Below are 141,519 nucleotides of genomic sequence, written 5' to 3'. Positions count from 1 at the left end.
TGTTAAGAAAAAAAGAAGAAGAAGAAGATAGCAGGAGGGGAAGAATGAAGGGGAGTAAGTCAGAGGGGGAGACGAACCATGAGAGACGATGGACTCTGAAAAAGAAACTGAGGGTTCTAGAGGGGAGGGGGGTGGGGGGATGGGTTAGCCTGGTGATGGGTATTAAAGAGGGCACATTCTGCGTGGAGCACTGGGTGTTATGCACAAACAATGAATCATGGAACACTACATCGAAAACTAATGATGTAATGTATGGTGATTAACATAAGAATAAAAAAATTAAAAAATACAAACTCTTAAAAAAATAAATAAATAATGATTATTTTTTGGTGAGATGTATTTTCCTACAACTTTAATATTCGTTTACATAAAAATTGTTTTGTTATAATAAAGAACTAAAATAGATCGCAAATTGAATCAAACTGTTGAAACAAACATAGGCATCCACTTCTCCACCCAACTAAATTTACATGAAGTGACAGAAGTATCATTAAGAAAAAAGTACAAAACCAGGCGCCTGGGTGGCTCAGTCATTAAGTGTCTGCCTTCGGCTCAGGTCATGATCCCAGGGTCCTGGGATCGAGTCCCGCATCGGGATCCCTGATCCATGGGGAGCCTGCTTCTCCCTCACCCACTCCCCCTGTTTGTGTTCCTGCTCTCGCTACCTCTCTCTCTGTCAAATAAATAAATAAAATCTTTAAAAAAAAAAAAGAAAAAATACAAAACCATTACAAAGCAGCCAACTATAATGCAATATGGCAGAAATGGTATGAAATGACTGAAACACAAGAAATAGACTTTATGAACTCTAGGGAAAAAAATATTCATGACCTAAAACACAAGAGGGAAAAAAGAACTGCTCCAAGCCAAGTCAATGTGGAGAATTGGAAGAGAACCTGGGGCATAGTTTTGGATGATTAATTGGGAAGCTTCAGTATGAACATTTAGCTGCCCAATGTGACATTCCTTATAGCTATTGGTAAGCTCTGACTAATTGGTGGGCATCCTGAAGTATTTGTTCATAGGCTAAGGAAGTTAGGAAAGATGCTGGGAACCAGAAGACATGGCAATGCACCAGCTAATAAACCAGGCCCCTCACCCCCAGACAAGTACCCACATTCCCTTCAGCAGCCCTTTTCTTCCCTCCTAAATATTCAGTGCAAACCAAGGTAAATAGGACAGGCAGTCATAGATAATTAAACACAAAGATGACAGTCAAGAACCACCAAACATGAGAGAAACCAACACTATGACAGGCACCAGACTTAATAAACAGAAGAAAGAAATTGCAGGAAACAATTAATAGAAAAAAAGTTACAAACCTTTTAAATAAATATAATTATTATCTTTAGAGAGAGGCATATAATTGTTGCTTCCATTAGAAGAAAAGCAACAAAGTATATTGAAAGTTAAGGTATTGAACAACAAGATTTAATACTCCTTAATATTTGGACTGAGTAACAAAAAGGAAAGAGAACAATGTCAAGACAAGAAGAATTTTTTAAAAAAATCAAATTTAGGATTTTCTCAGAACACAAGGACAAAGACACGGAAAGTATGGGAGAAAGGGTAGGCAAAGTGACCAGTGGGGCCAGACAATAATACTCAATTAGAAGATTCCAAAAGGGGTGAAAAGAGGCCACAAGTGAGGGAAGGGGGAATCAAATAGAGAAAGTAATGTTATACATGATGAACAACTCAATATACAATCCACGTAATTAGAAAAGACCGAAATAAACCCAGAAAAACCACATGAAGGATTTATGAGTAAAAGCAGTATTTAGCAGTAATTAATGACAGAGAAAAGAATCAAGTATCTACAGTTATCAGTTTAAAACATGAAATAAGCATCTCCTCTGTTTCAAGTATTCCTCTAAGTTCACATGATACAGTGCTGCCGGCAAGCTTAGTAGGTGAGACAGACACCACCATTAGTTAGACATTGTTTCCACTATTGACTTGAAATGCCATGTTCCCAACATGCTAAATTTCAGTGCACATATATGACACGAAAATATGCATTTTAGAACTTCCTGTTTTATAGGTATGGCATAAAATATTCTTTTTTTTTTAAAGATTTTATTTGTTTATTTGAGAGAGAGAGAATGAGAGAGAGAACACATGAGAGGAGGGAGGGGCGGAGGGAGAAGCAGACTCCCCGCTGAGCAGGGAGCCCGATGCAGGACTCGATCCGGGGACTCCAGGATCCTGACCTGAGCCGAAGGCAGTCGCTTAACCAACTGAGCCACCCAGGCGCCCTGGTGTAAAATATTCTTAAGTGTACTTATTAATTCTCCATATATACAGCTGATATTCCTGCTTCATCCTCTCCAGATAACCACAAAAAATGCTGGAAGGGATCAGTGGAGAAAGAGTTTGCAGGTTCTGGATAACCTCTCAATAACTGATACTCCTAAGTCCGAAGCCGATATTCAGTGGCTCTGCTACCTCTGAAACTGAGGTTGGCAAAGTCCAGAAGGTTAGTTTCACTGCCATAAATTGTTCCAAGGTCTGTAGACCTCTATAAAAGGCAATAAGACAAGAAATCTAATACATTCAGGTAAATACAGTATTTTTGAAGGCAGTCTGCCGTAACATGCCTACTTCAATTTTAAGCCATTCCCAGTGTTACAGACACCGAAGGTCAAATCTTTGATGTAGATACATCTCCTTCTTCTTTTCCATTTCCACTGCCACCACAGACAAGAACACAGACCCTCATAAACTGTTGCCTGGACTACAGTGGTTGACTCATGACAAGTCTCCCTATCTCTATTTTCCCCCTAACCCCAAACTTTCCCAACGAGTATTCTCCAGTTACCTTTTAAATAGAATTTTATGCTATTTTCCACTCACATTACTAACTTATAGAATTTGAGAATTGCTTGGAAATTATCTAACCAAACTTCCATTTGATATAAAGATTTTTTCAGTAGTGCCTCTGAGAGTTCTGTGAATGATGTGTAGCCAATTTCTTCCAAAATCTGAAATTCCACCTTCATAGTTAATATTTTACTGCAAGGTTATTTCTTGTGTTTAGTTAAAAATCAGTCTCCAGAAAGTTCCATTCTCTGAAACTTACTATAGTTGCATATTGCCTTTTAGATGAAATATCTCAAACAATATTGAAAAAATTAGAAGGAAAAACGATCCTTAGTGTTACAAGACAAAGAAGAAGAAAGGCACATTGGAAAAAAACTTAAATGGTCATTAGTTGCAGGTCTAAGGAAAATCCAAAAGTGCCTATAAACAAACTAGAATAATTAATAAATAAATTTAAGAACAATTTCCAGTTCCAAGATCAATATGCAAAACATCAATTTTAAATCAATATGCCAACAACAGCTTAAACAGAAAATTAAAATTTAAAAATATTTAAATAAAATCAAATACCAAATAGAAAAAATTTGGGAAAATTTCAGACCTCTACACCAAAAACTTCAAAATTAAGTCTCAATAAATAAAGAAATATATCATGATCATGGATTAGAATATTCACTCTTGTAAATATGGAAATTCTTCCAAAATTAATCTGTACATTTTAGGTGAACAGAGTAAAATTTCTGGTAGATTTTTTTGGGGAAACTGAGAGACTGATTCTAATATGTATTTAGAAACCTAAAGTGTCAAGAATAAGCTAGGCAAACTTGAAGAGAAAGAAGAATGATATGGAGGACTTACACAACCACATATCATGACCTTTTATAAAGCTATACTAATTAAGGCAGTGTGGTCTTGGCAAAAGAACAGACTAACAGTGGAACAAAATAGATATTCCAGAAATAGGTCCTCACATACAAAGACATATAATTTACAGTAAAAGTGCCACTACAATGAAGAGGGAAAAAGATGGTAATTTCAATAAGTGGTGATGGATCTACTAAAGATTCAAGGAAAAAAAAAATGTTCTGGACTTCTACCTGATACCATACACAAAAATCAAATCTAACTTGATTAAAAATCTAAATCTGAAAAATAAAACAATGCTTTTAGAGGAATATATAGGAATATACTTTTCTAACCTTGGAGTAAGCAAGAATTTTTAAATAGAATACAAAAACGATATTAAAACTCTTAAAGTGGATTTTATTAAAATTAAGAACTACTTTTCACCAAAAGTCACTATTGGGTTAAAAGTGAAATCACAGAGTAAGAGAAGATACTTAAAATTTATATATCTGATAAAAGATCTGTATGCAGAATATATAAATGTTTATTACAAAGCAGTAAGAAAAATATGAACAGCCCAACAGAAAAAAACGGTTAAAAAATTGAAAAGGCACTTCACAAATATGATTAACCATGTAGCCAAGAAGTAATATGAAAAGGTGTTTAACTTCATTAGTCATGTGAGATGTACACAGCATAGGGAATACAGTCAATAATATTGTAATAATGTTGTATGGTAACAGATGGTAGCTATACTTATCATGGTGAGCATTGCGTAATGTACAGAAATGTTGAATCACTAAGTTGTACAACTGAAACTAATATAACATAGTGTCAACTATGCTTCAATATTAAAAATTTTTAAGTTAAAATTACATGAAAAAAAAACAAAGAAAAAGGAGAAAACACCACAAGTAGGTTAGGATGCTGAGTAATTGCTCTTATATATTGCTACAGGGAGTGTAAATTGGTACAAACACTTTGAAAAACTATTTTGCAATATCACTGAAAGATAAACATGTATATATCCTATGAACTGAAAATTCCATTCTTACGTATCATTATTTGCCTAGAATAGAACTGTGTACTTAATAACTCAAGAAGAACTACAGAAACCATTTAGAAACAATAGGAAATTTCAGTTGGCCAATTATATAATTAATATGTTATAATGTAATATAACATAAATATATAAATATAATATAAAATAAATAAATATAGAATAATCAGTAATAAAAGAAGCATCAGTTAGAAAATATAATGGATTGTATATACAATAGAAACCAAGTATATGAAAGATCTAGAGAAAAAAAACCCTCATAATGCATAGGTAATAAAATGCATATTATATATGTGTAAAGAGAAAGAGAAACATAAAACCCAGTTGAGAAATATACATACATGAAAAGGAGTTGAAATGGAAAGACTTCCTATGTTTTTAGAGTTGGAAGGTTCAAAATTATTGAGATATCAGTATTTCTTAAATATAATCTAAAATTCAATGCAGTCCTAATTAATATCCCAATAAGATATTATGGGATATAGAATGTAGAATATGGGAGAAAGGAATAAAATCCAAATACATACCTCCTTTCTGATAAAGTCATAAGTTAAAATTAAGCAGTGTTCAAATAGTTGATATTCTTGTGATGGCTACTCAGGGAGAAAATCTACGCTCTTTAGCACACGTTCATTTCGGAGAATCCGTTGCCGATACATGATTTTATTTTTGGTTTCTTGGTTTTTTGTTTGTTTGTTGCAAGTTTTTATTTAAACTCTAGTTAGTTAACATGTAGGGTAAGAGTGCTTTCAGGAATGGAATTTAGTGATCTGTTTGACGCTGATTTTAGAAGGCTCTTGTTATAACAAGTCACTGGAGTTCTACAAGTGACTGATCCAGTCCTCCATATGTGCTTGATGGCCTCTGTTCTTGAGGAATAAATGGTCTAGCCCACAAACATTTCACCTTCCCATGGCGAGCCTTGGAATCACACTTATGACACATTTAGCAATGCTGAGAATTCCCCCCCTCAACTTTGGACTTGAGACCCCATGAGCCAACACTCGCGGAGTCCCTCCTCCTCTTCCCTTTACCCCATCCTGCTTCCCCCACTTCCACAGGGTTGCTGATTATTTTAATAAGGCAAGAAAGAAATGACTCCAAACGAATCAGAGGCCCCCAGTCCCCGCCACCACCACCCTCGTGCCACTTCATATACTCCTTTCTGTTAAATGAAACCCAGCAGACCGATAGCAGGGAGCCCACTTCTCTGACCTCTGTCACCACCTGGCCTGGAGCACAGTCTATCCTCTCTGATTCGGGGATCTCTGGGCACTCTGGAACAAATGCAGTCTCTGCATAGGAATTAAAGGGAAAAGTTGGACATTTGTAGCGCAATCACAATTCCAGAAAGGATGCAGGGAAAGTTATAGACTTTCAGCCAATTCTCCAGTCAATGATTACTAGCAGCCAATATCTACATGTACATACAAATGCTAAATACATCTGCCTTTTGTTCGGTTGGTTTTTATTGAGATATAATTCACATGCCATGCCATAAAATTCACCTTTTTAAAGTGTACAATTCAATGGCTTTCAGTATTTTACAAAGTTGGGCAACCAATCACCACTCTCTAATTCCAGAACATTTTCGTGCCCCTGAAAAGAAAGCATGTACCCATTAGTGGCCACTCCCCATCCCCCTCTTCTCCCAGTCTCTGGCAAATGCTAATCTGCTTTCTGTCTCCGTGGATTTGCCTATCCTGAATATTTTATATAAATGGAATCATAAACTATGTGGTCTTTGGTGTCTGGCTTCTTTCACTCGGCATAATGTTCTCAAGGCTCATCCATGTTGCAGCATGTAACAAGTACTTCATTCCTTTTTATGGGTGAATCATAACCACATTATGCATATATAACCCTTTAAAAAATCCGTTCCAAAGTTGATGTACATTTGGGTTGTTCCCACTTTTTGACTATTGCACAGAATTCTACAATGAACATTCACGTACAGGTTTTTGTGTGAACATATGTTGTGAATTCTCTTGGTTATGTATCTGGCAATAGAATTGCTAAGTAATACGGTTAATTCTATCTTTAAGTTTTTGGGGAACTGCCAAACTCTTTCCCAAAGGGACTGCACAATTTTACAAACCCACCAGCAGTGTGTGAGGGTTCCAATTTCTCCACATCCTCAACAACTGTTTTTGTCTGTCTTTTTCAAGATAGACATTTTAGTGGGTGTGAAGGCATTTGATTTTGCTTTGCATTTCCCCAAAACTGATACTGAACACCTTTTCATGACATATTGACCATTTGTAGATCCTCTATGAAGAAATGTCTGTTCAAATCCTTTGCTCACTTTAAAAACTGGATTATTTTTCTTTTTTGTTTTGAATTGTAAGATTTCTTTATATATGCTGGATACAAGAATCAGATATCACCCGCAAATATGTTTTCCCATCCAGTGGACTGTCTTTTCACTTCCTTGACGGTGTCCTTTAAAGCATAATTTTTTTAAGTAAAATTTGCCTATCTTTTCCTTGGTTGTTATGGTTTCAGTGTTATATCTAAGACACTGTTGCCTAACCCAAGGTCAAAATATTTATAACTGTTTTCTTCTTAGAATTTTATAGGTTTGACTCTTACATTTCAAGTTTTGATCCATTTTGAGCTAACTGTCATATGTAATATCAGGTAGGGATCCAGAATTATTTTTTTACATGTGGTTATCCTGTACCCCACACATTTGTTTTTTGTTTGTTTTTTCTTTTTCCCCCACTCATTTTCAGCCATCTATGAGGTAAACTGGGACAATATTATTGTCCCCATTTGAATAAAGACCTTCATTCAACATTGGCTATTTTTACTTTAGCTTTTGTCACCTTTGTGAACCCCAACCCACCCCTGCCACCCTCCAATGTAACATCAGAAGTAGGATCTGGTTTAGCAGGTTCCCTGAGCCAGTCAACACCCAGAATTCCATTTGAAGCTTGAGTCAACAGTTACTGTGGGCCTAATAGGTGTCCTTTAGTACCTTTGTTTCTGTTCAAAAAAGACCTCAAAACAACTCTCCTACCTTTATGGCTCTATACTTGTTTGTATATATACTTAAATAAAAATTTATTTTAAAATTGGATCAAAGACTTAAATGTAAGACCCTTGAAACTGTGAAACTCCTTGGGACGTCTGGGTGGCTCAGTCGGCTAAGCGTCTGCCTTTGGCTCGGGTCATGATCCTGGGGTCCTGGGATCGAGTCCCGCATTGGGCTCCTAGCTCTGTGGGGAGCCTGCTTCCCCCTCTGCCTTCTTCTCCCCCTGCTGGTGCTCTTTCTCTCTCTCTGTCAAATAAATAAATAAAATCTTAAAAAAAAAAAAAAGAGAAAGAAACCATGAAACTCCTAGAAAAAGACATGTGAGAAACACTTCATGAAATTGGTCTTGGCAAGGACTTCATGGATATGATACCAAAACCACACACAACAAAAGCAAAAATGGGCAAACGGGACTACATCAGACTAAAAAGCTTCTGCACAGCAAAGGAAACCATCAACAGAATGAAAAGGTAACATAAAGGATGGGAGAAAATATTTGCAAACCATTTATCTGAAAATGGGCAAAATTCTAAAATATATAAGGAATGCCTACAACACAATAGTAAAAACAAACAAAAAGAATCTGATTAAAAAATGGGCAAAAGACTTCCATAAGCTTTTCTCTAGAGACACACAAATGGCCGACAGAAAAGAAGCTCAATGTCACTAATCATCAGGGAAATTTAAATCAAAACCCCAACTAGATATCACCTCACATCTTAGGATGGCTATTATTAAAAAAAAAAAAAAAAAGATACGTGTTAGTGAGAATGTGGAACAATTAGAACCTTTGTATACTAATGGTGGGAATGATGCAAATTGGTGCAGCCACTATGGAAAACAGTACAGAGGAAATATTATTTCCTCAAAAAATTAAAAATAGAACCATCATATGATCCAACAATCCCACTGCTGGATATGTATTCAAAGAATTCAAAGAATTGAAATCAAAACCTCAAAGAGATACTAGCATTCTCATGTTGATTTCAGTGCTATCCACAAACAACCAAGATGTGAAAACGACCCAGGCGTCCATCAACCAATGAATGGATAAAGAAAATGTGGTATGTATACATATAACAGAATATTATTCAGCTGTGTAAGATAAGGAAGGAAATCTGGTCATTTACAACAACATGGATGAACCTGCTAAGTGAAATAAGCTGTTACAGAAGGGTGGATGCTGCATGATTCCATTTATATGAAGTATTTAAAATAGTCAAATTCACAGATGAAAAGACTAGAATGATAGTTGCCAGGGCCGGGGGGGAGGGGAAATGGGGTGTTGCTAATCAGCATGTAAAATTTCAGTTATGCAAGACGAGTAAGTTCTACAGATCTGATGTACAACATTGTGCCTATGAATAATCATGCCTGATGTACACTTCAGAATCTATTAAGAGAGCAGACCTCATGTTAACTGTTCTTACCACAGTAAAAATAAATAAATAAATAAATAAATAAATAAATAAATAAATAAACCCTCCTTTTCAATTCATGGAAGCATATCTTCAAAAAGCATCTTGAAAGAAGCGCAATATGTAGAACAGGTATAAGTGGAATTGACTACTCTGCATGAATTAGAGTGTGGTTTCAGCTAAATGTAGGTGTGAAGATCTAGGTTTTTTTCTTAAAGATTTTATTTATTTATTCGACACACAGAGAGAGAGAGAGAGAGAGAGAGCACAAGAAGGGGGCGGGGCAGAGGGAGAGGGAGAAGCAGGCTCCCGGCTGAGCAGAGAGCCTGATGCGGGGCTCAGTCCAAGGACCCTGAGATCATGACCTGAGCCCAAGGCAGATGCTTAACCAACTGAGCCACCCAGGCGCCCCGTGAAGATCTAGTTTTATGTTGACTAAAAGAAACTACTTATTCATGTACGTTGGACAATAATCTCATGGGACTTGTTACCCAAAGTTTAATAGGGAAAAAATAGTAATAGGCTGAAAATAGCTTATATCAATGGTTTTCAGATCCTCTTTCAAAGACATAATTGTTCCTAGAAAGCACCCTAATGTTTACTGTGGAGAATGGTGAAGAGAGATTGAGTAGGTAGGGTTCTGCTATCAGCACAATTTCTTTTCAATGCACACTTAATCTGCATGTATAACGTGAGCTTTAGCAAGCAAAATAAACCTCAAATTCTGTTTAAATTGGGGATAGATTTTTATATTACACACTATTATTTTATTATTTAGAGTTTCATGTGCATGGAGGAGAAAGCATTCTATTGGATGCTTCTGTGTGAAAGAGAACAGTTTCGAAGATATTGATGAAGAAATCATAGCTATTTCAATCAGAATATGGGCTGGAGGCTAATTGTAATTGATATATTTGAGCCAAGTTAATCAACTTGCTGCAACCTAATTTCCTTTTTCATAATGTAGTGGGATTGGGCACTGTTACCTCAACTGTTCTTTCTCCTTGAAGGCTCTACTACTTCATGACTGGATTGAAGGGCAGACATCTGATAAGCCTAATTTTGCTTCTTGTTAATACTTCATCAAATGGGACTTGGGAGACCCTGAATGTCACTGGCATTCAAGGTTTTGTTGTAGAAAAAGAAAACATGTCTTTTGAAGATTGAAATTGGTGGATGTGGATTTTGAGTGATGCAATGTGGTGCCATGCTGAAGAGCGAAGGAATGTAATCCTTCCAAACCCCAAACCACAAGCATCCTCCTTACCTTCAGTTTTCAACACAAAAAACATCAAGAAGATGTCTAAGGCCAGTACAGTCAGGAAGAAGATGATCAGAAGGACTTCCAATATACTGAGTTTCCTTGCCATCTAGATGGACACAGATAATGGGATTTAAGCAAACCACAAAGCTCCATCCATCCAAAAGGACAGGTATCATGATTATAATTTGAATTCATTTGCAAGATGACTTGATCACAAGCATTCCTCCTTACATAATCCAGAGAATATTGGTTTGCACTCATCACAGTGTTTACAATTAACTCTTGTCTGTGCATCCAACACCTCTAGAGCCTTTGCCTTTTTTGTCTGCAGAGGGTTGAGTATTGTCCAAGGAAAGAATATTTCAGACATAAAGAACTGAAAGTAGAGAGGGAGGAGTGGAATAGAGTACAGGAGAGAGATAAGGTGTTGAGGTGCCTCACAAAGCCCTTTTAGATGCCACTTTGATCCTCATACCCACCCTGGGCAGTAGAGTGGAGGGTACACTCAGGGAGGGAAAAAGTAACAAAACCTGAATCCTATCTTCTTATTCCAATTCTCATGCCATGATGGCAAGATGTTTAATTATTTAGAAATGACTAATCCTGTTAAGTCTCTGATAACAAAAATGAACCTAATCCTGATCTCCAGCACAATGCTTGCTTGCGTGGTCACAGCACACAAACCCATATAAATTTGGTGGCTCACTGTAACCTTGCCAATCATGCATACATAGACCCAAGTTTTAAAATATTTGGTGTACTGGAGTGTGTAGTGAACTGGGAACCAAAGGACATTCATTCTTGTCCTGGCTTGCCTACCAATAGGTGGGCATTTTGGCTATTTGGATGTGTATTTCTTTATCTCCAGAAGTCAGATTCTGGAGGTACTCCCAAGCTTATGCTCTAATTAGAGCAAATCTCACATTATACGTATGTCTCACAACCCCATGACGGCCCTCACCATGTCATTCCTTGACCAACTTTCCACCATCTTCAGCACTCTTCCCACCATGGCTGCACATTGGCTACTTCCTGGAACTTATCACCCTCCAGAATTGTTCCATTTCTGAACTCTAAGCCTCTACTTCCTACTTACTGGGCAGAAGCCCATCCCCTTTTACCCTCTTATTGCATTGTTTATTCTTGGACCACACTGAGGCTTCTGTTCTGTTCCACTCCCTCTTAATCTCTCAGGCCCTCCTGGCCTCCTGGCTGTTATCATTCCCTGATGTAGTCCGCAGCAGCTATTATTACTCTCATCTTCCTTGCTCCCTCATCTGCTAACTGAATCTATATAATGAAAGCATTGATCCAAACTTCTGCCTTCTGAGTTTATGCACTCAGCCCAACGTAGATGTCACTGGGTTCATAATCTGACAAATATACTGGGCCTTAAAGCTGACTGACAATCTTGCCACCTTCTCTCATTTTTCACAGGAGAAATTTCAAACATTGATCCTTGTTTTCAAGCCCCAACCTTTGTCACCTATGCTGTTACTCTCAGCCAATACCATCTCCAACGTCACAAATGAAACAACTATTTTGCAGAAACTATTCCATATACCTGCTTCTCAACCCAAGCATTTCTATGAAATTTATCTGTATCTGGGTAAACTCTGACTTTCTTCCCCCCTTCTCAACTGAAGAGTTTTCCCTCCTCTTGTCTAAGGATAGCCCTTGTATCTATTCTGTAGATCTCACACACTTTGAATTTCTCAAAAATCTTCTTCCACCAATTATCCTTCCTCTTCCTTGCATTATCAACCTCTCCCTCTGAATGTGCTCTTTCCCCTCAAAAGTAATATCCCAAGTCACCCTAAACTCTGGTGATTATTCTGGGTCTTTCTCTAGGTACCATTATAACTTTCTTTTTCCTCTTACAGCTAACTTTCCAAAAAGATAATGGCACACTGTCTGCATTACCTTCCTTCTTATTACTGGCATGGCTTCTGTTTTCTTGCATTCCACTGAAACTCCCCCTGCCAAGGTCACCAGTGATTTAGCTGCTGAATACAATGGGCACTCTCTTAATCACCCAGCACTATCAACCACTCCTTCCTCTTTAAATTTCTCCATGTTTGGATTCCTTGATTATCATTTAATCTTGGTTTTCACCTACTTTTCTGGCTCCTCCAATTTTCTTTTAGTTCCATTTCATTAAGATATTGATATTCCCTATATTTTCAACATAGGTCCACCATCCCCTCTCTTTTAGCAAACTCCACCACTCATATGACTTCATATAACACCCGAGGACAATGCAATCTTTATTTCTAGCCCAGAGATTCAGATTTATATGTGCAACTGCCTATTAGATAATCTCACCTGGGTGTCCCACACACTTAACCAAATTCAACACATTTGAACATGTGTTCACCGCTCCCCACACCCCAGTCCTAACTTCCACCAATTCTGCCCAATTGGCCTCTCCTCAATAATTAATATCTTGAGGAAGAGAATCACAATTTTTAAAAAAATCTACATAACTTTTTTGACTTCTCTCTTCTTTGCATTTCTCACAGCCAGTCACCAGTTCAGTCAGACTCCTTCCCCAATATATTTCAGATCTGTATCTTCTTCTCCATCCCTACTGGAAATGCTTTAGTCAGGCCATTATTTTTGGCCTGAACTGTGACCACAACTTCCCCACTGGCTCCCTGCTTCCAACTGGCAGATGGATTAATCTTTCTACTGCACAAACAAGGTTATTTGGTTTTCCTATACTCAGGTCCTCAGTGGTTCTCCAAATAAAATGCAAACTCTTCAGCTTTGTTATCATCTCCTATGCCTGTGTGGCCTGCCTCTTCTCTCCCTTATGTTCCAGCTGTACCAAGCAAACAACTGTGTAGTAATAATCTGTAAACCCATGTAAATAAAGAATTTTCTTTTTTTCTTACTTTGCCTCTCCTTTAACTTTGCATTTCCCTGCACTCCTGCTCTTCTCAGCCCTGGCCCAATGCCATGACCATTTCTATAAGCATTTCCATATGCGTATAGTTTCACTTTTTAATTGAGGCAGGCTTTTGTTTAATGTGTAATAAGCCGAGTAAAAACGCACCTTCATTTTGAAATAGGGGTAAAGAGCAAGGATCTACAGATAATTTGCCAAGGGAGGGCAGAGTTATGATTGGGGTTTGGAATTGAAGTTGGAGTATATTCACTATTCTTTCCTATTAGCCTAAATCTATCAGGTGTCTCTCCTCTAAATTATTCAAAGGTTTACTCTAATCCCCGTAAGATAGATAGATAGATAGATGATAGATAGATAGATAGATAATATATAATATTATATTCCTATGACACCCCTACATCAAAGTTGACCAGGCAGGCATTATGATTCACATTTTATGTCAATGTTAAGGGATTTTGCCTAACCATGGTTAGTGGTATGACTGAGGCAAACACTGAGGCTCTGCTTCTTAAACTAGTCTTTGAGTATTCACGCTCTCTCCACAATGTCTCCTAGACCTCAGAGCTTACATATCTAGAGGCTGGATCTCTAATGTAGAATTTCAGGCAGTGAAAGAAGTCTGGGGGACCAACCCCATATGCTTGCCATACCTGACTTCGTTACTTATACATACAGCCCAGGACTCACTACCACAGCAAACATGCTATCTGTCACTCAGTTTCCCTCCTCCAAGCATTGTGTCTCTCCATGAGATTTTCCTTCCCAGCCTCTACAAACCCAAAGCAGCTACTTCTTCCAAAGCTCCTGAATCCTCCTGGGGGGAGCAAGGAGGGGGAAGCAGGCTCAACACCCGTGGCTCAGGAAGTTCAGAAGACTCTGCGGACAGCCCCAGGCATTTTCCTGCCACAGGAACTATTGGCATTCTGGCAGAGAGCAGGTAGATGGGGATTCATAAAGGTAGAAAGTCTCTCCTACTTAGAAACCCTGCCTACTCAGCCACTTTTCTTTATCAAACACAATTTTAGGATAATTAAAATCCAGGCTATTATTAAAGACCTTAATGATCATCTACCATTTCCCTCTCCACAAAGAGATGCCTCTACTGTCTTCCCAATCCATCACTTTCAGCTAGCTTCCAGAAGTATCCTATCTGTTAATTCTTTCCTTGTTTTCTCCCAGTGAGAAAGGAACGTCTTGCATTCGACCCTCCCCATCTGTTACACACACATACATACACACTTCTCCTGCCCAGTCAGCCTGTTACTCCATGCACTATCTCATCCCCACTCCTCATAGTCTCTGGAAAAGGAAGAAAATATAAGGTCCAGAAGAAAAGTGTGAGTTGTCCAGATCATTTAGCAAAGACAGGGACATTTAAAAGAAAAAAAGAGCACTACTTATTTAAAGCCACCATGTGCATGGAGAAAAGTACTCACCTCATAGCCGTATCCCTTTATTTGCTGTGTCTATCCCTCAGTAGTTCTTGAGGAACACTGAGCAAAGGTGACAAGGTTGATGTAGCCAGCTTCTGCCAGGATTGATTTATTGCCCTGTAAATCTGATGATGATTGGAGGATAGGAGTGCATTTTCCAGCTAACCATAAAGGGCCCTTGCTTTCCCTATGACTTAGAGAAAGCTCCATTTGTTAATAAAAGAGGAAGGTGGGGTTTTATTCTAATAGTTATGCTTCTTCTGTATTCCTGTTCATATCCAATTACTTTGCTTGTCACACTACATTATACTTGTCTGTCCATGTAGCCTAAAGTGTTCAGGGAGCTGGCCCTCTTCAGTTGTACCTACAGCTCCTGTGCTTAGCACTCTGCCCAACATAAACATACAGCTATTTGTTGAATAAGTAAATGAAAAAAGGAATAGCTCTTGCTTGGTTCACCCACATTGTTCCTTTTTCCATTTTGTCTCCCAAAGTTCTCTTGAGTAACTCAGCTTTCCATTAATTTAAGTAAGCATTCCCACCAATTATTCTCAATAAAATAAGTACCATCAAACTAGATGTTATATAATCTTAAAGTGGGAAGACACCTCTACTGGAATTTTGTCATGCTCTTTGACTTTTTGGCACCTTTAAAAAACTTCTAATATTTAAGGAACTTTCCACCCTGGGAATTCTGCCTCCCCACACCCCTCCCCTAAGTAAGAGGTTAGAAACTCTCTTTTACAATCTCCCTTTCAGCCAAGGTAGAGGCCGGTGGTCTGTGCTCGGCCAATGAGATGTGCCTGTGGAATCCAGGATGGTAAAGAGGCACTGTTTCGGAGGCAGCAGGGACTGGGGACCTAGCAGCATCCTATGCTCAGTAATGAGAGTACAAGCTGCCAGACATGTGCTAAGGGCCATGGCAGTGGAACCTCCCACAAGGTAATCAGGCTGGTGTACCTAGCCACATAGCCTACAAACCTGACACTCTAGCCCTCCTGGAGTTTCAGTGAGTCACCAATATCTTTCAAGATTCAGTTTTGTTCTTAAGCTAGCTAAAGTGTGTTACTTTTGTAATGAAATATAACTCACATGCCATGACATTCACCCTTGCAAAGTATACAGTTCAATGGTTTTTAGTATATTCACAGAGTTTTGCAACCATCACCACTAATTCCAGAACATTTCCATCATTCCAAAAGAAAGCCATCACTCATTCATGGTCACTCCCCATTCTCCTCTCCCCAGTCCCTGCAACCACTAATCCACTTTCTATCTTTATGGACTTGCCTATCCTGAAGATTTCATATAAATAGAATCATACGTTATGCAGCCTTTTGTGTCTGGCTTCTTCCACTTGGCATAATGTTTTCAAAATTCAACCATATTGTTGTAGGTATTAAGCACCTTCAGGTATCAGGGCTTTATTCTTTTTTATGGCTGGATGATATTCATTACATCAATACACTACATTTTGCTTATATACTCATCAATTGATGTATATTTGGGTTGTTTCTACTTTTTTTGCTATTAGGAGCAATGCTGCTATGAACATGTATGTACAAGTTTTTGTGTGGACATATTTTCAGTTCTTTGGGGATACACCCCAGAATGAAATTTCTGGATCATATGGTAACTCTATCTTTAACTTTATGAAGAATTGCATTTTCCAAAAAGTGTACATTCCCGCCAGCAATATATGAGGGTACACAGTTATATATCCTATATATAACAATATATGAGGGTACGCAGTTATATATCCTGTATATAATAATATATGAGGGCATACAGTTATATATCCTATATATAACAATATATGAGGGCATGCAATCTTTCAATGGCATCCAAGATCCATAAGTAATATAGTAGCCATAGTAGTCAATGTTTGCTTTAAATGCTCAGTGTTTGGCAAGCATACACACACACACACATGCACACACACACACACACACACACACACACACACAGAAACTTGGTTTCTACTTTTATGAACTTCAGAAATGACATAAGCACCTTATCTTTTGCTCCAGTAAAAGAAAGCCTTTGTTAGAGGGAAAATGCACTTGGATCTCATTTCAAATTGGGACAATATCTTGGCAAAAGATAAAGAAAGGGGATTTATTACTACATAAGATCATTCTATTCTTTGTGAGATAATTTACTCTTAGCTCCCCACATCCCATGCTCACTTATGACATCATTCACATTTCAGTGCTGACAATCCCAGCTATAATCTGTTTCCTAAAGTGCAGGAATTAGCTAACTTTGCCATCCCTTCTTGCTAACAAGCAACTGGAAGATTTTGCATCACATGCTTGTGTTGACCAATGAAAAAGAGACATTCTGAAGAAAAGAAACAAGCATGCAACCAGTATCTTCCAGTTGTTTATTAGCTCGGTGAAGTTAGCACTTGGCAGGATTTATAAAGTAATCAAAGCAAGCAGAGGGTTGAATCATCAAGTCAGAAACCAAAAATATGCATGACCCTTAACTTTCAAAGCACTATCCTCCAAGGCAAGATGCAAAGATCTCAATGATATTGCAGTAATGACAAGAAGGTAAAGGTACTGACACTTGGACCATATCTGCCAAGGCCAATACAACCTTGTCTTTGTAGGTATCTATGATAATTAATGTTATAACAAGGATGCTTTTAATAAGAAAAGGAATAAATTTTCTTCCTCTTAAGTTAAAGGGTTTCAGATTGTTATTTTTTTTTTATTTTGGCATACCTACAAAGAGATAAAGTGAAATTATGCGGTCTTGGGGAGAGAGAATATCTCAAAAAGACCAACCTTTCCCATAATGCTGGCCAGGAGTTACAAGTGTAGGTCCATGTTACAAGGTCTGCTTCAAGGTAGCCACAAGTGTATATGGCTCCATGTGTAATTGTTCTTATTCTTTTCCCCAAGTTTTTATTTAAATTCCAGTTGTTAACATATGCGTAATATTAGTTTTAGGTGTACAATTAACTATTTTAATTTTTAATATGATAAATATCAATAGATATAACCCCATGAACAAAAGCTTTGGAATCCTCAATAATTTTTAAGAGTATAAAGGGGTGCTGGAACCAAATTATTTGTGGAACTGCTGATTTGGTGTACTGATTTTCAAATGTCTTAATTAAATATGATATATGAAATGTATATGATACATATATATGTTCCACATGAATAAAAAATGTAAGTGTATATATTATATAGACTTTTATATATTAAGCATATATGTATATGTATATTACATATATACTTAAAATTCTTTTTTAAATTTAAATTCAATTAGCCAAAATATAGTACATCATTATATTTTGATATAGTGTTCAACAATTTGTTAGTTGCATATAACACCCAGTGCTCATCACATCACGTGCCCTCCTTAATGCCCACCACCCAGTTACCCCATCACCCCACCCACCTCCCTTTCCACAACCCTCAGTTTGTTTCCCAGAGTCAAGAGTCTCTCATGGTTTGTCTCCCTCTCTGATTTCTTCCCATTCAGTTTTCCCTCCCTTCCCCTATGATCCTCTGTGGTATTCCTTATATTCCACATGTGAGTGAAATCATTTGATGTAATTGTGTTTCTCTGATTGACTTATTTCATTTAGCATAATACCCTCCAAGTCCATCCATGTAGATGTAAGTGGTAGGTATTCATCCTTTCTGATGGCTGAGTAATATTCCATTGTATATATGAACCACACCTTTTTTTAAGATTTGAGAGAGCGAGAGAAAGAAGGAGAAGACAGTGAGAGAGAACAAGTGGGGAGGAGAGGAAGAAGCGGGCTCCCTGCAGAGCAAAGGGCCTAATGCGGGGCTCAATCCCAGGATGCTGGGATCATGACCTAAGCCAAAGGCAGATGCTTAACCGACTGAGCCACCCAGGCGCGCCATGAACCACATCTTTATCCATTCATCTGTTGAAGGGCATCTCGGCTCCTTCCACAGTTTGGCTATTGTGGACATTGCTGCTATGAACGTTGGGGTACAGGTGCCCCTTCTTTTCATTACATCTGTATCTTTGGGGTAAATACATAGTAGTGCAATTGCTGGGTTATAGGGTAGCTCTATTTTTAACTTCCTGAGGAGCCTCCATACTGTTTTCCAGAGTGGCTATACCAGCTTGCATTCCCATCAACAGTGTAAGAGGGTTCCCCTTTCTTCACATCTTCACCAACATTTGTTGTTCCCTGTCTTGTTAATTTTAGCCATTCTGAACTGGTATAAGGTGGTATCTCATTGTGGTTTTGATTTGTATTTTCCTGATGACAAGTGATGTGGAGCATTTTTTCATGTGTCTGTTGGCCATTTGTATGTTTTCTTTGGAGAAGTGTCTGTTCATGTCTCCTGCCCATTTGTTGACTGGATTATTTGTTTTTTGGGTGTTGAGTTTGAGAAGTTCTTTATAGATCTTGGATACCAGCCCTTTACCTGTTATGTCATTTGCAAATATCTTCTCCCATTCTGCAGGTTGTCTTTAGTTTTGTTGACTGTTTCCCTTGTGGTGCAGAAGATTTTTATCTTGATGAAGTCACAATAGTTAATTTTTGCTTTTGTTTCCCTTGCCTTTAGACACATGTCTTGCAAGAAGTTATTGCAGCCAAGGTCAAAGAGGTTACTGCCTGTGTTCTTCTCTAGGATTTTGACGGATTCCTGTCTCACATTTGGGTCTTTCATCCATTTTGAGTTTAACTTTGTGTGTGGTGTAAGAGAATGGTCCAGTCTCATTGGCAAAGAAGAAGTCAAACTCTCACTCTTTGCAGATAACATGATACTTCATGTGGAAAACCCAAAAAACTCCACCCCAAAATTGCCAGAACTCATACAGCAATTCACAACGTGGCAGGATACAAAATCAATGCACAGAAATCAGTGGCGTTCCTATACACAAACAATGTGACTGAAGAAAGAGAAATTAAGGAATTGATCCCACCCACAATTGCACCAAAAACCGTAAGATACCTAGGAATAAACCTAACCAAAGAGATAAAGGACCTGTACTCTAGAAACTACAAAACGCTTATGAAAGAAATTGAGGAATACATAAAAAGATGGAAAAACTTCCTATGCTCATGGATTGGAAGAATAAACATTGTTAAAATGTCTATGTTGCCCAGAGCAATCTACACATGCAAAGCAATCCCTATCAAAATACCACTGACATTTTTTGTAGAGCTGGAATAAACAATCCTAAAATTTGTATGGAATCAGAAAAGACCCCGGATAGCCAGGGAAATGTTGAAAAAGAAAACCAAAGTTGGTGGCATCCCAATGCCTGACTTCAAGCTCTATTACAAAGCTGTGACCATCAAGACAGCATGGTACTGGCACAAAAACAGACACATAGACCAATGGAACAGAACAGAGAACCCAGAAATGGACCCTCAACTCTATGGTCAACTAACCTTCAACAAAGTAAGAAAGAATATCCAATGGAAAAATGACAGTCTCTATATCTAAAATTCCATATTCAAATAGAATTCCAGTATGTAACTGAGTAAATGACTGAAGCCAGGGTGGGGAGCTCAGATCCCTGCCAATCCACCTTCTTCCCTCTCCCAGAGAGCACTGCAGAGCCCCTTTCCAGAGTTTGGATATCACAGCTTTACTCTGACACTAGAAGTTTGCAGATGAGGAGGTATGATCCCAGAGTGACAAAGTGACTTAACCAAGTCCCTGACCCTAAAGATTGCTTCTGAGTTCTTTTCACTCAAATGAAAGCAGCAGGAAATGCTCAACCAAGTAGATCAAACATATGTGATGGGGCGAGGCAGGATGCAAACATATACTTAGAGGACAGCTCTGCTCAGAAAGAGAAACTAAGGGAGCCACATACCCAATTCCTTCACTGACACTCTTCCCAGAGCTGCTAAGAATCTTTTCAGTCTTACCCTGAAAGTCTTCATGTCCATAAGAAACTGGCTGTTTAAAAAAGTCAAAAGGATGAATGCGTTCAAGACAGGTGACTGACTGAGGCTTGGGAACTCTTAAAACTGTTACAGCTACATAGGGACCCAGTCACTAAACTGAAGTCTGGGAAGCAGACATGTCTTAATCTAGGAATTTTTGAATTGGGATCCCCAGAACTCTAAGGAGTATAACTTAGGGAATCTGCAAATATTGATGGGAAAAATACTTTTGTTCACTAATTTCTAACTGAAATTTAGCATTTTCTTAGATTATAAATGTAGATAGCAGAGCATAGTTGTGTTAGCAGTACACAGGAGTCTCTCAAAAATAGAATCACAGATATTTTCATATCACATTATGAAAACTATAGTAGATATCTCAAAATATTGTTTATGCTGATCATCACATCGAAATTATGACATTATGAAGGCCACTGCTAGATCTTAATTATTTAATGTGATCATTAAAAATGCCTTATGTGCTGGGTGTTATACACAAACAACGAATCATGGAACACTACATCAAAAACTAATGATGTACTGGATGGTGACTAACATAACATGATAATAATAAAAAAAAGCATGAGACTTAAAAAAAGATATAGTAATAACAATAAAAAAATAGAAAAAAGAACAGGAATGGTAAAAAAAATGCCTCATGTGTTCCTATATTAAATTTTTTAAATATTCATATAAATGTATTTTAATATAATCGGATTTCTTTAAAATAGTATGCATTCCTGGTGTTTAAAAAAGAAAGAAAAAGACTTAGGGAAGTATATACACTTGTTTCCAATACACTCATTATTCAAGGAATACTAAAAGTAAATATGCATGTTGAACGCAAATAAGTCATTTCTTTATCCCAAATTTTAACCATCTCAGGTTTTAACCAATCGTGATACAAATTCTGTTTTTGCCAGTTGACATTTTACCAGACATTTTGGCAATTGCTACGATAAGTAAAACCACCACCACCACCCAAGTACAGGCTCCCACAAACCTGAATCTTAAGAAAAACCCATGCCAGAGGTATGAGAGGAAGGGTGGATAATCATAAATCTGATTGTTCCATCAGTGGGTTAGACTACAAGAACTCTGATGCCAAGGACAACAAGACCAACTTGCAAGGGTTTGCCCAACAAGGAGCCTTAACCCCAAAGGTAGGTTACCCAGGGTAAAAATATCATAAAATTCAAAATCTCTTGTAAATTTGCTTGTTTTATTTTTCTCTGGCATTTAAGTTGCATGCGTTTGTGTGAACTATGGTTATACATGTTAGGGACGGAGCACAGAAATAAGATTTTCACGTTTCGAAGCACACCACTGCAAAAATAAGTTACATTTTTTACATTCAAACTCCTTCCTTCAGTTTTGCCTGCTTCAACCTCTTCCTCACCCCTATTCCCATATTCTGTATTCCCCCACCTGTCTTCTCGCATTCACGTGAGTTGACCCTTCTTGTCTCCTTTCCATGAGGCTGCTATTCCTTAGATTTTTGTGTTTTCTTCTTACTTGTCGTGATCCTTTCTATCACCATCTTCTGTTTCCTCTCATCTTTCCTGTGTTTCTTTGCTTTCCCCTTATATCATGCTTGAGAGCATCGCTCCTCCTCCCCAGCCTATAGTTCCCCTCCCCTAAAACCAACTAGCAGACGTTCTTTCTGAATACTTTCTTGAGGCATTAGTCAACCCCATGACCTGCAACTGTCCTGGCAAGCTTTTTCTTGTGTATTTAGCAAGAGTGGGGCCCATTCCCTGATTACACTTACACACACACACACACACACACACACACACACACACCCCTTCATCGTGGACCCAGTTCATCTTCAGTAGGTATATGATGAGCCATCAGTACCATGTTCATCACACAGATAGGAAAACAACCCATCGATTTCCCACATTTCCCTATGGCCTATACCACAGGGCCAAGACACAGACAAAATATATGACAAAATAAACAAAATTCTTTACCCATACTGAGCATGAATGAATTAACAATACACAACAATTTTATAAGCATAAGATAGAAGTAGTTCCAAAGCTGTTTGTAATTAAGATCTTGCTCTAAAAATTCACAGAGTGCTTCTCCACGTCAGTGAAATGAAATTATGGAGGCTGATGTCTCTGCTGGTCACGTCAATGCTTAACACCTGTTGGGAACCAAAGGAAAAGAAGTGGGCATCTGGTGATTGAAATTTCTTGCACTAACAGGAATCAGGTAGAAGCCAAAGGTCCACATGCACTCTGCTACTTTCACAATTCACTGCCTAGCTGTAAGGCAGCCCTCAAGTTTTCAGGTGAGGAGGCTGCTTTTTGACTCCTTAGAGTACAAAGCTTGTTCAGTGATAGGGAAAAAACAACAGGCCCTAAATAATGCAATCGCAACCACTGCAGAGAAACAACTGCACAGAAATTTGGAGAAGATGTCTTCATTTCCAATCCTCAGAACCCTCTTTTGATTTCCTCCTTTTCCTGTTCCCCCATAGTGAGTTGGTGATTGCCCAGTGAAAGTTCAATAGTTCAGCTTTTTTTCTAGGCAGATGCTTTCCATAAAATGTCACTGCAGGTGCCATCACATCAGCTAGTGTGACAGTGCAGGAGTCGGTCAGCAACAAAATTGGGCAAAGTCCTTTAGGAGCTCTTGGTAAAGTTGGGGAAGTTGGTTGATAAGAAAGCCACAAATATGAGGAAACGAGTTAAAAAAATACATAACTGAAGGAAAACTTTTGTTTCAGGCCTTATAATCAGAAAGGATTATGAAAGAAAAACAGTCCAGGAAAAAGGAAGAAGCAAGCACACCCAGAAAGATCTGTTTACCATGAGGATAGGTGTTGGAAATGCCACACTGCATTGATCCCAAGGGGCAGATCTTAATTATTTAATGTGATCATTAAATTTAACATTTAACATCCATGAAATCAGAATGTGTCTTGCAGTCAACAGCTTTGGAATTACTGTGAGCCAAGCAACATTCATGACAATTGCTATTGTCTGTGCATGCATGAACTTCATTGCTATTATTGGTATTATGAATGGATAGACTACAAACTGCTTAAGGATTATTTTAGGAAAGAATAGGAATCCTCGCTGATAGTAAGATCAAAAAAGTGCTGGGATGAAAACTTGTATAAAGCATTTGCTACATTTGAGAAAATCCCATGACGCTAGTGAAAGAATTTTTATGAAATGATATATCACCAATGCCTCTGATAGCACAGAGGAAATACCTTAACCTATTCATGCCACATATTTCTCTTTTAAATAATAATAAATAGGGGCGCCTGGGTGGCTCAGTTGGTTAAGCGACTGCCTTCGGCTCAGGTCATGATCCTGGAGTCCCGGGATCGAGTCCCGCATTGGGCTCCCTGCTCAGCGGGGAGTCTGCTTCTCCCTCTGACCCTCTTCCCTCTCGTGCTATCTCTCATTCTCTCTCTCTCTCAAATAAATAAATAAAATTTAAAAAAAAATAATAAATAATTTATATTTACATAAAATTTTGAATAATAAAAGAAAAATCTATGATACGAATTGGTTAAGGCATTTCTTTCTTTCTTAAAAAAAGATTTTTTTTTTATTAGAGAGAGAGAATGAGAGAGAGAGCACAAGCAGGGGGAGGGGGAGAGACAAAGGGAGAAGCAGACTCCTTGCTGTGCAGGGAGCCTGACGTGTGGCCTAGGACCCTGGGATCATAACCTGAGCAAATGCTTAACCCACTGAACCACCCAAGTGCCCCAGGTTAAGGCACTTCTAATATTTCTTCACATTCGGAGTCTACCTCATCTAAATTACTTTGATGCAGATTTATCAATGTTCTTATGTCTCTACCCAATATTTTCCTCTGTATTATCACTAACATTGAAATGATATAAATCTTCATTTAAAGTAAGCTTGCAAAGCTCTCTGTGTGTTGAAAGTAGAAATTTTAAATGTTATGAAGCATTGTGTCATACTTTGTAATCCTTTTTTCCTTCTTTGTGGAATAATGGGGCACCATTTAACTGATGGTGTCATATTTGATGGAATATGGTAGTTCGAGCTGTTTGGGAAGTAGATCTCTGAGGCGAGGTGAAGGAGTAAAGACAAAGTTCTATATAAATTTGCAGACAAGAAAAAGCACGGATCCAGACCCTCAATCCCAAATGATGCTAAGTCAGGAATTTTCCCTTCATCTCCATGCTGTCCACTGTTGGCACACTGAACACAGACAGCTTCCTGAAGGGCTCTGCAGGAAAAGCTGTCATTTGGAAGGGAGGTGGGCAGGAACTGCCCTAGCACTGGACCGGGAAATACCATTGGGACTTTTCACTGGCCACAAACCTGTGTCACAGGGTTGTTAGTGAAGTTTGGCGTTATCACCATGCTGCTCACAGAGATGCTGACACTGGAAATGGGAACACTGCCCACTCCCCAGATCTCAACGTAGCCCAGTTTCAATGGGTTTGAATCAGTGATGTATTTGTTGAAAATTATATGATTCTGCATCATATTCTATCAATTGGAGATAAAAAGAAACCAGAGGGGAAAAAAACATAAACAAAATCCATTTAAATTTTCCCAAACTTTTTAGACACAAATGCAGATCATGAAGTAAGACAATGTGAGAGTCACCATCTTGTGCCCTTGAATAATGCAGACCATGATTTCATCCCTCTATCTCCTGCTTCCAACTATCATCCAAATTTGCATTAGCTAAGCACCTGCAGTGTCTCTAGACTCACCCTGAACTCTAAGGAGACAAAGAGTCTCAGGTATCAGGAACCTTCTGTTCTACATGTAGAGATGTCACTGTGCAGACCATTCCAAGGCAACACAGGACTAGGGCTAGATAACATAAAAACAATCTGTCTGTCTGCACCTTGGTGAACTGGAAGAAGTTACTGATGAAATATAAATTGGTTTAATCACAGAAAACTTCCGGGAGAGCATACTAAATTTCCTTCTGAAGTCTACAGGAAGGGAAGGATGCAAATTAACAAGGGCAGGGAAGGGATTCTAGGCGGTACTTTATGCCCTTACGATATCCAGCATCCAACTAAGCCAACAGAACTCTGTTCTCTCTTCACAGTATCAGTCACACTCACCTGGTTGGCAGAAAAGTTGGCCAGGTAATAGAGTCCTTTCCCATAAGTATCTGCAAACAAGCAACAAGGTAAGCGTGATCTGGAGCTGTGTTCTGAAATTCCAATTGCTTACTTGTTGAGAAAGTAGGGGTGATTTTTATTTTTCATTTCACTTTTCTTCTTCACAGAGTTTTGTGAGATCACTCAGACTTTGCCCCCAGACTCCATTTACACAAAGTGTTTGAAATGGGTGTGTACAGATGCATCTGTCTAACAGAGTCACCTCATAGAATGCATTTTCCTGACACCACTCTTAATCCGCTTCTCTTTCTCAAGGTCTACCATTCCCAACATCTTCCTAGTCACCTCAGAATTTCTAGATTCCTACTGCTAGAGGCACACATATGTGTGCATACGTGCATGTACACCCACATCACAAACATCAACACTGGTGTCTTGGTCAGCTTATTTTCAGAGGTATGAGGCACCTTTTTTAAAGGCAATCTCCAGAGACCAAGGAAAACCACAGAAAAGACTTCTTTGTCCTTTATCCTTAATGTATGCCACAGGTTCAGGGAGAATATGAAGCTTGGCATGTCTTGCGCAGGCATCCCCACCCTACCTCCTACCTTTGGGGCTTGCTCACTCTTCCCCATATTCTATCTCTTTCTAATTCACTTACCACTCAATCAGAGGGCATTGGCTATCCTCTAGAGCTGTGCTGTCCAAGATAGCAGCCACTAGCCGTATCTATTTAAATTACAATTAATTACAATTAATTAAAATTAAAAAATTCAGTTTCTCAGATGTACTTGTCACATTTCAAATATGCAATAGTCACATAGGCCAATGGCTACTATATTGGGCAATACAGATACAGTCTGTTTCCATCGCTGCACTGGACAGCATTGGCTTAGACATAGCTAATGGAATGTAAGCTTTCCTCCCAAGATTTACCAGTTCCTGTAAACTCCAAGCGGAAAATCCCCTCAAATAAATAGCACAGTTGATAGAGGCATTGCCTTCCTTATTGGGACAGTAAACCATGTAATTAGAGAATGTGCCCTTGAACATAAACCATATGGAAGTATATCTCAGGTGGCTACGAAGAAACTTTCCCATTGGCCTCTATGCTGCTGTCTCACACAGTGAATTAGTATAGTTGGGTAATGGTGAGAGATTCAGAGCTACATTTCATTTACCTGAGGCATAAGGATCATATACCATAGGTATTGTGCACTTGAAATAACAAATGGCAATGTTTAAGAATGCAAAACTGTTTTAATGTGGAAAAGATAAAAAGCAGGCCTGTCCCTTAGTCAGTGGTATTCACACAAATCCAGGGCAACCCTACTCACCAATACTTTGCCCATCATCCCAGAAGAGCCAGCCATTAGCAGTTCCCTCATCATCCAAGGCAACCTTGAAGCCTATGAATTTCTGACGGCTGCAATGAGGTAGGAAAGATCAATTAGCTAAAAACAAAACCACTACCACAAACCAAGGGTTTTCATAGAAACGTAACGGAAGTGCTTCATGGTATAAAGACTGGGTACTAGGATTCAAAAGACCTGTGATCTAGTTCTAGTTCTGATTTCAGGTCAGGAATGAATGAATGAATGGATGAATGAATGAATGAATTAGGAGAATTTTCCTTTAAGGCTCTACAGGTCTATAAGTGCTCTAAAAGTACGACAAGAAACTACAAGCAAACTCACTGTTTCTGTGAGAAAAAACCTGATGTGATCTTTCTTTTTTCATGACCTAATTTCCTAAGCACGTGTAGAGTGAGCTCTGTTTAAAAATGTCCAAAGTTCTTCAGTTTTTAACTGAATTTTTTGAATCAAATGAGTATGGCTCTAAGAATTTTAGTTGGACATCAGACAGACATGGATTTTAGTCCCTGCTCAACTACTTACGACCACTTGAAGACTCTCTTCGCTTGTCTATGAAATGGGGATAATCGTATTTACATCACAGAGTTTATTTTTCCCTTTTGTTAAGAAAAATAAATAATTTCCAAATAGAAACCTCCATATTAGTATAGATCTAGGCACAGAGCAAGCATTCACTTGATGTTAGCTATTATTAATTATTACATAGACTTAGGTCTAGAATTCTAAAGTCCTGTATGTGAGGAATCTCAGCCTCAAGCATCAGTTGCAATGAGGCTTACACAATTTTTCAGCAATGGTTTTCTTAGCAGAGTCAATTAAGATCCAGAGAGTCTTCTAAAACTAGTATGAATTGAATTGCTCCTTGTTTGACTTCCATTTCAGGTGTGATCAACTAGACCTATCATCTCACCCACTTAAATCTAAAATTGTTAATAACTGTTCAAAGAGTGCAAAGTCTGAAAAAGTTTAAAACACAAACAATCCAACAAACAAAAATCTGTAGCCAAATTCCTTCGGGGTCTGAGGGCGCTGCTTACAAATTGGCAGGCTTCACCAGGATCTGAGCTAACTGGCAGGTAAAGGAGGCTCCTTGTCCTTTGTCATTCACCTTAAGTGGGTGTTCTGTGCGGGCTCTTGCCAGGGCAGGATGTAGCCCCCACGGACATGAAGATTAATGTGGTTAAGAGGGGCCGCCAAGGACCTCCACTCTCCCCTTGCTCCAATGTCCACACCCTGTGGGCCAGAAGAAGACAAGACAGGAAGAGAACACACCTCATTGACCAACACATTTACTAGACAACTTGTCCGCTCTTCTGGACTTGGTGCCCGTCCATGACCCCTCAGCACACAGCTGTTATTACACGTCTCCATGCTCACTCAGCTACTGTGTGGACTCTCACGATGCTGCTACAACATCATGTCAGCACCCCTTGTCTTCTGGGGTTTCTACTGTACGTACCACATGAGATCGTAGTGTGGCTCTCAGCCTACCCTCATTCTACATCCTGTTTCTGTGTCAGAGAGCAGTGCTGCAGGAGGTTGAGCAAGCCTTTTATTTATTCCTTGTTGCCTCGTGATACACACGCTGCAATAGCATTTCTAGACCTTCCCTCACTTTGTCTCTGCTCCGTCTCCTTTCACTGCCCCCATTCCCCACTCCCACCAACTTCACTAAAGCAGTGACTCCTGCTTGACAGAAAGAATTAAAATGAGCTGACTTACTTTACAAATCCTTATCTTTAACTCACTACAACTTCCTTTATGTTTAACATCTTTATCTTGCCTCCTGTGTGACAGTTTCTAAGAAACCAGCCTTCCACATTTCTTCAACCCAAGGCAGGGCTTCCCAGCTCCAGCACTGTGGACATTTGGGGCCAGATAATTCTTTGTCATGGGGGCTGTCCTGTGTTTTTGGGATGCTCATCCGTGCCTATCCCCTAGATGCCAGTAGCACCTCCCCCCGCCTTGCCCACCACATGTGACAACTGAAAAGTCTCCAGACATTGCCAAATGTCTCCTGGTAGGCTAAATTCACCCATTTGATAATCACTACTTTAAAGGGAAGGAGGAAAGCTACCATAACATTCCTCTACTTCGGTCCCTTATGTTCTTCTTGGCCATAGTCTGCCTGTATGAACCGTAGGGGTGGGTAGGCAGAAGGAAGCCCAGTGACTGTTGCCATGCTCCCTGGGGCGGACTCTGCTTCATGGGCTTGCCTCGGAACTCCAAAGTCTACAGGATTTAATAAAAATTCCAGCCCTACATCTCTGGCCTTCTTCGGTTTTCTCACTGATAGCATGAGAAAATCCAATTATATGATCTCTAATGACATTTCACTCCGATATCTGATGAACACTGGACATTTCCTCCATTGGTTATCCCACCTTCAGGTGAAACTCAACAGTTGCAAAACTGTCAAGTTATCTCTCTGCCAAATTCTTTATTTCTCTCAATGGTATTTCCATTCTACTATGCATTATGTAAACATGATGGGATTTTAATCTCATGATTTCATGTCTAATACTTGATTAATCACAAGCTTGTTTACTTCCCTTTAAATAGTTTCTGACCAGGCCAGTCTAACAAATTCCTGTTTAAATATCCATTAAGATATGACTATAAGGTAAAAATCTCAGAACAGCACTATTAAAATAAGAATAGATAACCCAAATGCCTTTGTAGGGGGGAATTTGCATCAACTGTATAGTCATTGATTACGACTGAGAAGTACTGTTTTAAAAACCCAACATATGTTCTACACTGTAAACGAAGAAAATGGCCACAAGTAGATAAAAACTTCGATCATACACATTGCCTGCTCTTAAGCTTCATAAAAATAGGTAATCAATAAGGTAAGTCAGACTAGTCCCAGGCCTCCCCCTTCCCGAATAAAGTCTACAAACTGCAGTGCCCAGAATGACAGAAAGGAGGGGGAATGGGGAGAAGACACTTCATAGCATGCTCAAGCACATAGGCATGTCTGAGACAGGCAGAGAGCTCTAGAAGGAGCTGTCAACTGCTGGTTTTGCACCTTATTTGGAGAAATTAAGAGTCAGCGCAGATGAAGACCCAGGCTTACTGAAGTAGACCCACTCTATAAAGCACATCAACCTGTCCTGCCTCGAGGCACCTGCCACTTCATAAAACAAGTGAGGCCTAAGGACCAAGCAGTAAGGAGTGCCTCTTGCTTCTGCTGGTCAGATGAGCACAGGAGGGACAGTGTGGGGATGGTAATTCAGAGCTACCAAGGCAGCTATGATAGGAGTCATGATCCTTGAGAAATGGGAACCACCAAGATAGGAGTCATACATTCTTCACCTACTCTTCACTCGAGGCATTTGCTAATTCCCAAGTTCCATTGTACAAACAGCAAAAAAATTGTGCAAAAAGTGGTAGTATAAGCTAAGTTGGACTTCCTTATGTTTTCTCCCCTGCTTTTCATCTTTGTTTTTTTTTTTTGTTGTTCTATTTTCTGGGTGGTGCTATTATAATTTGTTTTTAAACAAAATTTTAAATTTCTGCATCATGCTTTTAATTTCCAAGGTTTTGTGAATATGCCTCTTTTATAGCATGCTTTCTTGTTTTAAGTATAGCTTCTTATCTCTCTGAGGATATTAATTTTCTCGCTAAACTTTTAAGTAACATAAGTATACAGCTCAGTACAATTTTACCGGTGAACGAACGCACCCATTAAGCCACCAACGAGATCAAGAAGTGAATATTACCAGCCCCCCAGAAGATTCTCTCATTCTCTCTCATAATAGTCACCACACTGAAGGCAGCTACTATTCTGCTTTCTATCACTTTGGCCTGTTTTTGAACTTATATGTCATACATGTTTTAACTCTGTTGTTTCAGGCTACTTGCGCTCAATATTATGTTTGTAATGTTCATCATTTTTACTTGTGTAGCAATAGTTCAGTACTTACATTAATCTATAATATTAGTTTTAAAAATAGAATACAATCTATTTATCTACTTTACTGTTGATGGACTGTCAGTGGGACTGGGTGCTGATCAAACCTTTTTGGAAAGCAATCTGCTAATATCTGTCAAATGTTTAAATCCCAGAAATTCTACTGACAAAAGCTTATACAGAGATAAATGTAAAATGGTGTTTCCTGCAGCCTTGTACCATGACAATATAAAAAGAAAACAGGCAAACCTAAATCCTAAATGCCCATCACAGAAGTGGTTCGCTAAATGATTCTATACAATGGAATATAATACGGTTGCTAAAAAAAAAAAAAAAAAAAAAATGGGAAGAGCTTCAAGTTCAAAGAATTCAAGTTCAAAGTTCTTTGATATACAAAGATCTTCAAGATATATTATTAAGTGAATTAACCAAGAAGCCTAATAGTATGTACAGCAAGATACTATTTGTGTAAATAAAAAAGAACACACATACACTAATCTATGCACAAATTTTTATCAGCAAAAGTATATAACAGACTGCTAACAGGAACTGAGAGATAGGGAACATGGTGAATTTTACTTTCCTTTCCATTTTCCAATGCTTGTCCTTCAGGATTTTTACCAGAGGAGATAGCTCTACCTTTCTGATGTATTTGTGGCACACTATATATCTTTCACGGTACCTTTCCAATCTTATATTCCCCCTGGTGTCTTCCATCTTTTAACCAGTACATCTGTATCTCTTCTTCTTCTAAATTTTGACACCATGTTTTAATATTCCACAGCATTCCTTATACTGAATAATGAATTTGTTCCTTTTCACATGATCAGATGGTAGACTAGGTCTCATACTGTATGTATATCCTCTAGAACTAGAATCGGCAAACTTTATCTAAAAAGGACCAGATAGTAAATATTTTAGGCTTTGCAGGCCAGATGGCCTGTGGTGAAACTACTCCACTCTGCTGTTGTATTGTGAGCGTAGCTGTTGTTAACAATAAGTAAACAAATGCTCATGACTGTGTCCCGATAAAACGTTATTTATAAAAAAACATATGAACCAGACAGATGTGGCTGTGGGTGGTAGTTTGACAACCTCTGCTCTTGTAAAAAATAGGTACCCAAACACGTGAAGATTAATCAAGGAGACACTACTCCATTAATCCCCACCACGGAATCTTCATTATAATTTAACAGCAAGACTATTTTTTTTCTAAATGGCTTGCTCCATCAACTTGAGGCTTCCTACGTGATTTTTTTTTCCTTTCCTTCCTCAACCAAAGCTCTTCTGTTTAAAAACCATGTATAAAATCAGCAATCTCCAGGACACTTTTCTTTACAAGCCCTCTCACTTCCCTTTCTTTCATGTAGTGCATACAATTATGTACATAAGCATTAGTGTTCACGACACGCAGATATCAGCTCCAGGTTCAGTGGCGAACTCTACGGGGAAACTGTTGCAGTGCTCCAACACCTGGAGTTCAGAAAGGTGGCCTGCACCTGGGCCAGGATGGGATGAGAGTAAGACAAGTGAGGTGCCCAGGGGGCACAGTTTAAGGCGGTGCTGACTCTCAGGGTCATGCAAATGCCAGCTCAGGCCCAGGAAGGAGTACCTCTTTAAACGGCATGCCCAGGCACCTCACTTACTGCACCCTAGTGCTGGCCCTGCTCCAGGGAACCTCAGTGTACTCAGAATCACTGACTGGGAGTGAATGGAGCGGTCAACATGCAAATTCAGGAACAAGGCTAGGTAACTTAAAAACAGTTGGCTGCCGCCTCCTGGAAGGCTCTGGTTGGGAAGCACATAGCCGAGTTTTAACGAGGGCCTCCAGAAGACAGATCCAGCCCAGCAAAAATAAAAGGGGTGGGGGGATGGAAAGGAGAAGGTGTCAGGGAAGGACTCAGGGCTCCCTGAGACAGAGGAGGAACAAGACTTCCATTGTCCCAGTCTGGTTTTCACCTAATCCCATCGCAAACCCACTGACTGAAAGGGCCAGAGTATGCTCTGCCCCTTGCCGTCCTTTTCCTGTATTTTGAGTCCTCTGCTTTGCTCTCCTCAGAAAAGTCGGAAGAGTAGGTTTGGTTATAGGGAGAGGAAACACCTCCTTTGATTCTTCCGCAAGAATTGAAGCCTGACTTGTGTCCCTATAAGAGTACATGGCCCTGAGGTTGCTTTGAAAGGCCCTGTTTTTCCAGCCGAGTCTCTGGCGCTCAGACTAGACTAGAATGTTCTAGGACGGAGAATGATGTATTCATCTTGCATTTCTAAATGCACTTGTGTTGCTCCGGCACACAAGGGTTGGGTCTCATACCTCCGAGTGCATTTTACACACCGCCTAAGACCAGGCTTACCCCAGGAGATTACATTTAACAGCTCCTCCTGGAGCATCTATGCTATAAAAGGAGATATTTAACAAAAAGACAGAGAGGAAAGGTCCCTTTGCATATGAACTTACAGTCTCGTGAGGGATGATATGAACAAAAACTATAGTTTACTGTACAATTTCAAGTGTTTACTGGTGTTGCCATTATATGCCATTGTGAAAGATAAAAACTAACACAAACATAACACTCACAAAATACGTTATTTTATAACAATTCTGTGAGGGACGTGCTCTTATCCTACACCTAGAGGTGAATAAACTGAGGCTATAAGGTTAAAATGACTTGTCCAAGATTACACATCAAATGAGTTACAGTGCCAGAACCTGACCAGTGGTGTGTCAGATTTGGAAGCCCGTGCACACTACCATTTTCCCAAGTTGTATAAATCATCAGAAAAACTTACCGTGTAGTAATCATACCAGCGGGCTCTAGGGAAATACGCAGTGACATTTCTGGCATTCTAAAATTAAACACAAACAAGGCTTGGGAGGTAGGCTCTTCTATCCAGGGCAGTGTAACCAATTTGTACAGTTAAAGGGTCAAAACAATAGTATTGGCCTTGGATCCACATGCTCATCTTTTTAGAGGTCAGCAATGTTAGGGAAGCCTTTCTTCCCTACCCTTTTGGCAAATGGGAGATTTGCCTACCCAAAATTAATGGTTTCCCTAAAGCCCTTTGGGAGAAAAAGTCATCATTTGCTTATAGACTCACCCCCTCTCTGAAGAGACAGACTCAGGTTGGGTCTGGAGCAGAGGAAAATTTTGCAGATTTTATGGTGCCAGTACCTCGGGGATTATGATTAGAGCAGTAAGTTTTGGAGAGGATGCAATTAGCTGGTATTTTAATCAGAAGCCTATACATCAACAGAAAAAGTGAAGAAATGGCTTTTCCTGCATGAGAACATCTTATAGAAGGAAGGGAAGTGCTAGCCAGAAACAAGATTATACACATTGGTATAAACAATCCTGTAAAATTTGTTTCTGACCCATACTCTTTATTTTAGTTAAGAAAGAAATGATTCTATCTTGAAATATATCATAAGGTTCTTTCCTTCCTGATTATCCTACGAATCAGAATTTGTTATGCTGATTTTAAAGATGAGGGAGCAGAGGACCAGAGCACCTAAGTGACGGACTCCAGCTCAGAGGAAGAGGAAGAGACAGAAGTAGAGTAAGAGACCACATCTCAGGATCCCCAGCAGACCAGGCCTCTTCTGCTACCTCTAGTCCCTGGGCCTCATAACTCTAATTCTCTCTTCATCAGAGGTCTCCATACTCACAGGCTCCAGGACAGGGCTGACCAGGAAGGCTGGGCCCAGCAGAAACTGCCTGTCTACATCCCAGGTCACCCGGTCTGACACAAACCTGTAAAGAGAAACCAAGGTACCACAATCAGGACCCCAACAGGGCCTCAGGCCCAGACCCTGAAAAAACTCCTCGAGTTGAGATCAAAGTCAGAAATCCAGCTGCATTCTAAGCCTTCCTTTAACTCTTTCCCTAGGTCTCCCTTAAGCAGATACATACTTCCTTTCTGTCTGTCATGTTCTTCAAACCCCAGAAATGGTTGGATTTAGACATGTTCTCACCTACACATATCTTCATGTTTCTTAACCATGGCACATTTTAAATGCGAGAATGGCCTTCAGCCCTCATCTCCATCCCTCACATCTGGCCTTGTTTTGTGACCTGAGCTGCTACAAAAGATCAGCAGCTCTTCATATGCCCCATTGAAAAAGAAAGTATTCCATGCTATATTGTAATCACTTTGAATTTTTTTTTCATTCAGTAGCCTTTTATCGAGGACCTAGGACATGACTGATGCTGTGCTAAAAGGAGTTATAACATATGGTCTGCGCCCAGAAAGCCTCAGGCAAAGGGCAATCATGTCTTTAATTTAATTTGGAAGTACTTTTTTTTTTTTCAAAAGCCATCACACAGAACGACATTATCCCGTAGTCACTGGGATGAGAGCTAGACACTCACTCGTGGAAAAGAGGCCGCACGACAGTGCTGCCCTCCGTGTGGGCCATGTGCATCAGGGTGTAGAGATACGGCAACAGGGTGTATCTGGTCAGCAGCACACTTCTGGAGATATTCACAAACACAGCATCCCAGGACACAGGGTCTTGTCTCTAAAGGAGAAGAGTATTCAGAGCTTACCTCGGGGACCTGGGAACTTAAGGAAGTCACTGAATTCTTATTACAAATGAAGAGCATGCATAGCTAAACCAGAGTTGATTATAGATGAGCCTGAGAATATTCTTAATATACTGAAAGTCACTCAAGCTTTCCCAAGACAGCTGATGAAATTTCTCCGTAAGACATTCTTTTTGGGATGTATTTGGTACAACACAGCCTAAAGAAACAAAAGAATCTAAAGAACACTGAGGAATCTGGTTCACTGAAACATGAGAAACTTTCCATGTACCTGTTAGCCATGGGTATGTCTTCCTGGAAAAATGTCTATGTGGTTCATCTACCCATTTTTAAATCAGATTGTTCGTGGGGTTTTGCTATTGCTTTGAATGAGTGCCTTATATATTTTGGATATTAACTCCTTATGAAATATATAGATAGGTAGACGATAGATAGATATTTGGTTTGCAAATATTTTCTCCCATTCCATAGGTTGCCTTTTCATTTTGTTAATAGTTTCTTTTTTTTCATTATGTTCAATTAGCCAATTATAGTTAATTGTTTCTTTTGCTGTGCAGAAGCTTTTGAGTTTGATGTAGTCCTATTTACTTATTTTTACTTTCGTTATTTGTGCTTCTGGTGTCATATCCAAAAAAAATCATTGACAAGAACAATGTCAAGGGGCTTTTCCCCTATTTTCCTCTAGAATTTTTACAGTTTCTTTTTTTTTAAGATTTTATTTATTTATTTGAGAGAGAGAGAATGAGAGATAGAGAGCACGAGAGGGAAGAGGGTCAGAGGGAGAAGCAGACTCCCTGCTGAGCAGGGAGCCCGATGTGGGACTCGATCCCGGGCCTCCAGGATCATGACCTGAGCCGAAGGCAGTCACTTAACCAACTGAGCCACCCAGGCGCCCCTAGAATTTTTACAGTTTCAAGTGCTACATTTAAATGACTAATCATTTTGAGTTAATTTTTGTGAGTGGTATAAGATAGGGCTCCCATTTCATTCTTTGGCATGTGATTATCCAGTTTCCCAACAGCATTTATTAAAGAGACTCTTCTCTCCATTGAGTATTCTTGGCTCCCTTGTCAAATGGTAGTTCATAGTATATGCAAAGGTTTATTTCTGTGCTTTTGATTCTGTTCCATTGATCTATTTTTAGGCCACTAACATACTATTTTGATTACTATAACTTTGTAATATAGTTTGAAATCAGGAAGCATGATACCTCCAGCTTTGTTCTTCTTTCTCAGGATTGCCTTAGCTCTTTAGGTCTTTTGTACTTCCATATGAATTTTAGGATTGTTTTTTCTATTTCTGTGAAAAATGCTATTGGAATTTTGATAACGATTGCATTGAATCTTTAAATGGTTTGGGGGTAGTATGGACATTGTAACAATGTTAATTCTAATCCATGAACATGGAATATCTTTCCATTTGTTTGTGTATTCTTCAATTTCTTTCACGTTATGTCCTATAGTTTTCATCATATAGATCTTTCACCTCCTTGGTTAAATTTATTGCTAAGCATCCTACTGATTTTAGATGCTACTATGAGTGGCATTGCTTTATTTCTTTTTCAGATATCTTGCTGTCAGTGTACAGAAACACAACTTATGTCTGTATGTTGACTTTGTATTCTGCAACTTTACTGAATTGATTCAGTCTAGTAATTTTTTATGATATCTTTAGGATTTTCTATATATAAGGTCATATGAACTGTAAACAGAGACAATTTTACTTCCTTTCTGATTTAAATGCCTTTCATTTCTTTTTCCTGCCTGACTGTTCTGGCTAGGACTTCCAGTACTATGTTAAACAGGAGTAGTGAGAGTGGGCACTTGTCTTACATCTCATCTTAGAGGAAATACTTTCAAGCTTCCACCTTTGAGCATGATATTAGCTGTGGACTTGTCGCATATGGCCTTTATAATATTGAGGTACATTCCTTCTATCCTCAATTTGTTGAGAGTTTTCATCATGGAAGGAGGCTATGTTTTGTCAATTTTTTTTCTGCACATACAAGATTATCACATGACTTTTATCTTTCATTCTATTAATGTAGTGTATCACACTTATTTATTTGTGTACGTTGAATCATCCTCACATCTGAAGTTAAATCTCACTTGATCATGGTGTATGATTTTTTTCAATGTGTTGAATTTAGTGCTAATATTTTGTTGCAAATTTTTGGATCTATATTCACAATATTCACAAGGGATACTGATCTCTAGTTTCCTTGTAGGGTCCTTATTTGGCTTTAGTATCAGGGTAATGCTGATCTTGTGAAATTAGCTTGGGAGTGCTCCCTCCCCCTCAATTTTTTGGAAGTGTTTAAGGAGGTCTTGGTATTGATTCTTCTCTAAATTTTTGACATAATTCACCAGGGAAAACATCTGGTCCTGGGCTTTTCTTTGTTGGGGGATTTTTGATTACTAGTTCAATCTCCTTATTCAGTATTTATCTGTTAGACTTTTCTATTTCTTCATGTTTCAGTCTTGGTAGGTTGTATGTTCCTAGGAATTTCTTCATTTCTTCTAGGTTTGTCCAATTTGTTAGTTTATAATTGTAGTCTCTTGTGATCTTTTGCATTTCTGTGGTATCTCCCTTTTTCATTTATACTTTTCTTTATATGAGCCTTCTCTCTTTTTTTCCTTAGCAAATCTAACTAAAGGTTTGTTAATTTTGTTTATCTAGTCAAAGAATCAGCTCTTATTGATCTTCTCTGTTGTTTTTCGAGTCTCTACGTCATTTATTTCTCCTCTGATCTTTGTTATTTCCTTTCTTTTGCTTACTCTGGGCTTACTTTGTTCTTCTTTTGGTAGTTCCTTGAGGTGTAAGGTTGGGTTGCTTATTTGAGATCTTTCTTTCTCTTTTTTTTAATGTAGGTGTTTATCACTATAAACTTCCCCGTAGAAATGCGTTCACTACATCCCATAAGTTTTGGTATGTTGTGTTTCCATCTTTATCTGTTTCAAGATTTTTTTTTATTTTTTTCTTGATTTCATCTTTGACCCATTGGTTATTTAACTTCCACATATATGTGACTTTTCCAGTTTTCCTCCTATTATTGGTTTCCAGTTTCCAAAGAAGACATACAAATCGCCAAAAGCTACATGAAAAGATGCTTAACATCACTCATCATCAGGGAAATGCACATCAAAACCACAATGAAATATCACCTCACATCTATTAGAGAGCAGAACGGTGGTTATCAGGGGCTGGGGGATGGGAGAAATGGGGAAGTATCAGTCAAAGGGTACAAACCTCCAGTTACAAGATGAATATGTTCTGATAATCGAATGCACAGCATGGTGACTATAGTTAACAATACTATATTACATAGTTGAAAGTTGCTAAAAGAGTAAATACTAAATGTTCTCACCACAAAAAAGGAATGGGAATTATGTGAGGTGATGGAGGTGTTAACTAATCTTGCTGTGATAATCATTTCACAATTCATAAATGTATCAAATAAAAGAACAAGAAACATGTGGTTTGATGGTTTTGAAGATGTCACAGAGAATATAGCTCAAATTTGGAGGTTGTATTCCTAGTGACACAACACTTTTGAGCTAGAAGCTAACATCCTACCCTGGTCCCAATGGTGTTGTGGTTCCTCGAAAAGGGGTAAAAGGCCCCCAGTTGCATCCAGCGAACACACATCTCATATTCAGCATCTTGAAAGAACCCACAAATATCTGCTCCTGTCTGAAACAAGGTAGAATAAAACAAACCTGTTGGTGATTTCTGAAAGATGTCACTACATGCTTGGGGATTAGAAGTGATTCAAAAGACACTTACATAAGATATGCCAAAGAGGCTGAACTCCATCATGCCTGCAATGAGAACTCAGCTGTGTCAGAGGTGGCACTTGTGATCTGCCTCCTCCTCCCTCAAGAATCCTTTATCGAGGGTCCTGATCCCCTTCCCACCAGAAGAGGTCCCTAAGGAGAAGCCCACACACCAATGATAGACTTCTTCAGCTGGTCCCAGGCAGCTGTGTTGTCGCCCAGCCAGTGACCTCCCCAGCGGCCAGAAGAGGGGAACGTGGAGCGGGTGATGACAATGCCTCTCTGTCCCGTCACCTCCTGCACAGCTCTGGTTGGAAGGCAACAAGCAAGTGATTGGGGAAAGATCAGGGGAGGAAAGGCCACAGAGCTTCTCCTCCCAGAGTTTCGGAGCCTAAGGCATGGCAACAAAATGTCTCCTGCATTATTGGGGGAAATATGGAAATCTGAGCCATAATGAAGTCCCCACTGACTGACCCTACACAATAAAGATGATAGTAACAGTTATGCCTTAACACAGTGTTTCACAGTGCTTTACAACAAACTTTGTAATAAACCTACTGGATCACCTAAAAATCATGACTAATCACTAAGTCTTACCACTTCTTTACTAAGTACTACGTTTTTATATTTGGGGAGAAAGACAATGAATTTCTTTATAAGGCCTTCCTTAAGATAACTCTTATTATTCATTAAGTTCACAAAATGGGACAGCACTAATTCGGTAGAACATCAGTTGGCTCTCCAACAAGGAAGGAAGGAAGGAAGGAAGGAAGGAAGGAAGGAAGGGAAGAAAGGAAGGAAAGAAAGAAAGAAAAGAAGAAAGAAAGAAAGAAAGAAAGAAAGAAAGAGAAAGAAAGGAAGGAAGGAAGGAAGAAAGGAGGGAGGGAGGGAGGGAGGGAGGAAGGAAAAAGAAAAGAAAAGGAAGAGAAAAAGAAAAAAAGAAAGTCCAACAGAGATGAGTCACTTTTGAAATAAAAGAAAAAGGTAGCCAGTGCTCCGCATTCCCTTCCCCTCTTGTAATTAATTATAGCATCAGCTGCACTGTGTGATCATTGCTTCTGTCTGCGTGTGTCTCCTCCACAAGGACAATCAGTCTCTCCCTAGCAGGACCATGTCTTACTTAAACCTATCCTTCTTTTTTTTTTTAAGATTTTATTTATTTATTTGTCAGAGAAAGAGAGAGCGCGCAAGCAGGGGGAGCGGCAGGCAGAGGGAGAGGGAGAAGCAGGCTTCCTGCCGAGCAAGGAGCCTGACACAGGGCTCGATCCCAGGACCCTGGGATCATGACCTGGGCTAAAGGCAGATGCTTCACTGACTGAGCCACCCAGGCGCCCCTAAATCTGTCCTTCTAACACTGATCATGGAGCCTGGCTCCATGTTCATGTTTGCTTATTAAATAAGAATTGTGACATAGTGGTGATTAAAATCTTTTTAACCCTTGAGAGGGGGCATGCAAGGAAAAGCAGGGTTCCTTCATCAGTCCCTGGCTGTCCCTGCAGGTCGGGTGGACCAGAGAAGGGAGAAGGTGACTCACTCGTAGGTGGGTCTGGTCTGGGCCCATCCGTACAGGCTGTGAACGTCGTAGTGCCGCACGCGCGAGCCATCTGGCAGGACCTGCTCACTCTCCATGCACAGGGTCTTGCTGCTCAGGCCCTTGTCCCTGGACTCCAAATCTGAGCGGAAAGAGCTAGTGATGTAAATGCCATGCCTGATCTTGTTATCCCTGACCTCTCTTTAAGGGATTCGACACTGGATCTTAAGACTAATTTGACCTGTGCATGGGTCCCTCTCTTCTTCAGGGGCATGGGAATGTGCTCGGCTCTGAGCTGCAATGGAGCCCAAAGGTGTTTTCAACATCAAGTCCCCTGCAGGGTTCTCCAGGACAAAGCAGGGGCAAGAGGAGGAAAACACAGTTGTCAAACACTTATTTGACAGGATGCAGTCTAAGCGTTTTTCTTATAAATCATTTCATGTAATTCTTATCATAACTCTATAAAAGAGATAGCATTATCTCCCTTCACAATTAAAAAAAACAGATTTGGAAACATCAAGTAATCTATTGAAGGTCACACAATTCATAGTGAGTTTAATTTCTGGAGCCAAGATATGAACACAAGTATAACACGAAAGTCCATTGACTCCATGATAAGGAGAAGCTGCTACTCTCCACCCACTGATGACACAATTCCCGTGGAGGAATTCACAGAGGCCTGAAGAATTAAGACACTTAGTTCCAGAATCCTTTGGAGACATAACCACTGTTCAGTGTTTTCAGAACAAATTTGAGAAATTCACCCAACAGGGCCAGTAACTCACACACACTCAACTGGATAAAGTGCTTGATGTGTATTTGTCTTTGGCCCCCTAAAACCACGGCACCAGTTAAGATGTGCAGGGTAAACCCTGGCTGCTGGGCTCTTGTAGGGATCACTCCTCGTAGCCATGGTTCTGCCAACAGAGGAGATCGAGGGCTCTTACATGGCATATAGGGAGGGTGGTTCAGAGTGGCATCCTTGCAGCCTGGAGGAACTGCTCCATTCACAAAGCTCGCTGGCTCATTCATATCCTAGAAATGTCAAACATAGATATATCTTACTTTTTCAAATCATTACATCCTGCCAACTCAGAGACAAGGAAGCAATGAATAAATCATTCACCTTCCAGCAATCCTGTAGATATCAGCCCAGGGAGGCTCATCAGATCCAGCTGAGAATTGACTAGAGAGATCAATTAAGCCCACAAGAATGACTGGCTAGAGGATTAAAAAAAGAAAAAAATTCTCCCTGAAGGTATGAGGCAAGGCTCAAGTCCAAGAAATTCCCAGTAATCACGTTGGTGTTTTATAGCAGGAACTTCAGGCAAGGTATAAGATACGAGGAGTATCAGGGATGTTTTACTTCTGACTGGAGGAATTGCAATCAAGATGTGTCCAAAGTCTTCCTTGGATGATTATTATCCCTCTTGATTAAAGGTCATGATATATAATCTCAGAAGATAGAAAGACACCCACCCACAGACACAAACCCCCACACTCACAATCCACATGCCGTCAAATTTCAAGCTCCTCTCTGGATTCTGTGGATTGGTGTAGAGTTCTTGCAACTCCCTCTTCCACCACGTGGTAGTTGAGTTACGGAAAAAGTCGGGAAAGGCCACATAAGCTCGGTATAGCTGTAAAAATTAAATAGAGTTTATTGGTCCCCCCAAATTGTATTAGACAGCAAACAGACATTTCCTGAGAGCCTAACTCATGCACACCCCTGTAATGCATGATGATAGATAATCCAAACAGAGCCTAAATAATGTTTGCGGCTTACTTGAAATATAATGAGTGCACAAAAGAGACATTAGCACAAGTTAGACATCTGCTTAGCATCTGGAAAGTATCCATGGACTGTCTTCCTCTTTGTATCAACATGAACGGTAGCAACCAACACCCTAAACTCATTGTTTCACGCACTAGATGCTTAACTTTCAACCTCTGTCCTGCCATTTCCGAAGCTTGACTCAGAGACAAAGCAGGGGCCAGGGAGAGACTTCAGCTTGAAAAACATCAGATGGACTGTCAACAGGATGGAAGGCAACATCCAGGCGATCGTCTCCTATCTCATTCCCACTGGGGAAAGGAGGTGAGGGGTGAGACATCTCACTAGTGTGCATGTGTTTTCTGTAGTTTCAGAAATCACTGGAAAACTGCACTTGTGTGTCAAGTCGCTTGGGAGGAGCTAAAGAGGACATTTTAACACTGCTCCCTTCTCCTTGTCTTCCCCCAAATAATAAAAGCTGTGTCTTTATTTTAACCTGGATCCAAAGCTTAACTATATTATAAGGATTTTGAGAGCAAGGACCTTGTTTTATACTCTTGTGGTTGAGCTTTGTACTCTCCCACAGTGCTTAGCTTCACACGTGATGTGAAATAAATGCTCAGTGCATAATTGTGAATTCACACCTCGGGGCAGCAACAGCAAATATTTTTAAATTTCTATACAGCCCATGTTGCTTGTGATGGAACTTCATGGTTCTTTGTATGTCCCAGTAAATAGGTTCCTCTGTGTTCCTCAGTGCATTTTTTCTTTAAGATTTTATTTATTTATTTGACACAGAGAGAGAGAGCACAAGCAGGGGAAGAGGCAGAGGGAGAGGGAGAAACAGGCTCCCCGCTGAGCAGGGAGCCCGATGCGGGGCTCGATCCTAGGACCCTGGGATCGTGACCTGAGCTGAAGGCTGACGTTTAACCGACTGAGCCCCCCAGGCGCCCTGGAAACCTCCAGTTCTTATACTCAATAGACAAAAGGCAAGTAGGAACCCATATGTCCAGATAAAAGGCAAAAAAAGGAACACAAAGAAGAAAACAGAAATGGAACAGAATGCAGGGATCCAGCTCGCAGAGAAGTGAGGGGTAGTGAACCACATCACTGAGAATCTCTTAAAAGGGAGGCACCCCGAGATGCCTTTTTGCTAGAAAATAGGTGTAGAAACATGGAGCCAGAGGAAGAGAACCTTTCACCAGAAAGAGAGCTCTAGCTCAGGCAGGCTAGAAACATAGTATAGAGGAGGGAGAGAGAGGACTGGGTAAACAGAGTCAATACCAGCCACGCCTGAATCACAACGAAATCCCATCCGGGATACAAGTGAGCAATTTGACCAACCCTAATTCATTAGCCTCACTGAAAGGTACTCTGATGGCTTTTACCCATGAAATACATGCTTTGCCATTCTCCAAGGTATTGGCTCTGCCTCACTGCCGTCTGTATTCAGCTCTTGCCTCGTTACTTCTGCCCTCACTTTCCTCGGTCTCACCTCATGAGGTACCCACCTGCATGTCTGGCCATAGGATCACTTATCACCACCCACCGTGTGCGTGCTACCAAAATGCAATTCTTAGCCCCAACCCTAGACTTACTGAATTCAATCTGAGCTTCAGACTCAGCAATCTGCTTTCCACAGGCTGCCTGCTATATGTTTGTTTGTTGGCTTGTTGTTTGTTTGTTTGCTTGTTTTATACTACCCTCAGCCAAGCCAGACCTGGATATCTGTAGCTTCGTCCCCACCGGCCTTGTGAAGCGCGTCTTATTAATAAAAGTAGTCATAATTATTCCATCTACTGAGAATCTCTTATATACTATCAAATACATATCATGACTTCATTAGGGTGCCTTCATTAGAGTCTCTAATAAGAAACACAATTGGCATTTGGGGCAGGAGAATTCTTCATGGAACATCCCCTACAATCAGAACTATGAGTGTCCCTAGTCACTGTCCGCTAAATGCCATTTGGTGCTCCCCTCGTAATAATCAAAACTGCCCCACAGATTTCCAAATGCCTTCAATGGCTGATAAATTGTAGGGCAGCCAACCTCTTCATTACTAAAGTGGTCCCTTTCCCAGTAGGATTTAAAAGTCATGATATTGGCATTAAAAAAAGATACATAGACCAATGACACAGAATAGAAAGTCCAGAAAGAAATCTACACATATACCATCAATTAATCTTTGGCAAGCATGTCAAGAGCACACAGTGGGAAAACAATAGTCTCCTCAAAAAATGGTGCGAGGAAAACTGGATATCCACGTGCAAAGGAATGAAACTGAACCCTATCTTACACCACTCACAAAAAATTTTCAACCTGAATTAAAGACTTAATTTTTTTAAAGTTCTTTTCATTTATTTATTTTTTTACATAGGCTCCACACCCAGCATGGAGCCCAACGTGGGGCTTGAACTCACGACCCTGAGATCAAGACCTGAGCTGAGATCAAGAGGCAGATGCTTAAATGACTGAGACACTCAGGCGCCCCAGGACTTAATTATAAGACCAGAAACCATAAGACTTCTAGAAGAAAACAGGAGAAAAGCTCCCTGACGTTGGTCTTGGCAATGATTTTGGGGGAGAATCTGACACCACAAGCATAAGCAACAAAAGCAAAAATAAACAAGTGGGACTATATAGAACTAAAAATTAGCTTCTGCACGGCAGACGAAATAATCAATGAAATAAAAAGGCCACCTAGGGAATGGGAGAAAATACTTGCAAACCATATATCTGATAAGAGATTAACTTCCAAAATATATAAGGAATTTATACAATTCAATAGCAAAAAAACCAAAAAAACAGATTAAAAAGTTGACAAAGGACCTGAATAGATAAATTCCTAAAGAAAATATACAGATGGCCAACAGGTACAAGAAAAGGCACTCAACATCACTAATCATCAAGGAAATACAAATCAAAACCACAATGAGATATCATCTCACACCTATTAGGATAGCTTCTACCAAAAAGACAACAGATAACAACGGTTGGTGAGGACAGGGACAAAAGGGAACCCTTGTGCACTGCCGGTGGTAATTTAAATTTGTACAGTCACATGGTAAAAAATATGGAGGGTCCTCAAAAAATTAAAAATAGAATTACCATGTGATCTAGCAATCCCACTTCTGGAAATATATACTGAATAAAATGAAATAAATATCTAAAGAGACATGGGCACTCTCATGTTCATTGCATTATTCCCAACAGCCAAGATGTGGAAATAACCTAAGCATCTGTCAGTGGGTGAATGGGTAAAGAAAATATGGCATACATACATACAATGAAATATTATTCAGCCATGAGAAAGAAGGAAATCCTGCCATTTGCAACAGCATACCTGAACTCAGAGGACATTACGCTAAATGAAAAAACTACACAGAGAAAAATAAATACTATATGATCTCACATGTGAAATCTAAAAAAAAAAAAAAAAGGTTGAACTCATGGAAACAGACAGCAGCATGGTGGTTACCGGGGGGTAAGGGAGTGGGGGGAAATGAGGAGATGCTGGTCTAAGGGTATAAGCTTTTATTTTTAAGATGAATAAGTTCTGGAGATCTAATGTACAGCCTGGTGATTATAGTTAAAAATACTGTTTTGTATATGTAAAAGTTGCTATGATTGTAGATCTTAAGCATTCTTACCACACACCAACAAACGGTAAATATGTGAGGTGATGAATGTGTTAATTAACCTGATTGTGGTAATCATTTCATTATATATATATATTAAATCACCACACTGTACAATTTAAATATGTACAATTTTATTTGTCAGTTATATTTCAATTGTGTTAGGAGAAAAATACTAAAAAAGAAAATGAATGAATGAATGAACGAATGAACATCAAGGAGACCCTGAACTTCCCTGGCCTGGCAGACTCCTGTGTCCATGTGGTCTGCCTGGACCAGCAAACGTCAAAGAGTCTCAACTGTGAGGAGCAACAGAGAGAAGAGGAAGCTAGATTCTCTCCCTTGAATCCTTATCTAAGATCCATTACAAGTAAGAAGTTGTTCCATGGAGAAAGCAAGTTTTAACATAAGGCTGGAAACTGGGAGGTAAGAGCAAATTAGAGCAACCCAAGGAAGGATGGGGGATTTTTTTTTTTTTAAGATTTATTTATCCGAGAGAAAGAAAGCACAAGCAGGAGGGGCAGAGGAAGAGAGAATCTCAAGCAAACTCCACGCTGAGCAGAGCCAGATGCAGGGCTCGATCTCATGACACTGAGATCACGACCTGAGCCAAAACCAAGAGTTAGACACTTAGCCAACTGCACCACCCAGGTTCCCCAGGATGGGGGATTTATAAGAGTGAAGATGGAGAAGCCTGTCCATGGAAAACAGACGTACAGAGACAAAGATCCCATCTCTAAAGGCAGTGTTTAGAGACTATGTTTAAAAGGGATACTCAAGAACAACGATAAAAACAACAATAAATACACTCATTCAGGGAAAATGGTATTTCTTGGGAGGTAAACATTTCATGGGCCTTTGGAATCCGACAGCCTTGGATTTGAAATCAACACTTGGTTACCTAAAACCCCAGAGCAGTAATTTAAGCTCTCAAAATCCTAGTTATGCTGAGGATAATAATCCCTGCCTCCCAATTGGGAGTAAATATTACACGTAAAGTGACTGGCACACAGATGGACACACAGGACATAATCCCTCAGTGTATTCCTCATCACACCCACATCCACAGCATGGGCATATCCACTATCCTGAGTATGGCCGCCCCTCCCCAGCAGCCCTGACTTCACCCATGTCCACAGCCCTTTACCTTCACTTGAGTCTCCCAGTCTAGAGACTCGTCTATAATGACATCAGGGAAATCAGGCCACACCTGTGGAGAGAAAAATATTCAAAAGCAATGCACTAGATAATTTATCTTATATAGTCCTTCCTAAGAAACTATAAACCGTAGTCGTAGGTGGTAATACTTCGATTTTGATCTAGAAAAGTGGATCCCACAATGCACACACATACATACATACCCTAAAAATTCCTTAACTGTGTTGACAAATATTGATGGACAAAATGAGAACCTCTGATCTCCGAACCCAAATGGAAAAGGCCCCAAAACAACACGCACGAACACACTAACAGTCACCCACCCCAGGCTGGGGATTAGTGGATCACCATTCCGGTCATACCTTTCCCCAGACAATGTCTCCGCCATTTGGAGTCTTGATGAAGACATCATCCTCCACACCCCTAGTGAATGCAGGATAGGGCTGTGTCTCGTTACCAGAAATAGCCGGGTCCTGAAATCAAAGCACAGATCAGGTGAGAAGTACAAATCCAGAGAACAACTCGGGACAGAAAAAAAAGAACTCTTTAAACAGCACCAGCTTCCGCCTGAACCATAGTGCTTCCGTGAATCCTGGGAAATACACCTTTCTTACTGAACCTCAAATTCTCTGCTTGTAACATGGAAGGAAACACAATAGAAAGCTTTCTCCACCAAAGCCAATTCACTGTCCTCAACAAACTCCACCCATTCACAGAGACACTAACCAGAATGAGGATGACCCTCATCCCATCAGCCTTCATGCGATTAATCAGAGCTGGAAATCCCATGAACTTGGGGCTGAGGGTGAAGTCCAGCTGCCGCTCCATGTAGTCGATATCCGAGTACTGCACGTCCTGGGGAACCACAGGAGGAAAGTGAGTGGCTCCTGCTTGTAAAAGACCAGGTACCAGGTGAGAACAAGCCTCCACTAACCAGTGGTGAATTTCAGAGGGCTTTCTTTTGACTTTTTCTAATCTTAGGTATCAGGTATTAGATTTTGGGAAATTTTCAAATTTTCAGTCATAAAATAGAAAATAAAAACTCAATCAGCAAAAAATAGGATGATAATGCCTATCTGGCAAGGCTGTTGGGAGGATAAATGAAAAGAGCAGATGAGAAAGTGCTTTGTGAAAGGCCAGTAGGAGTGACTGTGGTTACCTTGCCCAAGAGGCTGCCTCTGGGATCAGTGGTTCACTTTCAGAGAAGAGAATATAATGTAAACTCCCCAGCACTAATACAACTGGATGGATGATAAATCTATCTTTTTTTTAAAAAAAGCACCTGGGATTGCTTTAGAATACCCAGTCCTGGAGGTTATCAGATATAGCTTTCTTATTAAAAATGAAATATTGCATGCCATGCTTACCATTAATAGCAACAATTGTAAACAATAGAATAATAAATAGAATAAAATAAAATATGTAAGAAGTTCATGGGATCAGTTCTCCGATTCTTGGACCCCTCTTGCCCTCCAGTGAAGGACAGAATTTGTTTCCATATTTATTTCATCAGGAAACTGATACCCAAGATCCCTATCTTCAGCCTTAGCTCAAAGCTGAGGGAACACTGTACCAGCAAAGTGTTGGAACTGAGGTTATATCTGCACCTATGGTGATCTGACTAAATTAGGGCATTTTCTTTTCAATTAAGCAAAACTACTGTTTGGGCAACCTTTTATTCTTAAGATAACAAAGATGTTTTTGACCAAATGTTTTAAAGTGATGTGGTTATAGGAACCGCCCCCCCTCCAAGTCAAGCTAATCCAAATACAGGAACAACTAGTGTAGGCCATGAGGTCCCAGAGCCAATCCACCACATATGGAGAACATACATAAGGGATCTGGGCAGCCACCATCTCATCATACAAGCTGGCAATCTCAGAGTCGTTCTGGTATCCATAGCGACACAGCTGAAACCCCAAGGACCAGTAAGGAACCATCACTGGCCGACCAATCAGCTAGAAAATAGACAGAAAATTTAAGTCCTTAAAAAGGAGAATCTGGATTGAAATTGTCAACAAATTAATAAGAACATCTTTCAGTGTCCCAAGTTGGATAATCAACAACTTCAAAAATGGAGAGAAACTGAGAGGATGCAGAACCACTGGGATACCTCAGAGAAAGCTTTCTGCTAGATCTTACCTCTTTGCCTAAGAATTTTGGAAAATCTGATTTTACTCTGGTTCCTAGAGGCAGTCTACTGCTGGTTCAGGATTCAGAATCTAGAGGCAAAAGGCCTGGCTTACCACACAGGCTCCAATCTTGCTGGCTATGCAGCCCTGTGCAGAAGTTAAAAAACCCTTGTTCGTCAGTTCCTTCACTTGTAAATCGGGGATGCTAACAGTACTTGCTTCATTAGTGTTTCTTTTATGAGGACTGAATGAGTTAATATATGTAAAATGATCAGTAACATGTAGTAAGTTATATACATGTGTGTTGCTACTGCCAAAGTAACTGTCACGACCACTGTGACCGCCATCACTACTAGCACCATCACTATTACAACACCACCACCACCTCCCCCACCGCCCCACCTCCCCTACCACCTCCATCACATCCACCACCACCTGTACCACCATCTCCACCACCTCCACCACAACCATCTCCACCACCACCACCATCGCCTCCACCATCACCTCTACCATCCCGTCCACCACCACCTGCACCACCACCACCACCTCCACCACCATCATCACCTCCACTCATCACCTCCACAACCACCTCCGCCACCACCACCACCCGCACCACCACCTGCACCACCACCATCACCTCTACCACCTCCCCAACCACCTCTGCCACCACCTGCACCACCACCACCGCCTCCACAACCACGTCCACCACCACCTGCACCACCACCTCCACCACAACCATCTCCTCCCCCACCACCACCACCTGTACTACCTCCACTACCACCTCCATCACCTCCACCACTTCCACTACGACCATCTCCAGCACCATGATCACCTCCAGCACCACATCCAACACCAGCAGCTCCATCACCTACAATACATCACTACCACCACCCTCCATCACTATCATTGCCCCTGCCACCACCACCACTGGCACCACTACTACTTCTGCTATTCTGCAATGATTTGAGAGGCTGCAAATTTCATGGTTATTGGGATATATTTCTTGCTCCTCGTTTTATAGTCTATCTTCCGGAAGGATCAACAATTCCAGGTCTCATCTAAGAGTTATGCTAATAAATGTGGATTTGGGTACTCAGAACCTACTGTATGAATACATGATAATCAGTTTAATTCCCCCCTACCTCAGTATACTGCTGAGTGACAAGCTCTGGAGTTGGCCCCAAGAACACATAAAAGTCCAGAATTCCTCCTATGGTGCGATATGTCAAGGCAGGCAGGGGCTGGAATGTCACATCTGAAAATATAGGAAAATACCAATCAAGCTGGAACCTTCAAGGTGAGGAATTACCCCTGAAATTCTTACCTTTTCCTTCTTCCTATACCTCTTTATTAGGGAGTATTAAGAGAAAGTATTTTTACTATACCTACATAGAATTGAAGAAGTTAAGTGAAAGTCTACAGGGTGCTACCCCTGGACTTTTTTGCCATTGGGTTTATTATTTTTTATAATATGTTCTGTCATTCTGTTCTTTTAAAATTATTACTCTAACTTTCATTTGAGAATAGTTTAAGACTTAGAAGAAGCGGCAAAGATAGTACTAGAGTTCCGTTGTACATTTTACCCTGCTTCCCTCAATGACAGCATCTTATATAACCAATGGACGTTGTCAAAACCAGGAAACTGACATTCATATAAAACTATTAAGTCAGGGATAGATCTGACTCTGATTCGACCAGTTTTGACGTGCATGCTCCCCACCACCACCTCCTGATTTTCCACCTCCTTTCCAATACACCGTATAAATTTTCTTCACACCTTCACACCCCCAGAATGAGCACTCTTACCCATAGCCTCACCAAAAATTCAAATTAAAAAGATGGCTCCCACTGGCTGACCTCCAGGATATTTGGGACTCACCTGGTCTCTCTATCCCTTCTTACATCCCCTCTTACATGTTGCCAAATATGGTTCACAAAAAGAAGGGGAGATGCTGGCATCACCTTACCCATGGCATTGCTGTTTAGCAGGAGCACCCCATGGGCACTGCCATCCTCCTCCAGTGCCATGTAGTAGGGGTGGACTCCGTAGGAATTCTTCTTATACTGGGAGAGTCGTAGGAGAAAAGTGGTAAGAGGTTAAAAGACATTGTGGCCGAGAAAGAAACTCCACAAAAAATGACTGACGAGGTACGTCCCGTCCATCTTCTCTGTGCAATAAACTAAATACACAAAAAACAAAGGAGACTGAGCATTGGCCCACTCATCTAAATGCGGAAATGTGGCCATCTAAGGTGAGTCCAGGAAGACGAAGAATGGAGTGTACACAGTGCATAAAGAGAATCAGACACAGATCCCAGATGTTCTGTCCTTACCCCCGGGGGCTGGTCTCTGGAAAACATCCCCCATGTGTGCCAGTTCAAGTCTCTCCGAAAGGCCGTGTGCTCAGTTTCCCCAAAGCCATAGATGTACTGGGAGGGAAGGCGAGTGGAGATGCGGATGAACATGTCATTGAAGGTAAAGCCAAGGAGCTGAGAGTCCCAACTGCAACACAAAAAGGAGTATTTGGAAAAGACATGGGCTATCCTGTTGGCTTCAAGCAGCTGACTTTTCAAGGACAACAGGACTCTTGATTCCCTCTCCCACCCAGAGCCCTGTTAATCCTCCAAACAAACACAAAGTTTATTTGGTTAAAATAATCTTAGTGCACCGGCTACAAGCCCAGGAGTGAGCCTTCATTCTTCTGGTTTCCTCTCTCACTGCTTCCCTTCAGTTCTCTTTCCCGGTCGCCAAATCTAATCATTTTTTACATCTCGGGTGCTACCACTCCACACCAGCCCAGGGTTCCACTCTTGATCCTCTATATAGTCCCTTTGCTACTTAACATCTGGAGCAATCCAACTACAATGTGTTCCAACCACAACGGGCATTCCCCCCCCCACCATATGGCAGGTGTTGCTCCTGTTTCATGGCCTGTGCACTTCTTATTCCATCTGTCTGGAATGTTCTTCCCCTTCCCCCAGATCTCCACATGGGTGGATCCTTCTCATCCAAGTCCTATTTCAAATGTCACCTTCTCTGAGACACCTACTCTGACCACAGTATCAAAAGCAGTAAACTCCCCATAACTCTTGATTACCCTGTTCTTTTTCCTACAGAGCAGTTGTCACTACCTAAACTTCCTTATTTATATTTTAACTTGTTATCTTTGTTATTGATCATTAATTTTTGCCATGAGGAGACCTCGTCTTCTAGAACCCCCTAATATAGAGATAATATATACTAACCACCCCATAAACATCGGTACACATAAGTGCCTCAGTAGTTATTGCCAAGGGACTAAAAATTTCTCATAAGAACAGGCCCCAAGGGAATAATGTATTCATAAATCTGGAAATGTATAGTGTGATGCTTTGAGCCCGGATGTCTCCAGGGACAACGGACCTGGCAGTGCAGGGAACCATCAGTTCCAAATCAGACTAGCCACCTACATCACAGTGCCTGTACTCTTCCGGCGAATTTCAATCCCAAATGGATTCTTCTTAATGAGGACATCGTAGAGCTGACTCTCAGAGGTGCTGGATGGAACCGTGGGTATGTTGAGAGGGATTGGGACTTCATACCGATTATTGTTGGGATCATAAATCTAGGGTGAGTGGGAAGAAAATTAGGAAAATATGGTATTCGAGAAACCTATATCCTTAGCAGCAACTTGGTATCTTTGACATGGAGGCTGAATGTTGTCTTTGTCTTCATTAAGCTCATGATACCAGGGATTTAGTTACCATATCAAAGAAAATGTTAGACTTGACATTTCGATCTGAGTCAGTCATATCTCATTTTTAAGGCCCCTGTTACAGTTAACACATCCACTTTGACATTGGTGATACCTTGGAAAATCAGTATGGTATCAGTTTGGTACATATGAATATATTATTTATTACTTTATCTGTGGGTGTATGTGAATATCTGAAAGCTTCTCTGAATTGAAAAAAAGTCAAAAAACATGAACTCTATTTGATCAAAATAATCATAGATGTCCTTGCTACAAATGGCATCTAAATCGATTCACTGAGTTCGCTCTCTACTCCTGCCCGATACTGTACTATAGACACAGGAGACACTAAATCAGACAAGACACGATCACTGTTTTTAAGAAATTCACATGCTAACAGGAGGTAAAAGAGGCACCCACAATACCTGGGTGATGATACGCTCATGTACAGCTACATGGGAGTGTTGTGAGATTAGAGAGAAGAAAATGCCCAACACGGTTTCTGGAAGACTGAGATGATGTCATGGGCAAAATACAGGCTGTGTGTTAAAACCTTTGCAGCTGTTAAGCAAGCACAGCAAGGAGATGAAGTCAGTCCTGCTAGAAAAATAAATGCAAAGGCCCAGAGTATTAAAGCCAGGTCAGAAAGAGGCAAATGCTAGGGGGATAGCTACTGTGTGATCAGGACGTAAAGGAGGAAAGGGTTGAAGCCAGAAATGCGAGCAAGTTCATTTAGTTCAAACTCACTAGGTGCCTACCACAGGCCAGTGCTATGGTGAGGATAGGAATATCAAAGAGCATCTTCCTTGCATTAGAAGATGTAAAAGGACTCAGCCTAGGTTGATAGCAGCTCGTGATGAACCTCTTGGGCAATGCCCAATGTCTTCCATTTACTCTTTCAGTAAACATCTGAGTGCTGTCTACCAGACTCTGTGTCAGATTTCAGAAACACAAATATGAATGGAGAAATTCCTGTCTTTGAGAAACTTACAAGTTAGTAGAGAAATAGACATAAGAACAGCCTGTCACTAATCCTTAGGTGTAATTAAAACATAGGAGAGAAAGAGATCTCTACACTCTCGTGGCTATTTCTCAGCTATCTTAAATTCAGCATCCTAAACTGAACCCATCATCTTATTTGGCCCAAGCCCAAACCTTCCAGTGTTCCCATTCCAGGTAACGTCACCGCCATCCATATAGAGACACACGCCAGAAACATGGCAATCGTCCTTGATGCCTCCCTCTCTCTCATCGCCTACTTGCAGTCATCACCAGATCCTATGATCCTACCTTCTCAATTCTCCCACCATTCTCTTCCTTTCTTATACCTGGTCTCCACTTGGCTGCCCACATGGACATCCGAACTGGTAGCCTCCTAGCTGGCCTCTCCTTTTTCACTCTTGTCTTCCCAACCATTCTCCTTAGGGTAGACACAGTGATCTTTTCAAAATGCACATCAGAGGGGGCAGCACCAGTCGATCAATGGTCTCTCAATGCCCCCAGGATAATGATCTAGTATACTGCGGCATGGTTAGCTCAGAGGAACGCACTTATTTTAGGGTTCTGTGACCTCGACTAGCAAAAAGTAATGGAACTGCCAAGTGCCCAGTGGGCACTTGACACATACGTGTACGGCAAACACATACCTTAAACTGCAGCATGTCATTCTTATGGTGGGTCACACGCAGACGGAGGGAGGTCACGGGTACTGAGGGCAGAGCAGAGGCATAGACCGAAGACTTTAAGGAGATGGTCGCAGTGGCTCCCTGTGAGTCGTACTGAACATTGTCGACAGAGTACAGATCATTGACGAAATAACAAAACGGGACTCCAGGGGAAGTGGGTACCTGGAAAGGAAAGCTAAGGTCAGCTCGGCATGCGGTCCTAGAATTATCAAATATAAAGGGGCTAGAAAAGGCCATTTACAGGGAGATAAATCCAGGCCATCACTCACTTCCTTATATATTCATTGGTAGTGACGTAAGTTTAAATTTCTGGTCTCCTTACAAGGTATTTGTAAAAAAAAAAAAAAAAAAAAAAAAGTCCCACTCCTGTCCCTATCTATTGTTTATATCCAGATACAGACTCAGGTTCCTTTGGAAGTCCTGCCTTTCTATGGGTTTTAGGCAGTGACACAGGTACTGGAGCTCTATGCTCATGAAACTGTAGGTTGAGTGGCAAGGATTTCGAGGCACGCTAGCGTCGTCAGCATGGTTACCTCCCAGGCACAGCCACGGGCAGTACAGTTTTCTGCAGAAGCACCGCTCTCATCAGGGAAACAGTCTATTTTTTCTGCATCCCTTATCTTCAGGTCCCACTCCACCGTGTATGCTTCTCCCAGGATAAGATCAATTCCCGTGATAAGAGCAACCTGTAGGGATGGGCAAGTGACAAGGAAATTTATCCCCAGGACAAAGGCCTTGCAAGATCTGAAACCTCTTTTAGGAGAGGAAATAGAAACCAGAGTAGACTCTCAACAATCCAAAGTGACACCCCACTGGAGCTTCTAGGAAGAGAGCTACGTGGAGAGAGGGGAAGAGTGCAAATGTGCCAACTCTATCAGAATCTTGTATGCCACGTGTGGAAGAGAATTAGGCCAAATAAAATCTACTGTGATCACCCATTTTCTTTCTTTTCCTGACTCCCCTTCCTCTTCCTTATTTGGACAAGAAGGCCTTCTGTGTTTCCCCTGGTAGCATAACACACATGAGCTCACGGGGCCATCTGAAATCGAGCTTATGTTCTTGCCTTCCACTCCCTAGCCTATTGTCCTGCCTTGGTCTGGAGTGGTGGCAAGAAGAGAGGAGTAAGAGTCATGTGGCTTGTGTTCTCATCTCCATTCTGCTGGGGAAACTTAGCCAAATCATTTCAATTCTTTGGGTCTCAGTTTCATCAACAGCAAAAGTGGGGAGTTGGCAAAATCATTACATTTCCTTCCATTTCTAATATCCTAACAGCCCAACCTATTCATTTCTCCAAGACCAAAGCCTGAAAACCCAAAACCTTGCTTCTTTGAGTCCCACTAATTCAAATATTTAATATTTGCTATGTATTTTTATCTCTTCTTTAATTAGCAATTTCCATAGTGCAGGTCCTCATTTGCCCAGATTTACAAAATCACACTCTACGGATAATCACCCCTTTTCCAGGCTCTTCTCAGTCTAAATTCACCTTAAACTTCCCTATTCTACAAATCTCATGCCCCAGACCAATGCTTTCATAATGGCACAGCCTTGATTCAAGGATTCATAGGACACACTTTGAGAATCCAATCTTCTCACTTTGGCATCTAAGACCCTCCAAAACCTGACCACAAATTATTTGTCCAAACTGATCCCCTCCCTATTCTAGTTATAGAAAACTCACAGACAAATGTCAGGGTAGTCTCAATCCTTAGACTGGCTTATTCTGGTATCTCAATCTTGCACGCTTTAGCTAGACAAATGCTCTTTCTAGGAAAATGGTGCCCTTTTGTGGAATGCTCTGCTAGTTGCCTGCCTTATATAAAAGTTCCCTTCTGACTCACTATTTCAGCTTAGAATATTAAAGTTCACGATTAAGAACTAAATTTTTAAGCCCAGCTCGAACCCTGACTTCTCCAACGGCTTTGCTCAGCTAGGCCATTACGCTTCGAACGTTAAATTAGATATAATGTCAGTTAACATTTCCTCTGTGTTGCTTGGGACTGCCTGTCCCCTTCCTGGTAGTTTCCTGTGTATAAACTGTGTCTCCCCACCACCCAAATTCAAGCATCAACATTTCCTTTGCTCTTGTATTAATTAATTTAACAAATATTAATTGAGTTTGTTTTCACATATGCACCTTTCAAATGGCTTGCCCTTTGCTGTACACATAACTAACCATATAATGCAGTTGTCCTTTGAACAACATGGGTTTGAACTGCATGGGTCCACTTACACGCATGTTTTTTCAATAAATACAGTACAGAACTGCAAATGTTTTCTCTTCCTAAGATTCTCTTAATAACATTTTCTTTTCTCTAGCTTGTTTTATTGTAAGAATACTGTACAGAATTCTTATGATATATAAAATATGTGTTAATCGACAGTTTAGCCGTAAGGCTTCTGGTCAGTGGTAGGCTATTAGTAGTTAAGATTTGGGGAGTCAAAAGTTATTTATGGATTTTTGATGGCATAGGGGGGTCAGTGTATCCCATGCTGTTCAAGGGTCAACTGTACTTTATTTCTAACTTTATAATGTAGGTATCCTCAACCTACGTTATAAGGCAAAATGGCCAATGCAATCGATACATCATTATAGTAGAATGCCAGATTTACTTATTTTCTCCAAATTTGGAAGATCTCTCACAAACATGCTGACCCAGCAGCTCCCAGCCCCAGATCATCTGGAGGACCTGGAGTGAGGAGGATGGGAGAAAGGATTCCTCAAATGCTAAGATACCAGGGGAACAGATTACAACCTGCTCCGGAGCATCAGGTCTCATTACAACTGATGAAAAATTATTTTTTATCATTATCTAACCAAATAAGTAGCCATTAGCTAAGTTGAACAGATTTTTTGACTTGAAATATTTCTCTAAAATGTATGTGTTGGAGAGAAAGTCTTTGTATCCGAACACAGTAAAAAAAAAAAAAAATGCACTTCAAAATGTTCATTAGTAAGTATCCCATCTCCCACTTTGCCTTTCTAGCTTCAGTCAGCAGACTTCAGACTCACTTTGCCTCTAATCCCGTCCCCCACACTCCACACTTCACTCTTCTTCTGTCCCAGTCTCAATTCTCAAGTCCACTTATTCTGATATCTCAATCTTGCATGCTTTATCTAGACAAATGCTCTTTTGCTCTTTTGATTGATGGGCAAATGAGGGAATGAATAGTTGAGAGAAACAGAAATAGATGAAAAGACCATTTTATCTTCTTCCAGTTTCTCAGCAGCTCCCTGATCCATTCTAGCTCCGGCTTACCTCTTACTTCCCCACCCCAGATCTCAGAGTGTGCCCTGGTCCTTCAGGAACCCATGCGACTTTGGCAAGAAGGAACACCATAAGCTATGAATTCTTGGTAAACTATCTCAACAAAATTAATTTTTACCTGTAGGTTAGAATCATAAGTGACATTAGGAGAAATTTGACTTGGGACACCATTGTGTTTCACAGTAACATTGGTAGGTTCCTGGGTCCCAAGAAGTTTAATCTCTTTAAATACTAAATTATTGGGGTCTTTGTAAGTTGACTGCAAAATCTTCACATCCAAGTAGTTCTGCAAAACAATTAAACACAAAGGTCTGCTGATTGGTTGTGAAGTCACTCAAATATTCTATCGTAAACCAGATACCCAAAACTGCTTTGAATGCCTCTTAAGCTGTCTCTACTAACATGTGCTCAAGGAGTACCAACTTTTTCAATACTCTCCTGAGTGAAAAAGAGAGAAACACACACAGAGAAATTTTTTTAAACTGTATTTTAAAGGACTGGCTACTCCAAGATGTCCATCGACAGATGAATGGATAAAGAAGATGTGGTATATATACACAATGGAATATTATGCAGCCATCAAAAGGAAGGAGACCTTGCCATTTGCAACGACGTGGACGGAACTGGAGGGTGTTATGCTGAGTGAAACAAGTCAATCAGAGAAAGACATGTATCATATGACCTCACTGATATGAGGAATTCTTAATCTCAGGAAACAAACTGAGTGTTACTGGAGTGGTTGGGGGTGGAAGGGATGGGGTGGCTGGGTGATAGACATTGGGGAGGGTGTGTGCTATGGTGAGCACTGTGAATTGTACAAGACTGATGAATCACGGATCTGTACCTCTGAAACAAATAACGCAATATATGTTAAGAAAAAAAAAGAAGAAGAAGAAGATAGCAGGAGGGGAAGAATGAAGGGGAGTAAGTCGGAGGGGGAGACGAACCATGAGAGACGGTGGACTCTGAGAAACAAACTGAAGGTTCTAGAGGGAAGGGGGGTGGGGGGATGGGTTAGCCTGGTGATGGGTATTAAAGAGGGCACATTCTGCGTGGAGCACTGGGTGTTATGCACAAACAATGAATCATGGAACACTACATCCAAAACTAATGATGTAATGTATGGTGATTAACATAACAATAAAAAATTATTTTAAAAAAACCAAAAAAATAAATAAAAAAAATAAAAGACTGGCTACTTTGATTTAACGATATCATTGCCTCTTTTTACTAACATGGATGATTCAATTATTGGGAGTTAAGTTATAAACTGAAATGTGCCCAACTAAGCACTGGTGATCTATGGAAGTGCTGAATAACTATACTGTACACCTGAAGCTAATATAACACTGCATGTTAATTAACTGGAATTAAAATAAAGACAAATAATAAAAAATAAAGTTCTTTTATCTTCAAAAAAGGAAATGTGCTCATCTACAGTCATAAAGGCATATGAAGCTATAAATGTAATTATACACATATACAAACACACATGAGCTAATTGTCAGAGAAAAGCCCACACCTAAGATTCATAAAAATGTGCTACTTACTTGGGTGGCAGAAAACTCACAAAAGAGATAAACTTGATTGGCCACGGTATCTGAAAGTGTGAGAAAGGTGAATCAGCCTCTGGCCTGCCCACCACAGGAGGGCAGATCACCCCTTGGCTATACTGAAAGCTCCATCTTGAGAATGACAAGACTGTAGACAGAGTCTCCAAGGCCAGGCCACTGTTTTCCCTTTTCCTTCCTACCTTACCCTTGAAGAGATGCCCTTCCAAGTGCTTCAAAAAAGGCACATGCCTCAAGTGAATCTATCTCCTAAGCTTGAGCCCCAAGAGTTGTTAGTATAGTGGAGCCAGGAAAATGCGCGAAGAAGCATGGCTGGATGTAGGCACATGAGAACACACTCTCACTCTGCCTCGCTGCCATGCTATGTGTTTCCTATCATCGACTTTTGTATTTTAGGGGGAGAGATCTACGGTGAATGGCAGGAACAGTCTTGAAAACATCTCTTTCAGATGTCTGTTGACAACAAAATGAGAGCCTGTCTATATTGCTTGTCTGATGGGAGCATTCTAAGAGGTAGGAACATGTTTTCCTTCCATCTGTGGTCCATCTACCACTCGCTGTGAACAGTGCAACCCAAACAAAAATTCTCTTGAGTGATTAGCGCTGCTGTAGCTGGTGAGATTTCTCCCCTGGCTGAATGACCAGTGGGAGTAACACACAGACGCAGGCTGTCATAACAGTGCTCACCTTTAGTTTCCCCATCATCCCAGAAAAGTTCGCCTTTTGCTTCTTTGTTATCATCTAGGGCAATGATAAGACCAAGAGGGTTCCGGCGGCTGTGGGAAACAAGGTTTAGGAAGGAAACAAACACTTAAGACTCAAAGAATTTTGCCAATTGAGCTGGAAATGTTGCCATCAGATTTCTTTTCTTCTTTTTTCTTTTTTGCACCAACCAAAACCAGTTTAAGAGAGAGAGAGCACACAAGCAGCAGGGGCAGAGGGAGAGAGATTGGGAGAATGCCAAGCAGACTCCCTGCTGAGCACTGGCTCCCAACACAGGGCTCAACCCCACAAGCCTGAGATCATGACCTGAGCCTAAACCAAGAGTTGGACGCTTAACCAACTACACCACCCAGGCACCCCTGCCATCAGATTTCAGATGGGAAAGGTTACTAGCAGCAGATGGCTCGACTTTTCTCCAGGCACAAAAGCAAAATCAACAGGCTCATCTTTCTCTAGAATCAGTAACATCACAAGAGACAGAAATACTGTGAACATTAGCAATAAACATCTACGTAGGAAACAAGAATTTAAGTACCAGAATCATTGTAATTGCTACTATAGAAGTAACTTAAGAAAAAAAAAAAAAAAAAAAAAAAAAGTTGCTGAAGCAACTATTATTCAGAATACAGACAATTAGAAGAGAAAGACATTCTAGACAATAATTGGTTCAGCCTAATTTTGGAGTTTGTGCAGGGGAAGCCTGGTTGGGGGGAATATATTTTTTTTTCCTGCCAAAGAAAGTGACTCCATTTTGACTCAGAAAGCAATAAAATACAATAAAGTCCATCTATTTAATGGCAACTTTCCTAATTTGATTATTTATTATTAGTTCATTTGGAGAGGAAAATAAAACACTATAGTTTTCTGCTTTATAACTTAAAATACGAAACACAAAACACAACTCGAAAAGGTGATAAAGTAGATGGGCATAGGGAAAGAGGGAAAGAGCTATTTCACGTGGACTCCTGCCTGGTGTCACTGCTCCTGGTACTCCCTCCCGGTTTCCTGCTCCCATTGGTCCGTCACTGACCTCACACTTTCTGCCCAGCCCTCCACTGTGCCCTATGCGAGGCAGGTTCCATTATCAATCAAATCACCTGCTTTCACTTAATATACATGTATTAAGTAGCTCTTGTTTATCAGCACGTCTAAGAGATACAAAGATGAATAGATCACAACTCTATCGATGACCTTAAATATTATAAGAAGGATTAAACATATTCACTGCATAATCAAGGCAGAAAGTAGGGAGACACAGAAGCTGAAAGACTTATAGGAGTCCCGAAAGGCACTTCCAGCAGTGTGGCTGACTAAATATTCTGGGGGACACCAGGCACCCTGAAAGACCCACCCAACACATGATCCTTAAAGGTTGCTTAAGATGACCTCAAGTTGACAGCAGTCCTGATTTGCAACCAAAGAAAAAGGCAAATCCTCTCTGGAGGAATAAGACCCATGTTTGGATCCTTAAGATCACTACATTTGAAAAACAAAAACATTGCTATTTAAATACTCAAGGTAATAAGCCAGCATGAGAGAAAGTTGGCAAAAACAATGAACAATAATTTGGATTCTCCAAGGGATTTTAGATAATAGAATTTTCAGATACAAGGTATAAAGTAACTATGATTGAAATACTTAAAAATATCAAGAAGGAAAGAAAAAAAATCAGCTAAGGTAAAAAATAATATTTAACAGTATACTAAAAAGTATTTTTAAAAAGTTTGGAGTGGCATGACTCCCTCTGCTGGAAGAACTGAGGAAGCTTTCTTGCAGATGAAATTTTTAATTTGGAAAGTCATTAAGAACGGACCAGGCAAAGGATGTTGGAGAGGCTAATAAGTATAGAAGCCCAAATGCAGTCGAATAGATGGGTATGTCTGGGAACAGCAAGCTTTGGGGCACGCCTGGTCCTTAGGTGTGCATTCAGATGTCTCAGGAGGCACAGTTTTTAACTTGCAACCAGATTGTGATTGGCCTGGAAACCCTACCCGAGAAAGAATTTGGACTTGGCGCAGGGGAGCAACAAGAAAAAAAATCTTCATTTTGGAAAGTTAATTTTGATATCAGTATGCAGAACGGCCTGAAGTTGAACAATTAGATACAAAGAAACCATTTGGTGTTAGATGAAGAAGTATTCTGCCTCGTTGTCATAAAAAGTCTGCAATATGAAAAATTAAGGTAGTAAGGAAAGTTCAGAAGAAAAGAAAGATTTCTAACCTCCAAAGAACTCCCAGGCTATTAAAAACAAATAAGACTTTTAGCGACATATATAAATGTGTATGTCTTTAGTACAGATGGAGTCTAGAATTTCAGAATCAAAGTCATAAAGGAGAAATTAGTGATATGAGGGAGATTTGAAGTGAACAAGTAATTTTTGTGCCCTGTTCTGCATCACAAGAAATAAATGGCTCACTGGGAGGAAAGGAATGGGAAACTGAGATTATAGGGTAATGGAAAGCGGACTCCCTCTCCCTCGAAATGAGAATGGATGAGTCAAGAGCATAGCACAATGGATGGATGATCTGGCCAAGCAGGTAGCGTGATCAACAGACCCCATTTACGCGGAACTGAGAGGTTTCCCAAGACATGAAACTTTTGGTGCGAAAACTGAACTAGTCCTGGGAAAACGAGGAAGGATAAGGACCCCAGCAGCCACTGTGTTTTGAGGAGAAATGCAGGCGACTTAAGGAAGGACAGGGGTTAAGTTCTTTCAAAATCCCTCTTGGAAATCACAACTTCCTCAGAAGAGGCTGAGAGAAATACAAGGGACAGAGTTTGATGGACACACACACCCCAGTCCTCTTCTTTCCCACACACCACGGAAAGCTTCAGCACCTTCTGCATGGGCAACAGATGGGAACAGAAACGACCAGCTTTGTCAGTTGCCTCCCCTTGAAGGAAAGTCCCGCCGTGCTCTACCTGGCCACTGTGGTGGTGGCCGGCTGTTGTGTGGGGAAGATGTGGCCTCCGCGAAGGTGAAGTCCAATTTTGTCTCCAGGAAGTTCCATCTCCACCCTTTGCTTCCGCCATCTCGCTCGGGCCCCCTGATGCAGGCACACACATCAAGCACCTTGGCAGCATGGCACATTCGCGCCCCCCTGTTACCCACGGGCTGAGGTATCTACAGCTATCCTTTCTCCACCCAGATGACTTGGTGTCTGGCCAGGCAATCAAATGAGAGGAAGGAAACAAATTAAGAACAACAGGTTTTGCCATCACTTGGGAGTTTGGGGGAGCGTTTACGCCATGCCGAGGCTATCTGACATATTTTAGATGAACTGATAGTTTTAAACAAGTTAGCTGACTCCTGACCAATATTTGTTCCCTCCATTGGACCCTCCAATATTTGCCCTTATCCTGTGTTGAATAAAGTACATAAAAGTGTTTTTTTTTTTTTTCAGATCTCTTCATGACTGACATGAAGTGACTTAGGCACACTTTATCAACTGTGCTATGAAATGACAGAACACAGTACAGAAACGCTCCTGGGGATGTGGACAGATGTTCCTCTCTCCAGGGAGGCATCTTGTCTGTGCAGCTGTGGTCTTGAGGAGTTTAAGAGAAGTCAAAGCTACTTACAGTCTCGTAATCGTACCAGACGGCATCGGGCATATATGCCATCACTTTCTCTGCACCCTGAAAGTAAAACAAAGTATTGTTCTTCATGGCCCAGCCTCTGAAGGGGATAAAATGGATTTCTTGGCACTCCCAAAGGAGCTTCTTACCCATATACTGAGAGAGCATAAGTGGCCTTTCTTTTCTCTGTTATCAAATCATGCCTTTCTTCTAATAGGAATAATAGAAGCAATAACTTGGCAACCCAAAGGAAAATCCCAGTGGAAGCACATTAGGAATAATAATAATCTTGAAATACAGGTTGTGGTAAAAATTCCAGCTTTACATGAACTCATGGAATCTTCCCAACTGTCCCCGGTGGCAGGTACTCTGATGATCTCACCTTTCCAGCTGAGGAACTCGCCCCAGGCCACACGGTGCTAAGAGGCAGAGACAGCAATCAGACCCTGATTCCATCCAGCCTTAGAGACACTGCCGGCCCCCTGCTCCATTCTGCCTCTACCTCAAGGAGCAAGAAGGATCTGCTAGGAGACTCTGATGACAAATAGGACCATTCCCAAACCCAGAACCACCAACCGTTGCTTCTACGCTGATTGGGAGCTTGGTCAAGAAAAAAAGACTCCTAAGTCAGCCATCTCCAACTTCCCCAAACCTCAGCACACTGTCTTCAAGGCCATCTCAGCCATGGAGGCTGGACTCAGGCTTGGAATAAAGAGAAGATAAATGGCTCCAGAAGAGAAGAGTTTGGAGGGTAGCAGGAACAGAAGCAGAGACCATCCGCGTGCCTCTGTGGGACACTTACCTCATCCAGAACCGGAGTGATGAGGAGGCCGGGGCCCCATAAAAACTGTTGGTGCACATCCCACGTACTGCTGTCTCCATAGAACCTGGAGATCAGAGACGTTCACTGCGATCCAGGCCAATGCTTCCTGACAGCTCTCCCCTCAACTGTCCAAAACATGCAGGCCTCCTGCCTGTGGTAACCCCCCAGATTATTCTGGGACACCTACTCAAGCCCAGCAGATGGGCCCACTTTCCCCAACCCATGCACTCTCCTTTTCTTTCCCTGGTTGGACATAGGTGCCTATTCCAGGATGTACGCTAGGCAGGGTCCAGACCGTAAGTCTGTTCACCATATGCCCCTTTAAATAAAATAAGTAAAACAAGGAATACATCTTAAAACTTCAGCTGACTATCAAGAAGGAACTGGATGTGATCACGACAAATTGCAGATAATTTAAAATTCTACTCTTTTCTCTTTTAGGGTATCTGCCTTTTAACAGGGAATTCCAGGAGATGGTAAAAATGGACTCAAAATAATGAATGTATAATAATGATGATGATAATGATAATGATAACGATAATAGCAGATACGTGCCTGAGAGCCTAGAATGTCGGACACCTAAGGGGGTTCACTGCATTTTGACATGGAAAACCTCTTAAGTGGCCTTTTTCAGGCTTAAGTTGGAGATGCTCATTGGCTGGCAGTAAAAATTCTGGAACTCTAGAAATCCTCTGTAATATTCTTATTCGTGTGTAAATAACAGGTTCATCCTAGGGCCTGAACATAGTGCATTACAGAAGACACCATCCTGATCAAGCTATCAAATCCTTTAAACTAAGAATCAAGAAACAACGGATCAAAGAACTTAAATAATTTGTCTAAGACAGAAAGTTAGTTGGTGGCAGAACAAAGACCCCGAAGTCCCGTGATTTTAGTCTTCTTCTATCCCCAAAAGAGAACAGGCTCTACCACTTAAATATACCTCTACAACAGTATGGAGGCAGCAGTTGCCTTGCAAATGCCCAGTATCCCAGTTAAAAAGTAGAGAGAGATATCTGAATAACCGCTCAGAGTGTCTCAATGTTCACTCTGATATTTGGTGAAACCAGCCATGTGGCCAGTCACGTTAACAAAAACCGTCTGGATGCGGTGAACTTACTCATGCAGAAGGGGCCTGGCCACTGTGTCCCCCAGGCTGTGGGCACGGTAGAAGAGGGTGTAGAGGTAGGGTAATAGGGTGTAGCGGATGGTAAGGTAGTGCCTGGAGGAGTTCAACAGCAGAGAGTCAGCTCCAAAGGAGGCAGGATCCTGGGCCTGGGAGGAATAAGATGTTGCCACTGTGATCCGGCTACGAATGACAGAAGCATCTGGAGAACTCCAGACCCCATTCATCAGAACCGAGAGTTTCCTTCCTCAAAGACCTGAGGCCTAGGGTATAAACTCAGCCTCTGAGCAGTACAGGTGGGCAGAGGGAGATCGCTTCACCAGGTAAATGTCATTCACTATCTGGCAATTCATCCAGCCTCAGTCACGCTAGGGACTGCTCTCTCGGGAGACTGCCATTTCAACCATTTTGAAGTACTTCCTCATCTGATTCTCATTCCAAAATGAGCAATGTACACAGAGTGTACAGACGTTTGATGAAAACCTTCACAGACTCTCCATCTCCTTGACCACAGCAGTACCAAGAGCAGATTCTGTGACAGCAGAGCATTTTAATGGCATGTCAGAGGCCCTGGTTAATTGCAAATTAGCCTAAGTGAAGCGCCAGGTTGGAGGTTGGCTCGCTAGATGTCTTGGCGAGGATGCAGACAGATCTCGCTCTAATGTACGCCAAATTTGTTTTGATCATGTCTCCTGGGAGGCTTACCTTGTAGCCTTGGCCATTGTGATTCCTGGAGAATGGATAAAATGCCCCCAGCTGCATCCACCGCCTACAGAGCTCCTCGGGGGCATCCAGTGCAAAGCCACATATGTCAGCACCGACCTGGAAGGACACACAAACAGAACGTATACCTCAATTCCATTATCCCGCCCCCTTTGCTTTCCATCAGGGACTCTCCAGTTGCACTTTACCAAGCTTTACTGAGAAGGCTTATAGAGTGTGATCAGAATTGGGTCACATCACATGTTCACTCTTTTTTTTTTTAAGGGAGGGTCAGAGGGAGAGGGAGAGAGAATCTTAAGCAGGCTCCATGCCCAGCATACAACCTGACGTGGGGCTCCATCTCAGAAGCCTGAGATGATGACCTGAGCCAAAATCAAGAGTCAGACGCTTAACCAACTGAGCCATCCGGGCACCTCTCATGTCCACTCTTTACTGTCAGGTGACTATGAGTAAGTTACTTTATCCTTCTGTGCCTCAGTTTCCTCATTTTGTTAAAGTGGGCATTAATTAGCTACACAGGGTTTTAGTAAGTGACATAATGGAAGTAGAACACTTGACACAAAATAGCTTTTGTTTTTTAAAGATTTATTGATTTATTCGAGTGAGACAGAGAGAGAGGTGGGGGGGCAGAGGGAGAGGGAGAGAGAATCCCAAGCAGACTCCTTGCTGAGCATGGAGCCTGATGTGGGGCTCCATCCCACTACCCGAAGACCACGACCTGAGCTGAAACTAGGAGTCAAACACCCAACCGACTGTGCCACCCAGGTGCCCCGACATACAATAGCTTTTTGATGGGTAGAACTAAAATTACTTCCAATATTATTTTGACCACCATATCAGAATTAACTTTCCAAAGCCTAAATCTGATTCCATCAGTCATGTATTCAAACATCTCCAGGGTCTCCCCACAGCTTAGCTAGCAGCTCCTCAAAACCTGGTTCCAACCCACCTTTCCAGCATCACTTTCCACTCAAGTCCTACCAACCAATCCTTATAAACATATCAAATTCTCCCCCTTACTGCTTTTCCTCATGTTTATTTCTCAATCTTAAGATGACTTCTCCATTGATCTGATAAAATAAGTCTACTTTCCAAGGGTAAACTCAAGCGAAACCTATTCTGTGAAGTTTCTCCGGACTCCTTGCCCTGACGCCCTGTGTTCCTTGTAATCTTGTCAGAATTAAAAAGTCTCTTTCTCAGGATTTCCCTCAACATTTAATTTATATGTCCCCAGCTTGTCATAATTATTTGTTTATATATTTCATATATAAGGGGACAGAGAAGATGTTTCTGTACTATATTTATGCTTTTCTCTACCCTCATCATGCATACCTACCTTAGTACCTTGCACACAGTAACAGCTCCATAAATATATATGTTGAATTTAACTAAAAGATGTCAAACCCATCTCTAGAAGCCTGGCAATGTTATGTTTTCTCATGTGGATGCTGGATACATAGATGTGTTCAGCTTGTAAAATTCATCAATTATATACTTAAGTATATGTGTACTTTTTTGTGCATATGTTATACTTTAATAGAAAAAAAATATTCCAATGATAGCACTTCCAGGTTCCACTTTCTATCTTGATAAGTCAGTACAGAAAAGAATGTTGTTGTATCAGAGCCATACTGATGTAGATGAAGCCATTTGTTCTCAAAACATTAAATCCCTGGGCCAGAAAGGGTAGGAGAGGTGAGCTTCATGCTCTGAGAATTTTCTAGAATGAGGCTTTCTGGGGATTGAGGTAGGGATGTGGACTCACCATTGGGATACCAAAAAGGTTGAATTCCAGCACACCAGGGATAGACCACCGAAGATCATTCCAGGTGGCTGCGTTGTCTCCTAACCAGTGGGCTGCAAACTTGCCAGATCCCGCAAAGGTAGAACGGGTTATAATGAAGCTTCTCTTATTAGGGGACACCGTCTTGACGGCTCTAGAAAGGGAGAGAAACTTAAGGAGTCAATGTGTGATCTCAGCATGTCTCAGCCCCCCAGATACAGTGACAATGCCAAGGCTCATTGTCTTTTAACTCCCTCCTAGGAGGGTTAGAGCTGCTGTGGAAGCAGATTGCACCATTAAATATGTTTCCATTTTATTTTGTTTTGTTTTAAGGTGTTTTATGTACATCATTAAATCCATAATTTCCAAAATTTTTAAAAGCAGGCTTAGAAAGGCTAATAACTAGAGGTACACAATTTTTAAGGAACGAAGGTGAAATTTAATTTTACATAGATGTATATACATTGATCTTTCACATTGTATGATTTTAGACATACACAAAAAGTGAATTTATGAACAGCCTTTTAGAGATTAAAATCTTTTTGAGTGGGCATTTTAAATTTATAGATACATGTGTGTACTTTTATAAGTAACTATAAATATATATCATCTATATTTTTTAAAAGATTTATTTATTTATTTTGAGAGAGAAAGAGAGCACTAGTGGGAGGGGTAGAGGGAGAGGGAGAGAGAATCCCAAGCAGACTCTGCACTGAGTGCAGAGCTCAATGCAGGGCTCGATCTCACAACCCTGAGATCATGACCTGAGTTGAAACCAAGAGTCGGATGCTTAACCGACTGTGCCACCCAGGCACCCCATCTATATTTTTAAAATTATAAGTCTATACGTCTATTTTAAAACTTCTGCTCTGTAATTTTTAAAACGACTTTTAAGAAGGCTAAACTTAAACCATGACTTTGCTAATGAGTGAATGTGGTTTTGGTCTGGCTTCCTGCTGTCACCACTACCGTAAGTACAGTAAATTCTCAGTACGTTTTCCTCACTGTAGAATTTGAGTCTATACACAAGGGTAGACACGGCACAGTAGAAGGACACTGAGCCAGTATCCAAAACCCTGAGGCACGTGAAGTCTATAAGTTACTTTACCTTCCATACTCCATACAGTGTGGCAGAGAGGAAAATGCATGGGTTTCGGACTCATGCAAAAATGGTTTAAAATTTGCTTTTACAACGTATTAGCTGTTTGCCCTTGGTCAAGTTACTTCTCTTTATTTCTTCCAGCCTTCCATTCATTCACGTATTCATCCATTCTTTCATTTTATACATTCCACGAATATTTACCGGATTCCTTCTTCCCTATGTGCTGGGTAGTTTCTTCATTCATTCAGTAATAATAACCCTATTTATCTTGCAGAGTTCTTAAAAATAACACACTGGCACCTGGCATCTAACAAAGATCAATAATCTGGTCATGTATGAAGTCCACAGCAACAGTGGTCTTACTCTGCCGTGGCCATTGCCATGGAGTAGCCGTACAGATTGTGGACGTCATACTGCCTGCCCCAGTGCTGGACTGCGTCCATGCAGAGACTCTTGGAGAACAGGTACCCATCCAGGATTCCTGGGGCAAAGGAGGGAATCGGTCAATGAGAGCCTCAGATGCGCATTCCCTGCTCCTGGCCTAGTCTATGGCAGAACCGGAAATGGTAGCACTCTAGGCAGGGTTTCTTGTGGCCATCCTGGAAATGATCACACAGCTTCCTCACTATCAGAGGGTTATATGTTGGGAGTAGTTTCTCCGATATATAAATAAATTGTGTTGCCCCATACACACTCTTCCACCCCAGGTGCTCATGTGGCTCAAGGTAGGCACTTGGAAACCAGAGGATCCAGTTAGACTTGACGTTTAATCTGAATTCTGCAAACTTAGCCAAATCATGTGGCCCAAGAATAGAAACAGTGGATGAAAGTGTAAATTAATTGTTTGCCCCTTTTTTCAACTCACCAGAGTGTAAAAAGGCTGCTTCCCCAATCTCTCTCATGCTACTATTCTTTTCTGCTCCCATTGTATCATTCTGACTCCAGTCTAAATTACCTTTGCATCTTAACTACTGCGATAGTTTCTAAATGGCTTATTTACTTCGGATCTATTGATCTCTGAATTCATACTGCACACTAACACAAGATTAATATTTCCAAAACCATTCGACTATCCTGGTTCCCTTATATTAAAACATAAATAGCTTCCATCACCAAAAGAATGAAGTATGAACTTTCGCGCACCCCCCCCCCATGCAAATCCCTGGCCCATTTGCCCCAATTTCCTATTTTCTCACCAGACTGGAAGTCTTCATTAGATGCTATAATGTTAGCACCTTGTTCTTTCCTTAATTAAGATAAAATGTATCTGTGAGCCTCTAGCTTTCTTCAAACTACAATAAATACTGTGATTCCAGGGCCATACCCCGAGAGATGGTATTGTTCAAAGTTAAATTGGAGCTCACTATCATCATATTCATGGACTCTGACTTTAACCTTCAAGGCCATGGGTTCTGGGTTCTGGCTTCTGGCTTTTCATCCTACGTTTCATGTCTGTTCTTCACATTCTTGATATCACTAGACTTTACCCTTATCCGAAGACCAAGCCCAGTTTTATGGTCCCTATCTGGTAAGCCCTGACCTCGGGGGATACACGCTAGGGAGTAATACAAACTAACCACTAGCCTCTGGCCTCTGCACTGAATGTTCTCTGGACCTTCCCCTAGAAATAGCTCGAACTGTCTGTAGAAAGACTAGTGGCCCCGTTTGAATTTATGCCTCATTTAGGAAAGCTTGGAGTGCTTTGATTTTCTTTCCTAATCTTCAGTATATATTACCCACATTTTCCTCTCCCTGCATACATTTATACACAAACTCCCTTGCCCGGTAGTTCATATCTATCCTTACGAATGTAAAATACCAAATATGCATTGCCACTTTAATTATACCACCACCAAGACTTACTAGGAGTGAATGGGGGATAATTTAGATTGCTCGTGGAACATCCTGAAATGGAACCATCAACGAAGTTGGAGACTTCATTCATATCCTGTAAGACAAAGCTACTATGAAGGAAAAGAAATATGCCCCCTTATGTTGTACTGATGTTTGTCTCCTTTTTTGTTTTTTTAAGGAATCAGAGAAATGATTCCAGATAGTTCTTCTTTAAAGAGGTTCTTATGCACATGGAGGGAAATAGATGTTCCTGTCTTCTCTACCCATTGAAGGTTCCACAGAGAAGGTTCTTAAAATCCCTTCAAAATGCTGTATGTCTATAATCATGGGAAATGAAAAATTTTCAAAAACATTAGGTGAAAAAAGATCTTGATTTATATGATTCCATATATGTCAACTTATACATCCTCTATATATCCAAATATAGCCATGAATGCACATACATATCTATCTATCTATCTATCTAGATACATACATACATACGTACATACAAATACACACATAGAGAGAGTGAGGGCGCAAGCCCGTGCCAACAGCTGGGCAGGTGAGGGCTCTGGGAAGATGCGTACCAAAATGTTGATGGTAGATGTCTTTGGCTGATAACATTTTAGAGGATTTTGCTTTCATCTTTTTAGCTCTCTGTACTGTTCGAATTTTCTACATTTCTCTTAAAAATAGAAAAAAGTTCAACTCTAGAGCTCCCTAAATTTTGCTGAACATCTGCTGCTTTGCACTTGTTTTCATTTGATATCATATGGACAGTTGTCCTTACCACCCCCACAGTTTTGTCATGCACCTGGGGCCTTTGGCTCTGATCAATTTGTCCACCATGTCCAAAGGAAAGAACCCTGAACTGGTGATTGAAAAACCGTGTACTTTGTGGCAATGTAAAGCATATATGACCAATTTTTACTTCGTTCAGCTCATTCATTTTTAAAAGAAGAGCTGGATTCAGAAAAAAAAAAATCTTAGTTTATTTCCAGACCCAGTGATCTGATTTAGATTCTAAGCTACGTGTTTCAATAAGATTATTTAACTAGTAAGATAGGGAATATCAGAATTACTGCCCTATGTGCTTTCTTCTCCTCCTCTTTCCCCCATGTTCCTTGACTCAATGATATATACACAGTCTGAATATTAGTCACCAAATGTTCAGAGTATTAAGAACTCACAATCCAGATTCCATCAAATTCTACTTGGCTGTGGAAAAGCTCAAATTCCTTTGCCCACCAAACAGCACAATCGGGGTTGGTATAATCAGGAAACACAGTTTTTCCAGGCCAGACCTGCAGGAGAAAAAGAAAAACATTGATCAGAGTCAATTAAATGAATACAGAGCTAGATGACTGGTGGTCTGGGGAGGAGGGGACAGGGGCAAGTGTATCCCCAGCATATATAAGGCATCTCAAAGTGTCAAGACAACTACACACATGCAAACACACACACATACACACACTCCACCACAGCCCCGCCACCAGCCCCAAGGTCCCCCATTCAGTTACCTCCCCAATGAGTGGAGTCACCCCATCTGAAGCATTCACCCATATCTTCATGCCCGAACCCCTGTCATACGGGCCATAGGGATTGCTGGGTGAAGAGTTGTTGGAGATGGCTGGATCCTAAGAAGAGGAAAAATACAGGGAAGCACCCAGCTTCAAGCTTCGAGGCACAGAAAGGAGATTGGGAATTGGGGGGTGAAGGAGAGGGAGGTGGCTATAAAGACAAGGAAGAGCAAGCACCTGATGATCGGGGCAGGGGGGGAGGATGGCACGTACCACAATGATGACCAATTTCTGACTGTTATTGTGTAACTCCTTAACAAACTCAGGGAAACCTTTAAAATTGACTGGATCGTAAGTGAAGTCCTTCCTCTTATCCATATAATCAATATCGGCATGCTGAACATCCTGAAAGCATACACAAACTCCACAGTTTAGGGCTCCAGAATTTCCCTGTTCAAATGACTCAGTCAAATCCTCATTATAATTACCCACCATACACACTGACTCCGTGCCGGGCTTGAAACGGGGTTCTTGATCAGTCCCTGGCATCTAAGTGCTCCTTTGCCAAAAGTAATTTCAAAAACAGAGGACCCATTGTGTCCCTAAGACCTGACCCCCACCCCTGGAATCAGGTTAACTGCATCACCCGGCCTTGTCACCTGGCCCCCTCTGGCACTCAAAACCAATCTAACAAACAAACCACGACAATCACAACAAATCACTAAGGCTATCAAAAACATATCTGTACCTAAATCCTACCCCATCCACAAACTGAAAGGGGAAGAGACTGTCCCACATCTCCCTCATTTTACTGCCCCACATTTTGTTTTGTTGCTTCTCTTCTTTTTTTTATTTTTTACTTTTTTTTATTTTATTATGTTATGTTAATCACCATACATTATGTCATTAGTTTTGGGGTTTTTTTTATTATGTTATGTTAATCACCATACAGTACATCATTAGTTTTTGATGTAGTGTTCCATGATTCATTGCGTATAACACCCAGTGCTCCATTCAGTACATGCCCTCTTTAATACCCATCACCAGGCTAACCCATTCCCCCCACCCCTCTCCCTTCGAGAACCCTCAGTTTGTTTCTCAGAGTTGTTACTTCTCTCCTAACTCAAGTTTTCTTTGGCACTTATTTTTTCCTAATTCAACCTGTATGAAAATAGCGGAGCCCAGAAGGAAATTGACCCTTGCCCTAGGACCTATGTGTCTGCCTCTAAGGGAAAGGGGTAAGGAAGAGAAGAGGACTATTCCAGAGACTACTGGGCTTTTTCCTTTGCACCTCTTGAAAAACCTCACTCTCCATAATTGAACAGACACATTCAAATTTAGCCATTCAAAATATTAAAATATTCTATTGTTATATTTTTGCTCACTTAAACTAGGGAAAGAAATGTTTTGAGAACTCAAGTAAAAACACATTATACAAATGTAGTCAATACAGTAAGCATAAGAACATTTTACTAAGAAAATGTTATAAGAAGAACAAAGACAGATCATCTCTGAACCCCAAAATGGTGGTCTCTAAGTATCATTTCTTATTAAAAAGAACTAGTTCCTTAAAGGAATGGCCAGCACAGCAAAAAAGTCTAGTATTCCAAATATATAAAACTCTTTTTATTGTATATATTTAAAAAATAACTCAGGGGGGAGAAATTATAAGCAGTTGATCCTATTCCCCAAGGGAATTCCTTTATTTCAGGAGGAGGTTTAAAGCCTTACTTACATAAGGGAGCCCTGCCGCACGGTTTCTCTCCACAACTTCCCTCATGCTATCTAGTGTTCCATAATCATAACGACTGAGATGAAATCCAAGTGCCCAGTATGAGGGAAGGGTTGGCCGTCCAATGAGCTGAAAGAAGTATGCAAAATGAAAGCAAATACTCGATTTTTAACAAAGCTTTGCAAGCATTGGTTTGCGGGCACAAGACAACTCCAATTTCCAACACACCATGTCATCAATGTTGGAATGTTACTCTATTTTCCTAGCCCCTTTATAAATCACTGAGGGTGGGATCAACTTGTTGTAGCAGATTTATAATAGCTGCTTACAATAGCACATTTTTTATTATTATGTTATGTTAATCACCATACATTACATCATTAGTTTTTGATGTAGTGTTCCATGATTCATTGTTTGTTCATAACACCCAGTGCTCCACGCAGAACGTGCCCTCTTTAATACCCATCACCAGGCTAACCCATCCCCCCACCCCCCTCCCCTCTAGAACCCTCAGTTTGTTTCTCAGAGTCCATAGTCTCTCATGGTTCATCTCCCCCTCCGATTCCCCCCCTTCATTCTTCCCTTCCTACTATCTTCTTTTTTTTTTTTTTAACATATAATGTATTATTTGTTTCAGAGGTACAGGTCTGTGATTCAACAGTCTTACACAATTCACAGCACTCACCATAGCACATACCCTCCCCAATGTCTATCACCCAGCCACCCCCTCCCTCCCATCCCCCACCACTCCAGCAACCCTCAGTTGGTTTCCTGAGATTGAGTTCCTCATATCAGTGAGGTCATATAATACATGTCTTTCTCTGATTGACTTATTTCGCTCAGCATAATACCCTCCAGTTCCATCACATTTTTGTGCCTCGCATCTGCATCTTAAATTTACTTTTCTTTGTGCTATTTAGGATTTATTTCCTCAGTCATAATCACGATATCATAAGTTTACCTCTAGATACTCTTGAACAACTTGCTCTGGAGTGTTTCCCAAAAACACATAGAAGTCGAGAATGCCCCCGATGGTGCGGTAAGTGACAGCTGGGGTGGGCTGGAAGGCAACCTCTTGCAAGATTTAAAAGTGGAAAAGAAAAATAAAATAAAAATTAGAATTTACTCTAGAGTAATGACTACAAGGTTCTAGACTGAAGGATCGCCAATCATCTGAATATTAAGAAAGTGGATCTAACACCTCAAACTCTGTATACAAAGGGTCACATTCTGATGATGACGACATGTGAGAGGCAAAGCATTTGTTCTGTGACGGATTTTGATCACTGGTGACTAGAGCATCTTCGCTCCCATGTCAGGACTCAGGCTTTCATGAAAAAGCAATCAGTTTCACGAAGGGGTCCAGACGAAGCCACTGTAGCACAGAAGTTATTTTAAGCTGAAGACATTTGAGTTTCTGAAATCCCTTCTCAACAAAAAGCAGGCCTTCCCAAAAGAACTCAGTTGTCATAAATTCCCACCCCCAGCCCAAATCAAATCTTCTCCAAGACAATACATTGGCACCACCCCCAAACATTGTCACAAGAATATCCTATCCCCCAACTGTTCCCCTAAGGGCTCATTTATCTTTCCCAATGTTTCCCATGGGATCCCTTTCTCTCCCTCCCATTTGCATATCAGGGTGGAATATAAGCCCCAGATTCTAACCACCCCTCTGAGAAGTTACTCTTCACTGAGCACTCCTCTGTGTATCAATGCTGCACATGTAAATAACCTGTCTTTTCTCTTGCTAACCTATCTCTTGTCAGTTTGACTCACAGGCCCCCAAATACTGGACTGGCGAGGGCAGAGGAAAAGTGTTTCTTCTCTGACCATCACAACTACAGAACTCGTTGCTCCCGTCTCACACCCCATCATCATTGCAGGAATGTAACCCAATTAGACACACTGAGGTACCAGCCTCAGTGAATCTCACATCAAGCAAAAGCCAAGCTAAAAAACGTCAGAGATTATATTATAAACTCCACATCCCTCTAAGCCCCAATCACAGTTCTCAGAGGTGAAGTCTCCCCATAGCCTTGGTTTGCATTTAGGAATAAAAGGTGTCAAGGTCTACTGAAATGTATTCTTCAGTCATAAGAACAACTCACACAGAGTATCTAGGATCCTGGGATCTTTCTCTTTAAGCCTGATTCAACTTTTTTTCTGGTTCCTTCCAACACCCTGAAACTATGCAATCCTTGAACTATCTCAGTCAATTCTTAGACTATTAGGTATCTTAGAAGTATTTCAGGTCACCTAGAGTGAGTCTCAATCTACAGTGAAGGATCAGAGATTTATTTTTTAAATGTCCAGTTCTTTGCAATCTGATGCATTCTGCAAAATAACATGAAAACAAATTACTAGAAAAGGGTTCATGCATGCACTTGGAAGCTACTGCAATGTTTACTTTCCATTTCTATACTCATCTTACTGTAGACCTGAAACAGTTTGTCAACCATCCCGTGGGCCATGCTTTGAGCAGCTCTGATCCAGTCCATTGATTCTCAGTAGAGAAGAGGTAGGGATCAATATCCCGTCAACCCTGGGAGATTCTAATATATCTCCTCTTCCCCTGTGGTGATTGATTCATTGCCACTGAGATCCATTGTTACTGGTGCAAGCAGAAAAAAAGTACAGAAACATTGATCCAATCTAAACCTTCAAAGATGGGGAGGCTAGCCACTTTTTGGAATCCTGTGATGTTACACTGTTTGGTCTTAAACAAATTGATCTTGCAGGGCCTGACCCTTGCCACTCCACGTTGCCTTGCTACCTTTGGATTGTCTGAGTGTAATATTCACTGCTCAGTTGTAGCTCCCTGGTTAGGCCCAGCTACTGTCATCATGAGGCCAAGGGCATTTGGCTGTTTCCTAGTAGATTTTATATCAAACCCTCTACTGGATGAAAGCCTAAAGAAGGAAAAGAACAAATTGGTAGAAACTGCCTCTGAGTAGATTATAGGAAAGGCTTACTTGTTTTAACTCTACAATAGAAAATATTCCAAAAGAGGTAACCAGATTTAGGAAAATCATAAGCTAGGAGAGAAAGCCCTACTCATGGCTACCATATAACAACAAGTAATGAACAAGGGATGGGACAATCAGAGAACATGCAAGTCCCTGAGCTATGGCTCTGCCATTCTTAAAGGACTCCATTCCTTTTATTATAGTGCTGAAAACTGCTCTTATGCATTTTTTCATGACTATTCCTTTAGTCTTTTACCCATGGCATTACTGTTCATCAGAAACACTCCAAAGGACAATCCACTAGCATCTTCAAGACACAGGAAGAATGTCTGTGTACCATATAAGTTAGTTCCATCCTGCAGAAAGAAAATTAAAAATAAACTTACCATCTAATAATCTAAACCCCAAATGGCTAGAAATGACTTAAGAAATCAGTGTTAATCATGTGAGTAACTGACAGGGAACTCCTGGTCAAAGAAGACACAGATAAATCTTTAACATATCAAGTCTAGATTTGGTTGATGTCAACCAAGTGAATTAGTATTCTCTTATTGAACTGAGCCAGTTATGACCATTTATCTAGTAGAAATGTGAGAGCCTGTGCTATCTGTCAAAATGTGGGAGAAGAGTTTTGAAACCGTAGTTCAAAGAATCTCTTCTCTCAAAGAGGCTTAACCTAACCCCATCTGCAAAAGCTCCATCAAGCCTTAATATGAATCTGACATCTTTCTAATGTGCAACTAGAGGCAGCTCTACTCAAGATATCTTGGTCTTCCAGGCTTTCTAAAGTCTAGACTTTATAGAACTCGAGCTGACCGTCTAAGACTTTGGAACAGTAGTTCTCAACCTGGGGCTGCATCCAGTCCAATTAAAACAGAATCCCTGGGGGTGGAAGCAGGCATTGATATTTTGTTAAATTTCTCCAGGTGATTCCAATGAGTAGTCATGTTTGAAATCACTGCTCTAGAATAGCATTTCCTAAAATTTGGTGTGCAGAGAAATGAGATATGAATCTTAGTTAAATGCGGATTCTAATTCAAAGGAAGAAGGAGCCCACATTTCTCACATGGTGATACCCATTTGAGTAGCAAAGGTCTCAGGCTCCTTATTAAATAATTACCAGATGAACCGCTCTGACTCAACACCTTTTCTGTCTTTCTGATAGGCATATGGTACAGTAAAGAGCATGGGCTTTACATTACACAGGCCAGGGGTTAGATCGTATCTCTGTTACTTCAAACTTTTTTTTTAAACATTGGGCTATTTCTGAGCCTCAATTTCTTGCCTCTTAAATGGAGTCAATTATGCTTAATTTTTTAGGGTTCTTTTGGTAAATAGAGATCGTGTATTAAAAGAATCACTTAATAAATTATTCCAATGATCTCCTTTATCCAGAAACTAGTTCTGCTTAATCAGGAAATTGGCTGAACAAGAGCTGTAAGTAATATTGCTGAGCCTAGGAAGTAACTCTGATTTAGATTTTCACAGTCAAAACAATATAAAAACTAAAACTAAAACGAAATCAAACAAAATAATAACAACACTATTTCTTTTATTCTTTCACTGCCCCAAACATTATTCGTACAGGAATGAGCAAGACAGTATTTTAGTTGCTATTTTATCCTATTTTGCTGACAAACCTGCTATAAGTTGGTGATTTAGAAAGGTCAACCTAAAATATATGGAGATAATAACCCATCTATTGTGCAGAGTCAATATTAGTAATGTTTTCTCCACAACTAGTTAGTTCAAAAGGAAAATAAAATGAAGAGTAGTTGGCATTTACTGAGCACTTTTTTGTGGCAGACACTCTTCTAGAGACTCTATATGGATAAATCCCTTTAATTCCCATCACAACCCTACAAGGGAAGTATATTCCCCTTGTTTTATAGATGAGAAACTGGAGACGCATAGAAGTAACTCACCCAGAACCACATAACTGGTGCGTGGAATTCAAACCTAAACAGCCTCACCCTAGAATCTCACTCTTAACTATTATTCTGTACTGCTAGGAGTTATCTTCAAGAATGAGGCTGACCTTCAGTGCAGAGGGGCCCATCCTAAAAACTTACCCCATTGGGGGTTGTGTCCCTGGCAAACATGGACCAGGTCTTCCAATTCAAATCGTGCCGGTACTGTTGATGCACCTGTTCTCCCAGACCGTACACGTTAGCACTGGGCAGTCGGGTGGAGAGCTGCAGGAACTGATCGGCAAACAGGAGGGGTCCGATGCCTGAGTCCAACCTAGACTCCGATGCAAAATGCAGGGACAAGTGGGTAAGTAGAGTGGAGAGGACACAACCTTTTAGAAAATTGTCCCTTACATTTTAATGACTCATATCCCCTGCTTTCACTGGCCCCATTTGCCCTCCAGTGATGTTTTCCCATGGACACCAAGAGATCAGGGCTTTTTCCCTTAGATACACTACTACACGGCCAAAATATTATTCTTACATTATAATAGATGTTCCATAAATAGTTACTGGTGGATACGTGGTAAGATGGATGGAGGAAAGGGAAAAATAAGGCGGAAAAAATGCTCACACAGTAATAAAAATGAGAGAAAGAAGGACCCAGCCCAGTGCCTGGCCCATAATAATGCTTAGTAATAACCACAACAACAAAAAAAGAAGCAGCAGCAGCAGGAGGAGGAGGAAAGAGGAAGGCAGAAGAAAGTATACATTTGGAGAGTCTGGTCACCAACAGTGTGCTCACAACCTTCAGGAGCATTGTTGCGATGCACGCACCCTTCCTTAGGCTTGCAGACCTCTCTCCCATGTCCTTCCTACTCAGATCCCCAGACAGGTTTTCAAAACTTACAGAACACGATTATTACTTCTTCTGATCACTTTGATGCTAAATGGCTGTTTGGAGACCATAACTTCATAGGTCAAGGGAGAAGCAGCATCTCCTTTGAAGGGTTGCACATGTTCATGAGGTACTTTGTACCTGTCCTTGCTCTGGTCAGTTAGCTGCCCAGGACATGAAGGGAAAGAAAGCCAAAATAAAAACTCCTCAGTATTTCCAAAGTGGAAACCTCCCTACCAACAGCAGTGCTTCCCAATGACTATGCTCATGGTACTGAACTCAGGCACTGATCCAAATGGCATGATGTCCGAGGCAAACATATCCATTATATTACCAAATTCAAGTGTTTAACACTTGGACAGAAGTTAGTTTTTTGGTATAAATGGACATTGTAAGTCTACAGAGATGAACTAGCTCTAGAATTTTCACAGCTGTGATCATTCTTTTTCTTTTCCCTCCTGACTACATTTCACATGGTATCAGGGGCAAATAAATAAAAGCCAAATTTCACCGGTTGACTCTATAATCTATATTCAGGAAGTTATCACACTGAAGGAAGGCTACAGACGCCTTCAACATATAGGTACTAAGTAAGAATAATGTCTGTAGAGAAAAATGCCTCCATTAGCAACATTGTCAATCTTGAAGTAACTGCAGCCATCAGGTAGAGAATGAGCACTTTTCCAAAAATATTTTTAAAGAATAAACAAACCACAACCTTAAAGTGGAAACGATTGGACGTCTGGTATTCTGCTGTGAGAAGGACATTGTTGACATCATTTCCAAATAAGGATGGAGAAGGCAACCTTTTCAACTGGGCTGTGAATCCTAGTATGTAGAGGGAAAAAGGTTTACATAGCTGGCTGTGTAAACTCACAAGAAGTAGCCATATCTATGTCAAAGGGGTGTAAAAAGCCTTTCTTTCTTGGGCGCCTGGGTGGCTCAGTTGGTTAAGCGACTGCCTTCGGCTCAGGTCGTGATCCTGGAGTCCCGGGATCGAGTCCCACATCGGGCTCCCTGCCCAGCAGGGAGTCTGCTTCTCCCTCTGACCCTCTTCCCTCTCGTGCTCTCTATCTCTCATTCTCTCTCAAATAAATAAATAAAAATCTTTAAAAAAAAAAAAAGCCTTTCTTTCTCAAAAGAAGGGAAGAGATAGATGTCTACCCATCATTTGTTACTTTGGGCCAGATTGTAAAGCTAGGCACTGTCATTATCTTACCCATGCTTCTCGCTTACAAAATCAGCTTGAAACCTCCCCCAAAAGGCCTAATTCTCATTCCATCAGCCATTCTGCATTAACCACATACCCTTTACACTCTTAGACATTGATACACACACACACACACACACGCACACACACACACACACACATCGTTCCTTCTCAGTTATTTTCATTTTACATTACAGGTGATCATATATGCTGAAACCATCTCCCATATTCTGTGATAAGCCAGGTGAGAATTGAGACCATATTAGAAAAGACCATCAGGCCAAGACCCTTGGAGGGGCAGCATGCCTCTTCCTTTATGTTAAGAGCTTCCCAAAGTAGTCACCCTCTATTATCTCCCAGAATGTTCACTATTATCCTCTGCATCTTGGGGTGGGAGAAAGAAGAGGAGACATTTAGTCCATGAACACTGACAGTGACTAGCTAACTTTCATAAAAATGTTTATGAAATTGGAATTGTTTCCATATCATCAAAATCACATCGTATTAGAGCTGTAAGTAGTCTCAGAGGTTACTAAGTTCAAATCCCTCTCAAACCCCTCCCCCAAGTTAGAAACTTGGGGACCAAAGACATCACAATGTTTGTACAAGGTTACCAAGGGACATAAAGTAGAGCCAGGAATAGACCATGTGTCCTAACTCCCAAGACTGGATTTTTTTTCCTTGATGCCAAAATAGATCCTAGCCCTGGCTTAAGAACAGTGCCCACCTTCTGTCATAGGTGGTGGTGTGTGATACTCTGCAGGCCACTAAGGCTTTCCTCTGCAGCGAGCAGAGGGTCTGGAGCTCCCGCCTCATTGTCTGGCTTACCTGCATTTGTTTTGACAAGGTCACCCTCCATTTGATAACCATGACTTTTAGAATAGTAGCACCAGGGCACATTTATGGTCCCCTGAGGTCTCCAGCAGCACCCACGCTGATCACATGTGGCCTGAAATAAGAGATTAATCAAATAATTCCATTTATTTGTAGAACATCATCATTTATAAATATATTTTGAGCTTGTGGTATCATTAACCTCATTTTATGATATTTAGAGAAACTGTGCTTTATCCCAGTCAATGCACAGCTTGTACTCAAAACTAATTTTTCTGCCCAATGTCCTACCCTGTTACTGTTAATTTATAATAATATAGGGACTGCAATGGAGTCCCATATCTGCCATCACAATAAAACTGGCAACTTCATTTAAATATCCTAAACTACAATATAGTTATATCACCAGTAACTTAAAATTGCAAATGCAGCTTCACTTATATTAGTCTGGGTATTTAAAAAAAAAAGAAAAAAAAGGACTTTGCTTTATTCAGAAGCTTTGAAATCAAATCAGTTTTGACTTTCAAATATGTCTATTATGTGTGTATGTGTGACGTATATGTGATAGATACATACATATATACACAGTCTCTCAACTTCTCCCAAAGCAGAAAGTAATTGTTCCGTGATACCCAAAGAAATTCTAATTTTTAGTTAAGAAAGGTGCCCGCTTTATACCACAATTAATGACAGAATCGAGTGGAGATTAAAATGAACACAATCCCTTTCTCACGTCAACTAATTTATTTGGGAGGGGCACCAGGGTAACTACAAAAAAGTACAAAGAAGCCTCTTCCTCTTGAGTGTGGACTAGACCTAGTGACTTGTAACGAACAGAATAAAGCAAAAATAATGGGATCTTGCTTCTAAGATTAGAGCACAGAAAGATTATGTCTCCTGTCTGGCTTCCTCTCTTTCCCTTGCTCTACTAGAGCCCACGGCAAGGGACTAAGGGAGATCTCTGGCCAGTGGCCTTCCAGGAACTGAGACTCTCATCCAACAATCCTGGAGGATCTCGATCCTGCTCACAATCATACGAATGAGCCTAAAAGGGATCATGCACAGTCCCAGCAGACGCCTTGATTGCAGTTTTCTAAAATACTTTGAGCCAAAACATCCAGCTATATCAAAGCCAGATTTGTGACCATAAAAATATGTGAGAAAATTATGTTTGTTGTGTTAAGCCATGAAGTTTTGGGATAATCTGTCACAAAGCAATAAATAACTACTACATCCTGCTACATATTTTACAGATGAAGAGCCTGAGACAGGCAGAAGTTCACAGAGGTGAAATGACGGGCCAAAGGTTACTCAGTTAGCTATTGGGAAGGCAAGCACCAAAACTTAGTTCTCTTGCTATCCACTCTCTTTTTTCTATACTCTGGGTGGAGTTTCTGTTAAGCACATTTTCAGGAGGATGTAGCCTTGCTTTGCAAATGATAAGACAAAAAAAAAATGGCTTAGGTATATGAACAATTGGATCTAAACACATGCTTATTTTTATGTGGATACTAATTTAAGGATGGAAAACCGTGTCCATCTGTGGACGACGTGGCTGCGGGATTGGGCTGCACTGGGAAATCCACTTCAATCAACAGGTTTTGGGTTTTTTTTTCCTTTCAAAACCCACTCAGATGAAACCTCAGTACATCAGGCAAAGAGAAAGGTGCCAAAAAGGGTGTTAAACAGATGGTTTCTGCATGCTGCCCAGAGCTTAATGATTTCTTCACTGAACTGGAAGGGGCAAAGATCAAAGAGTGGCCAAAGCAGCCAGAAAAGTGAATAGTCTCTGTTGGGCAACTTGAAAATACCAGTTCCTGCCGTGGCCCTAAGCAGTCACGAGGAGTGGAAAGAGAAGCGTGGTGCACATAAACAGGAGAGTAAAAAGATGTGAAACCTAGGAAAATTGCTGTAGAGAAAAGCTGTACAAAATGATGGTGTGAACAGGACCGAAGGGGCATAAAGAGAAGAATTGGACCCAAGATACAAATGTCCCTCTAAGTTCAGGTGAGAATTTAAATCTAAGAGGAATTGCTGAAATAATACAGCATGTGTAACTTCCAATACAGTATTAAAAACTCAGGGGAAAAAGTCCTCAATACAAAAAAAACTAAGGAAAGAAGACACGGATATGGGGATGGGGTGGGGGACAGGTAGGGAGCAGCATATAATGAAACAGAACATATGGGAAACACAAAATGAGACCTTAGAAGAAAATTTATCATGTCAATTATCACATGTCATCTGCCAATACCTTAGAGGTCACTATTCTAAAATCGTGGGAAGCACAGAGTTTAGTAGAGCTGGCTCACGCTCAGAAGGCATTGATTTAATGGACGGATTGACCTGAGCACACTGCCTCATTTCACTGACAAAGACTTGATAGTCTGCAAGGAAACAAGACTTAGTGATCAAATCACAGAGTTTTTCAGGAGCAAAGCCAGAACTAGAACCTGGTACTGGGGCTCCCCTAACACTCTCCTGCCCAAGGGCTACACTACCAGTTCAAGGCACAGAGCATAAACTTAAGTCTGTACGCAGGACCTGATAGCTCACCGCTCCTCCTAGCACTGTATCATGGCTCTTACCTAATGCTGTGTAAACACAGAGTAATTTTGAAGGTGGGGATTCATAATGATCTTTGCAAAATGCAATTTGCTTGCTGATACTCATAAAATTTGACTCATTAAACACTTATTGATAAGAAAATGGAATTTGCAAAAATATATTACAAGCCAATAAGTAAATAATAATTACCGAGTATGTCTGCTATAAAATATGACAAAATTTTCTGAATAAGAAATATGGTAACTTCTCAAATATCATCATAAAGATTATTATCAGTACTCTTGTTAACCATAGAAAGGACTTACTGTAAACTGTTCTCAACTGTTCTGGGATTGTGGGTAGAAGCCCTCACAAGGAAGTAGAAAGTGATATGCTCTTTCAGAATGGATAGGTTTTGGATAAGTACAGAGAGTTGTCTCTAAAATCTGTATGGGAGAATGGCCTATGTGCAGCTTGAGAGGCACAAAGTTTAAATAGGGTCTAAGATGACAGACTGAGTATTTGAACTTGACCAAATAAACAGTGATGAAGACTACAAGTACTCAAGCTGGGTAGCAATACAATGAAAGTAAGATGTTCAAGGGGGCAGTTTCAATCCTGTGTGTAATGGAACAGGCAGGGAGAAATGGAATTCAGAAGAGGCACTGGGAATCTGTGGGAATAAGCCACCTGTGAGGTGGTGAAGGCCCAGCATGACCATAGTGAGAAGGGAAATGAAGTGCTTATTCTGGAAAACATTGTTAAGGAAAATGTTTAAAATACATGAAACATTGGCCAGAGGGCTTGAAGGGAAGAGGCAGGCAAGAGTTCTGCTGTTTCTGCCACTGAGATGAGAAGCATAACAGAAGTATGAACAGAATCTGATGGTTGAGGAGGAAAAGCAGATTTGATGAGGAGTGACAAGTTGAGGCGAGATGATCGTGGGACACCCAAGTGAGATGCCCTGCAACCAGCTGCAAGCCCAAAACTAAAGATCAGGCTAGAGATTTTGATAACTGAGCCATCCCTTTTTTTCCCCTGAGACTCATGGAAGAGACTCTTTGAGCTCATTCTCTCCCAAGATGTCTCTCAAGAGTATTCCATGTGGCTTTACAGATTTATAGGATTCCCTCACATTATTAGGAATTAAAAACAATGGGATCTACAACAAAGAATTACCTGAAGGGAAATTTATACTGTTAGTTCTTTATAAGTAACCTTGGAGGAGAGGAAGAGATAGGAGTGATAAAATGGTACTGCAATGGCCTCAACACTGGAACCTTCCACTAGCCTGGTATCATATTCATAATTTCTTCCCACTTCTCTACTCCACACAGCCATCTATGTCTCTTTTACATGTACATTATATAAATACATCATTATCCATAGACTCAGCCTCTCAACAACAATCTGGAACAGCATATAGCACTCAGGATATTTAAAACATGCGCCAAAATGCCCAAGATATACCTTCTATGAAAAAACAGGCCATTGAAAGTACTCCCAGCGCATTTCTCTCTGGCTGAGCTAAAGAGGAGCAGGCCAGTGAATGAATGCCAAGGGTCATAAATTAATTCGGTTGGTACAACATATAAAAAAAAGCAAAGTTCATTTACTGAACTATAATCTTGATACCACAGAAATTTTGTGAAAAGTCTTACAATAAAACCCCAAAGAAACATTACGGGTGCAATAACGACATCTGAAGTTCAATAGTCAGTATCAAGATGGGGTGTTGTAGGAGAATGAACAGACTGAGGATGCATTAGTCTTCTAGCTGGGCTTCCAAGCAATGGGGTTCCTAGCACACTTTGACAGGGGCAAGTGAATGGGTGTGGATCAACTTTCTGCAAACCTACATCCTGCCAAACATCCTGCTTGGGTGCAGGATATCTAGACCAAACATTCTGCTTAGGTGCAGCGTATCTAGACCACAACTTCCCTTTCCTATCAACAAAGCGGCACATTAATGGTCCTCTCTCGTCAAGCTCTAATTTACCTTACCTCCTTAGGGCATTATCTTCTCTCTGACACCCACCCTGTATCTTGGTCATATGGGACCACTTGATATGTCATGTGTGTGCCCCACAATTTCCTCATCCATCACTTTGTTTATAGACCTCTTCTATTTTGAATTCACTATTCAGCCGGACTTCAGTTGATGATCAAGAAATACTGCCGTAAATACCCAGATGTCTGCACTACCTTTCATCTGGTATTTATTATCTTCTTCCTTCCCAAACATGGCTCTTAAAACTTTGTCCTTATTTTATTTTTTTTTAATTGTCCTTATTTTAAATAATGTTTTATGCATGTGTATCACTTTTCATTGTAGATCCGAGACAGCCTTTGGAAGTCTCTCTAGACAGAGAAAAGGCAAGAAAAGGCAAGAAACAGAGGCAGTAACAGAGTCAGAGAGAACTAGTAACAAAGTAGGGTTGCCAGATAAAAGACAAATCCATTTTTAGTAGAAGTAAGTCCCAAATCTTGCATGGGACATTCTTATGCTAAAAACGTATTCATGCTTTATCTGAAATTCATATTTAATTTAATCTGTCAACCCAAAGGAATTTTCTCACTCTTCCTCTCCCAAAGCTGCATTGACACACAAGCATGGATCCAGGATTCATTTGCCTGAGCCACAAAGAGCTGCAATGCAAACAGTTCTCCAGGAGTTATAAACAGAAAACAAACAAATTAACAACAACAACAAAAACTATCCAACAGCATAAACTCTTAAATGAAAACAGGATCCGTAATTCAAACCTTTGTCGGTGGCTGGTCAGGGATGCAATTTATCCGTTCCACTTCACTTACTACTGGGCACGTAGCAGGATCAGGGGTGGTACTTGTTGTCCCAGGATCTGGGGTAACTGTCGCCCCAGGATCTGGGATAATCCCAAAAACAAACATAAAATGACCATCAGACAGGTCTAATATCACAAGCATTTAGCATGATTGTCATAGTTCTCAACACCTCCATATATATGAAGTCAACTACTGATTGGGTTTCACCCTGAGGTCCTTGAAATGTACACATTCACTTTAGAAAGCCTCATTAGTTCTTGCTGACTGCATTTTCCTCTGTGTATACTGCATCATCTCCTTCCGCCACCAGGAAGGAGTTTGGCTCCACCATTAGATCAAAAAAAAGGTCACCATCAAAGTAAGAACCAAATCTACCTTCTCTAGTCCAGAGGTCAGCAAACTATAGCTTGTGGACCAACTCAGGTCACAGCCTGATTTTTAAATCCAGTATTGCTGGAACACGGCCACACCCACTTTTTAATGCATTATCCATAGCTGTTTTTGTGCTACAATGGCAAAATTAATTAGTTGTGACAGAGACTATATGGCCTGCCGAATCTGAAGTATTAAGTACCTGGCCCTTTACAGAAAAGTTTGCAGACTGCTCTGATCCTTTACTTCCACCCCCAGCAGCTGGTTCACAATATGTTTGTGCACAGAACATGGGCGGTGTATGTTTTCTCAGTTGCAGTTGTTTCATCAACGGGCTTTCCCTCAACAAGGAACACTTCTGAGTGATGACATTCTTATGTAAATATAAAGTCTCATACGACAAAAATATAAAGGAAGGCCACCAATCTAAAAATTGGCCGTAGGGATCTGCCCAAAGGCTTTGATTCAGATTTTAAAATCAGTCAAATAAAAGACACATTTATTGCATTCTAAAATAAGGAAGTGAGATTTCTTTAAGTCACTCTGCAATAAGTTAATAAGGACATTAAGACAGAACAATGAGGCTTTTAATTAGTTTCATTTCTGTTCCAATTCAAAAGTGGTGGATTGAGAGAGCTCCATATTTGTGCCACTTTCTGCATAAGGGTTTTAGTTCCATCTTCAAAGCCATGGAATTTTAAGAGTTAAACAATCTTTGAGATTACTTGATCTAACTCCCCGCAAAAGTAAAAATTGTCAGGGCTGGGACAGAAGGAGTGGGAGCAGAGAAGTCTTCTTCTAGCCACAGACTGACCCTTCATCACTTGGTTCATAGAAACTGTTCCTAGATGAGCCAGGTGAGAAGTCAGGGATAACTCGGCACAATCTAGCCCCTCTTTCAGAATAAGACAGTTCAATAAACGTTTCAATAAATAACTCTGGTAGTTGTTACTTTTTTTTTAAGATTTTTTATTTTTTATTTGACAGAGAGAGAGAGAGCACAAGCAGAGGGAGTAGCAGGCAGAGGGAGAGGGAGAAGCCAGCTCCCTGCTCAGCAGGGAGCCCGATGCAGGGCTCCATCCAGGACCCTGGGATCATGACCCAAGCTGAAGGCAAACGTCCAACCATCTGAGCCACCCAGGTGCCCCTAGTTGTTACTTTTTAAAGAATCAGAACTTTGGCCTAAAATACTTTGATTATATACTTATTCAAATGCCTTGCATATAAGGGGTAATTGGTTAATAAAGGTTAATTATAATTGGTTAATAAAGGTTAATGAAATGAGAATTATTCAATGCAATTCAGCAAATTTATTTCAAGGGTCAATTGTGGAATCCTGCACTGTGCTAACTGGGAAATAAAAGTATCGGCTTAGGCCTACAGTGACTACCTAGTGAGCTGTCACACCTCCAGTCAGGGGTTCACAGACACACATGTAACTCTCCCCTCCCCCATACACACACGCACTCACAACAATGGACAAGAGAACATCACGTTCCTGCCACTCATGAAGTTTCTGCTCTGGGAAGAGCAACACATGGAGGGTGAACATCAGAGTTCCTTGTTACCTTGTGATTCCAAAGAATCTTTAGCTGAAAGCACAAACAGAGGAATAGTGATGATAAACACCAGAAGCAGAAGAACACTGAGCATAAGCTCCAAAGTCGTGAAATCTTTCAACTTCTTTCTTGCCATCTGCAAAGAAAGGAAAACAATTTTAGATTTGAGTTTTATTTAATTTATAGCTAGTAATTTTCAAATGGACAAGCTCAAATGTCACATAAGTAAAATGAGTAACTAACAATCCTTCATGTACACACCCATCAGCTAGATTAAAAAAATTATCAACTCATGACCAATCTCATTTTTTCTTTATTCTACTTACTTCTCTCCCTAACCTTGGATTATTTTGAAGCAAATATCAGATACCTTTTTATCTGGGTGAAAATATCGAAGTATCAGGGAACCTGGCTGGCTCAGTTGGTAGAATATGTGACTCTTGATCTCAGGATTGTGAGTTTGAGTCCCACGATGTAGATGTAGAGAGATTACTTGATTCTTTTTATTTAAATTCAATTATTCAGAGGGAGAAGGAAAGATGGTGGAGGAGTAGGGGACCCTATTTCAACTGGTCCCCGGAATTGAGCTGGATATCTCCCAGACCACTCTGAGCACCCATGAAACCAGCCTGAGATGCAAGAAGATCTGGATCTCTACAAACAGAATATCGCAGGCAGTTGGTTTCGAGGTACGAAGCAGGGAGCCGTGATTCCGCCGGCAGATATCAGAGGATAAACGGCAGCGGGAGGGAGCCTGGCCATGGGGATCCTACACCGCTGGTGAGCGACAGCCTCACGCGCTGGGGACAGGGCACAGACTCGCAGACCAGTAGGGGTGGGGAAAGGACTTTAGGGCAGCCCCCAGGGCAGAAACCCGGAGCGGCCCGGTCGCGGCGTGCAATCTGGGGGCAGCTGGCGGTTTTAGAAGCACAAAGGGCAGAGACGTGCTCGGAGCTGGAGGCAGGACTGGGGGCGCTGCGGAGGGGCGCACAACCCAGGCCGCTGCTGTTTATAGCAGCACAGACAGAAACGGAGAGAGTGTGGCCTGGAGAGCTCACTGAAGAACAGACTGTGGTCTCTTCTGCTCTAACTCACCGAAGAGACGCGGAAAACCATCAGGGAAAGCCGCCAGAGAACAAAAGCCCCAAAAACTGATTCCCGCGGAGGCCATCCCCCACCACAGGGGAGCAGGGCAACTCCGCCCAAACAGGGCTGCCTGAGCCACAGCGGGGCAGGCCCCTCCCCCAGAAGACAGGCTGGGAAAACAAGAGGCCAGCAACCCTAAGGTCCCAAGAAAACAGGTGCATCTTGCTTGGGTTCTGGTCAATAATTTGGACTCATACATTCCCTCAAACACCCATCAACAGAATGACTAGGAGGAGGAACCCCCAAAATAGAAAAGACTCAGAGACTATGACTTATGCCACAGATTTACAAATGGATGCAGATATAACCAAGATGTCAGAAATGGAATTCAGGGTAGCAGTTGTGAAGACAATAGCTAGAATGGAGAAATCAATTAATGGCAACATAGAGTCTCTAAGGGCAGAAATGAAAGCTGAATTGGCAGAACTTAAAAATGCTATCAATGAAATCCAATCCAATCTAGATAATCTAACAGCTAGGGTAAGTGAGGTAGAAGAAAGAATAAGCGACCTGGAAGACAATATAATAGATAAAAAGGGAAAAGAGGAGGCCAGGGAAAAACAACTCAGAATCCATGAAGATAGAATCAGAGAAATAAGTGACACCATGAAGCGTTCCAATGTCAGAATAATTGGAATCCTGGAGGGAGTGGAGAGAGAGAGAGAGTGGACTAGAAGATGTATTTGAGCAAATCATAGCTGAGAACTTCCCTTCCCTAATCTGGGGAATGAAAGAAACATTCATGTCCTAGAGGCAGAGAGGACCCCTCCCAAGGTCAAGGACAACAGGCCAACACCCCGGCATGTAATAGTAAAACTTGCAAATCTTAGAAGCAAGGAAACCATCTTAAGGGCAGTTAGGGGGAAGAGATTCCTTACGTACAGAGGGAGGAATATCAGAATAACATCAGACCTATCCACAGAGACCTGGCAAGCCAGAAAGGCCTGGCAAGACATATTCTGGGTACTAAATGAGAAGAACATGCAGCCAAGAATACTTTATCCGGCAAGGCTGTCATTTAGAATGGATGGAGAGATGCAGAGCTTCCACGACTGGCAGAAACTGAAAGAATATGCGACCACTAAGCCGGCCCTGCAAGAAATATTAAGGGTGGTGCTGTAAAAGGAGAAAGACCCTAAGAGTGATATACAACAGAAATTTGCAGGGACAATCTATAAAAACAACATCTTCACTGGCAACATGATGACAGTTAATTCATATCTTTCAATAATCACTCTCAACGTGAATGGCCTAAATGCTCCCATAAAATGGCACAGGGTTGCAGATTGGATAAAAAGACAGGACCCATCGATATGCTGTCTACAAAAGACTCATTTTGAACCTAAAGATACAGCCAGACTGAAAGTGAAGGGATGGAGATCCATCTTCCATGCCAGCGGACCTTAAAAGAAAGCTGGGGTAGCAATTCTTATATCAGACAAATTAGATTTTAAACTAAAGTCTGTAATTAGGGACACAGAAGGACACTATATCATTCTTAAAGGGTCTATCCAACAAGAAGATCTAACAATTGTAAATATCTATGCCCCCAACATGGGAGCAGCCATCTACATAAGCCAACTGTTAACCAAAATAAAGAGTCATATTGATAACAATACATTAATTGTAGGAGACCTCAATACTCCACTCTCAGCAATGGACAGATAAATCAACAAGGAAACAAGAGCTTTGAATGATACACTGGACCAGATGGACCTCATAGATATTTACAGAACATTCCACCCTAAAACAACAGAATACCCATTCTTCTCGAGTGCACATGGAACTTTCTCCAGAATAGACCACATACTGGGTCACAAATCAGGTCTCAACTGATACCAAAAGATTGAGATTATTCCCTGCATAGTCTCAGACCACAATGCTTTAAAACTGGAACTCAATCACAAGAAAAAAATTTGACAGAAATTCAAACACTTGGAAGCTAAAGACCGCTCTGCTCAAGAATGTTTGGGTCAACCAGGAAATCAAAGAAGAACTTAAACATTTCATGGAAACCAATGAGAACGAAAACACATCAGTCCAAAACCTATGGAATACTGCAAAGGCGGTCCTAAGGGGGAAATACATAGCCATCCAAGCCTCACTCAAAAAAATAGAAAAATCCCAAATTCACCAACTAACTCTACACCTTAAAGAACTAGAGGAAAAGCAACAAACAATGCCTAAACCACACATTAGAAGAGAAATAATTAAAATTAGAGCAGAAATCAATGAATTAGAAACCAGAAACACAGATCAGATCAACGAAACTAGAAGTTGGTTCTTTGAAAGAATTAATAAGATCGATAAACCACTGGCCAGACTTATCCAAAAGAAAAGAGAAAGGACCCAAATTAATAAAATTATGAATGAAAGGGGAGAGATCATGACTAACACCAAGGAAATAGACACAATTATTAGAAATTATCATCAACAACTATATGCCAATAAACTGAGCAATTTGGATGAAATGGAGGCCTTCCTGGAAACCTATAAGCTGCCAAGACTGAAACAGGAAGAAACTGACAACCTGAATAGGCCAATAACCAGTAACGAGATTGAAGCAGTGATCAAAAACCTCCCAAAAAACAAGAGTCCAGGACCTGATGGATTCCCTGGGGAGTTCTACCAAACATTCAAAGAAGAAATAACACCTATTGTACTGAAGCTGTTTCAAAAAATAGAAACAGAAGGAAAACTTCCAAACTCATTCTATGAGTCCAGCATTACCTTAATCCCCAAACCAGGCAAAGACCCCATCAAAAAGGAGAATTTCAGACCGATATCCCTGATGAATATGGATTCCAAAATCCTCAACAAAACCCTAGCTAATAGGATCCAACAATACATGAAAAGGATCATCCACCACGACCAAGTGGGATTTATCCCCAGGATGCAAGGGTGGTTCAACAGTTGCAAATCAATCAGTGTGAGAGAACACATTAATAAGAGGAGGGAGAAGAACCATATGGTCCTCTCAATTGATGCAGAAAAAGCATTTGACAAAATACAACATCCTTTCCTGATTAAAACTCTTCAGAGTATAGGGATAGAGGGAACATTCCTCAAGTTCATAAAATCCATCTACGAAAAACCCACAGCATAAAAAAATTAAAAAAAAAAAAAAAGAAAAACCCACAGCAAATATCATCCTCAATGGGGAAAAGATGAGAGCATTTTCCTTAAGATCAGGAACATGTCAAGGATGCCCACTCTCACCACTATTGATCAACATAGTACTAGAAGTCCTAGCAACAGCAATCAAACAACAAAAAGAAATAAAAGGTATTCAAACTGGCAAAGAAGAAGTCAAACTCTCTCTTTTCGCAGATGACATGATACTTTATGTGGAAAACCCAAAAGACTCCACCCCCAAATTACTAGAACTCATACAGCAATTCAGTAATGTGGCAGGATACAAAATCAATGCACAGATATCAGTTGCTTTCTTATACACTAACAATGCAACTGTAGAAAGAGAAATTAGCATCAAAAACCATAAGATACCTCGGAATACCTCTAGGAACTACAGAACACTCATGAAAGAAATTGAAGAAGACACAAAAAGATGGAAAAAGATTCCATGCTCATGGATCGGAAGAATAAACATTGTTAAAATGTCTATGCTACCCAGAGCAATCTATACCTTCAACGCCATCCCAATCAAAATTCCAATGACATTTTTCAAAGTGCTGGAACAAACAATCCTAAAATTTGTATGGAATCAGAAAAGACCCCGAATCGCCAAGGAAACATTGAAAAAGAAAAGCAAAGCTGGGGGCATCACGTTGCCCGATTTCATGCTATATTACAAAGCTGTGATCACCAAGACAGCATGGTACTGGCACAAAAACAGACACGTAGACCAATGGAACAGAATAGAGAACCCAGATATGGACCCTCAACTCTATGGTCAAATAACCTTTGACAAAGCAGGAAAAAAACATGCAATGGAAAAAAGACAGTCTCTTCAATAAATGGTGCTGGGAAAATTGGACAGCCACATGCAGAAGAATGAAACTCGACCGTTCTCTAACACCATACACAAAGATAAACTCAAAGTGGATGAAAGACCTCAATGTGAGACAGGAATCCATCAAAATCTTAGAGAACATAGGCAGTAACCTCTTGACATCGCCCACAGCAACTTCTTTCAAGATACATTTCCAAAAGCTAGTAAAACAAAAGCCAAAAATGAAGTTTCGGGACTTCATCAAGATAAAAAGCTTCTGCACAGCAAAGGAAACAGCCAACAGAACAAAGAGGCAACCCACAGAATGGGAGAAGATACTTGCAAATGACACCACAGATAAAGGGCTGGTATCCAAGATCTATAAAGAACTTCTCAAACTCAACACCCAAAAAACAAATAATCAGGTCAAAAAGTGGGCGGAAGATATGAAAAGACACTTCTCTGAAGAAGACATACAAATGGCTAACAGACACATGAAAAAGTGTTCATCATCATTAGCCATCAGGGAAATTCAAATCAAAACCACATTGAGATACTACCTTACACCAGTTAGAATGGCAAAAATGGACAGGGAAAGAAACAACAAATGTTGGAGAGGTTTTGGAGAAAGGGGAATCCTCTTACACCATTGGTGGGAATGCAAGTTGGTACAGCCACTTTGGAAAACAGTGTGGAGGTGCCTCAAAAATTTAAAAATAGAGCTACCCTATGACCCAGCAATTGCACTCCTGGGTATTTACCCCAAAGACACAGATGTAGTGAAAAGAAGGGCCACATGCACCCCAGTGTTCATCACAGCAATGTCCGCGATAGCCAAACTGTGGAAAGAGCAGAGATGTCCTTCACCAGATGAATGGATAAAGAAGATGTGGTCCATATATACAATGGAATATGACTCAGCCATCAGAAAGGATGAATACCCAAATTTTACATCAACATGGATGGGACTGGAGGAGATTATGCTAAGTCAAATAAGTCAAGCAGAGAAAGTCAATTATCATACGGTTTCACTTATTTGTGAACATAAGGAATAGCATGGAGGACATTTGGAGAAGGAAGGGAAAAACGAGGGGGTGGGGCATTAGAGGGAGAGATGAACCATGAGAGACTATGGACTCTGAGAAACAAACAGGGTTTTAGAGGGGAGGGGGTAGAGGGGATTGGTTAGCCTGGTGATGGGTATTGAGGGCACGTACTGCATGGAGCACTGGGTGTTATACGAAAACAATGGATCGTGGATCACCACATCAAAAACTAATGATGTGTTGTATGGTGACTAACATAACATAATAGAATTTAAATAAATAAATAAATAAATTCAATTATTCAACATATAGTACATCATTAGTTTCAGATGCATAATTTACCAGTTGCGTATAACACCTAGTGCTCATCACATCATGTGCCCTCATTAATGCCCATCACCCAGTTACCCCATCCTCCCACCCATCTCCCCTCCAGCAACCCTCAGTTTGTTTCCTAGAGTTAATTTCATGGTTTTTCTCCTCTCTGATGACTCCCCATTCAGTTTTCCCTCCTTTCCCCTTTGATTCTCTGTGCTGTTTCCTATATTCCACATATGAGTGAAACCACATGATAATTGTCTTTCTCTGATTGACGTATTTTACTCAGCATAATACCCTCCAGTTCCATCCATGTCAACGTAAATGGTAGGTATTCATCCTTTCCCCGATGGCTGAGTAATATTCCATTGTGTATATATATATATATATACACCACATGTTATACTTTAAAACTTTTTTTTAATATTTCAGTATTAAAAAAGTAAACTTCATGAAAGCCAAACAAAATATTGTTAGAATAGCAAAACTATTTTTAAATAATTCCTTAATCATCCAATATCTAGTCAATGTTGAAATTTCTCTTATTGTCTGATAAATATTTTATAATTTGTTCTACTTTTATCAGAATGTAAGCAAGATTTATATATTGTAATTGGTTTGTGTCTGTTAAGCTTTTTTTGTTGTTGTTTAGAGAGAGAGAGAGAGCCCAGAGTGGGAGGAGGGGCAGAGAGAGGATAGAGAGAGAATCTTAAGCAGGCACCATGCCCAGCATGGAGCCCAACAGGGGGCTCAGTCTCAAAACCCTGAGATGATGACCTGAGCCAAAATCAAGAGTTGGATGTTTAACTGACTGAGCCACTTACCCCTGGCTCAGGCACCCCTGTTAAGCTTTTTTTTAATCAATAAGTTTTGTTCTGTAGATTTCCCCATAATCTGGATTTTGTCAATTTCATCCACGGATATACTTACATGTTTCTCTACCCTTATGTTTCCTGTAAATTTAATTATCAGATCTAGAGTTTTGACAGATACAGGTTTGATATTTTAGCAAGAATGGTGTATAGTTGGTATACAGTCTCCCAGCAGAAGACACATAAAATATAGCAGATTCTCCTTTTTTCATATTAATAGCCATTGGTGAGCATTTCTTAGGTCCATTATTCCATTAGTTTTGACAGTGATACTGTAATTCTACCGTTCTTAATATGCTGGATGAAATATTACTATAGAGAGAAATTTCCCCTCATCTATTATTTGGATCATAAAGGTACAGTTCATATAGGAGAGCTGGGATAAATGTTTGACTCTATTTTCTGTGTTTCAAAATAAGGAGTTGTTGCCCTAGCATCCTCCAAAGAGGTCCAGTGAGAATATCTGTACAATATCTTTGTGAGTTATGGATTTAAACACATCTTATCTGTTCTAATCTATTGATATCATTATTATTATTAATGCTCATTTTGCCTTATCTGTACTTGCAGGAGTCTCTTCAAGTTGGTTCCTGGTAGTCTTTGATAGTTTCCTTGCTCTCTGCTATAACATGATAACCTAGGCTCATTTTGCACATTTCCTGCCTCCAGTCTCAAATCAAACATCTCTAAGGAGTCTTTGTTTTTTTCACTGGGAAAAAATATTTAGAAACCAGAGTTTCAATGAGATCTAGTGAATTCTACAACTAAAGGTACCTGATGGATCATCCTGATCAACTGGCTGCCTTTGGAGTCCCAGGGAGAATTGTCAATTAAAAAAAAAAAATACAGAAATAACACATTTACCTAAGTTAGAACTGTTATCAATCCTAGCTGGGGATTAAAATATTTTGCCAAGAAGTTTAAATCAGATGTTCAGCAGTCATCTGCTGTCTCAACCTAAGTGAATTCGAATCTCTGGGGTTAAGGCTTGGATATCTGATATTTTTTTTAATTTTATTTTATTATGTTATGTTAATCACCATACATTACATCATTAGTTTTTGATGTAGCGTTCCATGATTCATTGTTTGCATATAACACCCAGTGCTTCATTCAATATGTGCCCTCTTTAATACCCATCACCAGGCTAACCCATCCCCCCACGCACCCCCTCTAGAATCCCCAGTTTGTTTCTCAGAGTCCATAGTCTCTCATGGTTCATCTCCCCCTCCAATTTCCCCCCCCTTCATTTAGCCTAATGATGCCACTATCATTTTCTTTGTGCTCTATGATGGGGAAAATATTGGGAAGAACTCTACAATGCTTCAGTGGATGCCCCCTGGCAAGTGCTCTAAATGAGTATTTGCTGATTTGGAAGAAAGACTGAGTGGAAACACCACCATGATATGCTCTGTGTCACAGATGCACTTCAGGGAACCTGGTCCTCTTTCCCGAGGAGTATGAGAGGGATGAAAGAGGAAACAGTATGCCTTCATCCCAGCAATCTCACCAGTAATCACAGGAGTCCAAGTGAGAAAAAGAAAAAGAAAAAAATTTGATATAAAAAATAATATAAATTAGAACACAGTTATTTATTTTACAAAAGGATCCAAGTCAAGATTTCTTTAATCAACCATTTTTGAAGTATGAAGGAGAGGTAATCAATATCTCTAGGGTTTGGTTTGGTTTTTTTCAGAATCCCCTTTATTAAGCCCAACCATAGCTAAACACTGGTTCACATCCCTCTGCTGTTCTGCCTTCCCCTACTTCTAGCTCAAGGTCCAGTGGTCTCTCTGAGCAGAACTGCCCCCAACTCCACTACAGACCACTGTGAGATAGTAGTCTCTGCTCTGCTATACCCAGCACAATGGTCATGTCTGTTTTTCTTTTTCCATTTTGTTACAGACTCATTTCATTTGGTACATCTTTATAAGACTGTCAGTGGAAGTTTAGAAAAGAAAACAGGTGAAGTCCTGTGATCAGTCTCCCATCTTGAACCTTTCTGGGTAGGTTTTAAAAGTTCCCCAGATGACTTTGATATTCAGTTCCCTCCACTCCTATTTGAAAATCGTTTTGGGAATTTTGAGTTCATCAGTGGATTTAATACTATTACATGACACTATCCTGTAGGGTGGGAGTGGAAGTGGCAAGTGTAAATTGAGGACAGTGAAAAATAGGACAAACACTAAGTAGGAGACAGTAATAACTAAAACCAAATAACATATTTGGAAGGAGTAGTAGTGGATGGGCTGTCTCTTGTGAAATTATCAAGCCCATCAAAGCACCCCTCCCAGCACCTCCAGTATGTCAACACACCCTTTGTACTCCCAACTCATCTGTGGTCAAGTGGATAAATTTTTTCCTAAGGCTTTTTCTCAAAAGGCATATCTACTTCCATAGGTTTGCAATACCCCTTTTCTCTCTCAAATTGTGAGCTCCCGAGGTATAAAAATTATGCCTGCTTCTTCCTTTTTATTTCCTTCCTAAGAATCTACTAGTAGAATCTGTATAATCAATAATTATTGATCAATAGTATTTGACTCCCTGGTCGATTTCATTAGTGCTAAACATTTCATTAGTAATTTCCTGCTGCATCTTATCCCCAAGCTCTCCTTCTCAGAACAGAGAGCTTGCTAAATAGGGCACAAAAAGACTTGCACTTGACTCCCTGCCCTACCATTTCTTGCTGTGGTGGCCAAAAGAATTTTCCTAATACGCATAAGTCTTGGTTTTCTTATCTATAAAAATGAAACTAACAATACCTATTGTATTACCTATCATCACCTTCTTATTGTAAAAATCAAATAAGAATACTTTATTATTTTTTTTATTTATTACTTGAGAGAGTGAGAGCTCCCTTGTGCGAGCAAGTGGGGGGAGGGGCAGAGGGAGAGAAGCAGCCTCCCCACTGAGGGCAGAGCCCAACACAGGGCTCAATCTCACACCCCCGAGATCATAACCTGAGCTGAAATCAAGAGTCGGATGCTCAACCAACTGAGCCACCCAGGCGCCCCTCAAATAAAAACACTGTCGTGATCCTCACGACAACCCCACATTATTCACTGCTACAAGCCCACTTTCAGATGAGGAAATTAAAATTTCAGCAAGGTCAAAAAACTTGCCTGGTGTCACACCGCTGATAAGAAGCAAAGCCACAATTTCAACACCTGGCCCTTGGACTCCACAGCCAAAACTTTCAACCATTACTCTGTATTCTATGTTATAATGTCCCATATTGTACACCAGCTTAGGCTTTTTGTGAGATTGTGGTTTTATCGGATAGTATCTGGGTCATTAACCAAGTACTCAGAATGTGCGTGGTCCATGGCTAAGCACTTAGATGCATTATTTCCATTAGTCCTCACAACCACCCTATGAGGAGGGACTGTTGTTATCCCCATTCTACAAATAGTTAACTGGGCATGATAGAAGCTGGGGTACCCACGGTCCAGAGCTCAGAGCCAAGCTTCCAGCCAGGCAGTGTGAGTCCAAAGCCACAATGTGATGCAAATGCAGGAAACTTCTCTATTTATGAATAATTAAGGCTGCTAAATTAAGACAAGGTAGGACGTATGGGAGATGTCTGCGTCCTTCCAGAGACAACCATGGGATTGGAAGTCTTTTGGAAAGAAAAGGAAACAAATATTCAGCAACAGTTCAGTCCCCACAGCACCTGGGGGACTCAAAAGTGCTTTTGTAGGCATCCATAGAAGTCAATTAGCTTTTAGTTTATGGCCCATGGCACTGTGTTAAATTCTCTGTGAGACCAAAGAGAATGAGCTGCTGATGCATACTTTCCATGTTTATTCGTCATCCAGATATCAATGTTCTGTCTTTGGGCAGAGTAATAAATAAATTGTATAAACTGCAACGAGTTTATTACTCATCAGTTATATATTAAGCTCCCACAATGTGCCAAGCACTCTTCCAGAAGCTGGTCCTATAACAAACAAAACATAAAAATTCTTGCCCTCACGGGATTTATGTTCTTATAGTTAGAAAAAAGACACAATAAACAAAATAAGTACATTTATGATGGGTAGATTGTGGTAAGTACTATGGAAAAAATAAATAAACGGGGTGGGGGATGAGGAATGTGGGGGTGAGGGATGCACCTTCAATTAGACTGGTCAGGGCAAAGCTCGCTTGGAAGGCTCAAATTATTTCTGTACATAAACTGTGCTGACTCCAACAGTAATTTTTTTCCTCTTGAATTAAAATGGTGGGGCGCCTGGGTGGCTCAGTCGTTAAGTGTCTGCCTTCAGCTCAGGTCATGATCCCAGAGTCCTAGGATCGAGCCCCGCATCTGGCTCCCTGCACCGCGGGGAGCCTGCTTCTCCCTCTCCTAATCCCCCTGCTTGTGTTCCCTCTCTCACTGTGTCTCTCTCTGTCAAATAAATAAAAAAATCTTTAAAAAAAATAAATAAAATGGTTATATGAATCGTTGCCAAAGGGCATTTTCCTGGTACTATTAGAACTGTTTAGGCAAAGTAGATAGATAAATCAGATAGCAGCCCAAACTATTGAAATAGCTGTCTGAATTAATTTAGAAAAACTGGATAATCAATCATATTTTCTAAATATAATGTCTGTATTTGCATAGGATCATATGATCACTGTCTGACTTGCATTTGATGATCTAAGCCTTTCTTCTAAAAATCCTTTGATAACGTAAGGCAAGAGATCTAGTGGAAAAGAGAGGGTTAGTTTTACAGATACTGGGAATAACTCACAAGAAGGAGTCCAGCAAGTCATGTTACCCCTCAGAAATCCTGCGCAAAACTTACTGGGTTGGTTCACTGTCTCCCACCTACTGTCTAACCCCTCCAGGCCTCAGTTTCCACCCCTGAACCACAAAGGGATCAATCTCTAGAAGACAGCTATGGACGACTGTGACCCCAACACCAGGGTGAGCAAAGGCTTCCTCATCACCTTCTGCAGCTAACTCCTGAAGTAACTTTAAATGGAAAATTTCTTCTTCTAAGTCCATCTACTCATGAGTATTCCATGCTTATGGAGCAGTTTGTAAAGTAACTTTATTAGCTCATCAAAACTCATTTGCAAGGTAATGGTTAAGAAGAAAAAAATCCCTGACATCATGTGTAAATGTGAGTGAAACAGTGATGAGCTATCATAAAACTGGAGTACAGGATAGAGTGTCCTTCCACTTCATTTGGTCTCTGATACACTTTGGCCCTACCCAGCACAACAAACCAAAGACCCACCCCCACTCCCACCCCATGGCTTCCCCCTTTGCATCACTACCACTCCTAAACCCCTGTTTCCTGAATTGTCCGAATTTTTTTAACAAAACTAAAAAACAAAAACAAAACAAACAAACAAACAAAAACCCCAAAGACCCCCTTCCCTCTCACTCCCTCCCTGCCCAGCACATGGGTACTCACTGTTCTGCAACATGACATCCGAGCAATAGCCAGTTTGGAGAGTAGGAGGTCCCTTTACCACATGAAAGCTACCGTTCAGACCCTTGGTAGCCTATTTGAGTGAGACCATGGCATTGATCTTGGTCTCCTTCTCTTTCCCCAACAGAAACTCTTCCTTCCCACCTTAGTGCCAGAAAATGCCCACTTGTATCTAGATAGACTTTAGCAACTAGCGAGGACCCAACTTTAAGTTTTACCAGAGAGGGGCCAGCAACAAGCCACCGCCTTCCCCCTTCCCCTGGGCACTTCAGTTCTATTTCACACATGAGGGCCAGTCCAGGTCCTGCACCTTTCCCTGCACACCCTCCTCCTCAGACTCCGCCTCAACTCTCTCCCATGCCCCACAGCCCCCGGCACCCAGTGTGTGCACACACCTGAGACTCTTCCCTAGAATAATTCTTTATTTGATCACCCAACTCATAGGGCTAGTAATAGATTTCTCAATTTCCTGACCACAATGGATTCTCTAATTACTACCCCACAATCACAACCCCACATAATTTCAGAAGGAATGTGCCCACAGGTTCTATGCCAACCCCCTGCCTCCCTTCTCCCACCTCACCTCTGAATCAGAAAGAATTGTTACCCTGAATATTAACTCTTTCATTATCCTCCCCATCACACACACACAAAGGTTTAGCTACAGCAGGGCTTACAGACCCAGCCTTGGTATAGAGGCGTGAGCACACACACACCAAAAAATAAATGAATTGAATCTTGTTTTATGTGCATATTTGTGTAATTATGTGTGCTGTTGTTTAGTTTTGTGTTTAACCAATTGCAAGGACATTCTACTAATGGAGATCGGCACCAGTCCACACACACTTGCACACACCCATCTACAGCCATAAATGAACACCCGGTTCACAAACATACCTCACCACCTCCTGCCGCTGTCCCCGCTCTCACTGAAGGATGGACTAGGAAGCAAAGCAAGGAGCACAGTCCACTGAGTGCAGCCACAGCCCTGGCAAGCCATTACCATGCTATCGTTAATGGGTTTCAAATGCAAATGACTGCCCAGATTTCATTCTCCAGATCAGATCTGCTAGTTAATTAGTAATCATGGTCTTCTTCCGAGAACATCCCTAAGAACCTAGAGAAGAAGTGACCATCCTGACCCACTCTAACCCCTCCAGCGGCTGAATGTACTTTCAGCAGTGATCACACTCAGGTGCCTGGCAAAGGAACACAGACTGACTTGAGATGTAGATGATAAAGAGCAAAAAATAAACCATCCCAGGGTCCCGTTGACATTTACTAGCACAATCTGCTGGTTTGTGTTTGAAGGAAATAATTTTGAAAATATTTTCAGAATAGTTTTCTTCTTTCCTTGTCTCTAGGAGAGCAGTCCCCAAGCATTTCTGTGTGGTGGAGACCCTTTGGCAGTCTGGTGCCTCCTATGGACCTCTCTTAGAATTACATTTTTAGGGGCGCCTGGGTGGCTCAGTCGTTAAGTGTCTGCCTTCGGCACAGGTCACGATCTCAGGGTCCTGGGATCCAGCCCCGCTTCAGGCTCCCTGCTCAGTGAGGAGCCTGCTTTTCCCTCTCCCTCTGCTGCACCCCCTGCTTGTGTGTCTGTGTCTGTCTCTCTCTCTCTCTGTCAAATAAATAAATAAAATCTAAAAAAAAATTACATTTTTAAATGCATGAGACAAAATACTTAAGGATACAAAAGACTCTGAAACTAATAATACATTATATGTTAATTAATTGAATTTAAATAAAAAATTTTTTAAAGATTTAAAAAGGATACAGAGGAAACTAATTCCAACGAATTAGTTACCAGAATATTTTTAATTGCAACATAGTAATGCATGTGTTGCTTTAGTGATGTAATAGCCAACAAATCTAGCAACAAGTCTAACAGCTACTATAATCTCGAAAGAGTAATAAGTGGAAATAGTATCTTGAGATTATCTTCAAAATATGATACAAAAGTAACTGTGGCTTCTCTTGGAACCAAACTCTTAGGTACTTCTAACACTCCTGAGGTTTGTGATCTCACTTTATACTTAAAAGACAGGCCACATTTCAGCTGGATTTTAGCAAAGAAAAAATACATATATCTTGTCCCTTGCAAGTTCACTTGCTTTCTGTCTTCTGTGTCTACTTGGGAGCCATGGAGGCCGTGCACATATCAGCACCAGCAGTGTGATGACAATACGTCCTCCTCTCTGCTCCCTAGATATCACCCTTACTTAGACTTTCATGACGCCCTGTCCTTGCTTCCAACCCCTGAAAACACAACTCTGAGCACTTCTTTAACACAAGTCAATTCAGTACATAGGTGTACGTGTACTATAAGCAAGCATTGTCAGAAAAGCAATAACAGCAACATCTACGGCATGCTTCCTAGGGCCTGTTCATTAGGCTAACTGACTCACGGGCATGATTACATTTCCTCCTCATCACCACACTGTGAGGTAGCAACCGTCACCCCCGTTTCGCAGACTAGAAACCCTGGACACAAAAAGCAACTTGCTCGAGCGAGGTTCTGTAACTAGGAAGAGGTGAAACCAGAATGCAAACTCAGGTAGTGTGGTCAAACCTGCACTTGAACATGAATGTGAGCGGTGCATCTATAACCTCATGGCCAAGAGAAGGTAGAAGGGCAGTGACTGCCATGCCGAAGACAAGACAGCACTGACTAATGCAAAGACCACAACTGGGAGGGACAAGAAAGAAACCCAAGCCATGGATAGATTGGAGTGGGCAGAGAAGAAGGAAAGACATTGTGAGCCAAGGGATCAGCATACACAAGGCTCAGAGGTTAGAGAGAATGGAATCTGTTTTAGAAACTGTAGTGAAAAGGTAGAGACAAGGGAGATGGTTGTGGGAAAGTCAGGGACACTTTTGGCAAAGCACACTGGAGGCCCATCGTGGAGACTCTAGCCTGTTACCAACAGGGAACCATCACAGATAAGAAACTGCCCAGAGTGGTCATAAGTGTGAAATATTTCTGAGCTCTCTGCCCAGGACTCAGAATGCTGGAGTATCTGTCTCTTTAATTCTTTAATCAGAATATTTAGTCTCCCCACACCTCCACACAGAACAAGTGCCTATCAGTAGGGAACTCTGGAAGCTGTATAAGCTGCCTGTCCGTTGGAGTGACACAAAAGTGGGGAACTCTACCACCCTGAGATCGCCATAGGCATCCCCTAAAGATCAAGAGAGTGGTGCATCACCTCGCCAGTACTGATGAGAACATCTGCTGACCTTCCCTAAACAACGCTTGATTCTGGCTTCTATTCGAAACCTGAAAATAGTCAGTTTTTCAGGAAAAATCTCAAATTCTTCTTTCTCGTGAAGGCTGCTTTATCATTCTTGATTCTACCATTCCAATATTTTTTCATTAGTCACCAAAAAGCGTGGCTCACTGCCATTTCTGCATTTTCGGCGCAGCCTCCCCCTGATATGTCTATGTCCTCTGTCTTCCTATGTAAACCCCTCTCTTACTGCAAAACCAAGTTTAAACTCACTTTGCCATGAAATTTCTCTAAACACTCAATTCATGTTGATGCTTCTCCTTTTCTGAATTACTAAAGTAACAGTACTTTCAAGAAGATATGGTTCTACTTTATAGATGTGCATAAAAGTGCTCCGAGGACTACTAGCCACTCATCAAGTCCCTGGCTGGCTGAGTTCCCTCAAATGCTCCAGCAGAGCCAGACCCAGGTGAGGAGCCCTTTCTGACTGCTGAGCTGAGAGGGGATGGCTGAGCACCAGTGTGTGTCTCCATCCTCTTGGCACTGAACACATTATTGGATTTTCCCTTCCTGGAATAAAATTCTATAGAAAACAAGATACACATCTGCTTGTATTCTACTGGCGGTAGACTACAGGTGGATAAGATAACCCTGGCGGTATCCCTATAGCCTATTAATCTGAAACAGTTGAATACAATGTTGGAATCAAGATGAGTCATCTCTTGGAGATGTGTTGCCATGCAAAACCTTCAGGTGGTAGTTTATGATCCCCCAGTTGGTGTCATAGAAAGAGCATGGTGTTTGGAATCAAACTAGCCTGGGCTTGAATATCAGAGTCTCTACTTACTTGCTACAGACTTGGGCAGTCATTTAAATTGTCTGAAGCTTAGTTGCCTTCTCTGTAAATTAGAGATGATAATATGCACAACATAATATTATTTGGAGCCCAAGCTGAGACAGTAAGTGCCTGACATCCAGGGTCAGTTTTCCAGGCTCTCCCTAACTGGTCTTTTCTGAAAATAAAGTCAAATAAAACCCAGCAAGCAGTGGCACTGGCTTAAATTCTGTTTAGAACTCTTGCTCTTATTCATCAAGCGCCTGGAAGAGCCTCACTGGAGGGTGGGGCTGGAGACAGTGAACTCTCTCCTCCGTGGACCACTGACAGACAGCAGAGAGCAGAGTTTGCCTGCCACACCGAACTGATTCCCCAGGCCAGTGGGGGAAAGCCAGCTCTAGCCCAGAACCTTGTTCTGCAGGATGACCCCCTCCCCTGCACACACACATGCACACACGCACACTAAGACACTCACACTCATAAGCTACATGCCATCTACAACCTTCCTGTCACAAATCACCTCTCACATTCGCCACAACCCACAAACTTTAAGTTGTACCTCTTTCTTCTTATTGCAGCTGAGTTGTTTTCCTTCTTTTGTTCCAAGTGTAAGCTCTTCACAACAGAGGCTACCTGGAAAGGGGAAAGAGGAGTTGTTTGGGGTAGGAGTAATTTCTCTGCCCAGAAGCTTTCAGAGGAAAGGTGGGGGGGGGGGGGGGGGGAATACGATCTACCCGTACTGAGCATTACAGCATTTCCTTCCCTGGGGAAATACCTATTATTCAGCAATTTGACACTGCCCTGCGTCCCTTCCTACCTCTTAGCCCCACAGACAGCAACTCGTGCACACACACAGGTGTGGGTCCAGGGAGAGAGTTCTTGGGGATAATACATGACCTAGTATTGACGTGGCAGTCATAAAGCATCAATTACATCACACACACCTTGTAGCTCTCAGAGCACTTTAACCTGTACAATTTCTTTAATCACTTATCATAGGGCAGGTATTTTATCCCCAGGTAAAACTGAGGAAACAGAAACTAAGAAAGATGACTGCTAAAGTCACTTGATTCTTTCAATTTCTTTTTTTAAAATATTTATTTATTTATTTTATTATATTATGTTAATCCCCATACATTACATCATTAGTTTTTGATATAGTGTTCCATGATTCATTGTTTGCATATAACATCCCCGTGCTCCATTCAGTACGTGCCCTCTTTAATACCCATCACCAGGCTAACATGTCCCCCCACCCCCTCCCCTCTAGAACCCTCAGTTTGTTTCTCAGAGTCCGTAGTCTCTCATGGTTCCCTTCCTGCTATCTTCTTCTTCTTTTTTTTTTTTAACATATAATGTATTATTTGTTTCAGAGGTACAGGTCTGTGATTCAACAGTCTTGCACAATTCACAGCGCTCACCATAGCACATACCCTCCTCAATGTCTGTCACCCAGCCACCCCATCCCTCCCACCCCCCACCACTCCAGCAACCCTTCTTAATCTCAAGAAACAAACTGAGGGTTGCCGGAGAGGTGGGGGGTGGGAGGGATGGGGTGGCTGGGTGACAGACATTGAAGAGGGTATGTGCTATGGTGAGCGCTGTGAATTGTGCAAGACTGTTGAATCACAGACCTGTACCTCTGAAACAAATAATGCAATATATGTTAAGAAAAAAAAAAGAAGAAGATAGCAGGAGGGGAAGAATGAAGGGGAGTAATTCGGAGGGGGAGACAAACCATGAGAGACGATGGACTCTGAAAAACAAACTGAGGGTTCTAGAGGGGAGGGGGTGGGGGGATGGGTTAGCCTGGTGATGGGTATTAAAGAGGGCACATTCTGCGTGGAGCACTGGGTGTTATGCACAAACAATGAATCATGGAACACTACATCAAAAACTAATGATGTAATGTATGGTGATTAACATAACAATAAAAAATTTAAAAAAAAAGAATTCTTCATATCAGTGAGGTCATATGATACGTGTCTTTCTCTGATTGACTTATTTCGCTCAGCATAATACCCTCCAGTTCTATCCATGTCGTTGCAAATGGCAGGATTTCATTCCTTTTGATGGCTGCATAATATTCCATTGTATATATATATACCACATCTTCTTTATCCATTTATCTGTTGATGGATACCTTGGCTCTTTCCATAGTTTGGCTATTGTGGACATTGCTGCTATAAACATCGGGGTGCACATACCCCTTCGGATCCCTACATTTGTATCTTTGTGGTAAATACCCAGTAGTGCCATTGCTGGATCATATGGTAGCTCTATTTTCAACTGTTTGAGGAACCTCCATACTGTTTTCCAGAGTGGTTGCACCAGCTTGCATTCCCACCAACAGTGTAGGAGGGTTCCCCTTTCTCCGCATCCCCGCCAACATCTGTCGTTTCCTGACTTGTTAATTTTAGCCATTCTGACTGGTGTGAGGTGGTATCTCATTGAAGTTTTGATTTGGATTTCCCTGATGCCGAGCGATGTTGAGCACTTTTTCATGTGTCTGTTGGCCATTTGGATGTCTTCTTTGGAAAAATGTCTGTTCGTGTCTTCTGCCCATTTCTTGATTGGATTATTTGTTCTTTGGGTGTTGAGTTTGATAAGTTCTTTATAGATTTTGGATACCAGCCCTTTATCTGATATGTCATTTGCAAATATTCTCTTCCATTCTGTCGGTTGTCTTTTGGTTTTGTGGACTGTTTCTTTTGCTGTGCAAAAGCTTTTTATCTTGATGAAATCCCAATAGTTCATTTTTGCCCTTGCTTTCCTTGCCTTTGGCGATGTTTCTAGGAAGAAGTTGCTGCGGCTGAGGTCGAAGAGGTTGCTGCCTGTGTTCTCCTTTAGGATTTTGATGGACTCCTGTCTCACATTTAGGTCTTTCAACCATTTGGAGTCTATTTTTGTGTGTGGTGTAAGGAAATGGTCCAGTTTCATTCTTCTGCATGTGGCTGTCCAATTTTCCCAACACCATTTGTTGAAGAGACTGTCTTTTTGCCATTGGACATTCTTTCCTGCTTTGTCGAAGATTAGTTGACCATAGAGTTGAGGATCCATTTCTGGGCTCTCGATTCTGTTCCATTGATCTATGTGTCTGTTTTTGTGCCAGTACCATACTGTCTTGATGATGACAGCTTTGTAATAGAGCTGGAAGTCCGGAATTGTGATGCCACCAGCTTTGCTTTTCTTTTTCAACATTCCTCTGGCTATTCAGGGTCTTTTCTTGTTCCACACAAATTTTAGCATTATTTGTTCCATTTCTTTGAGAAAAGTGGATGGTATTTTGATAGGGATTGCTTTGAATGTGTAGATTGCTCTAGGTAGCGTTGACATCTTCACAATATTTGTTCTTCCAATCCATGAGCATGGAACGTTTTCCATTTCTTTGTGTCTTCCTCAATTACTTTCATGAGTATTTTGTAGTTTTCTGAGTACAGATCCTTTGCCTCTTTGGTTAGATTTATTCCTAGGTATCTTATGGTTTTGGGTGCAACTGTAAAGGGGATCAACTCCTTAATTTCTCTTTCTTCTGTCTTGTTGTCGGTGTATAGGAATGCCACTGAAATAAAAACGGAAGGAAAACTTCCAAACTCGTTTTATGAGGCCACCATTACCTTGATCTCAAAACCAGACAAAGACCCCATCAAAAAGGAGAATTACAGACCAATATCCTTGATTAACATAGCTGCAAAAATTCTCACCAAAATACTAGCCAATAGAATCCAACAGTACATTAAAAGGATTATTCACCACGACCAAGTGGGATTTATCCCTGGGCTGCAAGGCTGGTTCAACATCCACAAATCAATCAATATGATACAGTACATTAGTAAAAGAAAGAACAAGAACGATATGATCCTCTCAATAGATGCAGAAAAAGCACTGGACAAAGTACAGCATCCTCTCTTGATCAAAACTCTTCAGAGTATAGGGATAGAGGGTACATACCTCAATATCATAAAAGCCATCTATGAAAAACCCACAGCGAATATCATTCTCAATGGGGAAAAACTGAGAGCTTTCCCCCTAAGGTCAGGAACATGGCAGGGATGGCCACTATCACCCCTGCTATTCAACATAGTATTAGAAGTCCTAGCCACAGCAATCAGACAACAAAAAGAAATCAAAGGCATCCGAATCAGCAAAGAAGTCAAACTCTCACTCTTTGCAGATGATATGATACTTTATGTGGAAAACCCAAAAGACTCCAGCCCAAAACTGCTAGAACTCATACAGGAATTCAGTAAAGTGGCAGGATATAAAATCAATACACAGAAATTGAGTCATTTCATTTCAATAGAGTAGTCTGATGGTCACGGAGTCTGAGTCGGTAAATAATTAAGTAAATACAGAATTTCTTTTACAGATGAAATATTCCTTCATTCATTCAGCCTATTCCAAGTTCCTCTCTACCCCGTCTCCCAAAGTGGACACTCTCAGGTCCCATCAGTTATCAAACTCTACCACTCTCACCTTACAGCTGGCCACTTCTCTTTCAGCCCATATCTTGAATAGAGATTCCCATGGTTCCCCCGCCCCATGCCTGGAGAACACCTTTCCACTTCTGTAAGGGAGCCCAGCATAACCCTGACCCACTGGTCCCACGTGACTGAACCAACCCAGTCCAGTCAGATTCTCTCTCCCAGAGATTAGGATTTGGAACACAGAGTCTGAATCATATTGCACTGGGTGCTAAGTCTGTGGAGTCACGTCATGTTATTGAGAGAGAAATTAAAGCATTGCTGAAAATACTTGTTTACCCAAAAGAGGACGGAATAGGCATATAGAATGTAGCAGAAGTGAGAGACCACTCAATCCAAAGCAGAGACTCGCTGCCAGTATTTTTCCTATTTCTGTGAAGGTCAAGGTGCAACTGAATTTCATTTGATACACATGCACCTTCACCAAAATACTATCCCTACTATTACTACCACCACCTCTTCTGCGACTAACCACCACCACCACCACCACCACCACCACCATCATCATTCTTTCTTCCAGACAGTTTCTGTGCATTTCCATGCCTGGCAACCAGTCTCTGCTAGCCCTGCTACCACAGGCTCTCGGTTTTCTCCCTTTGTTCAGAGTAAATATCTTCACCAAAAATCTCTAACCACTCCCGTCGAACATATCCTCCTACTTTGTTTTGCTGGTTCTTACAACCCCTTGTAATAATCATGGGATCTTCAAATCCCCACAGAGTCTCTCCGAATTGTTTGGCATCCGCATAGAAGTGTACTTTTTAGATCAGGAAATACGTTGTAACCTAGGGTTATGTGGTGACCTGCTGAGAGGTACATCACACATTTTCTTAGAAATTCCATTTTAGTCCAAGATCATTAGAGAAGAATAAGTAATTTGGATCAATATTTTGAATGATGAAAAATGTGACAGTATAACGTAATAGCATGCAAATTTACATACTTTTCAACATGAAATACTAAATTTTACAGAAATTTTCCCCTGTGATAAGATGCTAGTGAGTATGCTTTCCCCTTGGCCCCCACCCAAGGGGAAAATATGTGAAAAGAATGCCACAGAAAACATCTTAAAGGCACTGACAATGTCTTAGAGCCATGAACAGACTCTCTCTTTCACTGCTGCCCTCTCTCTGGCTCAGCCTCTCTCCCTATGTGCTTCCTTCTCTGTTCTGCTCTCTGGGAATCAGCATATCCACAGGATCTCCCTGTCTCTGCCAGATAGAGAAACCTCAAGGTGCCAAGACTGCCCAGTGTTCTCCTACTTTATTGTGTCACTGAGAAACAGAGCAGGACTGGTCCTCATCTAATGTCTTACAGCTCTATCAGCTTTTACTGAAAACCTCCTCTTCCTTAATTCATTTTAGTGGACAAAATGAGGCCTAAGAAGGGGCCCAGAGATCCCTCTAAAGGAATCCCTTTCCACAGCTCCCTGATGAGGGAAGTGATCTTATGCATGTCCTTGAATCACCAGATTCCACGCTGGTACCATGTCTGGACCTGGGAGGAGCACCTAACCCAAAGACAACAAGTCCTTATTTCAACCAGCTTCTTATGGAGTAGCTCACTGTGTGATCACAAGGCAACTTAGATTCTCTGAGTGTGAGACACAGAGAGAATTTGCAGCAGGATCAATTAGTAGTAAGAGCAAAATGTCAAGAGAGAGAATCAGAAATAAGAGCTGTAGCGAGACAATCTTGAACCTCCTCTCCCCATGCCAGTACCACTCTGCCCACATCCTTTTGACAACCATGAGTGGACAAAATAGACTTGAAATGCAGGAAGCAGAGACATCCTTCCTTTTATTTCCTCTCTTGCACTTCCTGTTTCCTGCCTCTCCGTGACAAGCATACCTAGACAGAGTCCAGGCTGTCCTTGCCTCCGTTCCACTTCCATGCTTAGGCGGGCAAATAGATTCCCAGGGCCCTTCTTGCAGGCGGGTTATCAGCTAGTAATGGCATTCACCTTTCAGTAATGGTGGCCCAAGCCTTGCGACTTAAAACCATAAAGAGATGACCTTTCTCACAGAAGGAGAAGCCTGGAACAGAGTAGTTGCTAGCATGCCTTCAAGTACTCAAAAAATTCAGGGTGGGAGCTTTGCGATTCTCTTGACTTTTCCCTCAGAGGCAGAGCTCTAACTGTAACATTCAAGTGCGGGAGGCACAGAAAGAAGAAAAGGCAGCAAGGGTTTTCTAAAATAGTCTACCCTGTAACTTCTTCTTGTGTTCCAAATGCCACTCCTATCTATATGAAAGATGAGAGATGCAGTTTATTTTTATGATGGGAATATTGACATCCCCAATAACACAGGGCTTCTATTGGTAATGAAGAGTGTAGGTAATTAGCAACATCCACCATGACCAGAGTGGCAAGCTGGATGTGTGGACTCTGCCTAAGTCAACTGTGTGCTCCAATCCAACTTGCACTACACAAGCTCTGCCTTGGGACTCTTTAGGTGCTGGTCCAGCTTTTAATAAAGCAATACACCCCCCACACCCCCATTCCACTGCTGTTCTCATGTAATAGGAGTGACTGGCAAAGCTGGGTTTGGGAATTCCCAGAGCTCTTGGCTATGGGCCATCTAAAAGCATTAACAACAGTCTTTAATTTCTAGCGACAGTCTGAATCTCACTATGGTGGAGCCGTCAAGTGAATGGTAGTTAACTCTCCATGCTAAGATGACATGGATACTGAGTAAGGTGCCAGGGCCCGAGCCATGCTCCAGACTCAGGTGTGGCTCCTGCTGGGACCCTGGGAAATCCCTAATGCCCTTTTATCCCAGGGATTCTCAAATGTTAGTGTGCATTGGAATCACTTGAATGGCTTGTCAAAACACAGATCGCGGGGGTCCACCTTCAGAGATTTTGGTTCAAAGGTTCTAAGTAAGGCCCAAAAGTTTGCATCTCCCACAATTCTCTGCTGATGCTGACCTCCCGGGTCTGGTGTAACTTATAGTAAACTTGCATTTACTGGAGATCTCCCAAATGAATCTTTACTCTTTGCAGCCAAAAGAAGCTGCTTAATATACCCTTTGAGTTCAGACAAAAGCCCATAGGACCAGATCGAGGACAAGATCTAATGACAAACACCATATCCCTCAGAACCCTGCCTACACTCTGGTGGCTCTGGTTGTTACTGGGTCAAATTTCACTAGTTCTTTCTTCCCTTAGGATGAGTACTTTCCTGAATGACTACACAGTAGGTTATGAGAGACTTACAGGCTTTAATCTTCAGTGCAGAAAACACATTTGAATTCCAGGAGTGAATTCATCTACATTCAAGCAGGGCCTACATACACATTCATAAGAAAGCACAAGTGATCATATCACTACCTTGGATTTAAAGCGAATGACCAAATAAATGAACAAAAATCTAGTTGTATGTCATACACCACGAGGAGCAAAGAATGAGTAATATATAATCCCTGCTTTTGAATAAGTCAGTGTAATTGGAGATAAACACTTGCAAACCAATACAGATTTTGAACAATATGGTAAGTGCTATGATAGTGGTATGGAAGCAAAGAAGACGTAGGAAATCTATGGGAGGGAATCAAAGAAGGCCTCAGCCCGGATCCACTAGAAGAAATTCTGAGGAATTTCATTTATACTTATAGTTATACATTGCTAATCGCTATGCTAACCTCCTGAGTAGATAGACATTTTCTTTCAGTCATCTTAACCGAGCCCACAGAGATCCCCCCCACTCCTTTCCCTGCCAGAATAGTAGTTTCTGGAGATATGAACCCACCAGACTCAACTTTTCTATCTTTCCTGAGAAAGGGATGATAGTTCATCCCTCCCTCGACCTCTACCTCTACCCTGAGGTAGTTCACAAGGACTCAACAGCCACCACCCAAAATAAACCCATTCAAATAGGACTCAGGTTGGAAAGAACGTTACCAGGCATTTTACCCAAATAAGGATATCCATTACACCCCACTCTACAGATTGGTAGCTAGACTTACAGGAAAGAACATCAAACATGAAATCAGTGAAATTAGAAACCCAACTTCTCACTTAGTACTTTAGTTACCCTGGCAAAGATATTAAACTATTTCACCTTCCTGAAACTCCACTTTGTCAATAAAATGGAAGTAGCATTATGGTCTTTACAGGAACTGTGAGCTTAAGGGATACTTATCCTACTATAAAGTAGTAAGTGGAGTCTACAATTTCAGTTCTGTAAAATATGGAGCCACATTTTCCCAAGATTAAGTAATTTCCCGGGCTGAGCCTGCCCAGTAAGCAGGTCAGGAATTCCAGGTCTCACAGTGGTCTGGCGCCCTCTGGTAGGAACTGTTAAATAATGATAGGAGGATTCTGGGTCCTTAGCTGCTTTGAACTTCTGGGAAAATGGCAGTGATTATAGGACTCTTCCAGTTTGTTGGGGCCCATTTCTTTGTCCAATTATCTGGGAACATTGGAGATATGGGGACTCATCCTCAGCCTCCACACTTCCTGAGAGTAGGTTACCCCTTGACCAACATCTCCCCATCACCCCCCACCATACCCCTAATAACCACCATTCTACTCTGCTTCATGAATTCAACTTTCTAGATTCCATATAAGAGTGGGATCATGCAGTATTTTTCTTGCTGTGACTGGATTCTTTCACTTCACATAATGTCCTCCAGGTTCATCCATGTTGTTGCAAATGGCAGGATCTCCTTTTTTAAGGCTGAATGATATTCCATCATATGTATATGCCACAATATCTTTATCCATTCATCCATTGACAGACACTTAGGTTGTTTCCATATCTCACCTATTGGGAATAATGCTGCAATGAACATGGGAGTGCAGATACCCCCTCAAGGTACTGGCTTCATTTCCATTGGCTATATATCCAGAAGAGTGATTGCTAGATGATACAGTGGTCCTATAATTAATACTTACTGATCAGACATCATGTGCCAAGCACAACACCAAGCATGCTGTATGTGTCAGTTCAGGTAATCCTCCCAATCCTCTGAGGTAGGTGTTATTTTGATGGTCATCTCCATTTCATATGAGATAAATATACAAGATTCAAACATTTGCCAAGGTCACACAGGGAAGTGGCAGAGCCAGGCCTCAACCTTAGAGACCCTGGTTCCAGAGGCTCCTGGTTCCAGAGACTCTGAACACAGAGCAACCCTTCCTCTAGGTGCTTTATGGAACTGTGAGCTCAGTCACAGGAGCACACTGCCCAGAGCGAGACTGTGAAAAGTTAGCAAAAACGGCCAATGAGGCAGGAGGCTGAGCAAGCAGAGGAGCAGAGGTAGAAAACCTCCACCTCTTAGAGGAAATGTTACCATATGACAGACTGCAAACCAACCACTCAACTTCTCCTTTCCTTTCCCCATCATTCACTCCACAAAATGAGTGAATGACTGGATGAAGCATGAAAAGCAACAATAAAAGAACTGGAAAAGTTAAAGCATTTGTAAGAGTGAAATGTTATAAAACAACATCCAGTCTCTAAATGATCAGCCCTCCAAATCTCCATTGAGTAACTAGCCTGAATTTTTATAGAGTTTGCAGAAGGGATTATAAAATCAGCTCAGATTCGTTTAGAGATCAAGGAGAATTAGAGATGCCAGAAAGCCCAAGCACATCAAATATTTGGAAGTGTTTAAAAGGGGAGAGAGCTAGACTTCAGAAATTACAGCCAAGTATGTTAGAGTATGTTATATGTTAGGATATAATGCCTTGGAATGTTAAAAAATCCTAGATATAATCCACAGGGATGCTATAGACTAATAAATGTTTCATTTGTGGACATTTCGTTCATTCAAAAATTATTTCTTGGGTCCCTGCTGTGTGGCTTCATGAAGCCTGTATTTTTAGTGGGGGATAGGTATAGGCAATGAGTAACTGAACATACACAGGAATATAAACTAGGGTAACTATGATCACAAGCATCCATGATGTGGGTAAGGGATGCCAGTCATAGGATGATCAGAAAGGTCCCTCCAATAAGGTAACTTTTGAGAAGAAAGCGGGACATCAGAGTATGTATGGGAAAAGTAATTTGGGCAATGGGAAGGGCAAGCACACCAGTCCTGAGGTGGGAGCATGCGTGGTGAGTCACAGAACATGAAAGAGGCCCATTGGCTGGTGTGGAGTGAAGGAGGAAGCAAGTATCATGGATGACATCTAAGAAGGGACAGAGGACCTGATTAGGTATGTAAGGACTTTGCTTTTATGGTGAGAGAAATGAGAGGCCCCGAAAGGCTTGAACAGAGCAATGACATGATCTTAGTTATATTTAGCAGGATCACTATTGTTGCTTTGCAGAAAATGGGGTAAGGCAGTGGGGAGTGGAAAGCAGAGTGAGCAGTTAAAAGGCTTCTGCAATAATCCAGGCCAGATCACCCCCTACCTCCTCCCCTCATGGCAGGTGCTGGCCTTGTTCACGGTAATGCTCCCCTTGCCAGCACAGTGCTTGGCATAATGATGATGCTTGAATGAAATCTTCAGCAATGGCAGTCTTAACTCCTGTGCTGATGCCAGGGGAAGAACCATGCATTCATCCACATTAAAAACAAAGTCTATGATAAGAGTCATGCCTCAGAGGTGATAGAAGAAGGCATGCAAATGGAAAGAGGCACCATTTCAAACCTTAGTTCATCAAGAAGATATGCTTTGCCTGCTGCCAGTTCCCTTCAAACCCATAAGCAAATCCCGCTCCCTTCTTCTACCATGCAGGTCCAGGTGGGCATGCAAAACCGGACTTAGAAAACTGAGACCCTGTCTTGTTTGCATCCATGATGCTGTGCCAGGGCCCTCTGAGGAGTCTGCTATATGGACACACCTAGTTTATTAAAAGCTTCTGCATCACCCAAGAGAAAGAACCATCATTCCTCTGCTCTTATAATGAACCCCAGTGTGTATCCAAGAGATATTCCAAAGCAACAATATCCCTATTCTAAGTTTGCCGTCAGAAATTTTTATGCATTCACTGTGGGATAGATCTAGAGCAAGAGCCTGATGCCTTGTGAAGGAGAGGTCCTGGCTTATAACGTACACTGACCCTTCTCTGCTGGGTGGTATGTTGAGCCTTAGATTAACCAAGTAAGAACAGACATCATATTGACCCTGACTCCTGCCATAACTGTGTCCTATGAAGTCAAGAGTGCATTTCTATTCTTTTAAGCCCTGGAGCTTGCAGTGGGGATCCTGACAAATGCCTTCATTTTCTTTATGAATTTTTTGGGATGTGGTGAGGAGGCAGCCACTGAGCAACTGTGATCTTAACCTTCTGAGTCTCAGCCTCACCCAGCTTTTCCTGCATGGGCTGCTGTTTTTGGATGCCATCCAGCTTATATACTTCCAGAGGATGAAGGACCCACTGAGCCTCAGCTACCAGACCATCATCATGCTCTGGATGATCACAAACCAAGCTGGGCTCTGGCTCACCACCTGTCTGAGTCTTCTCTCCTGCTCCAAGATTATCTGTTTCTCTCATACCATCCTGCTCTGCTTGGCAAGCTGGGTCTCCAGGAAGGTCCCCCAGATGCTCCTGGGTGCCATGCTTTTCTCTTCCATCTGCACTCTCCTCTGTTTGGGGGACTTTTTTAGTAAATCTGGCTTTGCATTCACAACTATGCTATTCATGAATAATACAGAACTCAATTTGCAAATTGCAAAACTCAATTCCTATCATTCCTTCATCTTCTGCATCTTGGAGTCCATCCCTCCTTTCTTGCTTTTTCTGGTTTCTTCTGGGGTGCTGACTGTCTCTCTGGGGAGGCACACGAGGATAATGAAGGCCAAAACCAAGGACTCCCGTGAGCCCGGCCTGGAGGCCCATAGCAAAGTACTCAGATCTCTTGTCTCCTTTCTCTGCCTCTATGTGGTGTCATTCTGTGCTGCCCTCATTTCAGTGCTTTTCCTGATGCTGTGGCACAACAAGATCAGGGTCATGATCTGTGTAGGGATCCTAGCAGCTTGTCCTTCGATACATGCAGCAATCCTGATCTCAGGCAATGCCAAGCTAAGGAGACCTGTGGAGATCATTCTACTCTGGGTTCAGAGCAGCCTAAAGGTAAGGGCAGACCACAGGGAAGATCCCAGGATTCCAGATCTATGTTGAGAGCAGACACGAAATGAGCTCTTCATGAATATGCCTCTGATAGTTCATAAAGCCTTCAGAAACCTATCCCAGTTTCTTCTGTAGACATAAGTGAGGGTCTCTCCACTTTATGTCAATGAACTCACCCATAGTAGAATAAAATCATTAAAGCTCTATCTATGGCCTAGGCAAGAATGACATGCATGGGTTCTTTAAGTTTGTTTTGAAAAAGAATGATATAGGTGAGGTACTCAGTGTAAATGCTTTGTATACTATAGTTTATTTGTGCTTGGTATGAACCAAACCATGAGAAATCACCACTTATGAAATACTATCTAAACCCCAAGATAACATGATTGGCTCTTCACATGACTGCTAAACCTGTTTCTTAAAAAAGGCGCTAGCTTAATATTAGAAAATATTCACTACTATGGCAATTACATAACCCTCTTCAAACTCCACAAATTTCACGGAAATGTAAGATATGAAAAGACAGACTTGGAAGATCAAGTGTCATCACTTCAGCTTCAAGAGGTACTAAATTAAAACTCCTACACGAACCAGAGAATAGGGGTCATTTTGTCTGAAAATACACAGATTCAGAAATGTACACTCAACCTGCTTTATAGTAGGGGGAAAGAGAGGTAGATATTTGCTCAGTGGGTACCCGGGATACCAGCGCTGGTGTGTGCCTTCTGGCTCTGTTCTATTTGCCCCTGAATACAGTGCTTTGCCTGGTACCAAGCACTGGAACCTACCAAAATAGCCTCACTGGAAAGCATGTTTGTAGAGATCTGGCATTTGCTGCCTGCCAGGAAGGCTCTCCTCAAATCAAATCCTACAACACTCAGGAGAGAAAAAGATATACGAGACATATAAATCTTGACAGCCTTCAAAAGCATGGCAGGTCACGCACAGAGGCTTGTAGCTCTGGCAGCCGTGGGAACTGCTGAGCAATGGCTTCCTCCTCTCTGGCACCCAATTCCTCCTCCCAGTTGTCCAAACCAACTAAACCCTTTTCCCCTCTGCTGGCTACACAATTTGTAACTTCATCTGGTTTTCTTTCCTTGGTGGACACCGAAGTTGTCCTAGGCTTCCCTCCAAGGCAGGGGTCCCCGCACTTGGCTGCACGTTAAAATCACCTGGGTAGCTTTTAAAAATCTCAATGCCCAGGCCACATACCAGGCCAATTCCATCAGATCTTTAGAGGTAGAACCCAGGAATCATTTTAAAGCTCTCCAGGTGATTCCAGGGTGCAGTCAGTGTTGAGAAACTCTGTTCCAGGTGCCATTTTTCTTGAGCTGGATGATGTCAGACCCTCCTGTGGAACTGTATTGTGGCCTTTAAAAAAAAAGAAATCTTATTCATTCATTCATTCATTCATTCATTCATTCATTCATTCATTTTTTTATTTAAGAGAGAGAGAGCTTGCATGAGTGGAAGGAGGGGGAAAAGGGGAGGGAGTGGGACAAGTCAACTCCACACTGAACAAGGAGCCCAACATGGTGGTTGATCTCATGACCCTGAGATCCTGACCTGAGCCAAAACCAAGAAGCTTAACCTATTGAGCCACCCAGGCGCCCTCTATTGTGCCCTTTTAACTCCACTTTCCCCTAGAGTATTTGGAAGGAATATAAGCATAAAGAAAATAATAGAGAACATCCCTTCTTTTTTTTTTTAAGATTTTATTTATTTGACAGAGAGAGACACAGTGAGAGAGGGAACACAAGCAGGGAGAGTGGGAGAGGGAGAAGCAGGCTTCCCGCGGAGCAGGGAGCCCGATGTGGGGCTCGATCCCAGGACCCTGGGACCATGACCTGAGCCGAAGGCAGATGCTCAACGACTGAGCCACCCAGGCGCCCCCCTTCTTATTTTTCTTTCTTTCTTTTTGTATAAATTCTCTCTGAACCGGGCTCCAAACCTCTTACTCCTCTCCATGGCTTTGTTTTTAACATTATATTTTGATATAATTTCAAATTTATAGAAAAGTTGCAAGAATTCCATATACCCTTTACCCACATTCACTCATTATTTATGTTTTGCCCCATTTCTCTTTCCACTCCCCCACACAGATACCTCCAGTTCCAATCCAAAAATACACGGTTCACTTTACTTTTCCTTTTTACACACTTGTAACTCCCTTCTCTAACCATGAGAAATATATTCCACATATGCTTAATAATTTGCTCATTTGCTTATGCCTAGAATACAGAGAATACGGTTTTGAAATTGCTATCCTATAGCACTGCAAAAGGCAAAAGGACTAACTAGAATTCAATATTTGTTTATAATATTTTTCACGTTTAGGTAAAATTTACATACAGCAAAATGCAAAGATGATAAATGTACAACCATGTACAATGTGAAGTTTGATAAATGACACATGCATGTACCCAACACCCCAAATAAGTTGAACAATATTTCATCAGCACAGAAAGATCCAGTGTTCTCTTCCAGTCAATCCCCATCCACTACGGGCAACCATTATACTAATTTCTTCCCATAGATTAGTTTTGCCTGTTCTTGTATAAATCCCGTAATTACTCCTTTCTTTCTGCTTTTGCCCTACATAATGGCTTTGAGATTCATCCTTTTTTTTTATTATGTTATGTTAATCACCATACATTACATCATTAGTTTTTGATGTAGTGTTCCATGATTCATTGTTCGTGTATAACACCCAGTGCTCCATTCAATATGTGCCCTCTTTAATACCCATCACCAGGCTAACCCATCCCCCCACCCCCCTCCCCTCTAAAACCCTGTTTGTTCCTCAGAGTCCATAGTCTCTCATGGTTCGTTCCCCCCTCCGATTTCCCCCCCTTCATTTTTCCCTTCCTACTATCTTCTTTTTTAAAAAACATAACGCATTATTTGTTTCAGAGGTACAGGTCCATGATTCAACAGTCTTACACAATTCACAGTGCTCACCATAGCACATACCCTCCCCAGTGTCCATCACCCAGCCACCCCATCCCTCCCACCCCCCACCACTCCAGCAACACTCAGTTTGTTTCCTGAGATTAAGAATTCCTCATATCAGTGAGATCATAAACATGTCTTTCTCTGACTTATTTCGCTCAGCATAATATCCTCCAGTTCCACCCACGTCGATGCAAAAGGCAAGAGTTCATTCCTTTTGATGGCTGCATAATATTCCTCTGTGTGTGTGTGTGTACACATATCACATCTTCTTTATCCATTCATCTGTTGATGGACATCTTGGCTCTTTACATAGTTTGGCTATTGTGGACATTGCTGTTATAAACATCGGGGTGCACGTACCCCTTCGGATCACTACATTTGTATCTTTGGGGTGAATACCCAGTAGTGCAATTGCTGGGTTGTACGGTAGCTCTGTTTTCAATTTTTTGAGTAACCTCTGTACTGTTTTCCAGAGTGGCTGCACCAGTTCACATTCCCACCAACAGTGTAGGAGGGTTCCCCTTTCTCCACATCCCCGCCAACATCTGTCGTTTCCTGACTTGTTAATTTTAGCCATTCTGACGGGTGTGAGGTGGTATCTCATTGAAGTTTTGATTTGGATTTCCCTGATGCCGAGCGACATTGAGCACTTTTTCATGTGTCTGTTAGCCATTTGGATGTCTTCTTTGGAAAAATGTCTGTTCATGTCTTCTGCCCATTTCTTGATTGGGTTATTTGTTCTTTGGGTGTTGAGTTTGATATGTCTTTATACATTTTGGATACTAGCCCTTTATCGGATATGTCATTTGCAAATATCTTATCCCATTCTGTCAGTTGTCTTTTAGTTTTGTTGACTGTTCCTTTGCCGTGCAAAAGCTTTTTATCCTGATAAAGTCCCAGTAGTTCATTTTTTACCGTGCTTCCCTTGCCTTTGGCAATGTTTCTAGGAAGAAGTTACTGTAGCTGAGGTCAAAGAGGTTGCTGCCTGTGTTCTCCCTTAGGATTTTGATGGACTCCTGTCTCACATTTAGGTTTCTCAACCATGTTGAGTCTATTTTTGTGTGTGGTGTGAGGAAATGGTCCAGTTTCATTCTTCTGCATGTGGCTGTCCAATATTCCCAACACCATTTGTTGAAGAGACTGTCTTTTTTCCATTGGACATTCTTTGCTTTGTTGATGATTAGTTGACCATAGAGTTGAGGGTCCATTTCTGGGCCTCTATTCTGTTCCATTGATCTGTGTGTCTGTTCTTGTGCCAGTACCATACTGTATTGATGATGACAGCTTTGTAATAGAGCTTGAAGTCCGGAATTGTGATGCCACCAGCTTTGCTTTTCTTTTTCAACATTCCTCTGGCTATTCGGGATCTTTCTGGGTCCATACAAATTTTAGGATTATTTGTTCCATTTCCTTGAAAAAAGTGGAGGTATTTTGATGGGGATTGCATTGAATGTGTAGATTGCTTGTTCTTCCAATCCATGAGCATGGAACGTTTTCCATTTCTTTGTGTCTTCCTCAATTTCTTTCATGAGTATTTTATACTTTTCTGAGTACAGATCCTTTGCCTCTTTGGTTAGATTTATTCCTAGGTATCTTATGGTTTTGAGTGCAATTGTAATTTGGATCAACTCCTTAATTTCCATTTCTTCTGTCTTGTTGTTGGTGTATAAGAATGCCACTGATTTCTGTGCATTGATTTTATATCCTGCCACTTTACTGAATTCCTGTATGAGTTCTAGCAGTTTTGGGCTGGAGTCTTTTGGGTTTTCCACATACAGTATCATATCATCTGCAAAGAGTGAGAGTTTGACTTCTTCTTTGCTGATTCGGATGCTTTTTATTTCTTTTTGTTGTCTGATTGCTGTGGCTGGGACTTCTAATACTATGTTGAATAGCAGGGGTGATAGTGGCCATCCCTGCCGTGTTCCTGACCTTAGGGGGAAAGCTCTCAGTTTTTCCCCATTGAGAATGATATTCGCTGTGGGTTTTTCATAGATGGCTTTTATGATAGTGAGGTATGTACCCTCTATCCCTATACTTTGAAGAGTTTTGATCAAAAAAGGATGCTATACTTTGTCAAATGCTTTTTCTGCATCTATTGGGAGGATCATATGGTTCTTGTTCTTTCTTTTATTAATGTAATGTATCACATTGATTTGCAGACGTTGAACCAACCTTGCAGCCCGGGGATAAATCCCACTTGGTCGTGGTGAATAATCCTTTTAATGTACTGCTGGATTCTATTGGCTAGTATTTTTGGTGAGAATTTTTGCGTCCATGTTCATCAGGGATATTGGTCTGTAATTCTCCTTTTTGATGGGGTCTTTATCTGATTTGGGGATCAAGGTAAGGGGGGTGGCCTCATAAAATGAGTTTGGAAGTTTTCCTTCCATTTCTATTTTTTGGAACAGTTTCAGGAGAATAGGTATTAATTCTTCTTTAAATGTTTGGTAGAATTCCCCGGGGAAGCCATCTGGCCCTGGGCTCTTGTTTGTTGGGAGATTTTTGATGACTGCTTCAATTTCCTTAGTGGTTACACGTCTGTTCAGGTTTTCTATTTCTTCCTGGTTCAGTTTTGGTAGTTGATACATCTCTAGGAATGCACCCATTTCTTCCAGGTTATCTAATTTGCTGGCATAGAGTTGCTCATAATATGTTCTTATAATTGTATTTCTTTGGTGTTGGTTGTGATCTCTCCTCTTTCGTTCATGATTTTATTTATTTGGGTCATTTCTCTTTTCTTTTTGATAAGTCTGGCCAGGGGTTTATCAATCTTGTTAATTCTTTCAAAGAACCAGCTCCTAGTTTCGTTGATCTGTTCTACTGTTCTTTTGGTTTCTAGTTCATTGATTTCTGCTCTGATCTTTATTATTTCTCTTCTCCTGCTGGGTTTAGGCTTGATTTGCTGTTTTTTGTCTCCAGCTCCTTTAGGTGTAGGGTTAGGTTGTGTATTTGAGACCTTTCTTGTTTCTTGAGAAAGGCTTGTATTGCTATATATTTTCCTCTTAGGACGGCCTTTGCTGTATCCCAAAGATTTTGAACAGTTGTGTTTTCATTTTCATTGGTTTCCATGATTTTTTTTAATTCTTCTTTAATATCCTGGTTGACCCATTCATTCTTTAGCAGGATGCTCTTTAGCCTCCATGTATTTGAGTTCTTTCCGACTTTCCTCTAGTGGTTGAGTTCTAGTTTCAAAGCATTGTGGTCTGAAAATATGCAGGGAATGATCCCAATCTTTTGGTACCGGTTGAGACCTGATTTGTGACCTAGGATGTGATCAATTCTGGAGGATGTTCCATGGGCACTAGAGAAGAATGTGTATTCCGTTGCTTTGGGATGGAATGTTCTGAATATATCTGTGAAGTCCATTTGGTCCAGTGTGTCATTTAAAGTCTTTATTTCCTTGTTGATCTTTTGCTTAGATGATCTGTCCATTTCAGTGAGGGGTGTGTTAAAGTCCCCTACTATTACTGTATTGTTGTTGATGTGTTTCTTTGCTTTTGTTATTAATTGGCTGCTCCCATGTTAGGGGCATAGATATTTATAATTGTTAGATCTTCTTGTTGGATGGACCCTTTAAGTAGGATATAGTGTCCTTCCTCATCTCTTATTATAGTCTTTGGTTTAAAATCTAACTTGTCTGATATAAGGATTGCCACCCCAACTTTCTTTTGGTGTCCATTAGCATGGTAAATGGTTTTCCACCCCTTCACTTTCAATCTGAGGGTGTCTTTGGGTCTAAAAGGAGTCTCTTGCAGACAGCATATTGATGGGTCTTGGTTTGTTGGGGTTTTTTTTATCCAATCTGATACCCTGTGTCTTTTGATTGGGGCATTTAGCCCATTTACATTCAGGGTAACCACTGAAAGATATGAATTTAGTGCCATTATATTGCCTGTAAGGTGACTGTTACTGTATATTGTCTGTGTTCCTTCTGGTCTATGTTGCTTTTAGGTTCTCTGTTTGCTTAGAGGACCCCTTTCAATATTTCTTGGAGGGCTGGTTTCATGTTTGCAAATTCCTTTAGTTTTTGCTTGTCCTGGAAACTTTTTATCTCTCCTTCTATTTTCAATGACAGCCTAGCTGGATACAGTATTCTTGGCTGCATATTTTTCTCATTTAGTGCTTTGAAGATATCATGTCAGTCCTTTCTGGCCTGCCAGGTGTCTGTGGATAGGTCTGTTGCCAATCTAATATTTGTAGCATTGTAGGTTACAGACCTCTTCTCCCGAGCTGCTTTCAGGATTTTCTCTTTGTCTCTGAGACTTGTAGTTTTACTATTAGATGTCGGGGTGTTGACCTATTTTTATTGATTTTGAGAGGGGTTCTCTGTGCCTCCTGGATTTTGAAACCTGTTTCCTTCCTCAAATTAACGAAGTTCTCTGCTATAATTTGCTCCAATATACCTTCTGCCCCTCTCTCTCTTTCTTCTTCTTCTGGGATTCCAATTATTCTAATATTGTTTCATCTTATGGTATCACTTACCTCTCGAATTCTGCCCTCATGATCCAGTAGTCATTTATCTCTTTTTCTCAGTCTCTTTATTTTCCATCATCTGGTCTTCTATATCACTAATTCTCTCTTCTGCCTCATTTATCCTAGCAGTTAGAGCCTCCAATTTTGATTGCACCTCATTAATAGCCTTTTTGATTTTACTTGGTTAGATTTTAGTTCTTTTATTTCTCCGGAGAGGGTTTATCTAATATCGTCCATGCTTTTTTTAAGCCCAGCTAGTATCTTTATAATCATCATTCTGAACTCTAGTTCCAACATCTTACTGTCTGTATTGATTAGGTCCCTGGCAGTCAGTACTGCCTCTTGTTCCTTTTTTTGAGGTGAGTTTTTCCATCTTGTCATTTTGTCCAGAGGAGAATAGATGGAATGAGAGAACAAAATGCTAACAGGGTAACAATGACCCCAGAAAAATATACACTAAACAAATCCAAAGAGACCTGACACCAGGGGAAAAGAAAGGGAAAGAAAAAAAAAGAAAGAAAAAGAAAAAGGTTAAAAAAAAAAAGAATATGATCAAATATGATCAGGCTGGTGAATAGATCAGTGCCACACACTAGATTTTGGGCGTATTTTGGCCTGTTAGAACAAACTGCCTCCCAAAATTTTAAAGAAAGAAAAGCTTATATATGTACAAAATAAGGGTAAATACGATGAAGGGATGGAACATGACTGTAAAGATTAAAATTATAAAAGATTTTATAAAAGGAATTAGTAAGATAAGAAGTTGGTTGAAAAAAGAAAGAAGAGAAATTTTAAAAAGGGGGGGGGAGAGAATGTGATCAAGCAGGAGACTAGAACAAAGCCATACACTAGAGATTTAGGGTATATTTTGATCTCTTAGAAGAAGCTGTATCCCAAAATTTTAAAGAGAGAACAACTTATATATATATACCAAAAGTTAAAAGTTAACTACTATGAAGGGATAGAATATGACGCTAAAAATGAAAAATAAAAAAGATTTTTAAAAAGGGATTGATAAGATGTTGGTTAAAAAAGGAAAAGGAGAAATTCAAAGAAAAGAAAAATAACAAAAGCTCCGATACCTGGAAGCTCTGCCGCACTCAGGCACCCCCGGTCTTTCTGTGACCCCGAGGGTCCTGAGACCGCACTGTCCCGCGAGGGTTCCACCCCCCACTTAGCCACTGGAGCGACGTCCCTCAGCGAAGCCGACTTCTAAAAGCTCCGATTTTGTGCTCCGCGGCTCTATCACTTGCCAGAAGCGGCCACGGAGGCCCCCTCCCCCGCCGTCTATCCTCCCGAATATCGCCTGGGATTCACTTCTCCGCACGTCCTACCTTCCAGAAAGTGGTCGCTTTTCTGTTCAGAGAGTTGTTGCTATTCTTTTCTTCAGTCTCCTGCTGAGTTCGTAGGTGTTCAGAATGGTTTGATCCCTATCCAGCTGAATTCCTGGGACCAGACGAAATTTAGGTCTCCTACTCCTCCGCCATCTTGCTCCTCCCTTGAGATTCATCCTTAATAGTGTATGAGTCACAGCTTGTTTTTCCTCTCACTATTAATGAACATTTACATTGGTCAAAGTTTGGGGCTATTGCGAATAAAGTTTTGGGTTTTTTTTTTTAAGATTTATTTATTTATTTTAGAGAAAGAAAGAGCATGAGTGGGGGAAGGGGCAGAGGGAGACAGAGAGTGAGAATCTTCAACAGATTCCTAGCCGAGGGCAGAGCCTGTCACAGGACTCAATCCCATGACCCTTAGTTCTTGACCCAGGCTGAAACCAAAGAGTCAGATGCCTAACAAGCCAGCAAGATGCCCCATGAATAAAGTTTTTATTAATGTTCTTAAATCCACCTTTTCGTTTCTCTTAGATAAATACCTAGGAGTGGAATTACTGGGTCATTAAGTTGATGTACATTTAACTTCATAAGAAAACAGCAAAGGTTTTCCAAAGCTATTCCAGCATTTTATGCTCCCATCAACAATGTAAGAGTTGTTCCATAGTCTTACCAGTATTCAGTATTACCAGTCTTTGGAAATTTTGGCCATTCTAGTGGGGTGAATGACGTCTCACTGTAGTTTTAACTTGCATTTCCCTGATAACTAATGATATGGAGCAACTTTTCATGTGCCTCTTGGCCATTTGTATATCTTCTATGGTAAAGTAACTTTGATTTGTTTGATCTTTTAAAAAAATTTTATGATTTAAGTATAGTTGATGCCCTTTTTATAGAGTTTTTTTATTAATTTGTAGGAGTTTGGTAGCGTGTGTGTGTGTGTATAACTATATACATAGTTTTTGTTTTTCTGTATACAAGTCCTTTGTCTGATACATGTATTGTGACTATTTTAACCCAAACTATGATTTGCCTTTCACTTTCTTAATGGTATCTTTTGATGATCAGAAATTTTGAATTTTTTTATTTTATTATGTTATGTTAATCACCATACATTACATCATTAGCTTTTGATGAGAAATTTTGAATTTTGAAAAGATCAAATTTATCATATTTTTTCCTTTAATATTTAGTGCTCTGTATGAAATACGTGCCTGCCTCTAAAATGCAAAACTGGTCTACTATGATTTCTTCTAGAATTTCACTTTTATATTTAGAACTATAATTCATCTTGAATTAATTTGTGTATCTAATGTTAAGCAGAGTTGAACTTTATTTTTTCTCCATGTCTATTCAGGTGCTCCACTATTATTTGTTGAAGCCTCCCTCCTTTCTTTGAATTAACATCTTTGTCAAAAACATAGGACTATATATTCACGGATCTCTTTCTGGTTTTCTGGTCCCTACGTCATATTCCATTAATCTGGAAAAACCTTTCACCAAAACCTCACTTCTTTATTACTGTAGATTAATAGTAAATTCTGAAACCAGATATTGTGATTCTTTTGAGTTTACTTTTCTTTTGCAAAACTGTTTTGGCTAATCTAATACAACACATTTTGGGATTATTCATTTATTTCTAAAAAAGAAAAACCTGTTGGAATTCTAATTGTGTTAAATCTAGACATCAATTTGGGGAGAACTGACTCTCAAAAATATTGTCTGATAATCTATGAATATGATATATCTCTTCATTTATTTAAGTCTTTATTTTATCTCAGCAATGTTTTATAGCTTTTAGTACAGAGGTCTTGCATATCTGTTGACACAATTATCCCTAAGTATTTAATATTTTATAATCTTATTGTATACAGAATTTTTAAGTTTCATTTTTCAATTATTTGCTGCTAGTATATAAAAATATAATTGATTCTTGTATACTAACCATGTATCTTGAGAATTTTCTTAATTAATTTATTAGTTCTAGTAGTTGTAGATTCTTTGAAATTTTATACTTAATCATGTCATGAGCAAATAGAGACAATTTTTACTTCTTCCTTACCAATCTTTATGCCCTTTATATTATTTATTTCCTTTATTATATTATTTATTACCTTATTTCATTGGCTGAGATCTTTAGGACAATATTGATTAGTAGTAATGTGAATATACAGACTTGCCTTATTACTAATCTTAGGGAGGAAACATTCAGTATTTTTGTCATTAAGTACAATGTTAGCTATAGATCTGCTTTATGAGATTAAGAAAGGCTGTTTTTATTCCTAGTGTAATAAGAATTTTTATTATCAATGAGGGTTGAATTTTATCAGGAGCTTTCTCTATATTTATTGAGATGATTGTATAATTTCTTTCCTCCATTTTGTTAACATAAGGATGTACACTGAAAATTTTTAAATGTTAAATCAATCTTATATTCCTGGGATAAGCCCTCACTTACTCATGATGTATTATTATTTTATAGGTTGCTCTATTTGACATCCTAATATATTGCTAAGAAATTTTGCATCTATGGTCATGAAGAACACTAACCTTTCTATATATTTGTAATACCTTTTTCAAATTTGGTATCAGGGTTATTCTGACATAACACAAGTTGGGAATGGGAAATGTTTCCTCCATCTTAATTTTATTCAAGACTTGGTATAAAATTGGTATTATCTTTCCCTAAATATTTGATAGCATTAATCAGAAGTCTTATGGGACTGAAATTTCCTATTCAGGGAGGTTTTCCAAATTATTATAATTACAATTTATTTAATAGACATATTATTAAGTTTTTTTTAATGGCTATCCATCCTAGTCCTTTATTTAAATTCAATTAGCCAAGGCATAGTACATCATTAGTTTTTGATATGGTGTTCAATGATTCATTAGTTCAGTATAATTTCTTCTTGTGTCTGTTTTGATAAGTTGCATTTTTCAAAGAATTTGCCTGCTTTATTTAAGTTTTTTAATGTATTGCTATAAATTTGATCATGATATTCCTTTATTATCATTTTAATGTCTATAGCATTGACCTCATTCCAAGTCCATCACAAGTTTGATAACTTTTGTTCTCTTTTTAATTCATCTAGTTAGAGATTTATCAATTTATTGATATTTCCAAGAAATAAGGCTTCTTGTTTCATTTGATTTTCTCTACTTGTATTTTTTTATTCATTATTTCTTATTATTTATTATTTCCTTCTTTCTACTTTTGTAGGTTTAATCTCACGAAGAAACCTGATTTAGCTTCTTCAGGCAGAGAATTAGATCACTGATATTAAATCTTTTTTTTTCTGCTCTAACACAAATATTTAAAGTTTTAAGCCTTCTGCTAAACATGTTTTTGCCATATCTCACAAATTTCAATATATTGCATTCCCTTCCAGCTTTATTGATATAACTGACATACAACATTTGTAATATTAAGGTGTACAATGTGATGATTTGATACACATACATATTGCAAAATGTTTACTGCAGTAAAGTTTGTTAACACATCTTTTGTCTCACATAATTACCATTTTGTTGCTGTTCCTGGTTACAGTGCAAATATTCAATCTTTACTGTCATAGAAACTTTCAAGTATACTATATAGCATTGTTAACTATAGTCACCATGTTGTACATTAGATCCCCAGAACTTATCTTATAACTGAGAGTCTGTAGCGTTTGACCAACACCTTCCCAATTCCCCTCTCCCCAACCCAGCCCCTGGGAACCACCATTGCCCTCTGTTTCTATGAGTCCAATTATTATAGATCTTAAAAAGAAGTGAAATGATATAGTATTTGTCTTCGTCAGACTCATTTTACTTGTATAATGCCGTCAAGATCCATCCATTTTGTCACAAATTGCAAAGTTTCATTTTTTTATGGCTGAAAAATAAGTATCACATTTTCTTTGTCCATTTATCCATTGATAGACACTTAGGATGTTTCCATGTCTTGGTTAGTATAAATAATGCTACAATAAACATGGGAGTGTAAATATCTCTTCTGTATCCTGTTTTCATTTTCTTTAGACATATACCCAGAAGTGGGATTGCTGGACCATACGATAGTTCTACTTTTAACTTTGTGAGGAGCCCCCATACTGTTTTCCATAGTGGCTGTACCAATTTACACTGCCACTAATAGAGCACAAAGGTTCCACATCTTCACCAGTATTTGTTAGCTCTTGTCTTTTTTTTTAATTTAATTTTATTATGTTATGTTAATCACCATACATTATATCATTAGTTTTTGATGTAGTGTTCCATGATTCATTCTTTGTGTATAACACCCAGTGCTCCACGCAGAACGTGCCCTCTTTAATACCCATCACCAGGCTAACCCATCCTTCCACCCCCCTCCCCTCTAGAAGCCTCAGTTTGTTTCTCAGAGTCCACAGTCTCTCATGGTTTGTCTCCCCCTCCGATTCCCCCCCTTTATTCTTCCCTTCCTACTACCTTCTTTTTTTTTAACATATAATGTATTATTTGTTTCAGAGGTACAGGTCTGTGATTCATCAGTCTTACACAGTTCACAGTGCTCACCATAGCACATACCCTCCCCAATGTCCATCACGCAGGCACCCCGTCCCTCCCACCCCCCACCACTTGTCTTTTTTATAGTAGCTATCCTAACAGGTGTGAAATGGTATTTCACTGTGGTTTTGATTTGTATTTCCTGATAATTAGTGATACTGAGAAAATTTTCATGTACTTATTAGCTATTTGTATGTATGAATAATGTCTATGCAAATTCTCCTGCCCATTTTTAATCAGGTTGTTTATTCTCTTGCTTTTGAGTTGTATGAGCTCCTTTTTTATATTTTGGATACTGGTCCCTTATCATACATATAGTTTACAAATATCTTCTCCCAGACTCAAGAGTTGAGACTTGTTCATGTTAATGGTTATAAAAGAAACAAATAGGGAAGTGATAAGATTACAGCAGTAATTTTATAAAGATTTGTCTAATATTGGTTTGAAGAGGAGGAGGAACAGGATTTAAACCCTTTGAACTTCAACTGCAACGAGAGATTTGGACTAGGATGGGGTAGTAGGAATGGAGAAGATGAAAAACTATGAGAGAGATCTGAAAATCATCAACTAGCATCTTGATAGGTGGTTGACAGAAAAGGAAGGATCAAGGAGTTTCCAGTGTGTGACTGTGTTGTAATATGATGTAATAGCTAACAAAAATAAAGAAGTTGAGAAGAGAAGTGGGGTTGAGTTTGAGGAAAATGGTACATGTGGTTTGGAACTTCCTGCAACTGGGTTGGTATAAGGTTAACTATTTGGAAAACACCAGCATATTTTTGGAAATGAGGAACTGAAATTCAGATTAGAAGACAGAACCAATAGACTTGTGGTCATCAAAAGAGAAGCTATCCTGAAAAATTTAAATCTTCAATTGGGTCATAAAGGTAGAGAAAAAAATCCTGGCAAGTTTGCAGGTGATAAAGTTATGGGAGGATCAAGCTGATAAGAGGTAGTGAGGATGGTTGGAATGGACCATATTTTTGTTTATTGTCTTCCTAGCACCTTCTTTCCTAGAAATAACTGCTCTTCATGCTCCAACTAAGATGTGTACCAGGATCTTGCCCCTGATCGTATTTGATTAATTCATTCCAAGTCCATCAAAATCTACCATTTGGACTTTCCTAACTTGATCCAAGAAAAATTTGTAAGACATGAAATCCAGCAGGTTCTCATGGCTAGTTTCCTCCATTTCCTCTCATGAGCAGAAATGAGCAGAAACAAGAGGTGAGTATGGCAAAACCTGGTTTTACTGGATTCCTAATGGACTTCTAGTCCAGCTACATCCTTGTCCTGCTTTGGTTTCACTGTAAAATTCCTTTTCACAATCTATGAGCCAATCCATACTACTTTTTCCTAAATTTGTTTGGATTGCAGTTCTTACACTTACAACCAAAAGATCTATGATACAATGAGTGGTACAAAATCTATAAATGGAACCAGTAAGTCCATGAGCAGACACAGAGAGAAGGTATAACCATTTCAGTTAGCTGTGGACCAGGAAGAAAAAGGCTTTATTTTTAGAATATCCCAGCTCAGGCTCAGTGGGAAATCTAAATAACAGAGGATTAACTTCAGTAATCTAAAAACAGATAAACAGTCACAGGAGATCCAGAGAGTGGGTTATTGTTAGCATCTCTTTCATAATACATTTTATTCTACTTCATGTATTTTGTTTACAAAACATATTTAACTTAACTTGTTTGTGATTAAGCTTAAATAAACTTTTAAAAATGTATTTAATGGTGCTACTCACTGAAACGTTGCCTGAGAAAGTGTTATGCTTTTAAAGGGGTGAGGGGGAGAGGAGATGATGGTATAGGAGTCAACTAAGCTCTCTGTACGAAGGAGGCCCTAAATATGCACAACTACAAGTACCTGGTGGAAATGCCCCAAATCTCTCTCATCCCAGATAATTTCTTCTCCTAATCATTCAGCAAATTTTCTGTGTATAGCTGAGGGGTATCGATGCCAAAAGCAGAGATAGGAAAACTGAAAAAGAACTAGTGATAATAAAGTGTGTGTACATCCCCATTTTGCTGAGGACTAGCATCTGCCAAGTGCAGACACAATTCAGGTTCTCTGGCGCCTTCCGGTTTGACCAGAAAGGCAGTGGAAAACTTCCTAAGTAAAAGCATGCACATGCATGCACATATCCCAAAGGAAGCATAAGAAACCTAACCACCCATCTGTAAACTAGGGATTTCCAGCATTCATCCCAAACATTTCCAACCTCAAATTGATTATTGAAATGATCAGTAGGATCCCTGGGGGAGGTGACATTTGAAAGCCTATGAAGCTTGCTTAAACACTCGATGGAACTGAGCAGTTGTTTATACAGAGTTTAGTTTGGTGTAAACCTGGGTTTTTCCACTGCACTATCTTGTATCTTTCATTTTCCACTTTGATCTTTGAGCAATGACTTTGAATATCAGGTAGAGATGCTTTTTCTGACCACTCTTTGTTTCTAGGATACAAACTTTCAGAGAGACAATTCATAGTGTAGTCAGGAAATAGTGTAGTCAGTGGTTAATTAAGCATGGGGGTTCTAGAGTCATAATGCCTGATTGTTTCAAATCTCAGCTACAACACTGACTAAATTTGAAACACCAAAATATCTATTAATAGATGAACGATGGATAAATCATGACATATGCATGCAATTGTATACTACACAACAGTAAAATTGTACATGGATGAATTCACAAACATACTGTCAAATGAGAAAAGTATGTTTTAGGACAATTCATATAGTATGATCCCATCTATGTAGGCCTTAAATACCTAGAAAATACCACAGCATATTCAGCATATTATATAGAGTTAAATAAGTGTGTAATAAAGTATGAAAAAATACACAAGAATTATAAACATCAAATTCAGAAGAGTGGTTACTGGGTGGTAGGAGAGAAGTGGACTGCTCTTGGTGAGTAGTAACAAAAGGAGTTTCAGTTATGTTTTGATGTTTCATTTCTGGGATTAGGAGATGAGCATTTATTATATTATTCTTTATTCCTTTTTGTACACCTGAAATATTACATGATACATTTTTTAAAAGATTGCATCAAAGACTCAGCCCTGTTTTGACATTACACACCATTGAAGCACTTTGGATACGTCTTTGCTAGGACATTCATGTGTAGATACACAATTGTATAAATTAGATTCACTCTTTCTACAAAAAGTCTGATTTTGGAAAACTTATGTAACACTAATATTCTAGCCTATTTTCTATGCCAAATTTTTCAGAAGTGAAATAGATGACATGGAGTAAATTTCTAAAGTTATAAAAACTACTTTCCAACATATGTTCTCTGATTTCAAAATTGTTTAGCAAACATTCTATTCATATTTTTAAAAATCCATACTTAAAAACAACTACTTTCCATTATGAAGCAGAATGCAATTAAATATTGCTTCTAGTTAAAATCTAGTTAAAATGCACAATATTAATCTAAAATTGTAGTCTGCAAAAGAAAAAGTATTAGGTGTTTAGTTCCAAATCAAAAACATTATAAAATTATGAAAATATAATCTAACAATTAAACATTTCTAATTTTCAATTTGTATTTTTTTCAGTTAAATATTGTCTCCAATATCATACATTTGTGTTTTTTTGTTTTGTTTTGCTATGGCATGCTTTTTTAAAAAAAATTTTATTATGTTATGTTAGTCACCATACATTACATCATTAGTTTTTGGTGTAGTGTTCCATGATTCATTGCTTGCGTATAACACCCAGTGCTCCATTCAATACGTGCCCTCCTTAATACCCATCACCAGGCTAATCCCTCCCCCCCCAACACCCTCCAGTTTGTTTCTCAGAGTCCATAGTCTCTCATGGTTCATCTCCCCCTTCGATTTCCCCCCCTTCATTTTTCCCTTCCTACTATCTTCTTTTTTTCTTTTTTTAACATATAATGTATTATTTGTTTCAGAGGTACAGGTCTGTGATTCAACAGTCTTACACAAATCACAGCACTCACCATAGCACATACCCTCCCCAATGTCCATCACCCAGCCACCCCATCCCTCCCACCCCGTACCACTCCAGCAACCCTCAGTTTGTTTCCTGAGATTAAGAATTCCTCTTGTGTTTTATGTTCAGTTTAGTACAAAAGCTTTTTTTTTTCAGTGCCACAGGTGAACATAGCTATTGCTTGGAATTATTATTTATATATTTGCTTTTATCAGCTGTGGTTATGAAACATCACATATAGAGAACAAACTGAGGGTTGATGGAGGGAACTGGGTGGGAGGATGGGCTAAATGGGTGATGGACATTAAGAAGGGCACTCGTTGGGATGAGCACTGGGTGTTATATGGAAGTGATGAATCACTGAATTCTACTCTTGAAACCAATACTACACTATGTATTAACTAACTTGAATTTAAATTTAAAAAAAGAAATCTAATACTCTAAACCACATTTAGACTTTTGAACATGTACAGTTAGAATGATGTTTGATAGCAGAATGACTTTGAAAATAAAATAAATTGCTTGTAGCAGCTTAAAAAATAAAATAATAAAATAAAATATCATAGATTCTTTCATTCTTCTCTAGCAAGTCCTCTGCCATCTTCAATATTCTGAACACCACAGTATTTCTAGCTATAATGTATTCATGAGTGTTTGATTCTGTTGAAGTCATATAAAGTCTCCTTCATTCCACAGATAATCTTTCAAAAATGCATTTTAAAAGATTCTATGGCCACTTTTTTAAAAATCATCACCTATTTTATTTGCATTCAGAAATTAATCCTATGGAAATTCTAGTTCTTTCTTTCAGTTAATTAAATTTTCATCAAATAACTTTTCTATATAGCAATTGTTCTGATTTGTTTTGTAATGGCATCTTAAATTTTACTTTTTGGTAAAGACATATTTTCAATTTTCAATACATAAAATATCATTTACTTTTCACAAAGAAATGCTCTCTCTCCCATTTTTCTGGAAGCATATGGCCTCATTCTGTTCTCCCTCTTTCAGTAGAGGCCTGACTTTAAACTTGTGCTCTACTCTAAGGAAGAAAAAAAAAAAAAAAACAGCTTTGCAAACTTGGCAATGGCTACCAACTGGATTTTTTCCACTGAGGTGTCACCGGAGACAGACCCGGTGAGTCCTGACTCCTGCTCTAACCTCCAGCCCACTGCTCCCTGTGGGAATGTGTTCTCAGCAGTGTTAGAACTTCTAGATACCTTGACATCTATTGAAAGCTCCCAAATTTCAAAATGTTTACTCAAATTTCTTAAAACACTGAACAGATCAAAGAAAATATAGCTGCATGCTAAATGCAATCTGTGGGCTGCCAGTCCACAACCTCTGATCCCAATCTGCGACCTCTCTCTAATGGGGTGTGACAGTGTTTTTCTGTTTGGGCACTTGGTCACAAGAGATGAGGAACTGGAGAATCACAAGAGAAGCTCTTAAGAAGGTGTTATTCAGGTCAAATTGCCCAGAATGTAATCACGGATTATTCTAGACTGGTGTCATTTTTCTCTTGACAGGCACAGAGCAAGGACATCGCTCTGAGGAATTCTCCTGAAGGTTGCTGAGTTTCCAGACTAAAGAGAAGGGTAGACTCTTGCCTCCCATTACACTTCCCATCAGTTAGGCCTGGACCCCAGCGACCACAGACAGGCTCTGTGTGCTCCCCATGTGGAGAGGGCAGGGGTTGGGCTCCAAGTTCAGAGATCTACCAGCCATATCCCACGAGCAAGTTTAAGTCAAACTCTGTCATGTATTTTACTTATTAGTTCCTGAGCACCTCCATCAAAACTCTAGATGTTGACTTATCTTCTGGGACTTAGAATTTCTGAACAAGAACCTGAAACAAACCTAGTATTTTACTTCCATCATAGATTTTTCTACCCAGAGGCCTCTAGAATATATTTTCTTTTTATTCTTTTTGAAACAAATCACCAGTTTATGTAGGTTTGGACCTTTTTCATTGATTTTGCCTAACCTTCAGCTTTTTTTACTTACACTTTCTCTTACAATTTCTTAGACTGTTGCAGCTCTTATATTTATTCGGTTTTGTGTTCTCTCCTCTGCAAAGTGCAGCGTATGTAGAACTTCTACTGGATCCAGCATTATATTCTCTTCCACCTCCAGTAACCTTTCTTTCTTTGGTTCTTTTTCTGTGGATTCTGAATTGACATTTCAGTGATATCTTTGAATATTCTCATTCTTTTTCTGCAGTATCTAATCTGCTGTTCAGAACCCTTCACTCCACCAACTGCCTCAAACATCAGCCACCACATCTTAAAGCATTTGCCCATTTCATGATATGAGGGCACATTCTTTTTATAGAATCAGTCAGTGTTTTCTAAAATCTCAGCGAAAACCTAAGAGATGTTTTCTAGCATCTCCTGTGTCTGCTAGTGACTTTATGTCACAAACACAGCCTGTCTCTCTTCATAGTGTTCATCTTATTTTGAGTGATTGCATTCTCACATACCCACTGATCTTTTTTCCTCTGTGTTAAATTTGGAAGTGGGAGGTTAGGGAGTCTCCCCCACATTCAAGGTCACAATGGGACCATTTAGATATTAAAAGGGTCAAATCTTAGAGGATTTGATGAGGAACATGGGGAGAGTTTTCCCCCCCCCCCGGTACTGTTTTGCCCAACCAGAGACAACCTGAGCAGAAAGTCTGACTACTGGGCATAGTGTTTCTTTGTCCTGATGCTACGGCAGCTGGCTACGGATGCAGTAATGTCCTCATTATCCAGGTGGATGACTGTCCTCTGCAGCATGACTTCTCATTTATTCAGTGAGTCACTGCATAAAGTGGAAGCCAACTGTGAGTGTTTCCATGCTGCTTCTGGTAGGCTCCAGGACCTGACACCCTTCCCACAGGCTCTAAATCTTCCCCTCTCCAGGCTCCACAGTCACCCCTCACCTCCAGCTTCTGACTCTTCATGTTAGGGTATACATAACACAGTTCCAGTAAAGTGTTCTTCTAGTTGCTCCCAAAGTAGGTTTATTCCATGCATTCTATGAATTCTGGGTTGTTGCCATTGTCTGAGTGGCAATGTACTTTAAAATAACACAGTATTAGCATCATATGTATGAACATAAATTAACTCTATATAAACTAGGAGGTGGTTAGTTATCATGTGAAGTACTATAGTCCCAATCCATACTTCAGGGTGGTTGTTTAAGTGAGATATGAAATTTTCTAATCAGAAATCAGCACCTTCAGAGATGGTCTAGCTCTTAAGTTATCATTATTGAAAACTACTTAATTCACACAAAGAATATTACAGAAATTTTTAATTGATTGGAAGTTATTCTGTAGGCCCTACCACACTCTCATGAGTAAATGATAAAAATCCAACAAGCCTAGAAGCCTAATGCCATAGTGCAGTGTTGCAAACACTGTGGATTTGCCTTCACGACTTCATAGAGTCTAGCAGGGGAAGCAAACAAGTGCATTATCATGCATTTCCTTTAGCCCTCAGAGAAAAAGTACATGATATCATGAGTCCACGGATAAAGGGCACCTAAACCCAATTGGAGTAAAGAAGGAGAATCAGGAAAATTTTCCTGAAAGAAGTGACATTTAACCTGAGACTCAAAGAATGAGTCAAAATTATCTGGTTAAAGAGCGTATATAAGAATATATATATATGTGCTTGGGAGAGGGGAGGTGGTTCGATTACTGCTTTGCACAAATTATGTGCTCAATAAGTATATGTCAGGTGAATATATGAAGACTTGGATCCAAGGAGTGTATAAAGAACTAGAAGTTTAACGTTGCTAGCACACAGTGCATGGGTAGATGTGGTACCCTGAGATGTACAGAAAAACCAGAACATATATCCTAAGTGCCTAGAAGAGTATCTGGCATATGGCAAGCACTCAGCAACATTTGCTGAAAGAATGAACATGTAAAGACTCATAGACCACATTGAGGAACCCAAAACTTATTCTAATAGCAATGGAAAGTTACTCAAATATTTCACTAGGGGAATGATACAATCAAGTCTGCATTTTAGAAGGATCATTCTGATGCAGAGTGAACTGCTGAAGCAAGATTATGGCAAGAGGTTTCTTTGGAAATTGTTGAGAAGATGGAGGATAGAGCCAGTGAGAGAGCAAGAGGTAGCCGTTAGAAAGGAGAAAAGAACACAGGTTTGACAGCCTTGAGGAGACAGAATCATCATGGCGTGGAGTCTGAGTGGAAGAGAAGGGAAGGGAAGGGAAAGGAAAGGGGAAGGGGAGGGGAAGGGGAGGGAAGGGAAGAGAAGGAGAAGACCCACATTTTATGATTCGGGCAACTGAAGAGATGGTTTTCATGTTCCGAGAGAGAGAACATAAGAGGATGAACCCCTTTAGCAGAGGGTAGTGATTAATTCATTTAGGGACATGTTGACTCCAGGTTGTCTGTGGAGTATCTCAGTGAAAAATGAAACAGTCAGAAAATATACAGACCTGAAACTCAGAGTAAAGATTTAAGAATCACCTTCATGAGCACGGTTATTGAAACCATGAGACTCAGAAGAGAAGAGGGATAAGAATACAATTTGAGGAATAGGCAGAGAAGAAAGTAAAAGGAGAGGCTCAAGAGAAAGATGGGAAACCAGAAGAATGTAGACTCGTGGAGGCCAAGAAAAAGTATACAACATAAGATGATACGGGCCCTTGTTCAAGATCAGTAAATATGAAGACCAAACTGTATGCGTTTAACTACTGAGTAGGAGTCATTATCTCGTGATGTAGTCATGGTGGGATTTGGATTGGAGTGGGCTGAGGAGAAAGTGGGAGGGGAGGGAGAGAAGGCAGTAAAAACTGACAATCCTTTCAAGAATTGTGACTGTAAAGATAAGAGGAAACATCAGGTCTCTTTCAATTTCCAAGTTTTCTCTAAACTACTTGAAAGAATTCCTGCAATATATAGTGAAGGAAATACATACATTTAAATGTATGTGTGCCTAAAAATAAAGCTCAA

At 40.5% G+C, this 141,519-nt stretch overlaps 3 protein-coding genes across 3 annotated transcripts in view; 1 reads left to right on the top strand and 2 right to left on the bottom strand.

Annotated features, from left to right (window-relative positions):
* Nucleotides 1-13,360, bottom strand: part of MGAM2 (maltase-glucoamylase 2 (putative)) — a 93,188-nt gene extending 79,828 nt beyond the window's left edge. Inside the window, 2 exon segments of the mRNA XM_073899310.1 lie at nt 5,945-6,024; nt 10,452-13,360. Coding sequence (XP_073755411.1) covers nt 5,945-6,024; nt 10,452-10,554 — 183 coding nt within the window. The 5' untranslated portion in view covers nt 10,555-13,360.
* Nucleotides 13,361-21,905: 8,545 nt separating this feature from the next.
* Nucleotides 21,906-102,966, bottom strand: MGAM (maltase-glucoamylase). Its single transcript, XM_073899296.1, has 48 exons — nt 102,683-102,966; nt 89,953-90,079; nt 87,971-88,092; nt 82,652-82,772; nt 81,332-81,441; nt 80,626-80,777; nt 79,878-80,049; nt 78,062-78,161; nt 75,798-75,910; nt 74,840-74,965; nt 73,378-73,509; nt 73,105-73,221; nt 72,775-72,888; nt 71,612-71,696; nt 70,112-70,229; nt 68,629-68,800; nt 66,846-66,962; nt 66,135-66,289; nt 64,994-65,078; nt 64,195-64,251; nt 63,535-63,659; nt 60,577-60,665; nt 59,869-59,918; nt 58,437-58,604; nt 55,583-55,735; nt 55,011-55,211; nt 53,081-53,235; nt 51,965-52,133; nt 51,599-51,695; nt 50,774-50,886; nt 49,332-49,457; nt 48,226-48,354; nt 47,862-47,972; nt 47,489-47,551; nt 42,432-42,566; nt 41,874-41,961; nt 40,930-41,068; nt 39,569-39,702; nt 39,406-39,440; nt 39,196-39,312; nt 35,446-35,594; nt 34,743-34,827; nt 33,866-33,922; nt 28,271-28,395; nt 27,124-27,212; nt 25,787-25,836; nt 25,023-25,193; nt 21,906-22,855 (listed from the first exon to the last, which is right to left on the bottom strand). The coding sequence occupies exons 1-48, from the start codon at nt 102,698-102,700 to the stop codon at nt 22,778-22,780; spliced, it is 5,514 nt and encodes a 1,837-aa protein (XP_073755397.1). The 5' UTR covers nt 102,701-102,966; the 3' UTR covers nt 21,906-22,777.
* Nucleotides 102,967-117,243: 14,277 nt separating this feature from the next.
* On the top strand, nt 117,244-119,325 carry TAS2R38 (taste 2 receptor member 38). Its single transcript, XM_073898557.1, is given in 3 exon segments — nt 117,244-117,312; nt 118,296-118,439; nt 118,441-119,325. Coding segments are annotated over 3 exon segments (1,098 nt in total).
* The last annotated feature ends 22,194 nt before the right edge of the window (nt 119,326-141,519 follow it).

This window comes from Callorhinus ursinus, unplaced genomic scaffold, assembly GCF_003265705.2.
Source record: "Callorhinus ursinus isolate GAN/ISIS: 27379988/994484 unplaced genomic scaffold, GSC_fseal_2.0 scaffold12, whole genome shotgun sequence".
In the NCBI taxonomy this organism is placed as follows: Eukaryota; Metazoa; Chordata; class Mammalia; order Carnivora; family Otariidae; genus Callorhinus; species Callorhinus ursinus.
This window is presented reverse-complemented; position numbering and strand designations above follow the sequence as displayed.

Coding starts and splice junctions, on each gene's coding strand:
- MGAM (XM_073899296.1), bottom strand. Junction 71,697..72,774: donor AATTTGATGGAATCTGGATT/GTGAGTTCTTAA, acceptor TTTGTCTTACAG/GATATGAATGAAGTCTCCAA. Junction 53,236..55,010: donor ATGACATGCTGCAGTTTAAG/GTATGTGTTTGC, acceptor CACTCACCCTAG/ATTTATGATCCCAACAATAA.